Genomic DNA, 144,179 nt, shown 5'->3' with positions numbered 1-144,179 from the left:
GCAATTGCACTACTAGGTATTTATCCAAGGGACACAAAAAGTTATTCGAAGGGGCACATGCACCCCAAAGTTTATAGCAGCAATATCCACAATTGCCAAAAAGTGAAAAGAGCCTAGATGTCCATTGACAGATGAATGGATAAAGAAGATGTGAGATTATATATATATATATATATATATATATATATATATATATATATATATATATATATATATATATTACTCAGCTATTCAAAAGAATGAAATCTTGCCATTTGCAATGACGTGGCTGGAACTAGAGGGTATTATGCTAAGTGAAATAAGTCAGTCAGAGAAAGACAAATACCATATGATTTCACTCATATTTGGAATTTAAGAAACAAAACAGATGAACATGGGGCAGAGAAGGAAAAATAAAATAAGATAAAAAGAGAGAGAGAGAGGCAAAACATAAGAGACAACTATAGGGAACAAACTGAGGATTGCTGGAGGAGAAGTGGGTAGGGGGATGGGATAATTGATGAAGGGCATTAAGGAGGACACTTGATGCAATGAGCACTGGGTGTTATATACTACTGATGAATCACTAAACTCTACCCTGAAACTAATAATACACTAAATGTTAACTAACTTGAATTAAAAAAAAAAAGTGAGGAAATCAAGTCAAATTTAGCAGTAGTAGTGGATGAGAAAAGTGATATATTTCGAAGAACTGGAGTTTACAATGACTGTGAGCAGAATAAATTAGAAAAAGAAAATGAGAGAAGTTGAAAAAGAATGTGTGGTTAAAGAAGGAATTGATTTTGAAATATTCATGGTGGAATAATATTAAGTAGTAATGAAATACAAAATGGGTGTATATTTAAAAATAATCAAAATGGGATGGAAATGAAATGGTTTAACATGGTGAAGTAAAGAATCTTTGAAAAAAGACAAAATAAAACATAGAATAAGTAGACGTTAATAATTTTCTAAAAATGGAAGATATCGTCAAAGATAGGGCAGCAGCTATCCTTAATAACCATGGTGATTGAAGTACATGGCAATTGTTTCTTCTAAGTTCCTAAATTAGAGCAACAAGAAAAGGTCCCTTTAATAAAGTCCTGGAAGGCATAGTAGTATCGAGGAAAACAACAACAACAACAACAGTTTACTATTGATTCAAGGAAGAAAACAGCATTTTGTAACAAACTGGGGGAAAGTTGAAGAAAAGAATGCAGTGGTTATGACAGTGACCAGCTAGCTGTAAAGGACTCACAGTCCTGCACCTACCCCAGTTCCTCTGTAGAGTGCAAAACATCTTGGATTATCACATGCCCAATGGGGATAATTTAATTTAACTGTAATAAGAGCCAACAAATCTGCATGGGGCCACGCCCATGAAGGAAGAAGTGACCCCACTATAGTAGATGAAGGAAGCACGGTCTAATTAGAGCCCAATTATAAGATGCAGCAGCAAATTAAAAAAAAAAAAATTGCAACATCACTGAAAGCAACAAAAGGCTAAGACCCTGAGGAAGATGATCTTGCTCTGAATAAATCAAGAGAAGTCACGAGTTCATCAGCTATATTTCAGAGGATATCAATGTGTAGAGTCCAATTATAAAACCAACCTAGCCAATTCTAATTACAGTATAATACGTTTGTAAATTCAGACCCATCTTTCTCCGAACATCATGATGTTACTAAGCCCCCTATTTTGCACATAAATCTATAAACCCTCTCGGGTTGAAAAATGGGAGGAAAAACATCTAAAGAATATAGCATTTACAAAACTAAGTTACTTAAAGTGAAACTGAAGGAATTACTATTACACAGTGGGTATAAATAGTCTTAGCCACACACCAAGTTGGATGGGGATTATGATACATTATATATTATTTGTTCAAAATTATTTTCTCTCCATCAGTGCTTCATAACCTTCCTATCTACCCCACTGACTTTTGTCTTGGCCATGTGACTTGCTTTCTTCAATGGATTTTGAGCCCACTTGACTGGCAATGTCTAAGCAGAAGCTTTAAATACATTCTATTCATGTAGTTTCACTGGGGGCCTCTTCATTTCCCTCCACCCTGATAACAAAATGTCCTCCCCAAGCCAACTGGAAAAAGCAATGTAAGCACCAAGATACTGTTTTTTGGGGTTTTGGAGGGGTTTTGTTTGTTTTTGTTTTGACACAAGTATAAAAGCTTACTGACCATGGATTTATCAAAAAAATACATAAATTATATTAAAGTAAAGGGCCTCTTCAAATAAAAAGATCAAATGGGACAATAAGAGCTAGTTCTGATAGCTATTATCACTAGATTCTGTTATTCAACATGCCTGTCTCCTACAGATAATCATTCACCTAGGGAATTTATAGACTTAGAATATAGTTCTCTATCTTTGCTTTTCCATTCATTTTGATATATTTTTTTTGTGGTAGCAATTATCTACACTGTGATAAATTTTCATATGTATATTTTATATGGAACATGCTTATGTCTTCTCCCTTTATCCCTTTGCCCAGATACTAATGTGACTAACATTTTCTTATTACATAAATTAAGTCACTAAAAACTTTCAATTTATCTTGGGATGGTCAAATTTTACAGAAAATCATTTATGAAATTTAAGTTCTATGGTTGAATAACTGCAGAACACGAGAACCAAAGATAAAGCAAACAAGAAAATTAAAGATGCTTATAATTCCACTACCTACTGATAGCCACTATTGAAATATTGACATGAATTCTTCCCCCAAAAAACTGGGATAATATTCAATGTGATACACTTAAAAATATGTAGCATAATGAATTGTTAATTAAATTAGATATACTTCCATTGCATTCAAATTTATAAATTGACTTAACTTACTTAGCCATTTCTTATAATTTTGGACTATAGTCCTTTGAGTTAATTAGGTAAAAACTAAAAGAAATATTTCTGTTGATTTAATAAAAGTTCTGAAAATGTTTTGCAGCTTGGTTGTTATTGCATACTATTTACCTTAGAGAAATTTCTTAATGTGATTCTAAACTATGTCTACCACAGCTGTCTCTTAATATTGATAACAGTGAGAGAGAAATAAATAGCTCTAATTACTTCTTCAAGTCCTAGAAATCAGACACTGGATTTAGGTCTACTGTACTCCAAAGCAATCTGTACTCAGTAGACCTTAATATTCTCTCTCCTTTACATACATAAAACACCAAAATTGACAGAACTAACTATTGGCATCATTTTGTTGGACTTGAATAGCCTGGGTCCACCTAAAGATTAAAAATGTCCTATTTCTAATGGAATTGAGCACAAGATCTTGCTAGATAAACTTGGGCATTCTAAAATTTAATCAAAAGACAAATAATGTCAAGGTAACAATATTATCCCATAGTAAATCTGTAATATCCCATTTCTAATTTGCACGAGAATCTTTATTCTTCCGAGAATGCTACTTATACCTCTAAATATTGAAATATGAAAAATTCTATGTAAGAAAGAGATAAATATCAGGGCAGTGGAACAAATGAAGTTGTCTTGATTTCTTTTTATTGCAATGCCCTGTATTTTCTTTGTATGTGAAAAAAACAAAAAAGAAAAATGGCTTGGGCGCCTGGGTGGCTCAGTTGGTTAAGCGACTGCCTTCGGCTCAGGTCATGATCCTGGAGTCCCGGGATCGAGTCCCGCATCGGGCTCCCTGCTCGGCAGGGAGTCTGCTTCTCCCTCTGACCCTATCCCCTCTCATGCTCTCTCTATCTCATTCTCTCTCAAATAAATAAATAAAATCTTAAAAAAAAATGGCTTTCTAATCATTCTGCTTCAAAAAACAAATACTTATGTAGAGATACTTAAGTACAAACTGAGAAGGTTTTTTCCATGACTACATTTAAATGTGACATCAGTCCACTTTCTCCACATAACAGAGTGTTCATTAAAGTCTGCAAGCTGCTGCAACAGAGGTCTTTTGTCAAGGTTTCTGTGCATTTCCCCTTTGGTTTCATATTTTTAATTGGCTTAACCAAAAAGAACACAATCTCTACCTGGTAACAGGGTGATATCCAAGTCTCAGATTAGCTTTCTTATCTCTAGTGGCTATCTCTAGCAACACAGAATACTAACGAGCAAAATATACAGACCTCTGTGGCTAGAAAAAAAGGGAAAGATGATCTTCATTTTTGGAAAGTTTACCACTAGACCACATGGCTCCATGCAATTTTCTCTAGTGTGGTCTCAAACATATTGTAAGTAGACTTCCAATGAGTTGAATCCCTTTTGCTAAGGTGTTATATTGCCAAGCTGTTAGAGTAATGCAGCTGGGTCTAAAAATTTTGGCTTTTTAGTTAAAGCTGAACAGTGTCCACAGATTCTTCTGAGCCACTTCCAACATACAGTAGCAGCTGCTGTGTTTATGTACAATACCACTGTGCAAGTGGTAATTAAATTACAAAATTCGAGATACATACTTGGGAAGCAGCAGGCAGTCAGCACACAACTGGCATTGAGCTAAAACAGAAAAGATTCCTACTTTTAAAACGTAAGTCAAACTAACAAACTTCATACTGCTGTGTACATAAAACGGTGGGTAAAAAACCAACACTGTTTGTTGGAACAGGACAAGAATCTTTAGAATGAAATATAAAGGGTTTTTCTTTTCTTCACTTTTTCCACATGGGGCTTTAAAAAGTAATTGCAAGGAGCATGAACTCTTTCGATACATTATAAAACAATTACTATTTAACATTCATATCTTACAATAAGTTATTATTTTAGTGCATGTCTGATGTGTGCAAAGTTCTAGTACTAATTTTATATGGGCAGATGACTTTGAAGTTATTATAGGCTTTGCTTTTAACATTTGGGCCATATGAATAAAAATGCCAAAATGTCTCTGATGAAAATAAAAGACAGTTATAGTCATAGGCATTGCATCTACTGGGTATTTCCTCTCTTTGAAAATCTAGATGGAGTATAAATTTTCTTGGAAAGTACCAGCTTTAAGTCTAGTGGACAACACTTTTCAGAGTCTGTCATTAACTCCAAAAAAGAAGTTTTAGATGTGGTACTGTCTTCCGGGTTATTAACCAAGACAAATGTAACTCAAGTGAGTCTATTTACTCTTTTTTTAATATTTTATTTATTTATTTTACAGAGAGAGGGAAAGAGAGCGGGGCGGGGGGGAAAAGGAGAGGGAGAATCCCAAGCACACTCTGCACTGAGCACAGAGCCCGACACAGAGCCTGACCCAGGGCTCGATCTCATGACCCTGAGATCATGACCTGAGCTGAAATCGAGTCAGACACAACCAACTGAGCCACCCAAGTGTTCCGAGTCTATTTACTCTTAATTAACACTGTCAAATGCTGTAAAGTTCTATGTGTTGTTAAATACATCTTTCCATGTTGTACCGAAAATGTACTCATATCTAGCACATTTTGCAGAAATAATTTATTTTTATTAAGCAATGTTTTATTAAAAATTATAAAATACAGTTTTGATTTAGTTCATACTTGTTCTGTCATCTAATGAAAAAAAACTTTAAATACAAGGATCAAAAATGTGAAATAATATATTAAACTAACACAAAAAAATAAACAGGACAACTTGATCTCTTTCAAACTTGATCTCTTTCAAACACTTCCAGAGTTTCAGATATGACTTCCACTCATAGCTCATCTCACTTCTGATACTCCATAATATCACTGAATTTTCTTTATTTTAATATCAAGACAGATGCCAAGGTATAATATGGGAAATTCCACCTGCAGTTCCAGAAGAACTGAGATTTGATCCTGCTTGAATGATCCATTAGTTGTAAAACCTTGAATGACCATTAAACCAGTGTAAATCTGGGATTCCTTTAAATAATTAAACCTACATCCCCCTCAGGAGTGTATAAAGTGGTTTCTCAAGTTGGGATATACTACCGTACAGGACATTTAGGAATGTGGCTGGAGAAATATGAAATCCATTCAGTTCCAGACTCCCTGAGGTTAGAAGCCATGCTGTCCTATTCACAGCTGTCTTCCATATCCCTGCTTTATGCATTTCATGGAATAGGTACTCAATGTACATTTAATGAATAGAGATTGAAGCATTTCATATTTTGAGGGTACTGACTTTACCAAAAGTTGTATAGTTGCAAAAGAGTTTTCTTTTCATGCTAAAAGTGTTGATTTATTATGCAGTAAACTGCAATATATAAAATTCTAAATAATATGGTGACTTTAAAGACATTTTTCATTTATAGTGATTCTTATTGCCTTAAGTCTTAAGACTTCTCAAGAAATTTCAGTTTACACTTGGGATGGAGATTGCTATTTAGCCATCAAAACTCACTTTTCTGTAATTTTATAACTGGTTTAAGTGGGCTGTCCATCAAGAAATCAAATTCTTCAAGCTCCACATTAGTGAGCCTTGGGTTGATCAATATGTAGTTCACCTCTTCTTTCTGAGCACACATGAAGCTATATTAGCAAGACTTCCTTCTGGTGGGATCATGCAACCAGTCTGTGGCAATAGAATTAATGTCTAACAATTTCTGACCCAGCCACGGACACTTCAACACCTCCCCCACACCTCAACCAAGTTGGCTCATTGTCCAGTTAGATACCAAGAATCCAGAGTGGGATCCCAACACTCTGAGGAAAAATGGAAACACTGATGGAAAGAGTCCATGTCTATGAGTGACTATATAGAAGAGAATCAACCAGAAGACTTATATAAAGAACCTCTGCATTTGTTTGTGCAGGAAATGAAGCTCCATTGTATTAAAATAACCAAAATATTCAGGTTTCTTTGTTTACACAGAATAGCTTATCCAAACCTAAATAAAATAGAAATTTGTATCTAGAAATAGGGTGTTAACAATAAGTTTATGTATCATTGGCTTAGTGTTCAGGTAGTGAATGATAAGGAATTTTACACTGAATCCTAGAAAGATCTGTTTGTATCAGCAAATTTTTTGGTAAAATTGTCAACTTTGATAGAATGATTATATGTCTCTCTGCTAGAAGCTATAAGGTAAAACGTTGGAAAACAATGTCACAGTTGTATGTGTTGGTTGATAACTGACTATTTTGGCAAAATATGACAAGGCAGAAATGAATTCAGGAAGAAATCAGGTGATATATATAAGTAGAAAGAGTATATAAAAGTTCTATAGATTCATTACTTTTCAGTGTTAAAAATCAGATTGCAACTTTATCTCAAAGAGTTGAAAATAAAATTTTAAAAGCCTTGATCAGCACAGGATCATTGAAACTTCTCATGACCAAGGTGATAGAGATCTGCCACATTATGGTCTGGAGACAGGGGTATTGGAGCAAGAAAGCAATGAGATAAAGGATATTTAAAGTTATGTCTAACAAAGAATTTCAGGATTGATTATTAAAACATCTAAGTGATTAGATCAATTCAGTTCTGAGGAAAGTGTATTGCCTAAGGAACAAGGGGCTCAGGCCAAAAAAAGTCTTTAATTTAAAAATGCCTTCAAATTGACTAATTATATGTTGTTGTAAAGACCCCACCTGTATTTATAATCATCAGGCTCATCCCTTCAAACGGAGGGAATGGGCTGTGAAAATGAAGAGGCCAGTGACTAACAAGAAGGGAGAGGCTCCTCATTACTCCTCATTAATTACGGAATTACTGGGAATTTGGGCTTTTCTCCTATGCCTCTCCTGATACTACCCAATTGGAAAGAGCAGGGGGCCTTATGCCTGTTTCATACATGGCCTCAACTGACACTATGGGGTTGCCTTGTTAGCACAGGTAATGAAGAAAATCCTGATTCTCCACTAGGCCTCCTCTGATACTCCCCACTTGGAGAGGGTGAGAGACACCCCATTTCTGCCATGTGGGGGTTGAAGTCTAGCTCCTCCACGTTGTCTCCAATGACACTGTTGAAAGAGGTTCCTGGTAACTTCCTGGTGGGGGCAAAAATCCCAATTCCCTACATGCCCTTCTCTGATTTCACTCTGGAAGGGCATGGGGTATTTGGATCACCTCATTGCAATCTGACAAGTGTGGAAGTCCAGATGACTCATCGGAGCTTTGCTATAGTGGGTATGGATGAGGCTACACATTTTTTTTTTCTGGGGTATATGACTGGAATAGAGCAGTATTAACTAAATATTTTCTATATCATTATCCTCTCCTTTCCTGATCATCTGGCTAAAAAGAGTAGGATCTTGTTAGGACTTATATTGTCTGTACCCATTGGCATTTCTGGGTTACCACCTTCTCCTACATACTCTGGGTTATAGGAAAACCTAGAAAACTCACCACCATCACATCATTCCTTGTGTCCTGAAGTCCCTGGTTGGTCTGCCTTCTACTCTACCCTTTTCAGAATCTTCTTAAAAATAAAGTTTTATGTATAGTACACAGGGCCTTTAGTTGTACTTAATGAAAGGAATAGAGAAAAGTATGTCTATTCCATCTTCCTGGAAGCAGAAGTTGTGAATATGATATCTAAAGTATTATCATATATAGTAGTATTTGTATGAGAGTGTTTGAGCTCACAAAAAAAAAAAAATGTAATACAAGTAAATCATTTTAGAGTTGAGACACCTGAAGCTCAGAAATGTCAAGTGGACTGGTCAAAAATTCTCAGGAGCTATTGCTTTTATTGTGCTCTACATTGCTTCAAGCCTAATGTAGCATTTTCTACCCCATAAAGATTTCCTATATTCTTGATGCATAGAAAATAGTGAAATTATAATGTTTTCTACCATGATATGAATTTGACAATCTCTCCTTGTAATTATGTCAAATAGATATGCTATTGGTCATATTCTAATTTAAAATATTGAACCTTCCAGGTGAATTTTTCATTATCATTTTGTAGTGAGCATCATAATCCCTATAATGATTTTTGATTGAAAGTTTTTTTGTGTGTGTGTCAAAACACCAACATTAACGTTATCCTCTCACTTTTAAAATTCAATCTTTCTTCTGTGTTCTTGTAAGAGGAACACAGCTGGATCTGTAAAAATAAAGAAATTAATTAATTAATTAATGCAAACTTACAATCTCCTATTAACTAGTACCTTGCCATCAATTTGGAAGCATTTGGAATTGTTGCTACCATCCATTTTTCATGTGTCCTTTTAACCCTGCTTTTTCTTACTCAGTTGTCCTCCTTCTGACCTTCCTCAGAACTGATTACTCTTAGCCTGTAACTGATTACTCTTAGTCTGTCTCACCTTTTGTCTACTCTTGCTTCAGATATTTGAGGTTATATTTCTATTCTTCACTGACTACAGTTAAATTGCTATTATTTGGGGCACCTGGGTGGCTCAGTCGTTAAGCGTCTGCCTTCGGCTCAGGTCATGATCCCAGGCTCCTGGGATCGAGCCCCACATTGGGCTCCCTGCTCCGCAGGAAGCCTGCTTCTCCCTCTCCCACTCCCCCTGCTTGTGTTCCCTCTCTTGCTGTGTCTTTCTCTGTCAAATAAGTAAATAAAATCTTAAAAATAAATAAATAAATTGCTATTATTTGAATTTGACATTAGAAAGTTAATTTTACCTTTATTCTCCTTGAAAAAATAACAGGGAGCATAGACTCCTTTAACTCTGACAGCCAGCCCTTGTGGTACATGCTGCTTTATCAGCATTATAATTCCACCTCATTGAATGTTGGTCGAATTGGTCAAGATTGTTGTTTCTGTCATACAATGTCAATTTGTTTGGTCTTCAATATTTCCTTTCAAACTTTTCACTTAGGGTCAACCTTTTTCTTCTCAAATCTTTATTACTATTTTCCAGGTTTCTTCTATTGGAAGTAAATTCCCTTGGTCTTTTTGTAAAGTGTCTTTTAATTTCATCTATTTTTGTCAAGTCATGGTTTCATTTGCACATAATCATAAAATTGTTTTCTACTCTAAGCAATTTGAAGATGCTTGAGTACGTTTGCACCATATGGAAATTTAATATAAGCATACTGAATACTATGTGCTGTATCCCACTATTTCACTGTATTTATATACATGTGTTTTTAAACATGTTCCAATTTGAATGGAGTTCACTCCACAGCTATGTTATTTGTCCAATTTAAGTTATGTTCAATTGTCTCAAATGGACACAGTTATTATTTTGCTACTTGGTAAGTGACTTCACATTGAATTAAAGAACAGTAGAGATATTTTCAGTCCTCCATCTCCTTGCTCTAACTCATCCCAGGTCAACTGAGAAAGTGTTTGGTGAAAACTCACAGCATAGAGGCAAAGAAGACATGAAGACATGTGCTCTGTACTTCAGTGCAGTCAAAATCCGTAAGGTATTTTACCAAATGGTAAATGACTATTATTCTCATAGTGAAAGCAGGGCTATGGCAATTAAACTCAGTTAACAATGCAAGGTATTTGAAGATGGCGTATTAGATCAGAAGGAGATACTTAATATGCCATGATCTGTCTATACATGCAGGTGAACATGGTTGTTTTGAACTTGCTGGAGTTTATACAAGTAAGATATGACCTGGTTGTGTTCCCTTGTCTTCTGACTCTATTGTTGCCTTTGAAAAATCTGCAGGTGATCTATTAAGTTTGACTGTTATAAGACAACTCACTTTGGTTTTTTAAGCCTCTCTGGGATATGTATAGAAATCAATTTAAAAATGAAAAAAAAAATTGTCAGGACTTAAACTTCTGCAATATGATTACATGTTTCATCAGCTGTAAAATGTTCTCAGTTTATCTCCCCCAATTCTACCTATTCTATCCTTCTGGGACTCTTCGAAATTTTCATTTTGCCTCCAAGTCTCCTAAATTTTCTTTCATTTTTTTATCCTTGATCTTTCCTTTTGAGCAAAGTTTATAAGAAATACAACCTTGATGTTATTGTCTTCCATAGCCTCTACCCCTGGGATATCAGTTATGAAGGAAAAGAAAGACAACATTTAAGAAGGAGAACCTATTTCTGCTCTCTGGAGATAAGTCAGTCTTGATTTTAATATACAATTACTGACACTAACTTCCTTTCAAATTTAGAGTGATCCATGATTCTCTTCAATGTTGCTGCACTTTGTAACTTTCAAGAGAAAATAGTGTGCTTTTCCCTGAAAACAGTAACTTGTCTCTCTATGGTGTCCCTTTGTTTCCAAGGTCAAAATTGTATACTACACAATTAAATGAAAGAGTCGATATCAAAATACTAGCATACAGCCCTAATGGTTTTAATTTTATTGAAACATTTCTGCAAGTTAAAATGAAGGTTTATAATTTGGTGTCATATTTCCTCCAAATTTACTTTGGAGTAAATTTGAATGGAACTCAAAAATATCTCTAAATCTTTATTTCATGATTAAGAATATAATGATTTAAAGCAAACAAGAGCAGATGACTTTATTCTATTATCACAACACAAATCTACAAAAGGACAATTTTTAATGAGTCAGCAATTATTGTTTTGCTGTCTCAATACTATAAAAGATGCAAATACATAAGATACAAGATATAATCTTCTCCTTAGTAAGTTCAAAAGGACTTTCAATTAAAATAGAACAAACGATATAAAGAATGGGATGCTTAAGGAAAGAAATGTGCCTCTTGAGTCCTCATCAGAAACACCTTTAGCAGGGGAACAAGAAAAAAAAAAATCTCATTTTTCTCCCATCATGTGCATAATGCTGGGGATACTAACTTTCACTTTTCCATACGTGTCCATTTGAATACCACAGAATGCCGTTCTAATGGAAGAACAATGAAAAGGAGGTCAAAGAAAATAAAGTTTATGTAACCCTAGGAAATTCCCCACATTTTAACCTTCATCTGTGCCCCTCCATTCCTTTGCCACACCTCTCTGTTCGCCCTATGCAAGGTCATCCCAGGACTTTGAGGGTTTTATTCTCTGCTTCTCTATGCTTTTTCTTCCACCCAAACTGCAGTGTCTACAATTTTCCTGAGTAGGTATTGTGAAACATGTATAATATGTTGATTTTTCTTTAAAAAAAAGTATCTAAATATAAGAAGCTATTTCTGCAGAAATTAAATAGCTTTTGCTTTCTGTTCCATGGTCAACTCAAAGTAAAGATAAAGTGTTCCATTAAATCTCTTTTTAATCGTATAAGTGCCCTGATGAAATTGTTTCACTATACAAAACCATTACGTTAGACACAAATTAAAGCATACACAAGACATTACAATAGTATTTAAAGTGAAATATTTATGAAGTGATTTAAATACTAATGACACAGCATTCCTACAGGAGTCACAAAATTAAAGGATAAGAGCATTCCACACCAGCACTGCAGTCCGTGAGTCTGTTGCATGTTGCATATATTGTTTCTCATTATTCAATTCTTAGAAATGTAGCCAGGAGATAGAAGAGAAAGAGAACATGTGGGAGTGAAGAATTGTATTTGAAGGACATCCTTTCTGTTTACCCTTGGATATTAGTACCAATCCAGCAGCACATGGTCTGTCCAGAATCCACTGATTTAGTAATTGCAAATATCTGGGACACAATCTTGCCCTTTGTATTGGAGAGAATGTTTACTGCTTCAGATAACAATAAACAAACTTCAGCATAATCCTGCCATCATGAATCCAACCTATTTGCAACCCTCTGCCTGCCTTTCTCAGCATGATGGTGATCCATTTCATTATGGTTGTAACATGGCTAAGGAGGAAGGAGTAGGGTGGGTTTTAATTAAAAAACTGACCATACCTGTCATATATCTAAAGCATTTTTTCTAAAAGTAAGTAAAATAATTCTAAAGAAGAAACCAGAAATTCATAAAATCGTATTAATGCATTTTAAATATTTGGGCCAGTGTTGAGTCTCTTAAGTCATTTCTGTGAATTAAAAATTTATTGTATCTTTATTTACCCATAACTCTAAATTTTGTAAGCTGCTTATTTCTTAAAACTTTTAATGTTTGAACAGGAATATGAAGATAAGATAGAGGGATTAACACAAACTTTTAGCCATCAAAAATAATATTGGATCAAATTTACGAGTCCAGATTAAAATAAAAATAATACAAGCAATGATTGTTTTGCATTGATGAGCAACTCTACCACACTAGCTCTTTAAATATCAGTGTATGAAAAAATATTATATATCAGTGCATGAGAATATGTAATATGTAATATATGTAATATACTATATAGAATAGTACATACTATAAAGATATAGATATAGATAGGTGTATATATCTATATCTATATCTATATATATATCTCCCATAATGTTTTGAATATTGATATAAGGATATAGAGAGAGATTATGGAATATATATATATATATATTCCATAATCTTTTAAATATTGTGATAAGGAAGAGGAAACAGATTTCAAGCCTAAATTTCACAAGTAGATATAATTTAATGTTTAAGTTTGAAGGAATTATATTTCACTAAGTAATATACTCCTTGATGATTTCAAATAAATGATGTGTATTGTGACTACAAAAAAAAAGCAAAGAAAAGCTATCACAATAATTAAAAGAGTAAGGAAGAAGGTATACCTCTCATAAATGTTATTTTACATATTAACTCAAAAGAAAATGAAAATAAAAAATAATGATGTAATATTTTGATGTGATAGTTGATTTTAGCTTTCATTCAAATGAAATATTTTCTTGGCTAAAAAAAAAAGCTCTTTTCTAAGCAGTATAATTAAATTTGTAGATAGTTTCAATAATGATCCCTTAAAATATCAACATCCCACATTTCAGAGTTCCCATGATTTAGAGATTGCTTATGTAAATGTAACTATGCAAAGTGACTTAAGTGCCACCTCCATATTAAAAATAGTAGGTATGGTATGATAGGTTACAATATTTTCTGGATAACAAAATTGTTGTATGAAATAACTGACTATAAAAATGGTTTAATAGTCACATTACATAAACAGAAGATACCATTAAATATTTTTCACATTATTTAAATCAGGTCAGAGTATAAATAAAATGAAACTATCTAGAATAAGGTTCTGTTGGGACACTTCATGAATGGACCCCAACCTAAGGCTACATGTGGAAAAAAATCAGATGCTCATGAAGAATTATTTAAATGATTAGCATTAAGAGCATTTCTCAAGAATACTCAAATTATCTAACTTCAGTGATCATTGACAGAACTTAAAAAAAATAACTTGATTAATGCTTGAAATGCGTGAATTATACCCTAGAGGAGTATTACAAAAAAAGACCTCAAACTGAAGCAAGAGACCTGATGTCCATTTCAAATTATGACACTAAGTGTTTTGGTCGTTTTGGTCCAAGTACTGACATTTTTTGGGTCCGCAATTTTTTATTTCTCTGATAGTAAAATGAGAGGGTTGAACTAATATCTAAAACACAATATAGACAACTATTCCAAGAGACTGGGACAGAGCATGAATGATAACTTAAACATAGTTATGTTATACATTTCTATGCATTTTTATGTTATACATTTTTATGAGTTATATATACTTATTTGGTATTGAACTAAAGCTTGTAATTTTTTTATTCTATATTTCTTCTAATTTGGGGGGGTTAATATAAGTTCCTGGTTAAGATATAGTTAGTATGTAGTTAATAAAAGAATAAGAATATTTTGAATAGTTATCCCTCAACCCTGAAAAGAATAGAAAAAATGGGGTTGGTATATATCCCTCTCAAAGTTTATGTCTAAGAAAACAGAATGTTCTGATGAGGGGAAATAAGTTTATTGAAGTCACAATATAGTGTGTTTTATTTGACCTTTATATCATTAGCCTAAGCCTATATACCTATTAGTCTTTACCTTATAATTTGTTGAAATTATATGTATAGGTTTCAAAATACCATATATTTTGACACTCAAAATAAACCTTAATGAAGTTAGTAATTGTTTTCCTCATTTCATTTTAGAGGAAAACCAATATTAGTTTTAAAATAAGGCATGTAAATGTCTTATCCGGTGTGAAGTTGAATCCTCCTTCTATGGTATTTCTAATTAGGAAGTGATAGTATCTGTGTAATTTGTGATTAAAACCAATCATTAGGTAAAAGCCATAATCCTGAGGCAGAGAGTAGAGACCAAAGAAGCTGGAAATTGTTCTCTATTTTACCTGCAACACTGTAAATAATGAAAGACCAATTTTTTTTGAGAGTTTATTCAAGGGAGAGGACTATTCACTTTATATTAATAATCTAATTATTGTAACAGACTCTTAGATACAGGCATTATTATTTTCTTCATTTTACAGATGAGACATCTAAGATTCAGGTTACCATGTAGACACATATCAGAAGAAGTTTTACTTTGTTTTCTTTTCTTTTGATATTTTATTTATTTATTTGAGAGGGACAGAGAGAGAGAGAGAGAATGCATGTGTAGGAGCAGGGGCAGGGGCGGGGGCTCCTGGAGGAGCAGACTCCCCACTGAGCAAGGAGCCTGCCAGGGTTTCCATCCCAGGACCCCAGGATCATGACCTTAACCGATTAAGCCACCCAGGTGCCCTGGAGTTTTTACCTTTTCAAAAGAGCTAATTGATTACTGGTATTCTACATTTTGATTTGGGGAATTGCAATTTATAATTTGAAAAACCACAAAAGTGCATTTCTCAGGAGCTGTCAATTGAGCAGTCATTCACATAGAGCTGATACTTGGAGACATATTACTGGCAAATAATTCAGAGGGAAATAAATGATAGAAATGAAGATATAAATACAGATATAAGTATACATATGGATATAGATATACTGAGAGAGTGAGGGGGAGGGATAGGAAGGGAATGGGAGGGGAAGGAGAGAGAAAAAGAGGAAGTAACTGGAAGATCAGAGGAAGGAAGAAGGTTAAGGGGAGAGGATAGGAAGGGAGAAAAAGACAGGAAAGGAGTGGAGAGAGGAGAGAAAACATGCAGGGAGGGGAGGGAAGGAAGGCAGAGAACCCAAGTAAGAAGTGTGTAACATTCACATGAGGGGCGTGGGGAGTTACACAGTGAAAAACACATAGACAGGGTAGATTTGGAACCAGAAAATCTCAGTATCATGGAAGCCAAGTGAGGAGAACTATTCCTAAAAGGCGCTATTTAGACTTGTTAATGTTGTGTTTATTTCCAAATATGATGTTAGTCTTGGGCATTTCCTTCCAATTCTAATTCTCTTGCACATTTTCAGCATTAAAATTTTCCTAACATTCTGCCTTTTATTCCCCACTGCTACTCTTCTGCTGCAGAAACTTCCCAGCATGACTGCAGATGGGAGGATAAATTTCCACTATCCAAGCTTGCATATGAGGACCCTCAAAATCTGGCTCCACACTATTTTATAACCTTAGATCCTTCTACTTTTCATCATTTGGATTGATTGAATAGAGTTCTTGCATATTCTTGCATATTTCTAAAAGGACAATCTTGCATATTTCTAAAAGCCTAGCAAGCTTTGAAAATTCCAAGAATTATTCTTATTTTTAAAAGAATATTCTTAGTTTCAAGAACTTTTTATTTTAAAAATTATGTTTCTTTTAATGAGGAAATCTTATCTCAGGACTTTAGTGTGTCATATTTTAGATAAATTGGCAGTTTCCATTTGTCCAGATAAAGGAAAGATAAAAATATATCTCTTAAAATTTTAGATTTGCAGCAAAATCGCTCAAAGATTTTTGATATGCTCAATGAATGATGAACTTTGTTTTTTGCCTCTCATTCTTGATATTTCAATACTACTAGGAAACAGAATTCTATGTTTCCATTTCTTGTGCTTTAAATTCTTATGCACATGATCTTATTTGATCACAGATTGTTGACAAAATAACGGAAATCTATAGCTCTTCATACTTTGCCTACAAAAATGCTCTTTGAACAGCTGCAGAATACCAATAATTATCTTAGTCCAGTGCAGCAAAGTCAGGCAGCTAGCATTTAACTCCTCTGCTAAAAAATAGCCCACATAATGAAATGTAAAATAGAGATACTCTCTCGGACCCAAGAGCAGCTCATTCTTTTACTCTGGATAGAAAGGAATAGAAAAGTGCAAACAGCTGAGGGCTTGCAACAGCTGTAGAACAACTCTGGTTCTCCCTCCAACCACAAATTTTCATTTAAATATAGCTGCATGAAATGACAACTGAGTATATGGACAAAAGATTTCAAATGACCCAAATGAAGCCCGAGTGAAATCTATCTATTACCAGGTGTTATAATGAAAATGTTTCTGTAAAATTCCTTAAATAAATAATGTGATAAATAATACTTAATTTAAAAAAAAATGCTCCTTTCCTATAAACGTGTTGATGTCAAGTAAAATATTGTAGATCGAAGTTCCACTCTTCAGAATATTTCTTTTCCACACGAAAAATAAGCTGATAAAATATCAGTACAAATTATATTTTCCCAAAGAAACATAAGCAATTGTAGGGAATCAGGTGTTCATTGGTTTCAGAACGCACAGACAAAATTCTCTTAGGGAAACTACACATTGATGTAAAGTCCAGGAAAGAATGCAAACAAGGGGTACAGGGAGTGAAAATATAATACCACCTTTTTAGTGGTTGAGGGTAAAAATTGCATAGCATTATTTAACAAACCCTTGAGTTTTTTACATCTGTGCAACACATTACCCTGAGCTTGGGCATAAACATAAATCTCTAGAGGAGTGCTCGCTTCGGCAGCACATATACTAAAAATAAATCTCTAGAGGATTTAAAATCTTGTTGAAGCCAGATTTTTTATTTAAGAATACATGCATCTATATTTAAGAATAGGAGTTATGGCATTTGAGAATCACCTAGCATATAACAGAAATCATACATTAAAATTATATATACAAATAACGGACTAGTCAAGATTTCTTAAAGGAGGTGAATCTTGAACCTAATTATGAACATGGGTTTGTGAAAAGTAAAAGAAATAGTCATTCACAAAACGGTAAAAACATGAGAAAGATAGATAGGTACAAGGGAGATCTTTAAAGTTGTTTTGAGTGGAGGTGACCTTATTTGCTATTTTTGATCTCTTTCTCACTAGGTTCCAGTCACCTTTGCTTCTTGCTTCTTGGTGCTCCCGGGAAGCAGGACTCTGGCAGGGGTCTTAACGTACTCAGGCTTCTGGGGAGTTATCTTGGCAGCTGCTGGTACCTCTCACAAGGTAAATAAAGCTGGTTCTAGCAGTGCAGAAGTACCTAGAGCCCCTACCACCACCTACAGTTGCTCACAGCAACCCTAAGATTATCCACATTTAGAATCAGGAACCCCAAACACAGAAAGGTTAAGCAACTTCCCCTAACACTGTGTGGCTAGGCTTCAAATCTTTGCAGTCAGCTGCCAAAGCCCACACTCAGCCCTGATCTGCTGCACTTCCTAGACGCATGTCATAGGAGGTTTCTTTTATTGTCACATCTCAGGTAGTTACAGACATCTGGGATATTAGATGTTATCTTGGGAAAGGAGGGGGGGGTGAGTGCTGGGATTGTCTCTAATACACTTCACTGCGACCTTTTACTATCTATCAGAAGATAGTTGTTAGTGACCTTCAGACCTCAGAATAAAATACCTGAATTTAAGCCCAACACAATGTTAAAAGCTTTATTTAAGACTGTGAGGTCACTTGGGGTGCTTGGGTGGTTCAGTTGGTTAAGCATCTAACTCTTGATTTTGGCTCAGGTCATGATCTCAGAATTGTGAGATCCAGCCCAGCCTCAGGCTCCACACTAGGCATGGAACCTGCTTAAGATTCTTCTCTCACCTTCTCTCACTGCCCCTCTCCCACCTCTCTTAAAAGCTACAACAACAAAACTGTCAGGTCACAAAGGTGTTATTTGTCAAATTATTACAATAGTGTTCCAGTCCAAAGAGGATCTAATTTACTTCCAATGAGAAGCTAAGGCCACTTTTGAAAAGACGGTGTTGCTTTTTTAATGCTTTCATAAATCATTTTATTAGTAAGGGCAAGGATGATACACAAATCACAACGAAATTGCCGCTTAGAGATTAAATGTAGAAATGTGTCACAGTTGTAAGAATAAAGATCATCTTCATCACTGATGAAAAATGTCACAGTATCTATAATCCTACATTTAAAAACTAAGAGAAGTGGAATTAAGTGACGTTGATTTAAATATAATAAATAATAGCAACTCAGACTGACACTGCCCACCCATAATACTTTTACACTTTTCTAATATTGTTGATACTTTCTTGTATGTACTGTTTTTGAACAAGGGTCATGTTTTGTCTCAAATTTATGTGGCACTGACAATGAGATTTATTGACCACACTTCATCTTATGCCTATATTCATAAAAGGTACAAATGACTTAATCAAGTTTATCTCTACATATTCTATTTTGATCTTTACATGACAGCATGCTTTCACATTGCATAAATATGCATACTTAATAACAGCTTGTAGGCCTGTCATTTTAAATTTATAGTATGCACTTTGTAACATACCTCAGCATTAAGTCAATAAAGCATGTTTCACTTCTGATAAACAAAGGCTGTCTTCCTTAAAATTGGCAATGGAGTGTTTTGATTATTGATAAATAGTAGACTGATGAATTTATACTTGAACAAAATTATTATAACACTCCAATTCTCCTTCTAATGCTAGATTTACTTGTCTCATCCCAATATTACTTGTAAATAATAGTAAATATATGGGGCGTCTGGGTGGCTCAGTCGTTAAGCATCTGCCTTCGGCTCAGGTCATGATCCCGGGGTCTGGGAGCAAGTCCAGCATCGGGCTCCCTGCTCCGCGAAGCTTGCTTCTCCCTCTCCCTCTGCCCCTGCTTGTGTTCTCTCTCTCGCTGTGTCTCTCTGTCAAATAAATAAATAAAATCTTAAAAAAAATAAAAGTAAATATATAACATAATTTATATAAATTAAGTTATTAAATATTAAATAATATAAAACTTATTTAAATAATTGTATGAAAATATTTGCACCCATCTTCTATAAATGTTTCCTTCTACTTTTCAATGTGTACACTAAGGATTCAATAATTAGCAGGTAAGGAAAATCCTATCATAATAAGAATACAATGAATTTATATAGCGTTGTTTTGTTTTGTATAACATTCTCATAGTACTTTCAGTATATTATCTCATTTATCCTCACAGATTTTTATTAAAAAATTGCTGCAGTGACATCTCATTTATCCTTACAACATTTTTATTGAAAAGGTTTTGTATCTTCTTTCTAAAGTAGTTTTATTTTTTTGCTAAACTAGTTTTAAAACAGTAACAGTTTTGTTAACTATGAAAATAATTTTTTCTACATGTTGGATAGAGTTATTAGTTTTAATCAACATTTTACATATAAACATATACCAAGTCGGAAATTGTTAGCAATAAAAAAAAAAAAACCTCTAAGTGCTTTCATGCTATCTATGCCTTTCTGTTTTGTAAAATTTTCTTTTCTTTCACTCAAAGTTTCATTCTTTCCCTACATATTTATCAATGTAACTTAAAGCACAATATGCTTCTCTCCTCTTTCAGCTTCAGCCTAACATACATTTCTCATGCTTTCAAAGTATTTTCTCCAGAATATTCCAACATGTGTTTTCTATTTAAAATGCCTCTCTTATAGTCTTCCCCACACTTCTATTAAAGCTAACATTCATCTCTCTCTGTCTCTCTCTATCTCTCTCCCCCTCCCACTTTCTATGTTCTTATCCCTTTCCTTGGTAATAATTCTAAACTTTCCCATAAATTTCAGATGCAAAAGAGGAATCTTAAGATTAATTCTGCCAGTTTTTGTTTAAATAATACATTTTAAAAACAAGACATTTCCCCCCCCCACACACAACCTGCACCTCTGCTCATATCCAGGTTTTTATATCTATTTATTTTTCTCCTAGCTTTGGTACTAATTATTTACAGTAGTTGAAATTATTTACTATGCACTTTAAATGCAGCTAGATAAATTAAGGTGTCTTGAACTAGTACATTCTCTATGCAGAGGAATCTTACCAAAAACATAAACTTTCATTCTTTAAAAAAATGTAGATTTTCATTCTTGTAAATATCATTATTACACTAGTTTTGATATGAGCCTCATTTTTAGGCTGCTGGAGACCTAATGAGAAGCTCAACTATTCCCAATCACAATGTCCCGACTCAAGACATTTTTCTTACAAGAATTATTGATGTTATTTCACGGTCCTAGGGTCTGCAGCTTAATTTTTTTTTGACTTTTTTTTTTTTATTATGTTACTCACCATACAGTATATCCTTAGTTTTTTTTTTTTTTTTTTTATTCTTGTTAACCCCCATACATTACAACATTAGTTTTAAATGAAGTGTTCCATGATTCATTGTTTGTGCATAACACCCAGTGCTCCATGCAGAATGTGCCCTCCTCAATACCCACCACCAGGCTAACCCATCCTCCCACCCCCTCCCCTCTAGAACCCTCAGTTTGTTTTTCAGAGTCCATCGTCTCTCATGGTCCGTCCACCCCTCCGATTTCCCCCGCTTCATTCTTCCCCTCCCGCTACCTTCTTCTTCTTCTTCTTTTTTTTTTTTCTTAACATATATTGCATTATTTGTTTCAGAGGTACAGATCTGAGATTCAACTGCAGCTTAATTTTTAATCTTAGTTTCTCAAATCTTATTTCCTAAGGTACAGTATAAGTTTACTGAAAGTGGGAATGATTTTTTTTTTTTTTTTTTGGCAGTGGTGCACCTCACAGACGCATTTATTTATGCCACAAGGAAACAAAACATCTGCAAGTGTATAGTGATGCTTCATGTTCCCAAATAACAGAGCTTCCTGAGAATTACAGCCAGACTGACATTCCATCTGATGTGTACTCCAAGTAAAGCTGGTTAATGATGACCATGAGCAGGTGCAGGACTCAGAGCTTTCAAAGCTTTACTTTTTATCAGCATTCCTGCTCTTATAAATGGCGAAGCCCATCAACCCCAATCCTACCCAAATCTCCTGGTAAACTTGGGTCTAGTAGAGCATCAGGGGTACCCAGACCTTTATAAAAAAAGGCTTTGAAATATCTCAGAGCAGGACCCCCAGCTCAGGCCACCCCAATTCACATGGCCAATGACTTGTAAATGTCACCAAGTGTGTGAAAGTGAGAATGCTTTTTATCTGCCTTAATAATGCAAAAATGCGTGGCACACATGATGCACTCAGCCTAAAACACACATTCCATCCCTCTTTGTTTATCTGTCTAGCTCTTGCTCTTCCTTTAAATCTCAAATTAGTTATCATTTCTTCTACAAAACTTACCAACACTCTAAATGGACTCTATATTTTCTGGATTACAATTCAATGCAATCTCAATAAAAGTCCCAGCAAGTTATTTTGTGGGTATCAACAAGCTGTTTCTAAAGTTTACATAGAGAAGCAAAAGACTTAGAATAGCCTACCCAATAATGAGGGAAAGAGCAAGCAGAGGACTGAGATACTAAACTTCATGACTTAATAAAAAGCTACAGGTATCAAGCCACTGTGGTACTGGTGAAAGAATAGACATACGTTGATCAATGGAACAGAATAGAGAGCCCAGAGATCAATCCACATAAATATAGTCGACTGATCTACTGAACTTTGACCATGGAGTGAAGGCAATAGAATGGAGAAAAGATTGTCTTTTTCACAAATGATGCTGAAACAACTGGACATCGACATGCAAAAAAAGGTCTGGATCTGGACCTTACATCCTTCACAAAAAATGACTAAAAATGGATCACAGATCTAAATGTAAAACATAAAACTATAAAACTCCTAGAAAATAACATAGGAGAAAACCTAGATGACAACTGTTATAGCGATGAGTTTTTAGATCCACCAAAGGCATAATTTATGAAAGAAATAACTGAGAAGCTGACTTCATTAAAATGGAAAATTTTTGCTCTGCAAAAGACAATGCAAAAAAAAAAAAATCAGAAGGCAAGTCACAGAGTAGGAGAAAATATTTTTAAAAGACGTTTGACAAAGGACTGTTATCCCAAATATACAAAGAACACTTAGAACTCAAAAATAAGAAAATGAGAAACCCAGTTTAAAATGGTCATAACCCTGATACCTCACCAAATACACACACACACACACACACACACACGGCAAGTAAGTATATGAAAAGATGCTCCACATCATGTGTCATAGGGGAATTACAAATTTAAACAATGAGATAACACTGCATACCCATTAGAATGTCTAAAATACAAAAACACTGATAATGCCAAATGCTAGCAAGTATGTAGAATAATAGGAACTCTCATTCATTGCTGATTAGAATGAAAAATGGTACAGCTATTTTCAAAGACAGCTTGGCAGTTTCTTATAAAACTAAACATAGTCTTGCCGTATCATCCAGCATTGTTCTTTCTGGCATTCACCCAAAAATGTTGAGAACTTATGGCCATATGAAAATTTGCACATGAATATTTACAGCAGCTTTATTTATAATTGCCAAAATTTGGAAGCAACCAAGATGTCCTTTGGTATGTGAGTAGATAAATTAGCTATGGTATATCCAGAGAAATGAATATTATTCAGCACTAAAAAGAAATATCAAGTCATGGAAAGACATGGAGGAAACTCAAATGCATATTACTAAGTGAAAAAAGCTAATCTGAAAAGGCTAGGTACTGCATGATTCCAGTTATATGAATTTTTGAAAAGGCAAACTCTAGAGACAGTAAAAAAAATAATAATAATAATTAATGGTGGCCAAGGGTTAAAAAAGGAGGGATGAATAGACAGAGTACAGATTTTTAGGGCAGTAAAATTATTCTGTATGAAACTTCAATGATAGATACATGTCATTATACATTTATCCAAACTCAGAGAAGGTACAAGACCAAGGGTAAATCCTAATGTAAACTTTGGATTTGGGTTGTTAACAATGTGTCAGTGTAGATGGTAACAAATAATACCACTCTGTTGTGAGATGTTGATAGCAGAGAAGTGGGGTGGGGGTTTGGAAACTATATTTTTTGCTTAATTTTTCTGTGACCCTAAAACTGCTCTAAAAATAAAGTTTCTTATTTTAAGAAGAATGAAGAAGAAATAAAGATCTTTCCAGACAAAATTAATGATATAAGTAATTACCCTCAGACCCCACACTACAAGAAATGCTAAAACTCTGGCCAAGAAATATGGCCTAACCAGAAACATGAATTTATACAAAATAATAAAAGAGATCCAGAAATAAAGACAAAATAAAATTCATTTTAATTGTAAATATTGCTGTAAAAATAATTATCTGCCTAAGTATTTCAATATAATACGTGTGTTTCAATGCCATTTGTAAAAATGAAATGTATGAGAATAATAAGGATTGCAGAGAGTATTTAGGACTATCATGTGTAAAGTCCTTAAACAACATGTGAAAGTAGTATAATATTCCTTAAAAGTAGACTTTGTTTGGGGCACCTGGGTGGCTCAGTCTTTTAAGCGTCTGCCTTCAGCTCAGGTCCTGATCCCAGGGTCCTGGGATCGAGCCCCATATTGGGCTCCCTGCTCCGCGGGAAGACTGCTTCTCTCTCTCCCTCTCCCACTCCCCCTGCTTGTGTTCCCTCTCTCGCTGTGTCTCTCTCTGTCAAATAAATAAATAAAATCTTAAAAAATAAATAAATAAATAAATTTCAATTAATCCAAGAAAGGCAGAAAGAAATAGGGAAAAACCAAGGAACTAAAAATAGCAAAACATTCTGAAAAGAAACACAAAATCAATGAATCCAAACCACCTAATCTCAGTATTTATTATAAAACTACAGTAATCAAGACCATGGAGTGTTCACAAATAATGGATATATAGACCAATTGAACAACATAGTCCTGAAATAAAGCATAGTCCTATTATATAAGTATGTTTTTCTATGTTTGTGTTGTCTTAAGTTTAAGTCAAGTATTATAGATCAGTTTTTGGACTGAGTCTATGTACATAACTAAAGATTATGGAAAGATACATCTGTGTAAAGGTTGCGTGTATTACATTAAGGATTATCTTCCTAAAAGGATCAGAATGCCTTAACAACTCTTAGAAAATGTTTTCTTTACTAAATTGGTACCTATTGGGATGAGTTCCATACTTAATATTTATCAAACAGACAAGTTTACATATATTTGGATTAATATTTGCAATAAAACCTTTTATGGAATAATGTCAATATCTTTTTAAAATGGTATATTTCTGATATGTTCCTCTCTTATGCTAAAAAAAGATAGCAGCTCATAAATCATGGATTTTGTCATTTCTCCTCTTTCTATGTATTATGAGTACATGCATATTCATACATGCAACTTCTTGTATTTACCTATTTGTACTCATAATTTAATTAATGAACAAATCAGTTTCTGGGATTTTTTTTTTTTAAGACTGATTTATTTATTTGAGAGAGAGAGAGCATGTGGGCAAGTGGGGGGAGGGGCAGAGGGAGAGTATCTTTAAGCAGAGTCCCTGCTGAGCACTGAGCCAGAACACAAGGGTTGATCTCATGATGCTTGAGATCAAGACCAGAGCCAAAACCAAGAGTCAGAGGCCTAACCAACTGAGCCACCCAGGCGGTGGCTGGAACATTTTGCAAATGCTCTTTTACACTTTGTATTATCTAATAGATTATTTTTGTCTGCATTTATTTCAATTAAAACACACACAAAAATTAACACATACGTTTGAATACATAGCTTCAACTCCTATCTTTGCATGCCACATTTTCTCTATCTTGAAAGCTTCTAAAATTTTAAACTTTTTTTTTAATCTGACTTATTATGTATAGCTGAAGGTCTTTTCACTTTCTTTTGCTTTGCTTCTCCTTATGAGTTGGCATTAGTTTTAAGACATGAACAAATTGTCTTTTCAAAATTTTTTGTTTGAACATTATTTACAATGTCAATTGTCTTGATTAGTTTTCTCTACTATGTATGTATGGTATCATTCAAATATTACTTACTTTTTCTTAGTAGCAGATAGAAAATGACCTCAATTGTCAACCAGTAACCTGTTTTGGTCCCTTGCCCCTGCCCCGGGGAATTGATGTTTATAAAACTTTCCAACATCCTTTTGTAGCTATACAGAGTTCTTTAATTTCATGAAGACAGTGTACCTCTACACCTAAATATACAATCAAATATCTGGTTTTTAATATTATGTATATTAATTGTGGCTGATTTCTTTTTCTAAGACTTTTGTATCTAATGTTTTCATATTTTTTAATCTTAAAATACCAACTGTTGGCCCCGATCAATGTCCACCTAATTGAGTTTTGTTTATATTTTCTTTTCCTTTCTATCCAATTTTTTTTTCTTTTTTCTTGCATTATACATCTATAAACTTCCTGCTTTTTCAGACTTTGCTTCTCCTTTCCCTTTGGACTTCTTTTCAGATGCTAATCCTTCTATGCTTGTCTCCCTTCTCTTTCAGCCCTGAACCCTGACTTTGCCATTTGCCAATCACCATAGCTAGAGTGCTTGCCCTGAACCTGGTTTACTCTTTATTTCTTATTTCACAGATGGAAGAATGATCTTGCTGATTTTCATTTTTTTTTTTCACATTTCCTCCTACTCTTTAGTTTTCTCATTTCTCTTTTTTTGGACCAATTTGAAATTCTCTTCTTTTGTTCTACTTCCTTTTTTTCTCCCCACAGACATTTTTTTATTCATGTTAAATTGCTCCTGTCTTCTGTGTCGAGATGCCCACAGTTCATCTTCCTCATGGAAGATTCTACTCAAGTTTCCTTTTTTTTTTTTTTCCACCTCATTCATCTCCTTTCTCTTGCCTCCTTGTTCTATTATGCTCAGGCTAGGCAATTAACTGAAGAAAAAGAACTGGCCAGTTTTACAGACCTCCTTTGGGTATTCTACAGAAAACAAACAAGCAAACAAAAAATTACAATTGGCGTTTGACTAAAGGCATGATTTGGGGAACAGGAATGTGCAAAATACACCAAAGAGGGAAATTGTAAATTGAAGGAATAGAGGAGAGAGAGAGAGAAAAGAATAAACAGGTTTAACTGGAGGGAAGGTCATAGTAGAAGTGCAAAAAAAAGGTTATTCAATGTCTGAAATGATTACCATTCATGATGTGGTGTGATAATTTGACAAGTAGTAGCTGCGGATGACACATGCCTATATGAAGTATGTTCTGATTTTCTGCACTTACAGTGAATGTCATGGAACCTAATCTTAAAAAGAATAGGAAGAATAAGCAAAGCACATTGAAATTTTCATCTGGATGACTCTTATTAATACTGCTGACTTATTTCCATTAGCCACACCCTAATTAGTTTCTGCATACAATGTCAGCACTTATTTTCATGGTTGGATGTCTTATATATGAAACCAGACAAAACTTGACCACTCTCTTAAAATTAAAATTGTATAATAAAATACCCAATACACTATTTTACCAATGTCATTCTTAATAACTTTTGGATTCCATTCATTGGGCTATTTGAGAAAGTAATTCATCTTATAATGGTTTCCATTCTGCATTTTAAAATGTTACACCATGACAAGCTTTTATGTAAAATGCATCATTGTCCTTCATATTTAAAGAAGTTATTGCGAAAGTTAATGCTGTTTTTGTATGTGAGTAAGACTGATAAAACTAAGAGCTTTATGTTTTCAAAAAATGTAAGAAAAGTTTAAAAATCTAGTAACATATATCTTTTTTCCTCCCCCATGTGATATAAGCACACTTAAATTAATGTAGCTAAAATAATATCCTTAATACACTTGCCTTCAGCTGCTATTCTTTATCATCAGAGAGCTTTATTAAATACACTTCTTAAATTGTATGGAAATTGTTTTGATTATGGGCATTATTCACATCAAAGGGATTATCATACATCTAGTAATGGGGTGGAAATAGTGAGATAAACAAATATGGATGGAACTTCTTATTTAAAAAAAATAGGTAAGGGCAGGATTTTAAATAAAAGCCTGCCTAAAACACCACCAATCTCTGTCACGGCTCTCATCTTTTGAGACATATTACTCTAAAATCCAACTTTCGTAGTCATCTTGCTTTCATCCTCACTGTCTTTGTAAAGGTCAAGGTAAGCTAAATAGTTTGCAAATACTGCAACCACGGTCTTCAGTTATACCTTCATGTTTCCCTTATGTTCTGTATGAGGGAGGGCATGGTAAGCAGAAACTTGATTACTGCCTCAGTTTCCATCAAAGGGACTTTTACACTTCCACACCCAAGAAGAAGAGCTGATATTGTAAAGTCAGAACTGAACAAGTGAAAAGAATAATGCATCTTGTCTGAACTGTTTTAGGTTCTAATCCAATACACTGGGTATTTTGTCTTAGCAAACAATTTGCTTTCTTGCTACACCTTTATCTTGTTTTGCTTGAATTTAATTGGTAATCTACAATAGTTATTTACAGCAAATGTAAAGATTTCTCAGCCTTCATTTTACGTCTATTCCCACAAAGCAAAAACTCTCTCCTTAGTTCATTGCTGTTATATATATTCCATAATAAACTACATAAATATATCCAGAACTTTTTATATGTATAATAAAATGATAAGTATATTATATACAATGCAGTTTATATATAGTATATGTTATATATAATAATATACTAAATATAATATATACAAGTCTATAAAAATAATTAATAAGTTTATACTATATGCATATATAGTGTGTATATATATATACATATATGGAAAGAGAGAGATTTAACAATTGTAAGCATGATAATTATTACAAACAAAATGAGGATTTCTCTTCATCCAGGATTATATGTTTAATTGAAGGATTGAGGAACTTGGAGTCAAAATATATTGCTCTGTCCTCCAGCTTAAATCCTGTTTAGTTCTGACCTTGGGCATATGATTGAACTGCACGATATCTAGTTATCAACTTGTGTAAAATAAGCTTTCCTATAAAAATATCATAAAGATGAAATGAACATCTGACAAACATGCTTTAAAGGCTATTTAACCATTTAACAAATGTAAGTCATTTTACTTTAGATTTACATATCTTGTATTTTAGCCTGCTTTCCATTCTTCATGTATATCCTAGACTCTCCCATCTCAGGTCTTTAATTGGAGATTGCATAATTTAGTGCATAACCTAGTATTTGAATCCATGACTGAAATTCAAAAATGACAGAAACAAACAAACAAAATTCCTAAAACCTCTCAGACACCTTCTTAGGCTGTGGGATCATGGGTCATAGTCTACACCCTGAGGATAAGGCCTTTGGACAGGTACTCTAGTAGGCTTCTTCTCATCCTTGGTGGTCTTGGGCTGGGCTTTAATTTGTGAGTTTGTGAGTGAGTTTAAATTTGCCCCATTAATGAATGACTTCTGGGTTTTAATGTGCTGTCTATGTTGCTCCATTCTTTACTTTCTTCTGCATATGGGCCTGATAATCCCTTACTATATCTTTAATAAAGTACTTTAAAAATAATTTATCCAGTATTTTTAGTTGCTTTTAGCAGGAAAATTGGTCCAAGTAATCTTGCCCGCCACAGTCCAGGAAACTGAAATAGGTCTGAGTGTATTTTAATTTTACTGTGATTCCAAATCCTAAGCATTTGTATTTGGTTATTCTGCTAGGTTTTCAAAATGTTATAATGTCTCATTTAAAATATTTTACTCAGATAAACTCCCGGCTCTTTCTTTTATTCCTGACGTCTACCTTTTTTCTGTTCTTTCTCCTATCCTTTCAAACTAAATGCCTATATGTTAATTCTCACTTTTTTTTTTAAGATTTTATTATTTGAGAGAGAGAGAGAGCACATGAGCAGGAGGGGCAGAGGGAAAGGGAGACTCCCCCATGAGCAAGGAGCCCATCGTGGAACTCAAGCCCACCAACCTGAGATCATGACCTGAGGCAAAACCAAGAGTTGGATGCTTAGCTGATTGTGACACCCAGGCTCCCCTAATTCTCACTTCTTAATTAGGGTTGTAAAATAAATACAATTTCTACTCTGACCTGTGTTTGTATTTGAAAGTTGTTTTATTTATTTTCCTCCAGTTAGCAGTATATTTCCCCCCCAACTCATTTTTGAGTTTATTTCACAAAATCATATTTTTCACTTCTCTATTTGACTTCACTAGCACTTTCCTAAATCACTTAGCAATAATTCAGGCCTAGAAGCCGTTACTGACCTTTAGGTTTTTCCTATTCCAATGTACCCATTAGACTGCTCTTAGTTTTGGTTTTGTTATAATAGAAATAAGATCTGATCATCTGACCCAAATATAGACCAACATGTGCTGAATGAAGTTTAAAAAAAAAAAGTATGTTGCCCAATAATCAAAGTGTTCTATCTAATACTAAATTCACTTTCACATTTTTTTGACTCACCAGTCACTGTCTGGCTTTGAACCTCAGATCTATAACTCACTAGATGTATAAACTTGTAAAGTTACTTAACCTCACAACTTGTCCTCTGTAAATGAGAAGAATAATATAACCTATATTATAGAATTGTGTAAGAATGAAATTAATATATGTGAAGTGTTATAGTGTCTGTCACAGAACAAGTATTAATAAATATTGCTAATATTATTTTTCTATCTTATATACTGCGGTTAAATAAAGCATGTATTCTCCCAGAACATCTTCTGAAAAGTTCTCTTCTTGTGTATTGTCCACGGATATTGTTACAGATAACATCTTCATGCACTTGTTTGCTTAACCATGATCTGACCATTACTCAATGAGAACCTTTTCCCAGGAAAATTCTTAATTCCTTGGGTCAGAAATAATCTATTTCTTATTTTCCCATTGAAAGCCACACATCTAATATGACAATCTTTTATCTGCTTTTTTTTTCACATGGCCATATTTTGTTTGTCTCCCTAAGTAGAATGTAAATTTCTATATTTGGAGAATATGTCAGCAGTTTGATATTTTTAATTCCCAGTGTTTAGTACAGTTCTTTGAATAAAGTAAATGCTCAAAGAAATCCTTAGTGATTTAAATTTCAATAATATAAATAAGATGAAGCAATTAGCAACCTCAAATTAGTTTCAAACTTTCTTTATATTTTATTACATCGTATGAAATGATACTACGTGTATTAACAATATTCCAAGAAATAAGATTTTTCCTATTCATTATATAATTACAGTATGCCCCATTTTCATTTTTGCATGTCAGGTGGGTGACAGTTTCCTTCACTCATAACTCTCCCTTTGTAATTCACTTATCTCTTATAGTGAATTATTCATAAATGTGAAAATCTGGTCAATAAAATTTAGTGCTAAGGTATGGTAAGAGGCAATATTCTTCAATGTTCAAACCAGTGATGAGATGATTAATTTATTTCATAACCACCTAAAATTCTTTCCCCAAACTTTTAGAAAAAAATAATATTTTGGCAGAAGAGTGTTAGTCTTACCAAAAATCTGTTACATTTCCTTGTTCTCATATGTTTAGAAGGGGTCATATAATTATCTTGCCAGTGGACATTAGCCAACATATTTGCTACTTTTGAGCTAAGGCAAATATATAGTAAAATTGTTTACAAATATGTGTTTTCCAAATTCCCTCATCTGAACAGTTAAGAGATGATGGAATTAGAACATGTAAGCAGCCTAAATTTTAAAGATATCATGACATAAAGGAGAGTCACTCAACTCTCTTCATCTATCTTCCTACTTATCTATATCATTATTTTTTTTCAAATCATCAAACTATGAAATACATAAACACACAATTTTTCCTGTCTTAAACACTAGATCTTCAGGGTTTATTTATTATTGCATAAACCCAGACTATTCTGACTAATCATACTGACTAAATAAAGGAAAGGACAAAAAGCCTTTAGTGGACATTTATTTTAAGGAATGAAAACATTGCAAATAAAACCCTTCCCTTTGTTCTAGCCATTTCTACTTGGTTAGTTAATAGGTTATATTTTCCATAAATAGTTATAGATTTCATTTGTATTTAAATATCTTTCTTTATGTTGGTGTTCATTTTTGGTAGTGAAGCCATCCTTTCCCAAAGCAGGTTCCATAAACCATTAGGTCTATAATATATTAGAAAAGGAATTTATAAAGGGAGAAATACCCTACAGAATTAGCTAATGCTGTTTATAAAGCATTTATTAAGTTGAAATGTTTATTTTCAAAAATAAAGCTCAATAAAAAAAATGTAATTTCTAAAACAATAGAATCTCAGTTAACCCTGATGCCAACTCAAATCGTTTTCCTCCAGCTTTTCACCTGACATTGCCACGCATCCACAAGGATGTAAATACAAGCTCTTCACCTCTCTGAGTTCAATCCATCTTAAAAATTTCCTAAAATAAGAAGCATTGGTAAGCAATATGTACTTTACTAAAATTTTGTAAGGTCAAAGAAGAGCATATTTATTTCAAGCATCACACAGCAAAGATACTCTTTCCTCAAGAACCTTTCTCATCCATGTTGTTATTAGTTTTCTATATTTTCTTTTCTTTCATTTTTTGGATGTCCCCAGACCGCCTTCACATAGTCCTCAGATTTTTTTTTTTTTAATTTATTCATTTGAGACAGAGAGATACAGAAAGAGAGAGTAGGAGCAGTGGGAAGAAGCCACCCAGGCGCCCCACATAGTCCTCAGATTTTTATCCTTTCTTATTAAATGGAACAAATTTATCCTTTATGTTGTACAGAGAAGTTCAACAAATTTCTCTAAAGTCTGGGTTCCAACAGTATGTACTGGGTATACAGAAAGTATTGAACAAATTGCTTCTTTTCTTAAATGACAGTGGGCTCCTACTCTAAATAATGTTGATAAATATAATATCCTCATTCTTATTCTTAGATGGTGTGGACTTACCCACCAGTTTACTGGATTCTTTCACATCCTTAAATATTAGTTTAAATGTTGCCACTTCTTTAAATACACCTCTGAACCTTTACATCTTTCTCTGTCCTAGAAGGTTTTATTGTGCATCTCTCTAGCAATTATTCCGCAGGGTGGCAAATATGTTTCTACTCCAGTGGAAACTGTAGAGTCATCAAGGCATTTAAGGGAATTTTCATCCCACCAGATAAAGGAAATTTTGTTTGTCTGAGAAAGCCTTTATTTCTCCTTCACTTTTGAAGCATAATTTTGCAGGGTACGGGGCGCCTGGGTGGCTCAGTCATTAAGCATCTGCCTTCGGCTCAGGTCATAATCCCAGGGTCCTGGGATCAAGCCCCGCATCAGGCTCCCTGCCAGGTGGGAGGCTGGCTTCTCCCCCTCCCAATCCCTCTGCTTGTGTTCCTGCTATCGCTATCTCTCTCTCTGTCAAATAAATAAAATAAAATCTTTTAAAAAAATTTGCAGGGTACAAAATTCAAGGTTGATATTGTTTTTCTCTCAAAATTTTAAATATGTAATTCACTCTCTTCTTGCTTGCATAGTTTCTTAGAAGAAGTAGGATGTAATTCTAAATTTTGTCTGTCTATAGGTAAAGTGTTCTTCCCCTACTTCTGGTTTCTTTCAGGATTTCTTCTTTAGCTTTATTTTTCTGGTAGTTTGAAAATTATTTGCCTAAATGTCATTTTTTAGCATTTATCCTACTTAGTGTTCTCTGAGTTGGAAAACAAACAAAAATGAACCACCACTTGAATGGACTTCAGGGAAAACATTATCTTTAGTGAAAGGCCAAATTCACAATAGAGCAAAATGTTGAGAGGAGTGCTCAAAGAAGACATTGAGGATTGGGGCAACTTCGAATTATAAGGGAACACTGAAAAGTTTTCAAGAGTATGAGGGAAGAATAGGGAAAAGGGACTGATAGAACATCCAAAATTTATAAAGCTTAGTTAGAGTCGGGGAGATAGGATTGACTTGTGATTCCAGAACTTCCTATTGTTACTGACATAGACAGAAATAAAAGTCCTAATGATGTTGATGGACTTGTTGCATATAGTGATGGAGAGACTGGGTGAAAGAATAGATAGAAGGGTGGGCACCTAAGATCTCTCTTGACCTCTGTATAGAGAAACATGTGGTCCTGGGGAAGTAGGTTCTTATTTCAATCATATTGATACTTTTTCATCCGTGATGATGATGGTCAACAACCTAGTGGAGACAAGTACTTCTAGCAAGGATGGGAGGGGGGGCAAGCTTGCACAAAAGTCGTAAGTTCCCTCTGGACTTCTATTGATGGAATTGAGCACCTTCAGGAAATTAAGATGTTATTCTGTTGTTGAGAATTTTTGTCCCTTAATAAAAGAAAAGGAAACCATAAGAAAATATGGCCTCAGGGCACCTGGGTGGCTCAGTCATTAAGCATCTGCCTTTGGCTCAGGTCATGATCTCAGGGTCCTGGGATTGAGCCCAGCATCGGGCTCCCTGCTCAGTGGGAGCCTGCGTCGCCCTCTCTCACTCCCCCTGCTTGTGTTCCCTCTCTCACTGTGTCTCTCTCTGTAAAATAAATAAAAATCTTAAAAAAAAAAAAAGAAAGAAAATATGACCTCACTCCTTTGTGTGAACCTCCTTCTGATCCTCTTTTAAGTCAGTAGATATCCTGGGAGCTAAGGTCTTACCCTAAGGATGAGTTTATTCTTCATTCTGTTTGGGAGCATCATAAATTAATTGTGAATGTGTTGATTCTCTTTTTACTCCACAAATAGAGGAAAAGTTAACTGAATAATGGAAAAAAAATTACATTTTTACTAAAGAAAACAATGAATCATTTAGAATTGAAATAAATGGAAAGAAAAAATCTACTTTCCTATTTAATTCTCTCACTCATAGAATAAGCAAGATTTTTTCTTGTCTTGAAATTCACTGTGAGGATAAGAAAAATTTATGCTCTATGCATATTTTTCAAAAATAACATTAAAATAAACTCTACACTTACTGTTATTCCAATAAAGCAGAAATGAAGTTTATAAGTATTACTGCCAAAGCTAGGCAAAGGAATATAAGAGTTTTCAGTGATATTTGTAAAAGGTATATGGAAGCAGTTCTGGTGAAGAATTTCACTGCTGGCTGAGATGAGCAAAGAATAATGTATAAGGTGATACTAATTCACTGTATTATATTGAGAAGATAAATGATGTGGTTTAAGGGATTCTATCTCAGTTTAATTCAATAGTTCAGAATCACTCAGCATTAAATTCAGACTCCTGTTAAGATAATATAGCAGGGTCTCTCTAAGTATCACAATTTCAACTTTATTTTGTCTTCTCTAAATTTTCTCTCTTACTTTGTTATGCTTCCTTGTTTTCTCATTCCTGACATTAATCTTCACATATATGTTTTGTTTTATTTGTATCTTATACTTCCATCATATAGAACTCCTAAAGTATCTATCATTCTTATCCACTAAATTTCTAACTTAAATTTAGAAAAAAAACCACAAATTAGTTGTCTAAATTTAACTTATGACTACTCTTTTCTCATTTTCAGCTTGTCTGGGAACTGTGATAGATTAAATTGTAAAAGAGTATGACTTTCACACTTGTGAACTTTCATAAAATCAGAAATCAAGATAATAATCCTGCCTGATGATATGGAACTAAAGAAAAAATATTTCATTTTTCATTATGAAATATGAAAAGTACTTCCACCTCTTTTCTCATGTGTCTTTCAAATATTTTTGGTCATATTTTTCATACATTAAAGGAAGAAGCAATAGTATCATCTCTCTGACACATGAGATATAGTAAAAATACAATAAATACAAACCTAAAAGAGTTATGTTTTAATTTTCATTTTCAGTTTAATATAACTAATGATAACAAAAATAACAGAAAAAAATATGTACATAGAGATATATATGTGTACATATCCAGGTATATATGTACACATAAAAATATAATATACATACTAGATTTTATAACAACATGAAAAATATTTTCATGAAATACCACCATGGCCAGACAAAAATAACTTCAGACATTCTCTTTTTATGAAGTCATTAAACACAATAATTATCTAAGACATTCAAAATTTGAGGTAATCCTAATATTAATAAAACTTTATCACAGTTTCAAAAAAAATTTTGTTAAAAATAAGCCAACAAAAATATTTTAAAGAGTTCCAAAATTATAGAATTGGAAACAGAATCAGGCTAGGTACCTGACACCCAGTGATAAAATTAAAATTAAGGGTTACACCCCTAAGTATAATAAAGTAGTGTTTCAATTGCTCTCATGTGAAATCCCTACTGTCATGTAGAATTCCACCTCAGCACAGTTATTCAAAATGTAATGTTTACTGTATACAAAGATTATGTGTCTTTTATCAATGTCTTTAAAAATGAATAAAGAAAGAAAGATTAACAGGAACACAGAATGAAAACCAAGCTAAGGAAAGACTACTTTGTTGTGGTAACAGAAACAGAACTGCATTGCTTAGCCTTGTGTCGGTATTATAATCCATCCCAACGTGATGTATGAAAGAGTCTCATAAAGGAGGAGAATGCACAGATTATATTGTGGTATCTTAACTATGCAGTTCTTCAAAGAATAAGCCCTTCATATACATAACAATCTTTATCTGCTCTTGCAGGTTTGTAGTTTCTTTTTTGTATTTATGAATATGTTTTCAAAAATACATTCACATTTATTGTTGACATTATACTATTTTATTCTTTCTAATACATATCACAGTAATTATTGTATGTGACACATGGAAGCAAAACAACATTTTATCTAGCTGTTCTATCTAATTGCTTTATCATCATAATTGATTTTGTATTACATCTTGATATAGCAATAATTGACTTGAAATCTAGGAAGTATTATGAAATTTATTACTATTAAGAGAGTACAACAAGTAGTGGAAAACAACTTAGTCAAAGAAAAGAAATTCATTTTTAGAAATTCATTTTGACACCAAAAGCAAAGACAACAAAAACAAAAATAAATGGAACTACATTAAGCTAAAAATCTTCTGCACAGCAAAAGAAATCATCAACAAAATAAAATAGTAACCTATGGAATGGAAGAAAATATTTGCTAATCATGTATCTTGTAAAAGCTTTATAACCCAAATATATAAAGAGCTCATAGAACTCAATAACAACAACAGCAAGACAATCTGATTTAAAAATGGTCAGGAGAACTGAGTAGACATTTTTCCAAAGAAGGCTCATAGATGACTAACAAGTCCATGAAAAGATGCTGAATATCACCTAATCATCAGGGAACTGCAAATCAAAGCCACAATGACATGTCACCTCACACCTGTTAGAATGGCTGACATCAAAGACATAGGAGTTAATGTGTTGGCAAGGATGTAAATGAAATGGAGCCCTTATGCATAGTTGGTGGGAAGGTAAACTGGTGCAGCCACTATGGAAAACAGTATGGAGGTTCCTCAAAAAGTTAAAAATAGGACTATGATATGACACAGCAATTCCATTTCTGGGTATATATCCAAAGGAAACCATGATGTCAAAGAGATACCTTCAGCCCTATGTACCTTGTAGCATTATTTAAATAACCAAGACATGGAAACAACCAAAGTGCCCATCAATGAATAAATGGATAAAGAAAATGTAAGATATATCTATATCTATATCATGATAACATGGATGAATCTTGAGGGCCATTATACTACATGAAATAAGTCAGACTCAGAAAGGGCACTTTCTCATTTGTATGTGATCTCACTTATATGTGGAATCTCAAAAAAAACAAAATCCTCATAGAAATAGACAACAAATTGGTGGTTCCCAGAGGAAGGTGTGGGGCTTGGAGGAAATGGGTAAAGGTGGTCAAAAGATATAAACTGCTACTTACAACATAAATTACTTCTGGGGATATAATGTACAGCATGGTGACTACAGTTACTAATATTGTACTGCATATTTGAAAATTGCTAAGAGAGTAGATCTTAAAATTTCTTGCGTGGGTGGCTCAGTCAGTTAGGTGACCAACTCTTGATTTCAGCTAAGGTTGTGATCTCAGGGCCGTGAGATCAAGCCCCATGTCAGGCTTGACACTGGGTATGGAGCCTGCTTAATATTGTCTCTCTCCCTCTCCCTCTGCCACTCCCACAATGCTCTCTCTCTAAATTCTCACCACAAGAAAAAATGTGTAAGTATGGGAGCTGATGGATTGTAACTAAACTTATTGTAGTAATCAAAACACATATATACATATATCGAATCACTATGTTATACTCTTTAATACAATATTTATGTCAATTATATCTCAACAAAATTGAAAAAAAAAGAAATGCACTCACCACCTATCAATTGAAGATTATTATAACTGCATTACAGTATGAATTGAATCATGAGAATTAAAACATGATAATGTTTTCTACTAATAACAGATAAAGATTTACCTTTGTCTGACTCTTTTGCAATTTGGAATTCAAACTAGTGTATGTTAAAATATCTAAAAAACACAATGTTTCTGTGATTTAAGTGTCTAGGGTTTACCTAACAGTTTTCTAAAATCATTAGAAAAACAGTAGAATTAAAAATGTTTCACATGAATTAAAAAAAAACTGAGTCTGTATAAAAAATAAAAAAATAAAAATACATGAGTGAATTTTAAATATTGACCACTTTGTGTGTTGACAGGAATAATGAAAATGATGCGAGATGTGTATAAATCATAATAAAAAATTATTAATGTTACAGTTTCTAAAGACAAGACATTCAAAGATAATTCATTTCCAAAGTGAACTGATTAAAGTTAAGCTAATAAAACAGTGATAATCTGACAATAAAATATACTTTGAAATTCATGCATTCCTTTTTTCAGTTCAAATGTAATCTAAATTAAAAACATTCTAAAACTGAGGTGCCTAGGTGGCTTAGTGGGTTAAACATCTGCCTTCAGCTCAGGTCATGATCCTGGGGTCCTGGGATCAAGCCCCACATCAGACTCTCTGCTCACTAGGGGGTCTGCTTGTCCCTCTCCCTCTGCCCCACCTCCCCCTTACCCCGGCCTGTTCATGCTCTCTCTCTCACCCACTCTCTCTCAAATAAATAAATAAAATCTTAAAAAATCTAAAACTATAAGATAGTTTCCTTAACTACTTGAGCTTCTATAGTTCTGTGATTTTTTTTTACCAACAAAATGATTTGAGAAAGAAAAACAGTAATTAAAAGTATCTAGTTTTTACCCCAAAGATACAAAAATACAGATTCAAAAGGGTACATGTACCCCAATGTTTACAGCAGCATTATCAACAATAGCCAAACTATGGAAAGAGTCCAAATGTCATCAACTGATGAATCGATAAAGAAGATGTGGTAATATACACAATGGAATATTACTCAGCCATCAAAAAGAATGAAATCTTGCCATTTGCAATGATGTGGATGGAGCTAGAGTGTGTTATGCTAAGTGAAATAAGTCAGTCAGAGAAAGACAAATACCATATGATTTCACTCATATGTAGAATTTAAGAAATAAAACAGATGAACATATGGGATGGGGGAGAAAAAGAGAGAGGGAAACAAACTATAAGAAACTCTTAACTATAGAGAACAAACAGGATTGATGGAGGGGAGGTAGGTGGGGATGGGCTAGATGGGTGATGGGGATTAAGGAGGGCACTTCTTGTGATGAGCACTGGGTGTTGCATGTAAATGATGTAAGTGATGAATCGCTGAATTCTACTCCTGAAACCAATATTGCACTGTGTGTTAACTAACTAGAATTTAAATAAAAATTTGAAAGGGAAAAAGTGTCTAGTGACTGCCATAGCAAAATAAATAATATCTACACTTTTCAATGTGCCTCAATTACCTGTATTCATATTTATATATTTGGAAAAGTAAGTTACCTTTGTCAGGTATTAATTACATGATGCTTCCCTATTTTCAACAGAATTGAGTCCTACAAATCTTCCCAACTCAGAGAAATTCTAAGTGGCCCAACCATAGCATGAAACTTGGAGGAAAACATAAAGCTGCAACAAGAAAACAAAGATGTCCAATAGTGTTAATATTGAGAAACACTGGAAAACAAATGCCAGAGATTTCAATGCTTTCAAACAGTCATAAAGAAGTTCGAATTAGCAACAATAGCATACAGTTTGGAAGTCAGACAGATCCAGGATGGAACATGGCCTCTGCACTTCCCTGCTTCATATTGTGAGCAAATGATTTTTTAAAGATTTTATTTATTCATTTGAGACAGGGAGACAGAGAGAGAGAGCATGAGCAGGGGGGAGAGGCAGAGAGAGAAGCAGGCTCCTCGCTGAGCAGGGAGCCCAACATGAGGCTCGATCCCAGGATCCTGAGATCATCACCTGAGCCGAAGCGGACGCTTGACCATCTGAGCCACCCAGGTGCCCCTTGAGCAAATAATTTAACTTAAAGCTTCATTTATCTTCTGTAAAATCAAATTGAGTGGTTTTAAATCAAATGATTGTTTGAGCAATTAAAGGCTATAATACCCATTAAGTATTTAGAACAATGTATGATACGAAGTAAATGTTCAATAACTTGATATCTATTGTGGTCATCACCACCTTCTTTATTGTCATCATCCTCACCATTTTCAGGGAAGTTCCAATAGCTAGTTTATAACTTTTAACAAAATAATGACATATTACTCAAACTATATAACTGACATATTAAAAAACTCTACTTATACTTTCTAATTTACAGATTGTTTCAGTTAGTTGTCAGTGTAAGTATAAGCAACAGATAATCCAGTCAGATAATCCAGATAATCCAGAGATTTATTTTTATCATTTAAAATGATTTCTAAACAATCCAAAGCTGTTATTACTACTCTAGGTGACTTGGTCTTCTAGTTCCATTATTCTTAATGAGCAGATTTTTTCTTTTGAAGATTGCAATATGGATATAGCTTCTCCTGGCATCAAATGTATACTACATATATGAAGAATAGAGAAGAACAAAGGTACAAAGATATAAAGAGCACAATTTCATGAACCAACCAAGCCTGTCCCTGTCATCAGCTTGGCTGAGAGCTTCACCTGGGATTTCTGTCTACATCTCATTAACAGAGCAAGGTTACATGACCAATCTGCACTGGAATGGAGTCTTAGAAGCTGACAATAGAACTTTCAGCCTCTATTAATAGAATAAGGCAAAGAAACGACTTCTGAGAGGTAATTTGCAATGTTTGAAGTCACAGAAGATAACAAGAGAGAAAAAGAAATATCATAGACTAGAAATCTGTCAGTCCATGGATCTTCCTAATATCTGAACCCAACTACTGCAGCTTTTAGGTGGCCTACATTTTACTGAAATAGTTCATTTACCTCCCTGTAGTGCAGAAGCAAAAGTCTCCTTCCCACAACCCCAGTAAGAGAGAAAACTTAGAGAGTCTGGAGTCAACCCAACGAAGTGTACCATACTTTGGGCGGGGTGTGGGGGAAGGAAAATATAATATTTGGAATTTTGGTAATCAATCAGGTATTTCTCTATGTCTAAATAAAATGGCCCAGGTTTCCACAACTGCAATTACCTGCAAAACTATATATTGCCCCCAGATAGAATACAGGTCCATTACCATGATGACACTGTACTCATTAGTCTTAGTGAACAGGAGGCAGCCTAGAACTTAGAAAACTACATCCTACTCCTTCAGGAATCTGACCTCACTGCCTTTATAATTTGTAGAGACAGGAGTTTGGGGTTGGTTTTAAATTATCTCAGCAATTTTGATGTTTAATTCCCATTAAAAAATGATGAAGAATTACAGGAAGCCAGCTCTAATGGGTGTGCCAGAGGTAGGCATGGGTGTGTTCCTAGGAAAAGTTTCCTTAATTCAAAGAAAGATCTACAGGACTATATAATACATAAGCTCTGTTTCCTCCAGACATTTTTGTTTCTGAATGTGGTATATGTTGATGCCACGTTCCTCTGTTTACTATGAGGAAAATCAGTCTGATATATACCAAATTTGGTAAATGAAGAGAAAATAAGGTAGATTTTTGTATGATGGCAGTAAATTCAGGATTTAGCTAATCACGATAGTTCCCTATCACTGAATTTCCTGTCATTAGCCAAGATGCAGAACAGTTACATCAGGACAAGGATTCTTCCTGTTGCTTTTTATAACCACACCCACATTTCTTAAGTCACTATCATCACCATGTTGTAACCCCTGGCAACAGCAAATCTGTTCTCCATATATAAAATTTTATAATTGGCTTTTTTATTTTTTCAGATTAATCTAAGTTGTTGGATGTGTAGTAGTTTTCTTCTTTTTATTGCTGAGTGCTTATTCCACGGTAATAGATGTGCCAGTTTACCATTTATCCATTAAAAGATATCTGGATTGTTTCCAGTATGGGCTATTATGATTAAAGCTGCTATGTACATTTTTCAGGATTTTGTATGAATATACAAAACATATTTCTGGAAAAATTATTTATTGTTATATTTTATTATTTTTATTTTTGCCAGACTTTCTAGAGATTTACCAATTTTATTGATTTTGTTTGAAGAACAAGACTTTTTTCATTTTCTCTATTGTTTCCTATTTTACATTTAATTGATTCCTGCTCTGATCTTTATTATTTCTTCCTTGTATTTGGTTTAGGTTTATTGTGCTCTCCTTTTCCAAAGTAATTAAGTGAGAACTTAAATTATTGATTTGAGCTTTTTCCTCATTTCTTATGTAAGCAGTTAGTGCTATATAAATTTCCCCCAAAACACTACTTTAATTACCTTTCTTCCATATGCATTGATATGTTGGGTTTTCAATTTCATATACACATATGATATATATTCATACATATTATATATATATTCATATATATATTCACACACACATATATATGTGTTGGGCCCATTCATAATTAAAAGTATATTGTTTGAATTTTCTCATATTTAGATATTTTCCTATAGTTTTACTTCAAGTTTTAATTTTATTACAGTCGGAGAATATTCTCTACATGATTTCAGTTGTTCCAAATTTGTAGAGGTTTGATTTATGGCCCAGGCTATGGTCTATATTGATGAATATTTCATGGCTGCTTGAAAAAACATGTTTGTCTTCTATTGGGAATAGTGCTCTACATAATTCAATTAGGTTTTGTTCGTTGACTGTGTTGTCTAAATCTTCTAAATATTTGCTGATTTTCTGTCTAGCAGTTTTATCAGTTACTGAGTGGAAGATGTTTAAGTACCAAAATATAGTTGTGAATTTGCTTATTTTTCCTGTCAACTCTATCATTTTTTGCTTCATTTATATTGAAACCCTATTGTTTGGTATGTACATACCTCAATCATTATATCTTCCTGACTGACTGGTCCTTTTATCCCCGCTTTGTCTCTAGTAATTTTCTTTACTATCATCTACTTCACTGAATATCGGTATAACTCCTGCTATTTTATTTTGTCAATATTTGCATGTTTCCTTTGTTTTTGTTTTGTTTTTATTTCTTTTTTTAACCCCTCCCCCACCTACCCCCCCTTCTGATAACCATCAGTTTGCTCTCTATAGTTAAGAGTCTGTTTCTTGGTTTACCTCTCTCTTTTTGTTTTCTACTTTCTATGTATCTATGTCATTTAATTTGACTTCGATGTAAGTTTCTTGCAAAGAGCACAGAGTTGGTGGTGCCTGGGTGGCTCAGTTGGTTGAATGTCCGACCCCTGATTTTGGCTCAGGTCATGATATCAGAGCCCTGAGATGGAGTCCCACATCAGGCTCCATGCTCAGCACATCTGCTTGAGATTCTCTCTCTTCTTCTGCCCCTCCCACCCTCAAATAAATAAATAAATCTTTGAAGAGCACAAAGTTGGGTCAGGTTCTTTAATCCACTCTGTCTTTTTTTTTTTTTTTTTGGCTTGGTATATTTGTATCATTTAAATTTAATATAACTATTGAGATAGTAAAGCTCTGCCCTTTTGTTTTTGTTAGTTGTTTCCTGTTTCTTTTTTTTTTTTCTTGCTTTTCTGTGGGTCATTAGAACATTTTTTTTTCTTCTTTCTATAATTACAGTGTTTATGAATGTATCTCTTGTAGTTTTTAATTTCTTTTTAAACTCTCAATAAAAAATTTGAGAGTTCTAAACCACATTTCTAAGTCATGCTTGCTAATACAGAAAAATATAGTTCAACTACCTCAAGAAATTGAGAATCTAGTTCACAAAGTTTAGCTCATTCTTTCTTACACCAATGGATTATTATTGAGCACATTCCTCATTTTTTTTAAGATCTTATTTATTTATTTATTTGACAGAGACAGTGAGAGAGGGAACACCACCAGCAGGGGGGAATGGGAGAGGGAGAAGCAGGCTTCCCACCCAGCAGGGAGCCCAATGCAGGGCTCTATCCCAGGACTTGAGCCAAAGGCAGATGCTTAACGACTGAGCCACCCAGGTGCCCCAAGCACATTCCTCATTTTTCAAATGAAATCTTACAGAGATGACTGTAGATACTTATAGTTACACATGACTCCTGCAGACCCCTGACTAAACCACCCACTGAAGAGCAATACATTACCCTTTCAGATATGTAAAGATTACATTAATTTTCTTCCATATGTCAAAATAAATGTGCACTTATAAAACAATATGGTGTAACTGTTGTTTAGTAGTGTATATGTAATATGTATTAAACATTAGAAGAGCTTTCTTACCAACCTGTAAATATATAAAGCCTGATTATTTTCCCATAGTCCATGAATCTCCCATGAATCTCAAGCCTGGAACATTAGATTGATGTTCACTTCCTAGGCTATGTCAAACACAGGTAGTTGACCCCAATACCCATCCTTCGCTGTTTCTCAGCAACCTAGATTATAGGTTCCTTTTAATCTAGTTTTAACCATGTAACTAAATTCTGGCCAATGGGATGCAAAAAAAAAAAAAAATTGTGTATGCCTTTCAGGAAGGTGTTAAAGAGATTGACATATTCTTCTATTTTTCTTCTCTCTTTCCAACTGGTTAGATTGCTGGTTGGAGTTTGAGCTGGCACAGTTGTTTTGGAGAATGATCTAGGATCCAGACAGCAACATAAAGGTGCTTGGATTACTTTATATCCCAATGTTAATTCCACTGTAAATGCCTCTTCCACTCTGAAACTCATATTATTTAAAAAAAGCTTCCCCCAAGATTCATTATTACAGCAATTATTTAATATTTTAAAAACTATTATCATTTACTTCCTTCTTTCAAGCACTTCAATAACTGCCAAATTATATTATGATTAAGGTCAATCCTTCATATGATTTTATTATCCTGTGTGATCAAACAATATCTGCTTCTTTGGCTCTTTAAGATTGGTACACTTTTTCCTGCTTTTTTTGCATTTTTATAAAAGTTCCAATTATAAGAGTGGTATCTTTATCATGAATTATGTCATCTTTTACTATGGTTTCATTCCTACTAAGGACTCTCCCACCCTATTCCAAACTTGCTTTTAAATTTTTTATTATTTATTTAACTCCTCATCCTTCAGTTCTAAGATTAAGTATTCATTCTTTTGAGAAATCTCCTTGAACTGTTGGTTCATCTCATATTATTTTATTTTACTTTTTTTAAAGATTTTATTTATTTATTTGACACAGAGAGAGAGACAGCAAGAGAGGGAACACAAGCAGGGAGAGTGGGGGAGGGAGAAGCAGGCTTCCCGCTGAGCAGGGAGCCAGAAACCTGATGTGGGGCTGGATCCCAGGAACCTGGGATCATGACCTGAGCCGAAGGCAGACACTTAATGACTGAGCCACCCAGGTGCCCCACATATTATTTTATTTTATTCTTTCATAAAAATGTGTTTCTTTACTTTATCAATGTATAATTTTTCAATTTATGTCTGTATTGACTTCTTAGAATATGAACCCCATGAGCACATGTTTCTTCTTTGTTTTTTTTTTTTGCAAAGAAGTTTTCAAAGAAATGAATTACAAAAAAAACCCCAAAAAACTTCTGGACACTTTTCTTTGGAAATGGTGACATTGGCATTTGGCCTATTAACTTTCTCTATACAACATTTCATATTACATACTTCGATAGCTTAAAAATTATTGTGAAATACCCATCCAGCAATTTTGTCTCTTTCCTCCTGGAAATACTATTCAATAACTTTCTTTCCCATTCCATTTCAGTTGCCTAATATCATCATGCTATGGATATTGATACCACCAAATATCAGCCACTAAACATTCTCTGAATACAACCTCTTATCATCCTTGCTCTTCAATTATTTCTACTGTCTTATACTTAATGGCAATGGTACTTGCAATCTGCTATGTTTTAAATCACCATTGCTTTTAAGTTATACCACATATAATTTCTAGAATACTTTAGAATGCACAGCAGTAGATAAAAAATACATTCCTAGATGAATCCAACTGTTGGTGTCCCTTGTGTCAGCTACTAAGGTGCTGATAGACAATGGACAGCAACAGACTTCAAACTTGGCTTTGAATTGTCCAGACATCTAAAATCCCTAAGGAATTTATTCTCTATCTAAAAAATGATTAACCCCAAATCCAGCCATATGATTTAGAATGCTTACTACTGAAATACCAGAATTATATGTCGGTTAAATAATGATATAGCGGGTGCCTGGGTGGCTCAGTCGTTAAGCGTCTGCCTTCGGCTCAGGTCATGATCCCAGGGTCCTGGGATCGAGTCCCACATCGGGCTCCCTGCTCTGCGGGAAGCCTGCTTCTCCGTCTCCCGCTCCCTCTGCTTGTGTTCCTGCTCTCGCTGTCTCTCTCTCTGTCAAATAAATAAATAAAATCTTTAAAAAAAAATAATAATGATATAGCACATAGGAACATTTTAAGATTTGCTGATTCAATTACTCCACAATGTCATAAAGGAATTAGGTTCTTTCTATTCCGGCATGTCATATTTTTTTTTAAAGATTTTACTTATTTATTCATTATTTATTTATTTATTTGTTTGTTTGTTTGTTTATTTAAGAGAGTGTGAATGGGAGAGGATCAGAGAGAGAGGGACAAGCAGACTCCATACAGAGCACAGAGCTGGATGCGGGCCTCAATCCCATGACCTTGAGGTCATAGCCTGAGCGGAAATCAAGAGTCGGACACTTAACTGACTGAGCCACCCAGGTGGCCTGGCATGTCATATTGATACTGCCTTCCCTCACGGTCATGAGATGGCTTCAGCAATTCTAAGCACTGCATGAAGCCAGGATGATATCCACCAAATAAAAGGGGTGTTTCCTTCTATGCAAGGATTTGTATTGGCAAAGAAAACCTTTCCCAGAAGCCAACAAGCACACCTTTCAGGTTCCAGAGTGTACTGGTAAATGTGTGTATCCCTATACTAATCATTAGCAAGGAGAATAAGACCACCATTTTCTTTTAGATGATCCAAGTTCTTAATGTTGGCATAGGGGCTAAATTTAGTAAACACAATGGTGATTGTCTCCATAAAATTGAAGGCTTGTTAGCAAAAAAGTGAAAGATATGACATTTGATAGACAACCAACAATAGAAAAATGGTGCCCATAACTTAAGGAAGCAACAAGTGGAAGAGGGAAATCTAATAACCAAATACAATGGTTCTTTTTTTTAATATTTTATTTATTAATTTTTGCAAGAGAGAGAGCACCAGTGTGGAGAGGGGCAGAGAGAGAAGCAGACTTCCTGCTGAGCAGGGAGCCTGATTCAGGACTTGATACCAGGACCCTGTGATCATGAACTGAGATGAAGGCAGACGCTTAACTGACTGAGCCACCCAGGCGCCCTACAATGGTTCTGATATAAAGTGAGAGAAAAAATTTTTAAAAAATGCATTATCAATAGGAAGGTCATTCATGGCCTTTGTAAAAGAATTTTGGTGAAGTAGTGAGATCATGCAGACTTGGAAAGAATGGTTAGAATGTCTCAAAAACAATTCTTTAAAATAAAATTATCCAAAGCTGACCATGCTTGACTGTAACATCATATGTTTTAAGTCTTAAAAGAGGAAGAAAAAAATAAAAGAAATAGAGCTTGGATTACACACAGTGATTTAAATGATAATATTCATGTGTTGACCTTAAATAGAAAGACTTCTATGGGCTTCTATGGGCTTCTCATGAAATACTCTAGCGGAGTTTGGGAAAATAACAAAAATAACTCACTGAAGAGAAATCTGAGACATAATGGTGGTTTTTCCTTTAGATGGAAATGCAATTTATATGGAATTTACTAATGTTTCACATTTATCGTAAAAGACAGATCCTTCTTCCACAAGACAACAAATGAACTCCCTTGAGGTTATTCAGAATTTTCTGTGTAGTTATACACAGAGAATACTTTAAGAACTGATGCGAGGAAGGGAGTTAGTTCTAAGGGAAGGTCTAGTGTTGACTGGCGTTCTTAGGAGAAAAGAAAATAATTTAAGAAATGTTGTGAATATTCATAATATCCCATTAACAGATATAATAATTTTCAGCTCTATAACTAAGCATGCTGTTATCTCCTTTCTATCACAGTTAATATTTCATAAAATGTTCTGATACACTGCAGGGTTACCAACACTGTCTTTAATGTAACATTTTTCTTTGAAGGACTGAAACCAAGTGGTCTCTCCAGGGCATCATAAATCTTAGTTTTCATTTAGAATATAGAAACTATAAAGAACGTAAAACAATATTTAAACCTCAGAGAAGACCAATTTCCAATACAAAATGGGATTGTTATGACAGCAAAGGAATGAACAGATGAGAATAGGAACACTCCAATTTACACAAGGCTGCCAAAAACAAAATAAAGGAGGCATAGGAGCCCCAGGGATGGTACATGATAAAGCAGTGACCAGAAAACTGAAAAGGTCCATGTGGACTATTCCATTTTCCAGCCATCTGTAACAAAAGACTATAGAATATCAAGATTTAAATGATATTGCTAAAGACAGATGCTCAAATGATTTAAATATACATATTTTACATTTATATACATTCATAAATATATGAATCAAGTTAAGAAGATCTTGTTTTAGGTAAATATCCAATAAACATAACATGATCTGAGAAAGCTTTAAGGTAAAATAACTGCATGGAATTCAGCCATAATACATTATAATTCCCTAATTACATACACCATCTTTAAACTTCTGAAGCCATTAAAGCATAGCAGGAATTTAATGGGATATCTAATTTTGTCTACATCTATTGCATGATTCATTTCTTAGAAGTTTTTGTGAGTCTAAGTGTGGGTAGCAAACTTTCAGACTGTTTATATCCCAACAGTATATTATTGTTCTATTTCTAAATATACCCTGGGATTTGCAAAAATAATATAGATGGAGTTTCTTACAAACATCAACGGTTTCCATTAAAATGTTTAAAAAGATGGGAGTTTTACTGTAAACTTTTGTTGTGTTAAATAGTACAAAAATACCAATGTACTTCATTGTGCTCTCAGTGAAAATTAAAAAAAATTAATAATTGACTAAATCAACAAAATAACAAGCAATCATCTAATAAGCATTTACGATACACAAAACACTCTTCTGAATGTTTTGGATGTTTAACCCATATCATCTTCACATTAAATTTATGAAGCACTATTTTTTTTTAAGATTTTATTTATTTGAGAGAGAGAGAATGAGAGACAGAGAGCAGGAGAGGGAGGAGGGTCAGAGGGAGAAGCAGGCTCCCCGCTGAGCAGGGAGCCCGATGCGGGACTCGATCCCGGGACTCCAGGATCATGACCTGAGCCGAAGGCAGTCGCTTAACCAACTGAGCCACCCAGGCGCCCTGAAGCACTATTTTTAAAAAGAATTTTATAGATTTGGTAACCAGAACACTGACAGCTTAAGTCACTGAGTCCAGTGAGTTGCCAAGACTTGACCCTAGGTAGTCTGGCTCGAAAACCTGTGCCTATAAAGAGTATGTTATTTTGCAAACTTTCTTGTGAATTTTTTATTCCATATACCAGTAAGTCAAATTACTACCTTTATCTAAATTAAGTTTGTAGATAGTACTGGCATAGTAGGTAGAAATGATATAAAAGTATTAATATGATACAATTTAAAGATTTTCCACAAAAAAATTCTCTCACCTCCTTCTCATTGTTTTTATTCTCAGTCCATTAATAAATGACTAATTCTCTTTGTTTAAAATAATACAGTAAAATAAAAATGCTTATGGGTGGTAAATGCTTCATGCTGTAATTAATCAGTTATTGTTTTGTATAAAGTTCCTAAAATGTGGCCCGAGGACTCCTGGAAACAGAATTATCATGTCTTCTAATTATTTAAACACTTTTAGACATATCTCATCTTATATTTCTGCTGGTGGAGACTGATGGTAGTTATTAAATGAGCTCTCAGGTAATACATGGGTAGAGTAAAATTTCAAAGTTGGCTTAAATATGAATGAATTCTATGTTGTTGGGTTTTTTTTCATCCTAAAAGTAAGACTTGAGCAAGCATGAAGATGTTGGATACCTTAAGTTGTTGAGCTACGATGCTACTGAAGATGGGAGTCATGTATATAGAAAATATGGTAAAATAGTAATAAATTCTTGTATACCTTAAAATACCAATGAGTGATGTTAGTGACTGAATGTGGTTGATTTCAAATCATTAACTTTTTCATAATTAAATATTCATAAAATACTGCAAAAGATCATCAATCATTTAAAGTATTCTAAAATGTTGAAAATTTTTTTAAGGTTTTGTTTTACCAAAAGATAGATTATTTAGCTTAAACTACAATAAAATAATTGAAAATTAATATTAATTGGATTGTTACAAGCCAAATGCTATTAAAATGCATTTTAATAAAAATGTTTTGTTCTTTTTACAAATTTATTGTGTCCACTGCTTTAAATGTCTACAAAATTGGCTGGCATTTTAAAGACTTTGGCATATACAGTTTCCTGTTTTAATTATTGTTGGGAAGACAATGGTTGTGTTTTGAGAATTTTCAAAAAACGAACCAAGACTCACACATTTAAGCTGCCTAATGTTACAAATTGAAATAAAAAATGTCTATTTACAATAGGATAAAGTTGTGTGGGAAGAAGGTAAAAAGAAGTTAAAGAAACAGGCAACAGATTTTAAAATTCCTTTTTTACTCATATGATCCAATTTGAGCTGGAATATAACCCATGCAATCTGTAGGGTGTCAGTAAGAAACAGAGCAGCAGATGAGTAGGAATTGACATCTGTGGTTTGGGAAAAAATTTGGCAAGGATAGCAAAAAACAAGTAGTTAAATTGCTCTAAATGGCCATAAAAATATAGTCTTCTGAAAAACAAAGGGCAGTTTCTTCCCCTATTAAGTAATACTTTTTTGGCAATAGAGCCATAAGTGAGAAGTCAAAATATTCATTCTAAAAACAGTACAAGCATGCATTTTATGGAGTATAGAAAGACAGAGAAGCATATTTTTATATGTAGTAGACAACTTAAAATATTTAATGTAAATCTGCAATACTTTGGAAAATATATCTCAGGTTCCATCAATGACACTTTTGCAAAAATCAGGATTGTACTGTTCAAAAACCTTCTTAGGTTTGCATAATTATCTCCTCAAAAAACAAACCCATGAGAACAATTTATACTAACATCTATGAGTTACAATACCTAATAAATTATCAAGATGAACTAGAGATCAGAGATAATTAAGTATACACAGGGTCTATGGTTACTGATATAATTTTAGATCTTCAATGAAAATAAAACAGACAATGCACAAATTCATTACCATAAACCAAGAATCATATTGTCAGGTCAAAATCAAATGCTAGAGAATACAAGCATTTACAGTAAAGAAATAAACAAAGAAATCCTACAGCAAAATGCTCTTCTTCTGTGATATTAAATCAGACTCCTCTTTATCACTTTTAGAAACATCTTAAACACAGTGAACCCTACATTACCACCCCTGCCCATAATAACATACATTTGAATATAATGTGAATTTTTAATTGAATCATAGTCTCCAAGTAAAGTTCACATTTACTGCTTGGATGTGGGGTAGGAGAATGGAAGAACATGATTAAATGACTAAATGACCTTCCTCAATTTAGTGTATGGTCAGTTGTGTACACAATAAATTTTTCTAGCTTTAATTTTGTGCTTTTTTCTCTGGTAGTACAGACTGGCTGAGAACTAGGTTTTGTTTGTTTGGTTGGTTTTTATTCTTGCTATAACATAACCCCAAATTTCACTTGATTGATATTTTCGAGCCAAACTTCGTTTTGGTGGAATATTATGATATTACATATAGAGAACATGCAAACTAATTACAAAATCATTCTTAATTCTTCAGATTTCTACAATTAAACATCTTTTTTTAAAGATTTTATTTATTTATTTGAGAAAGAAAAAAAGAGAGCCCACGAGCGCTCTTGAGCCCAGTGAGCAGGGGGGAGGGGCGGAGGGAGAGGGACAGAGAGAATCTTCGAGTCAACTCCTGCTGAGCGTGTGACCCTGCGGGACTCAATCCCAGGACCCTGAGATCATGACCTGAGCTGAAGGCAGATGCTTGACCAACTGAGCCACTCAGGAAACCCAGTTAGAACATCTTAATGAGATGAAATGAGACCTCCAGAACATTGATTGAAATAGCAATATTACTAAAATATTGCACTCATGAAACAATTTACATGAATAATAGATGTTAAATTTGGGAAATATGCTAAAATTATATATCAAACCCATTGTAACATATTATTTTTCATAGTAAAATATATCCCATGTCTACAAAATGAAGTGACATATTTATTTTTTTTAAGATTTTATTTATTTATTTGAGACAGAGAGAATGAGAGAGAGAGAGAGCACATGAGAGGGGGGAGAGTCAGAGGGAGAAGCAGGCTCCCTGCTGAGCAGGGAGCCCAATGAGGGACTCGATCCAGGGACTCCAGGATCATGACCTGAGCCGAAGGCAGTTGCTTAACCAACTGAGCCACCCAGGCGCCCTGAAGTGACATATTTATAGACATATTCTTTACTAAGAATAAGTCAGGACCTCAATAACAATCTGCTAAATGGCCTCTATTGATTTACCTGTAAGCCCATCTTCAGAAAACATTTATTCATTCAGTTAATTTACCTTAAGGCTACATTCTGAATTCTGTAAGAACTGGTTCGAGATCATCTGTAGATCCAGACAATGTTGGCCAGCCCCTAATTTGAGTTGAACCACCTAAATGGTAATTTTAAGTGCTAAAATAATCCTTTGGCCATGGCATTTAGCTATGTTTGTATGACCATTTTAATTCCTCAAAGTTTAGGTCCCAGTGACTGATATTCTTCTCCTGGGATATGTTTTATTGGCATCCAAATACAATACTCTTGAAGTAATGGATTGGCTTTATGGATTAATGCAAAGTTGTTTTAAGAAACCTGAATTGCAGAAAGCCTACTTCTTGGTATATAAAACTTTTAGATCCTGCTAAACATCCAAGCTAAACATGTTTTTAAAAATTAATAAAGCAGCAGGGAAAGTGCTATGTGAAGCAAAGCAGGTCTTCAACAAATACTTGTTAATTGACTGAATGAGCTAATGAATGGTTTGGCCTCCCTCGTTTATTGGTAATTATTACTACAGTTTCCATATTATTAGGATGGAATGTATTCATTCTTGTTTTACTTTGTGTTTTTAAATCAAGTATAGTTTGCATCAGAGCATATGTCTCACCTATTGGGACTCAGGGTTCCTGTTTGTTAGTTCTTTACACTGCTACAGGCATTTAAAAAATATCAACTGAATGCCTACTATGTAAAGTAGAATATTTTCTAGCTAGATTGGAAAAGCTCCATATTTAGCTCCAGGGATGACTGGGATTCTGGTATCGATTCTGGACAAGATAAGGATGAATAAACTAACTAATAATTTTTAAATCATTCTTTAGTTTGACCTTCCTTGGGCAGGGCAGACTTGTTTATTGATGGCTTTTACCTGGTGTAATCTGATAGGCAGCTTTACTTGGCTACATGACCTGGGAGATGAAAAGGCCCCACTGAAAACTTTTGTGGAAGCTCTCCTAAAACCAAGATTTCTTGCACCTATCTTAGTGGTTCATACTCCAAAGACCAAGCACAATCTGTGTGATTGAGAAAAATCCCAAGTATACGTTCATTGCTTGCTTTTGGGTCTTAAGCAGTACCATATCATCTACCTTTAATAAAGTCTTGCATGAAAATGCTCTGTGGCATTTTGTGAGTACTTTCAATTGCTGAAAATGTATAAATTTTGCAGCAATTATGAAATGAATTGATGGAAATTCAATATTGTACAGGAAGATATTACACCCTTGTGGAGCGCACAGTACCCTCTTTAAACCTCATTCTTCTTTCTCTACAGATGATCTCAGTCTGCCACACTTCCAGGTACCATACATTTGCCATTTTGAATGGCAAGCTATTAAAATACTACTTTTAAGCTGTTCTATATTTTGTTACAAGTGTTTCATTCTTTCATAATTTGTGGTTTGATAAAAATGTTCAGGAAACTGAAAATTTTGTGCAGAATAGCAAGATAATATTTGAAAAGAACTCAGAAAACACTATTAAACGTGGCTTTTGCCTTATTTAAAACATACTATAGGTACCTTTTGTCCCTAAAAATGACTGAGGTACAGTGATTTCTTCTATGGAGACACAGGTTTGATCATGATAACTGGAAATAGATTTAGTAATAGGATATAGGTATTTACAGTCATATTTTATGACAATAGCAGAGATCCCAGTTAATGCCTGGGAAATTCGTATTTATTATCTACGGAAAGAGACACAGGACTTTGAGGACCTTCTATCTTCTTTAATTTATTGTAAATAATATTGACTCTAATAAACTAATAAACTGTTAAAATAAAGACCTTTGCTCATACTTTTTCAAACGTTATGTTAATTTGTATTAGAGTAATAGAAATGTGTATTACAAAAAAACAATAGTGCTGAAGGTTAAAGAAGTTGACAATTTTTTTTTTAAGATTTTATTTATTTATTTGAGAGAGAGAATGAGAGACAGCACAAGAGGGAAGAGGGTCAGAGGGAGAAGCAGACCCCCCGCTGAGCAGGGAGCCCGATGTGGGACTCGATTCCGGGACTCCAGGATCATGACCTGAGCCGAAGGCAGTCGCTTAACCAACTGAGCTACCCAGGCGCCCAGAAGTTGACAATTCTTTTGGTATCTACATTCATCATTCTATATAAAAATGTTCATATTATTTTTGGTTGATCAATTTTAGACATCATCTAAATAATTCCATTAATAGAAAGATACGTTTTTTAAAAATCCACTAGTTCCTTCCTACCAATAAATACGATTTTTTAAAGTTAAATCCTCAGTTAATATTATCATTATAATAATGTTTAATGATGAGTCAAAAATATATTATCATCATGATTCCTTTTTTGAAGGTTTTTTTATTACCTGAAGCTAATAACTGAATCTTATTTTACATTTTCATAAATTTCTATAAGCATATTATGAATTTGTATTCCCCAGATTTTATACAGATATCTAAGATGCTAAACAAAATATTTTTCCCAAATACTCCAACTCAGCCTACAAGTTTCATATTTCTCTTGTAGAAATATCTTTCAAAGCTTCCAAATTTCTGTTGTCAAATTGATCTTTAAGCCTACTGCATAGGTATCATAATGTTCCCAGTGTCTGTTGATGTATAAAACCTACCCCAGACTAAGTAACTTAAAACCATCAGTAAATAGTTTGATAATGAAACTGTAATTTGAGTAGCAATTGGCAAGGATAGCTTATTTTTGCTCCACACGTTGTCAGCTGGGGTGATTTGGATGCCAAGGATGACTAGACAGGCGGATGCTGTTACACACGAAGATTTGCTCCTTCATATGCAGAATATGGGCTGAGATCTCCTGCATCTGCAGATTGGAACAGCTACGTGGGACCAGTATATGGCTCCCTCAGAGCATGATATCTGTGTTTCAAGAGCAAGATTCTCAAAACAACAGGAAAGAATTGCACGATTTTTTTTACACCTGCCTTGGAAAACACATAGCTTTACTTCTGCCATTCTCTCTTGAGGGAGGCAGACACAATCATGCAACAAAGTTGGAGAGGAGTGGACCCTCTCAATCAATGGTAAGAGTAACAGTGTCATATTGTAAAAGCATGTGGGATGGGATATATGTATCAGAGGGGCCCTATTTGGAAAGTGTACCTAGCCATATACCACATGGCTCTTCTCTGTGAAATTCCCACAACTTCACGTTCCTCTTAGATAAGCTGAAGTACAACCCCTAGCTTCTGAGAAAGAGTTTATGGATAATAATGTAAGTTCAAACACATATACATGTTTAGAGAATAAACATTGGAAAGACAACATTTAACTAGTAGTTTCAAAAAGAGAAAATGTAATAAAAGATAAAGAAGGATTTATCAAAGAAATATGAAAATACAATTATATGAAATTATGTGGCTGCTTGTACTATGTACTATGACTAATTGCAATATATATAATATATATAATTGTATATAATTTTTACTTTATTATGTTTAATTGTATATATATTTTAGTATTTTTTTAAATTGTATATTTTAGAGTAATTTTAGGGTCACAGCAAAATTGAAAAATCACGGCAAAATCTCTGTACCTTTTTCTTATTTTGCTGTGAAGCTAAAATTGTGACAAAGGTACAGAGAATTCCTATATACTCCCTGTACTCCCCTCCACATGCATAGCTGTCTACATATCAACATCCCCCACTGGAGTGGTACATTTATTACAACTGATGAACCTACACTGATGTATCATAGCCACCCCAAAGTCCACTGTTTCTATTGGGATTCTATCTCATGGGGCGCCTGGGTGGCTCAGCCATTAAGCTTCTGCCTTCGGCTCAGGTCATGATCCCAGGGTCCTGGGATCGAGCCCCACATCGGGCTCCCTGCTTGGCGAGAAGCCTGCTTCTCCCTCTCCCACTCTCCCTGCTTGTGTTTCCTCTCTTGCTGTGTCTCTCTCTGTCAAATAAATAAATAAAATCTTAAAAAAAAAAAAAAAGGATTCTATCTCAGTATTTTACATTCTATGGGTGTGGACAAATGTATAATGACATGTATCCATCATTATGATATGCTCATTATTTTACTGCCTTAAAAATCCTCTCTGCTCTGCCTATTATCCCTTCTTCCCCCAACTCCTGGCAATCTCTTGACATTTTTTCATCATCTGCATAGTTTTGTCTTTTCCAGAATGTCATATAGTTGGAATCATAGGGCACCTAGCTTTTTCAGATTAGCTTCTTTCACTTAGTAATATGCATTTAAGTTTCCTTGATGTCTTCACATGGCTTGGTAGCTCATTTCTTTTTAGCCCTAAATAACATTCCATTTTCTGAATGTACTAGTTTTATTTATCCATTTGCCTGCAGAAGGGCATCTTGGTTGCTTCCAAGTTTTGGCAGTTATGATAAAGCTGCCAATAACATCCATGTGCCAGTTTTGTGTGGATTTAAATTTTCTATTCCTTTGGGTAAATACTAAAAAATATGGTAGCTGGATCATATGGTAAGAGTATATTGATTTGGTAAGAAACTGCCAAAATACTTTCCAAAGTGGCTACATCATTTTACATTCCCAACAGTAATGGTGTTGTCAGTTTTCTGGAATTTGGGCGTTTTATAAATGTGTAGTGATAACCCATTGCTGTTTTCATTTATAATTCCCTGAGGGCATATGATATGGAGCATCTTTTCATATGTTTATTTTCTGTTTGCATATCTTCTTTGGTGAGGTGTCTGTTAAAGTATTGGGCCCATTTTTTAATCCAATTGTTTTCTTGTTGTTGAATTTTAAGAGTCCGTTCTATATATATATATATATATATATATATATATAAAGATTTTATTTATTTATTTATTTGACACAGAGAGAGAGAGAGAGCACAAGTAGGCAGAGCGGCAGGCAGAGGAAAAGGGAGAAGCAGGCTTGCCCCCAGGCAGGGAGCCTGATGTGGGGCTCGATCCCAGGACCTTGTGTTCATGACCTGAGCCAAAGGCAGACGCTTAATGAATGAGCCACCCAGGTGCCCCTCGTTCTATATTTTAGATAACAGTCTTTTGCAAACATTTTCTCCCAGTCTGTGGATTGTCTCATTCTCTTATATAGCCAAATAGATCTTTCACCAATACCTCAATATTCTTTCACCAATACCTCACTGTCTTGATAACTGTCATTTTATAATAAGTCTTAAAGTCAGTGTCTGTCCTCCAACTTTGTTCTTCTGGATCAATAATATAATGGATTTTCTGGGTCTTTTGAATCAGTTTATCAATATGCATAAAATAAATTTCTGGGATTATAGATCAGGATTGCACTGAATCTAAGTTGAGAAGAACTGATATATTTTTTTTTTAATTTTATTTTTTTTATCTTATGTTAATCCCCATACATTACATCATTAGTTCTAGATGAAGTGTTCCATGATTCATTCTTTCTGCATAACACCCAGTGCTCCATGCAGAATGTGCCCTCCTCAATACCCACCACCAGGCTAACCCATCCCGCCACCACCCTCCCTTCTAGAACCCTCAGTTTGTTTTCAGAGTCCATCGTCTCTCATGGTTCGTCCACCCCTCCGATTTCCCCCGCTTCATTCTTCCCCTCCCGCTACCTTCTTCTTCTTCTTCTTTTTTTTTTTTTCTTAACATATATTGCATTATTTGTTTCAGAGGTACAGATCTGAGATTCAACAGTCTTGCACAATTCACAGCGCTTACCAGAGCACATACCCTCCCCAGTGTCTATCACCCAGTCACCCCATCCCTCCCACCCCACCCCCCACTCCAGCAACCCTCAGTTTGTTTCCTGCGATTAAGAATTCCTCATATCAGTGAGATCATATGATACATGTCTTTCTCTGTTTGACTTATTTCACTCAACATAATACGCTCCAGTTCCATCCACGTTGTTGCAAATGGCAAGATCTCATTCCTTTTGATGGCTGCATAATATTCCATTGTATATATATATACCACCTCTTCTTTATCCATTCATCTGTCGATGGACATCTTGGCTCTTTCCACAGTTTGGCTATTGTGGACATTGCTGCTATAAACATCGTGGTGCATATACCCCTTCGGATCCCTACTTTTGTATCTTTGGGGTAAATACCCAGTAGTGCAACTACTGGATCATATGGTAGCTCTATTTTCAACTTTTTGAGGAACCTCCATACAGTTTTCCAGAGTGGCTGCACCAGCTTGCGTTCCCACCAAGAGTGTAGGAGGGTTCCCCTTTCTCCACATCCACGCCAACATCTGTCGTTTCCTGACTTGTTAATTTTAGCCATTCTGACTGGTGTGAGGTGGTGTCTCATTGAGGTTTTGATTTGGATTTCCCTGAGGACGAGCGATGCTGAGCACTTTTTCATGTGTCTGTTGGCCATTTGGATGTCTTCTTTGGAAAAATGTCTGTTCATGTCTTCTGCCCATTTCATGATTGGATTCTTTGTTCTTTGGGTGTTGAGTTTGATGCGTTCTTTATAGATTTTGGATACTAGCCCTTTATCTGATATGTCATTTGCAAATATCTTCTCTCATTCTGTCGGTTGTCTTTTGGTTTTGTTGAGTGTTTCCTTTGCTTTGCAAAAGCTTTTTATCTTGATGAAGTCCCAATAGTTCATTTTTGCCCTTGCTTCCCTTGCCTTTGGCGATGTTTCTAGGAAGAAGTTGCTTCGGCTGAGGTCAAAGACGTTGCTGCCTGTGTTCTCCTTTAGGATTTTGATGGACTCCTGTCTCACATTTAGGTCTTTCAACCATTTGGAGTCTATTTTTGTGTGTGGTATAAGGAAATGGTCCAGTTTCATTCTTCTGCATGTGGCTATCCAATTTTCCCAACACCGTTTGTTGAAGAGACTGTCTTTGTTCCATTGGACATTCTTTCCTGCTTTGTCAAAGATGAGTTGACCATAGAGTTGAGGGTTCATTTCTGGGCTCTCTATTCTGTTCCATTGATCTATGTGTCTGTTTTTCTGCCAGTACCATGCTGTCTTGATGATGACAGCTTTGTAATAGAGCTTGAAGTCCAGAATTGTAATGCCGCCGGCTTTGCTTTTCTTTTTCAACATTCCTCTGGCTATGCGGGGTCTTTTCTGGTTCCATACAAATTTTAGGATGATTTGTTCCATTTCTTTGAAAAAAGTGGATGGTATTTTGATGGGGATTGCATTGCATGTGTACATTGCTCTAGGTAGCATTGACATCTTCACAATATTTGTTCTTCCAATCCATGAGCATGGAACGTTTTTCCATCTCTTTGTGTCTTCCTCAATTTCTTTCATGACTATTTTATAGTTTTCTGAGTACAGATCCTTTGTCTCTTTGGTTAGATTTATTCCTAGGTATCTTATGGGTTTGGATGCAATTGTAAATGGGATCGACTCTTAATTTCTCTTTCTTCTGTCTTGTTGTTGGTGTATAGGAATGCCACTGACTTCTGTGCATTGATTTTATATCCTGCCACTTGACTGAATTCCTGTATGAGTTCTAGCAGTTTGGGGGTGGAGTCTTTTGGGTTTTCCACATAAAGTATCATATCATCTGCAAAGAGTGAGAGTTTGACTTCTTCTTTGCCAATTTGGATGCCTTTGATTTCTTTTTGTTGTCTGATTGCTGTGGCTAGGACTTCCAATACTATGTTGAATAGCAGTGGTGATAGTGGACATCCCTGCCGCATTCCTGACCTTAGGGGGAAAGCTCTCAGTTTTTCCCCATTGAGAATGATATTCACTGTGTGTTTTTCATAGATGGCTTTTATGATATTGAGGTATGTACCCTTGATCCCTATACTCTGAAGAGTTTTGATCAAGAAAGGATGCTGTACATTGTCAAAAGCTTTTTCTGCATCTATTGAGAGGATCATATGATTCTTGTTCTTTCTTTTGTTAATGTATTATATCACATTGATTGATTTGCGGATGTTGAACCAACCTTGCAGCCTAGGGATAAATCCCACTTGGTCATGGTGAATAATCCTTCTAATGTACTGTTGGATCCTATTGGCTAGTATTTTGGTGAGAATTTTTGCATCCATGTTCATCAGGGATATTGGTCTGTAATTCTCCTTTTTGATGTGGTTTTTGTCTGGTTTGGGGATCAAGGTAATGGTGGCCTCATAAAATGAGTTTGGAAGTTTTCCTTCAGTTTCTATTTTTTGGAACAGTTTCAGAAGAATAGGTATTAATTCTTCTTGAAATGTTTGGTAGAATTCCCCTGGAAAGCCATCTGGCCCTGGGCTTTTGTTTTTTGGGAGATTTTTGATGACTGCTTCCATTTCCTTAGTGGTTATAGGTCTGTTCAGGTTTTCTATTTCATCCTGGTTCAGTTTGGTAGTTGATACATCTCTAGGAATGCATCCATCTCTTCTAGGTTATCTAATTTGCTGGCATAGAGTTGCTCATAATATGTTCTTATAATTGTTTGTATTTCTTTGGTGTTGGTTGTGATCTCTCCTCTTTCATTCATGATTTTGTTGATTTGGGTCATTTTCCTTCTCTTTTTGATAAGTCTGGCCAGGGGTTTATCAATCTTGTGAATTCGTTCAAAGAACCAGCTCCTAGTTTCATTGATCTGTTCTACTGTTCTTTTAGTTTCTATTTCATTGATTTCTGCTCTGATCTTTATGATTTCTCTTCTCCTGCTGGGTTTAGGCTTTATTTGCTGTTCTTTCTCCAGCTCCTTTAGGTGGAGGGTTAGGTTGTGTACTTGAGACCTTTCTTGTTTCTTGAGAAAGGCTTGTATTGCTATATACTTTCCTCTTAGGACTGCCTTTGCTGCATCTCAAAGATTTTGAACAGTTGTGTTTTCATTTTCATTGGTTTCCATGTATTTTTTTAATTCTTCTTTAATTTCCTGGTTGACCCTTTCATTCTTCAGTAGGATGCTCTTTAGCCTCCATGTATTTGAGTTCCTGCCGACTTTCCTCTTGTGATTGAGTTCTAGTTTCAAAGCATTGTGGTCTGAAAATAGGCAGGGAATGATCCCAATCTTTTGGTACCGGTTGAGACCTGATTTGTGACCTAGGATGTGATCTATTCTGGAGAATGTTCCATGGGCACTAGAGAAGAATTTGAATTCCGATGCTTTGGGGTGGAATGTTCTGAATATGTCTGTGAAGTCCATTTGGTCCAGTGTGTCATTTAAAGTCTTTAGTTCCTTGTTGATCTTTTGCTTAGATGATCTGTCCATTTCAGTGAGGGGTATGTTAAAGTCCCCCACTATTATTGTATTGTTGTTGATGTGTTTCTTTGCTTTTGTTATTAATTGCCTTATATAATTGGCTGCTCCCATGTTAGGGGCATAGATATTTACAATTGTTAGATCTTCTTCTTGGATAGACCCTTTAAGTATGATATAGTGTCCTTCCTCATCTCTTATTACAGTCTTTGGTTTAAAATCTAATTTGTCTGATATAAGGATTGCCACCCCAGGTTTCTTTTGGTGTCCATTAGCATGGTAAATGGTTTTCCACCCCCTCACTTTCAATCTGGGGGTGTCTTTGGATCTAAAATGAGTCTCTCGCAGACAGCATATCGATGGGTCTTGTTTTTTAATCCAGTCTGATAGCCTGTGTCTTTTGATTGGGACATTTAGCCCATTTACATTCAGGATAACTACTGAAAGATAGGAATTTAGTGCCATTGTATTGCCTTTAAGGTGACTGTTACCGTATATTGTCTGTGTTCCTTTCTGGTCTATGTTGCTTTTAGGCTCTCTCTTTGCTTAGAGGACCCCTTTCAAGATTTCCTGTAGGGCTGGTTTTGTGTTTGCAAATTCCTTTAGTTTTGTTTGTCCTGGAAGTTTTTTATCTCTCCTTCAATGTTCAATGACAGCCTAGCTGGATAGAGTATTCTTGGCTGCATATTTTTCTCATTTAGTGCTCTGAAGATATCCTGCCAGTCCTTTCTGGCCTGCCAGGTCTCTGTGGATAGGTCTGTTGCCAATCTAATGTTTCTACCCTTGTAGGTTACATATCTCTTCTCCCGAGCTGCTTTCAGGATTTTCTGTTTGTCTATGAGACGCGTAAGTTTTACTATTAGATGTCGGGAGTTGACCTATTTTTATTGATTTTGAGAGGGGTTCTCTGTGCTTCCTGGATTTTCATGCCAGTTTCTTTCCCCAAATTAGGGAAGTTCTCTGCTATAATTTGCTCCATTATACCTTCTGCCCCTCTCTCTCTTCCTTCTTCTGGGATCCCAATTATTCAAATGTTGTTTCGTCTTATGGTATCGCTTATCTCTCGAATTCTGCCCTCATGATCCAGTAGTTGTTTATCTCTCTTTTTCTCAGCTTCTTTATTTGCCATCATTTCATCTTCTATGTTACTGATTCTCTCTTCTGCCTCATTTATTCTGGCACTTAGTGCCCCCATTTTTGATTGCACCTCATTAATAGCCTTTTTGATTTCTACTTGGTTGGATTTTAGCTCTTTTACTTCTCCAGAAAGGGTTTCTCTAATAACCTCCATATTTTTTTCAAGCCCAGCTAGTATCTTTAAAGTGATGATTCTGAACTCTAGATCTGACATCGTACTAATGTCCGTATTGAGTAGGTCCCTGGCAGTCGGTACTACCTCTTGTTCTTTTTGTTGAGGTGCTTTTTTCCGTCTCGTCATTTTGTGCAGAGGAGAATAGATTAATGAGAGAACAAAATGCTAGCAGAGTAACAACGTCCCCAGAAAATATACTCTAAACAAATCAGAAAAGACCTGAAGCAGTGGAAAAAGAAATGGAAAGAGAGAAGAAAGATAAAGAAAAAAAAGAAAAAGAAAAAGATAAAGATAAAAACAAAAACAAAAACAAACAAAACAAAACAACAACAACAACAACAAAAAAACAGAATGTGATCAAATATGATGTATATGGTATATAGATCAGTGCCACACACTAGATTTGGGGTGTATTTTGGTCTTTTAGAAGAAAGTGCCTCCCAAAATTTTAAAGAAAGAAAAACTTATATATGTACAAAAATAAGGGTTGATATGATGAAGGGAGGGAATATGACTGTAAAAATGGAAATTATAAAAAAAATTATAAAAGGAATTGATAAGAAGTTGTTTGAGAAAAGATTGAAGAGGATTTAAAAAAAGAAAAAAGAACAAGAAAAAAAATGGAGAGGATGTGATCAGGCAGGGGAATAGAAAACACCATATACTAGAGATTTAGGGTATATTTTAATCTGTTAGAAGAAACTATCTCAAAATTTTAAAGAGAGAACAACTTATATATATAAGCCAAAAATATGGGTAACTACTATGAAGGGATAGAATATGACTCTAAAAATGAAAAATAAAAATGTTTTTTTTTTTTTTAAAAGGGATTGATAAGATGTTGGTTGAAAAAGGGAAAAAGAAAAATTCAAAAAGAAATAAAAAGACAAAAAGAAAGTTAAAAAAAAATTAACTTTAAAAGACTAAAGAATCATGGTAAAAAAGCCGTGAATTCTATGTGCAGTATTCCCCTAGCGCTGGCGTTCTGCCGTTCTCATTGATCAGTAAACTTGGTCTTGGCTGGCTGTTCTCGCTGATCTTCTGGGGAGGGGCCTGTTGCCGTGGTTTCCAAATGTCTCTGCGGAGGCGGAATTGTCCCGCCCTTGCCCCCTCCCGGCTAAGTCATCTGCTCGCGTTTGCTCTCCGGGGCTTTTGTTCCCTGCGAGCTTTCCGTGCAGCTTTGGAGGCGGAGAGTGAGAATGGCGGCCTCCCAATCTCCGCCCCGGAGGAGCCGAGAACTCGGGGCCCCGCTCCTCAGTGCGCCCCCAGAGATAAGCCGTCAGTCACTCCCGTCTCCGCGGTCTCCGGCCGCACTCCGTGCTCGCCCGGCCTGTGACCGCGCGTTTCTCTCTCTGGCACCGACCCCGGGTGGAGTCTCCAAACCCAGCAGATCCCTGCAGTGCGCTCCCGCGTGGCTCCTCCCCAGGGAGGAAGGTGCGTCTCCCCGGATCTGCCGCTTGTTGGGTCCCTGCTGGAGGAGCAGGGGCCCGACTGGGCCGCGGATCACGGTCAATGGCCACCCCGAGCTGAGAGCCCGCGCCTGGGCTCCGCCTCTGCAGCCGGCTTCCCTGCTCCGTTACCTGGGAGCTCTGCCGCACTCAGGCACCCCCGGTCTTTCTCTGGCCCCGAGGGTCCTGAGACCACACTGTCCCACGAGGGTTCCACCCCCCGCTTAGCCACCAGAGTGACGTCCCTCGGCGGAGCAGACTTTTAAAAGTCCCGATTTTGTGCCCCGCGACTCTATCACTTGCCAGAAGCGGCTGACGGAGGCCCCTCCCCCGCCGTCTATCCTCCCGAATATCGCCTCGGATTCACTTCTCCGCACGTCCTACCTTCCAGAAAGTGGTCGCTTTTCTGATGAGAGAGTTGTTGCTCTTCTTTTCTTCGATCTCCTGTTGAGTTTGTAGGTGTTCAGAATGGTTTGATCCCTATCCAGCTGAATTCCTGAGAGGAGACGAAATCCAGGTCTCCTACTCCTCCGCCATCTTGCTCTGCCCCGAGAAGAACTGATATATTGACAATAACAAGTCTCCCTATCCATGCACATGGGCTAGCTCTTCTTCATTCACTTAGCTATTCTTTGATTTTGTTCATCAGTGTTTTATAGTTTTCCTCATATAGATTTTGCACATATTTTGTTTCACTTATACCTGAATATTTCATTTTTTGGAAGTTCTAATGTAAATAGTATTGTGTTTTTAATTTGAAATTCTCTCATTTATTGCTGATATATAGGAAAGGAATCAACTTTTTTATATTAACCTGCACCCTACAATCTTGTTATAATTCCTTATTAGTTTCAGGGGTTTTGTTGCTGTTGTTTTGTTAATCATTCTGTTATATTCTCTGAAAATTGAGAAAAGTATTTTAAAATTCCTTAAAGTATGCTAAAATTCTTGCCATTCCTGCAATACACATTGATTTCATTGATTTTATTCTCTCTTTCTCTTTATAATTATGTTCCCTAATGCTTTATTTATACATTTTTTGAAGAACTAGATCTTTAAATAAGGAATCACTGTAAATAAAATTAACCAAATATGTAACAATGTATAAATATTTATCTGAAATGTAATATTTAAATATAAAAACTGTTACTGTGGATTTGCATGCAGATTCCATGAAATTATTAAAGTTGCAGATGAATCTGAGTAAGAAGACATACACTGAATGGTAGGCATATGTCAGATAATTTTCTGAACACCAAGTGTTTAAATGTACTGTGCATTTTCACTATAATATTCCTGAAGTAATTAAGGGAAAATGACTTTAATGACAATAAAAATTTATGTGAGGAAAATGAGTGATCCTAAGAGGGCTAAAAAATTACACATATAATAGGAAATTTATAAGTTATAAAATATACTGAGAAACATAAAACTATAAAATACATAATCTGGTGATTCATGTGTCCTAAATAAATGAAAGGCTTAATATTGTGAAGATTGACAATACTTTCCAGATTGCTGTGACTATATACAGAATTTTTTTTTCATAATTACTCCCAAAGTACCCTAACTAGAAACAACCTAAATATCCTTCAACTGGTAAATGTTGGCACATACATATCACGATATTCTACTCAGCTATGAAAAAGAATAAACTTGTTGGGGCACCTGGGTGGCTCAGTCGTTAAGCGTCTGCCTTCGGCTCAGGTCATGATCCCAGGGTCCTGGGATCGAGCCCCGCATCGGGCTCCCTGCTTGGCGGGGAGCCTGCTTCTCCCTCTCCCACTCCCCCTGCTTGTTCTCCCTCTCTCACTGTCTCTCTCTCTGTCAAATAAATAAAATCTGAAAAAAAAAAAAAAAGGAATAAACTTGTGATACATGCAACAACATTAATGAATATAAACTATATTGTACTAAGTGAACAAAGACAGGTTCAAAGTCTAAATGACTCTATATTATGAATTCATTGATTTATTACTGAGTAAAAGGCAAAATTATTGGAAGGAAACAGTGTTATCGGGCTATAGGCTGGCAGTGGAGACTGACTACAAAAGAGTTTGAAGAAAATTTTTGAAATGATAGAAATTTTCTGTGTTCTTAATTTGATGGTGATTACATGACTGCATGTGTTTGTCAAGTCATAAAAGTGGACTAAAAATGGGTAAATTTTATGTTCTAGGTCACATAAATTATATTTATGTAAATTATTCCTCAATAAATCTGAAAAGGAGATAAAATAATATTTGAAAGAATTAGATTAAAAATGGTAATTGCAAAAAATGAGACTATATATAAAGAAAATCTTTTTATTTTATTTTATTTATTTATTTGAGACAGAGAGAATGAGAGAGAGAGAGCACATGATAGGGGGGAGGGTCAGAGGCAGAAGCAGGCTCCCTGCCGAGTAGGGAGCCCGATGCGGGACTCGATCCAGGGACTCCAGGACCATGACCTGAGCTGAAGGCAGTCGCTCAACCAACTGAGCCACCCAGGCGCCCAAGACTATATATAAAGAAAATCTTTAAAAAAACTCTAAATATTATAATCATTATGAATTTTTGTATGACTATTGTGTTTTTTAATATAACTATTGTATATAAATATATATAAAAATAAATTTTTATTATTTTGTTTATTTATATATGTAGCCCGCTAATCAGAAAATAAGATTTTAAAAGCTACCATTTAAAATTACATCAAAATATATGAAATTTTCAGAATATACACAATCACATATGGGAAATACCGGTATGGGATGGTTTATTTATTTATTTATTTATTTATTTATTTATTTATTTATTTGACAGAGAGTGAGAGATAGAGCAGGAACACAAGCAGGGGGACTGGGAGAAGGAGAAGCACACTCCCCGCAGAGCAGGGAGCCCGATGCAGGGCTCGATCCCAGGACCCTGGGATCATGACCTGAGCCTAAGGCAGACGCTTAACAACTGAGCCACCCAGGCGCCCCAATGGAATATTTTAAATGTAATTAAAATATATTAAAGAAAACAGTAATTAAAATAATTTGCAATGAATGGTTCCTTTATTGATGTGGAAAATGTAAAATTAGAACTGTATTTGTACACCAAATCAATCACAAGAAAGATAGAGGAAAAAAACAAACCAAGAAAGATATGGAGCCATGAAAATTCTAATTTATTGCTGGTTGGGATGTTAACTGATAAGAATCAGTTTAGAAAACATTTTGGTATTATCTAATAATATTTAAAATAACACATATCTCGGGGCACCTGGGTGGCTCAGATGGTTAAGCATCTGCCTTCAGCTCAAGTCTTGATCTCAGAATCCTGGGATTGAGCCCCACATCGCGACGGGCTCTCAGCTCAGTGGGGAGTCTGCTTCTCCCTCTGCCTCTCCTGCTTGTGCTCTGTCTCTCATGCTCTCTCAAATAAATGAATAAAATCTGAAAAAAAAAATACATATCCTATTATGCCATAATGATTCTCCTTTGCTCTATATAAAATTTTGCCCATACTGTGATATATGTATAAGAATGCTCCTTAGCACCATTATTACTTATCACAAAAACCTAGAAATAACCTGAATATCCACCAGGAATGTTATAGATGAATAAACTGTTGCATGCTTATACAATTAAATATAATACACTTGTAAAAATGAATAATCTGTAGCAGTATGCAGGAACATGGACACATTTTACAAATAAAAAATGCTGAAGGAAATAAGCTAGTCAAAAAGAATATGGAAAGTATGATTGCATTAATATAAGTGAAAAATATGACAAAACTAAGTTATGATTTGGGAATGAAAACTTAAGTGATAAATTTATGAAGACAATCAAATGAAGAAGAAATCTGAGTCAGGAGAGTAGATACCTGAGGGGAATGGGACTCATAATTCAGAAAAAGAATCCAGGGATCTACTAAGGTAATGGTAATATTTTAATTCCTGGCCACAGTGGTGTTCATCCACTTACTTACTATATAAATATTTCTCTAAATGTATTCACATGCTTTACACATATTTCATTATGTAAGTTATATTTAAGAATTTTAAAAATACATTAGTGCTTAACAAATAGAAAAATAAGTGATAAAAACAATGGTGTTTTTTGAAAGTAGGACAGTAGCGAAAACTTTGACAAAAAAGATACTAGAATTAAGTACAGAACCTAGTGATAACTGGGGATGAGGCAGTGGGAATTTTAGTTGATGGTAGGATACAGATTTCAGCAAAGGGTATAAACATGGAGCAGCAATGGAGGTAAATAATGGGGACAAAGTGGCTTTAAAGAACAAAGATTTCAATAAGTAACAGGTAACAAAAATTTTGAAATATTAGAACAGTATGTAGAAGCATGAGGATTAGGTGAATAAAACATTTATTATGTTTATTAATTGATTAATTAGATGTTGTTTATCACTTGATATAGCTCATTGTAACTGGTTCTTATACAAGGTGGATCCAAACATTTGAAGGAGTGTGTTTGCTTTAACAATGAGACATAGGGAAAGCAAGTCTCTTTTCTTTTATGAAAAAGAATGGAGGATTTTCTCAGCTATTGTGTTCTCCAGTCTTTTCAAAGGCCGATTCTCTTCTCACCTGTGAGACCTACCCGAAGTCCCCAAATCAATCCTGACTTGAGTCTACTGCATTCCATTTCAGTAGGATCTAACGTTGTAAGTCATCATTATCTTTTCAGCCAGACCCAGGAAACACTCCCTAGGAACTGATGCTATGAGAATCTAGAAATTAGAAAAAGGCCCCTCCAGAGATAAGAGATGACTTGTGGTAGGATTGTCACAAACTCCTTCTGCTAGCTTATGAACTTGGAGACCTTTCTCTCTTTGTGGAATAGGGATATAGACCTTTGAGGAGAGAGCACTTTCAAGGAGATCATGATAACTCTTTACCTCTGAGGAGGCATGACTGAGCTAGTTCTGCAAGTTGAAAAAGAAGGTAGCAACTGGCACTAACTGGTGCTAGAAATAACTGCTGCTTTTATTTAACAGGTGGAAAGGGAGAAATGTGATGTGCAGAGTCTCAGTCTCAGTATCACAAAACAAAGAGTAGAAGGAGATGCTTCGAACTGAGAGACAACAACTTAATAACTGGCACCCTCAACTACTCAAATTTTTCAATTTCAAACTCAGCAGTAATATCAACTCTTCATAGTACTTTTCTGAACATTATGAATACACATGGCAGAGATAGTGATTTGCCCATCAAAAATATATAGTTCTCTGCCATAATATTGCATTGTTATTGGAAAAAAGCTTACCAGACAAGGGAACATTCTGCATCCCTCTTACAATTAGGTTGGACCTCATATGATTGATGAGTTCTGGACAAAGAATTTCGGTGGAAGAAGTTACATATTTTCTTGTCCATGTGTCAGTTAGATATCAAAGCACAGACACCTTTGGGAGATATGTAACAGCCTTTTTCCTGTATCACTTCTACCTTGCCTGTGGTTGGACTTTATGTGAGAATAAATTTTCATTATGCAAATCCACTGAGATTTAGAATTTTCTCTCTTAAGGTATCTATTGTTATGCTAATATAGGAGTCTGTAATTCTTTTTTCTATAAAAACCCAGGTCCAGATAACAAATATTTTAGGTTTTGTGAGCAAGATTGTCTCTGTCTTAACTATTTAATACTATAATCACAGTATTATAGCTACAGACAATACTTAAATGAACAAGCATTGCTGTGTTCCAATAAAATTTTATTTACAAAATTAGGGGTGGGGCCAGATTTATGCCTGGGCCTTATTTTGTGTCTCCCATTAAGGATGAGTGTTGTTAATATTTAGGGTAGAGAAGGAGAAATTTTTATATAGAATCAAGGTTAAAGGAAGATGTCATTTTAAAATAAACTAAATTAAATGTGTAGGCTGAAGAAAGGACAAAATATGTACATGTAAGGTGTATATAAAAGAGGAAGAATACATTTAATTGATTAAGCAAGGACTTAGATAAAAGGGAGGACACGTGGTATATGGAAACTAACTTTGGAAAAGAGTGAGACACTACTTGCTGGAAACAGAAGGAATGTTATTTGGGTGGATGAAGAAAGGAAAATCTTAGATAAGATAGAGAAAAATGGTTACTGAGGAGTAGAAGCTGAGATGGTAGATACCATTGGATACGCCAAGATAGTTGTTAGATAGAAGAGATTTTAGGACATATAATTTTAGAAAATTTTATAATGCACATTAAGCTTTTTTAAATTGAAGTAAAATTCATACAATATTAATCATTAGTGGAATTACTAGATCATATGATAATTCTATTTTTAATTTTTTGAGGAACCTCCATAATGGCTATAACAGTTTACATTTCCTCCAACAGTGCACAAGGATTCCCTTTTTCTCCACATCTTTGACAACACTTGTTATTTCTTTTTTTTTTTTTAAAGATTTTATTTATTTATTTGAGAGAGAGAATGAGAGAGAGAGAGCATGAGAGGGAGGAGGGTCAGAGGGAGAAGCAGACTCCCTGCCGAGCAGGGAGCCCGATGCGGGACTCGATTCCGGGTCTCCAGGATCATGACCTGAGCCGAAGGCAGTCGCCCAACCAACTGAGCCACCCAGGAGCCCCAACACTTGTTATTTCTTGTGTTTTTCATTTTAGCCATTCTGATAGGTGTGAGGTGATAAATCATTGTGGTTTCAATCTCCATTTCCCTGATGATTAGTGATGTTAAGCAACTTTTCATGTGTCTGTTAACCATCTGTATGTCTTTTTCAGAAAAATGTCTATTCAGGTCCTCTGCCCATCCTAGCCACAGCAATTAAACAAACAAAAAAGAAATAAAGGCATCCAAATTAACAAGAAAGAAGTAAAATTTTCATTATTTAAAACAACACAATACCATATATAGAAAACTCTAATGATTCCACCAAAAAACTACTAGAACTGATAAATGAATTCAGTAAAGTCACAGGATACAAAATTAACATACAGAAATCTATTGTATTTTTATACACTAATAATGAAGTAGCAGAGAGAGAAAAGGAAAACAATTGCATTGAAAATTGCACCAAAACAATAAAATTCCTAGGAATGAACTTAACCAAGGAGGTGAAGGAACTGTACTCTGAAAATTATAAAAAATTGATGAAGAAAACTGAAGATGCCGCAACCAAATGGAAAGATATTCCATGCTCATGGATTAGAAGAACAAATATTACTAAAATGTCCATACTACCCAAAGCAATCTACAGATTTAATACAATCCCTATCAAAATATCAAAACTAGAACAATGAATCCTAAAATTTATATGGACTCTGAATAGCCAAAGAAATCCTGAGAAAGAAGAACAAAACTGTAGGTAACACAATCCCAGATTTCAAGATATATAATAAGCTACAGTAATCAAAACAGTAAGCTATCGGCACAAAAACAGACACAGATAGGTGCATGGATCAGAATAGAGAGCCCAGAAACAAACCCATGTTTATATGGTCAATTAATCTACAACAAAGGAGGCAAGAATACACGATGGGGAAAAGATAATCTCTTCAACAAATGGTGCTAGAAAAACTGGATGGGTACATGAGAAAAAAAAAAGAAACTAGATCACTTTCTTACATCATACACAAAAATAAACTCAAAATGGATTACAGACCTAAATGTGAGACCTGAAACCATAAAGCTCTTAAAAGAAAACATAGGCAATAATTTCTTTGACACTGACATATGTAAACAAAATCATTGTGATGTACACTTAAAATGTCTTACAATCTAATTGTCAATTATACCTCAATAAAGCTGAAGTAGGAAGTAAAAATATAAAATCCCAAAAAAATGGATGGACAAAAAATTTAAGAACCCGAATATAATGTACTTTTAGTGTACCATAGAGTCAAAGAAGGATAGGACCAGCATTACTTACTTGAGGGTAAGTAAATAATGATAATGAGAATGCAGAGTCATGCCTAAGTAGGTGACACGAACTTCTCATGAAGTAATTCTAATGCTACTGGCAGATCAATAATTTGCAAATGAAAATGAGGTGGTAGTAATGTGATAACCCATATCACCATTTCTTTGAGTTAGGGGAGTGGGCGATACATTGTCCCTGATTGAGAGCAAAGAATTAAGAATTGATACAATGATTGCAAATGTTCAAGAGTGAAAATTTTGTTCACATGAGACTGCAGATTTCCTGGAGCAAAACAGAAGTAGAAAAGACTCAACAAGGTTATTGACCAGCTAGGGAAACGTAAGTTACTTAGGTTTCAGATACTGTCAAAAGATAGTAGGAAGGAAGTTTGCCATAAGAGATGTGATTTCAGACTTGATAAAATGTAGATAAAATTAACTTGGATTTTCAGCATTTTTGTAACAGGTGATTTCTCTACTTTTCCTGAATTGTGACACTTTCAGTACTTGAAATCCTTTTGCTTTTGATATACTGTTTTGCCTTTAGAGCTTCCTAGTGATACAAGCAGTTTAGTGTTTTAGCCCCATTTTCTGGGTGAAGTAGCTGATGTCTACAGAGATAAGTAACACAGTGAGCTCCAGGTGACAGGGCAAGTAGTGATCAGACTGAGATCTTGGACTTGTAATTGAATATCCCAATCAGGCCTTTATTTATTCTACATCAACACTACCTCCAAGGTATTAGGTATTAATCTTTGCCACAAATTGTGAAACATGTTTTCTGTCACGTTTCTTTGATTTCATTGGTAGAAATCTACAGATACGCCTTACATAGGGGTTTCCAGAGTTCGTCTGAATTAAGTTTTATTGTTAAGTTATACAAATTGAAATCACTGTGGTTGATAAATTATTTTTCTCCTGAAAAAATAAGAGCTTATGTGTTAATTCTTGAATAAAATGGAAACAGAAACCCAAAAAGAAGGGGGCAACAGATGTTTTCCTCTAAGAAAAATTGCCGCTGATTGCACATTTTCAGTCCCATACAACAGACTGTGTCACACTTAGTGACAGATGACAATACAAAAATAATCCCAAGTCATAAGACTTTTATGAAATGCCAGGTATGGCAAATGTGGAAAATGAGAAAAGAAAATACTCTGTATTCAGATGAGTGTTTCACAAATACTATTTTACCTGAACACCATCTTTATCATATAGCATCTAGGCTGTTATACATTTATAACAGCAATTGAGAAGGGGCATCACAAAGATCGCTGTGCAGTTTGGTGATCACATATAACCAGAGCTAAAGCCCTGTGCATCAAAATACGTTTGGTATTAAAAAATACATCTGATACATTTGACTGATTATTGGAAAGTGAATCCGAAATGGCACTAAAGCAGGAATAAAATAGAAGTCTTAATAGATATTTGAATAAAAATATCTTAATTTATTACTGCAATCTTTGAAGAGACAGTGCTACATTTGCTTGAAAATGGTATGAAAAAATATGGTTTTGCAAGTCATTTAGTTTGTGATATAATGAACCAAATGGCTTGCTGAAAATTTGGATGAATTCCAGTTCAACAGCCACTATTCAAATTGATAGTGACAGCTCATTCTGAGGAAAAAATGTTATTTTCAAATGATTGATATGAACTCAAAGGGGTGTGAAGAACTATAGTGTACTTTGTGCACAGGCGTTGTGACAGGTTGGCACTTCTTTAATTCCGATTTAAAACAAGCCAGGGCACTGCAGTTTCCAATGCCATTAAGCTTATATACCACATGAAATTATTTGATGCACTGGATTATTCCAAAAAGCAAAATGTGCCAAAATTTCAAAACTATGAGTCTGATTTCTGTATTAGATTGGCACATTATCTTCTAAAACTAATTCCAATATTTTCTTTCTTTAATAAGAAAGAAAACATGCATACATATTAATTAAATTTAATTATAACTTAGTAAATGCTCATTCTTTAATTGTGAAATCCAGAAGTGTACCAGGTGAAAGGAAATAGACTCCCTGCCATAAAAATGAAACATTAAATTCAACATCAAAATAATGGGGTTATAACTCTATTGGATGACAAATGAGGCTACATGTAGATTGGTGGCAAAATGCTTCAATTCTGCCTATTTAGATTTTACTGATTTGGCATGTAAACATTTTAATTTCTTCATTGTATTCCCACAAAGACCAATCAGTATTTTTCCAATACAAAAGCAGTCAAAGGATACTATATAATTTTGAGGGTAATGAAAAAAAAAAAAAACAACAACAACTCTGATTTTTCAGTTTCCATTGTCACAAAGTGGATCTTACTATACTATATCCTAGGAGTAACTATTCTAGTAGTCATGACCTCCTAAAAAAACTGAAGGTGAGGGGTGACTAGCAGCTCAGTCAGTAAAGCATCCTAGTCTTGATTTCAGCTCAGGTCATGATCTCAGGGTCGTGAGATTGAGCCCCAATTTGGGCTCTGTGCTGAGCACCAAGTCTGCTTGTCCCTCTCCCTCTGCTCCTCCCCTGCTCACACGTGCTCTCTCTCCCTATCTCTAAAGTAAGTAAAACAAATAAACAAATAAATAAATAAAATTTGTAAAAAAAAAAAAAAAAGGCTTAAGGTGTTCTTTATTTAGTGAGATATTTTATATTGTCAGTTTATTTAAAAGCATTATAGGCCCCTTTTCCTAATTTATGGACTAATTGTCATAGACTCTTATATGCAATATTACCCTCCACACACACAAAAGGACCAGGACCACAGGTCAAGGAAGTATCTATATTCATACTTTCAGGTATGAGTCAGTTATTTTCCAGTGAAGTACAGAAATCCAAATCAAACACATTCAAAATCTAACTGGGAAGGTCAAGCTATAAATAACCTTAGACAAGACTTGAGAAAGATTCCAAAAATTTCCTGATGGGAAAAACAAAACAAAACAAAACTGTTCTTCAGGAATATTTCATCTGTCTTTTGGCTATGTGTGCCTATGTATAGAATCCATTCTCTTGAAAGAGGTCTCTACACAGTGGCACAAATAAACACTAGAAAAGCTAGGCTTTCCTGTTAAATATTTAAAGACAAATATCTTTTTCTGTATTTCTTTCAATTCATTAAAATAAGTCTTACTACCTCAGTTTTGGTCAAATGTCTTTTTCTCAACTAAAAGGGGATGGTACATATTGACCTGTCTCAGAATTCTACCATGATGTTTCTTATATTGAAGGGTGCATTTGTAAATCACAGCAATGTACAGGAGGGACGATTCTCAAAATAAATGAAAGGTTCTATTATCAAAGGAAAGGAGAGGAGTAAGAGATGTTTTGAAAGAAACAACAGAAAGCTAAATTATCCGCCTGCTTAGCCTCTGTAATACTATTTTCTCCTTCAATGTCTGAAATTCCCGTTTTTTAAATCTCACATTTATGTTGTTGCAAATCATCATCTCCAAAGGAACACTGTAAAATTTTTATATTGTGCATTGAAAAAGAAAAGAAGTTCATGTGTTGAAGTAGAGATTTCTAACCAAAAATAAAGTAATATTCATTTATTAATATACCAGCACAGATGGACCCAATCTTATTTTACTCTTTATATATACAACAGAACTCTTATTTGTCAAAGCTCAGAATTGTTTTAACTGGGTGCATGGGAATTGGGGACTTTGGAAGAACAACTTCAATGGAACCCTTCATCCAGATCAATCACAAATCATTAAAATCTTAAAGCTATTTTCAATGAAGTGAATATGTGAAGATAAATGTCTAGAATTTTAAATTTGGTTTAAAACCAAATGATGTAAAATATGTAAGTTCAATACTTTTATTTTTCGCTGTGCACATTATCGTATTTCATCATTGTACTTTTTATATTGTTTGAAGCAAGCCATTTCAAAATATACATAGACCAATCACATAAATCACATGTTCTATAAAGGCCACCAAATCACCCATTCTTCCACACATAGACACATAAAACTAATTTCTTCATTATAGTATTACTCTAATTAATATAAACATCAACATGAGTTTATGCTTAGAAGCTCAGTGCACATACATATTCACCACCTTAATCCATTAATATCTGTTTCACTTAAAAAGTCTGAATCAACATAATCTGAAATTTTAGGTACATTAAAAAAAAAAAGCCAAGGAATATGGCAAAGAGGAAAAACCAGCAAAGCTTGTAAAGGCTGAGCTCAAAATAGAAATATGCAACTTGAACTTTAAAAAGCAAACTTGATAGATTGTGAGGTATATTTGCTTTTGGAAGGCTTAAACTGTGTATCCAGCACAAATATACCAGACAAGTCAAAATTCCATTGACCTTGGCAATGTCTGAAGGGAAATGTATTCATAGAGATCAGCTGTGTTGAAATTAATCTCTTGTGTTGATAAAATAAAAGTGATGTTTCTTTCTCCCCCACCCAAAAAAAGAGAGAGATATTTTGGCTTCTGTGTTACCTACGATGCCTGGGGCAGAAAAACTCATCACTGTGGCATTGTGGTCTTTAAAAAAGATCTCATTTACTATTTGTCACAGTAAGTCAATCATGGAATATCAGTGCAGTGAGGCAATTTAGCAATCTATGTTCCTGCTAATCTCTCCTTCAGAGTCTACAAAGGGCAACGCTGGGTATTTAAGTAACTTTTTACACTGCATTGTGGGAAAATTTTATTTCATTCTTTGAAGCATGTGTGATATGGAAACTTTAAATTTTACTTTACCTGAGATTGAACTATATATTTATGAGCAGACTTTTTAACATTGCTTTAAAAGTTCAGAGTGGGAGCCTCAGGAGAGGGAAAATAAAGCAAAAACAGAAAGAAAAACAAAAACATAAAACACATTCTAGTCTATTTTTTTCTTAAATGCACTTTGCATTTTAGGACAATTGAAGTTTGAGAGCAAAATTATAGGCATACTACAGAGAATTCCCATATACCCTACATTGAAATTCTTCTATTATCAGTATCTTACATTAAATATTCTATTTGTTACAATTAATGAAACAATATTTTACATTATTGTTAACTAAAGCTCATACTTTATTCAGACTTCTTTAGTTCTTACTTAATATACTTTTATTTTCTGTTTTAAGATCCCACTCACCATACTGCATTACCTTTAGTTGTCATCTTGCTTAAGTTTCTCTTGACTGTGACTGATTCTTAGACATTTCTTGCTTCTTATATCCTTCACAATTTTGAGAAGTACTGGCTCAAGTATTTTGTAGAATGTCTTTCTATTGGGATTTTCTGGTATTTTCCTTATGATTATACAGGGCTTTGAGCATTTTAGAGGAAGACTACAGTGGTAGAGTATCATTGTCATCATGCATGAAAAGATGCTCCCTTTCTCTAATTAAAAAAAAAAAGGAATTTGAAACCATAATTGTTATATTGTAAGTGGTGAAAATGAAAGAGACAGACAATGTTCATCTATTTTGTTTCTTAAATTCCACATGAGTGAAATCATGTGGTATTTATCTTTCTCTGACTGACTTATTTCGCTTAACATTAATTATACTCTCTAGCTCCATCTACATGGTTGCAAATAGCAAGATTTAATTCTTTTTGATGGCTAAGTATTCATATATATATATATATATATGAATATATATGGCCACTGAAGTCTACATTTACATGTAAAAATAGTAAAATAACAGGAGAGTTTTAAAAAATGGTCAGGGGAAGAGCTACATAAATGCAACGAGTCTATAGCTGTTATTCATTAACTCCAGTAAAGAAAGAGTAAGAAATGAAAATTTAGATTTTTTTGAAATAGCAGAGTCATATCTACCCAAAGAATAATTATGACAATAACTGTCTAGGATTATCTGGTATTTTCTAGTAAATAGCACCCAAAATAACTCTGCATTAAATTTATAATCAACTAAAACCCCAATTCTTATTTTGGTCATGCCTTTCGGGTAAAGAAATGATATTTATACTTTTCAATTCAGAGTATATTCTCTTAAAAGTTAGATACAGCACATTTATTTTAGTGAGTCCTATGAGATCTCTAGATTGCCCTATTTCTTATTCTACAGTAATAGATGTACCACAGCATTCTTAATAAAATAAATACGCTAGGCATCTATGGTTACTTCGCCAGTCTGAGAACATGGTTTCTATACATACTAGCTGATAAACTTGGGCGTGTACCTCAACCATGGTTATGTCAGTTTCCTTACTAATAAAATGGGGATTATTATTATTATCACCTATTTATAAGTTTATGCTTCAAAATGAATAAATATATCTAATTAACTGGAGATTAACATATACATAATGCATAGGTTGCAACTTTTTAAAGCTATAGTAACATAACCTGCATCTAATACTACAATTAATAGTGAACAATAATGATTTGAATCCAGGCAGATGCCAGAGCCTGAATTCTCAGAAAATAGGCGATCCTCTTCTTCTGATAGTTCAATCTGTAATAGGCATCTTTACTATACATGACTTAGTTTCATACACATCCGGTATTTTATTGCAGAAAATATGATCATTAATATAGGTTTTGTACTGACCATAGTCCCTAAGTTGTTTTTATGAATATAGTTATGGTATCAGACTGTTTATTATCAGTTGCTTCTCATAAAATTATAGAGCATGAAATAAATTCCAGTTGTTTGGATTCCCAATAAAAGTGATTTCTCAGTAGCTGCTATTAAAAAACAAAAGAATAAACACCATATCCTAAATTATATTTCAGAATAAGCACTGTAGGTAAGGTAATTTCCTGTTGTTTGCCAAATGTAAATTTGAAATTCATGCAGCGAGTTGATGGCAGAACTAAAGTAGTCTTGTGAATGTTGAACTATCAGTGGAACAGTTAAAAGAATTGCAGCCTGGGGCACCTGGGTGGCTCAGTCGTTAAGCGTCTGCCTTCGGCTCAGGTCATGATCCCAGCGTCCTGGGATCGAGCCCCGTATTGGGCTCTCTGCTCGGCGGGAAGCCTGCTTCTCCCTCTCCCACTCCCCCTGCTTGTGTTCCCTTTCTTGCTGTGTCTCTCTCTGTCAAATAAATAAATAAAATCTTTAAAAAAAAAAAAAAAAGAATTGCAGCCTATAAAAAAACCTCACAGTCCTATTAACACATTGAATGCAGTTATTTCAGTCAGAATCCTAACCAGTTAAATAAATCTCTTTCTAACTCAGTGTAATGATGGCTTTCATTTTAGTGCTTTTGTCACCCCTTTATTAGACATTTTAGTTCATGTCAAAGAAAAGTGATTTTATTTGGTATTACAAGCTCTTTGTATTAAGAATAATATTGAACCTTTGAGTTGAGTATACTGATGCATTAGCCATGGCATTCCATTTTTGGCAAGACTGTTAGTTAATCAAAATGAATGAAGAAAGAAACTAACCTTTTTCTAAAACAATGTAACCCATTCAAAAAAAGATGGATGACAAAATAAGTTCAATATATTGATCTGATGTCTTTTTCCAGTTGAATCTGAATCAAAATCTTGAAAGTTTAGCTTCTACCGCATTGTATAAATAAGTACATTAGTTTCAATTTATGAAGAAACATGGAAATTTCTTTTGTTCAACTGAGTAGTCACATAATCTGCTGCCAAGGACTAAAAATAAGAGTCTTTTTTATTTTTCCCACGACTTTATTTTTATCATCATAACTGGACCATTGTGAATACTTCAGTCAACTATGTAAAATTTCAAGCATTCTATGCAAATTTAAAACTTTAAGCATTCCCAACCTCTACACCATAGAAAATATACGAATACTGCAAAAGTACAAGAAACCTGAGTTCACTGTAACTTACTTCTTTGAGAAAAAAATCATAAGAACTTACAATTTATGTGATATTTCAGTCATTTGAGGTTTCAAAGATTAATAAAGTATATTAATTTTCCTCAGGAAGTTGAGGAAGATATACAGATGGCAGATATGTAACTGGCTAGCACATTCAGATCTCTAGTTTTGAGATTCTGAACTCAGTATTTGTGGGACATCTCCTGTTGGATGTGCTAATGATAACTAAAACTCAACATGACAAAAAGTGAGTTCATTTTCTCTTTTTTGACCACGAACCTATTCCTTAGCTCAAACCCACTTCATGCCTGCTTTTGCTAATTTCAGGCAATGGCACCGATTTCCACCCAATCATGAAAACTCATATTCCAGAAATGGTCCAGGTCTCTACTTCTATCGGTAGGCTTAGCCAACAACTTACTGACTCCTATTAAATTAGCTCTTGAGTATCTCTCAAGTATCTTTTCACCTAATTATCCCTACCGTTGATTATTTACTTTAGATCGGTCTTCATCTTGAATCTCCAGGACTACCACAAATAGGAGAATGATCAAGGCAAAACACAAATTAAACCATAGCCTTTCTTTTTGTGAAACATTAAGTACACCATCTATGACCTAATTATTTATATTTCTCTAGTCTAATCTTGATATTAATAGCTCCATTTGCATCTCAAACTTTAATGAATCTAAAACTTCTTGTTTCAAAAACAAACTAAAATATATAGTACACAGTGTCATTACCAGGCTGGTTACTCTGTATAAGATGCTCTCCCCAGTCAGTGGCCTCTGATGCATCCCTGTTCACCCAATAATTTTATACACGTGGCTTTTTTTTTTTTTTTGCATGTGAAAATTTCCCTGATCTTTCCATAGAATTTATAATCTTTCCTTAGTATAGTTCCCCCATTCTATAAACACTTTAACATTGTTTATATGGGGACCCAAGTTTGCTGACATTATATTCAGATATACAGAGAACACATCTTCCGTCTTTCCTTTTTTCTTTATGTATCTAAACCATTTTATTTCCCTCAAGTTTTCTCACCATGATAGAAGTGATTAGTATTGTTCTAACTCAATAACTCACATAGGCCCATAAGGAAACTTACAGTGTCTTAGGTAAAATATATTTCTTTTCAAATTTCCACATATATCTTATTGCTACTTCTCAAGATATGGAGTGAATTCACAGTAGACTCATATGACTTACTTAACCTTGCGATGGTAAAGTTAAAATAGTATCCCACTGTTATTTTCAGTAGCCTCTGATAAGGAATGACAGATCTAGGTTTTCTCTGAGTAGATATCTGCCTGTATCATGTGATGATGTCATTAGCTGATGGATCTCATGTCCAATGACAGAATCGTATTCTACTTTGTATGGCCATCTACCCTGACATGATAGCTAACATCAGCTGTCACTGTTTCTGCAGTCTCCCTTGACTCTGCTGATATAATCTCTGTTTGCCTTCTTGGGTCTGCTGTGATTTCCATATTATCATGAAAAAGGAGGTTCACTCAGCTCTCGGCAACAGAGCTACCCCTATGAAAACTGTCCTCTGCCAGGTGAATGTTATTCACATAAACAAAAATGGAGATAAATTTAGAATAGTTAAAGCAAGGTTCTCCTTCTGTATTACCAAACTAAATAAGATTCCATAAATGTGTCCACAACAAGGTGGTAGCAGAGAACTAAACAAGAAGAAAGATGGGAACTTTGTTCCTCAGGCATTTTCCTTAAATCTTACAATATTACTCCATCCCACCTTTTATGAACAGAGAGGAGTTCCAGACCTGGGTTGTATTATAGGCCAATGTTTGTTCTCTCTTCTTTTTTTACATTCTTACATGTGACAAGAAAAGAAAATCTCCCTATCCCCACTGCCCTTCCTGCCTGATCGTGACCTCCATCTCATAAAACTCTAGTATAATCAACAATTACAACCAAGAGCTAATGAAATTAAGAAAAGACATTTCCTTTTAAACCGCTTAGATTTCAAGTCCATAATTCTATAGTTCAAAATCACATTAAAACAATGAATTGTCAATTCTATATGACGGACATACATTCACTTAAGCATCAATGAATTGAATGCTCCAAGGCAACAAGATTTATAGATTATAAAAACAACTGAGAAGTATATAATGCTCTCATCTTTAAATAAAATCAGGCATAAGCCTGAGTATGAGGGAATATTTTTCCTAATTTACATCTACAGAGTATATATATTAAATATATAATATATAAATCATAAATATATAATTACATATCATATATATCAGGAATATATATATAGAGAGAGCATATATTATAAGAAATGTCCTTTTATATTTAATTTATATATATTCTGTTGTATCTAGGATGTTCTTCCAATTACTTTATTTTGAACAACAAAGTACTGTTCAAGGAATACTTGCTGACATTACCTGAATTAAGGAAATTTGGGGATATGTCTGTAGCTGTCAATTGCCAGGATTAGTAAAAAAAAAAGAGGCTAATAAACGTCTTTCAGTTACATATTTCTAGTTCATTTCATTGTAGTTGGAAAACATATACTAACATACAGCAAAAATACTACAGCACAACGATTAGCAGCAAAAGCTTTGAAGTCAAACTGTCTTAACTCAAAAATTGGCCCTGTTATGGGGTCTGTAGGTAAACTTAGGAAAATATTAAACTCTATATTCATCATCTGTAAAATGTGGATAGTATTATTAATTATCACAGTATATTGTTCTCAGAACTAAATGAATTATATACATCAAGTGCTTATAATATCCCCAGGTAAAAATTACTTAATAAATGTTAAATATAAATAGCACTTCCTCATTCAAGAATGAAATTTGTTTCCCTAATACTTTTACCTTTACTTTCTTTTAAAGAAAAAAGAAAATAAAACTATATAAATTTTCAAATATTGAAGATAGTTGCTAACTCAGCTTATCATACAGTTTTAAATTATTCATCACTCCCGTTTTCCATTTATAAGTAAACCCCAATTAGTCTAAAACACTCAAGGTGTTTATGAAGAATTAAATCCAGTCATCCTGGCTTGATTTTTGACTATGCATGTTAAATACCAATAACATATTTTTTTTTCTAGATATTAAGGGTATTATAGATCACGCTGAAATTTTGTGACAGACACAGGACTCTGTAAGGCAAAACAAAAGCAAAAACAGGAATCTCACTACAATGAATCGCCTTGTGTCCCCAGGTCCCTACTGATTTTTCTTCTTTCCCCCAATTTTCAGAGTCTTCTTCTGATTTTTGTATATATAATTTCATGGATTTTTATTTGTATTAAAATGAAAGAAGAAGTAAAATGTGTCCATTGCATTATTCTGGAAGTATAAGTCCTGTAAAATCCATTTAAGCATAAAAATCCTGAAGTTATTTTTACTTGTGTTGCTATTAAGCTATATTTTCTTCACTGAGAGTTGGATGCTTAACTGACTGAGCCACCCTAAGTACCCCAAAAGTTAAAATTTTTAACATATATTTTTACCAGATATCTTTGTTGTGCTTTCATGTAAATGTCATCTTCAAATTTGATATTTTCCATAGATTTATTCAAATTATTGATATAATCTTGAACAGATGTAAGATAAAACTCCAAATAAAGTCATCATTATTGCATTTATTTATGCATACAACCAGCAATTGCTTTTGAAACACTTTCTAATCATCAGTTATTGTATAAACTAATGACCCTAAAAATCTAAAAATCTACAAAAACACAAGAACAAAAAAAAAAAACTTCTACCCCAAAAAGTTTGTATCTTGAGTCAATGAGGAAGAGAAGTGCTTACACACATACCCCCACACACATTTTAGGAAATATGGAGGGAATACTATTAAAATAAACCATATACAACTTATAAACTATGTGGTTGTATAGGAGAAAAAAAGGATTCCCAAGACGTGGAAAAGACATTACACATAGTTTGCTGACTGATAGAGACTAGGACCTATAATCTCATGATAAACTCCCACATGCACGTGTATGAAAGAAGCTTTCAATTTCTGAGAACTTTAATATTAGTGGTAATATTAAGAGTATATTAGTGGAAGCAGGATGAAAGAGTATACTGAATACTGCTGGAATGACTATTTCCTGAAATTGAAGGCAAACTTACACAGGTGAATATTATTATGATTTTCTTTAGGTTTAGTGAGAGGAAATAATATTTTACATGATTACCTAATTCAGGCTTCATTGAACTGGATTCAAACCCTGAGCTATCTTATTCCAAAATACAAGTTCTTAATTGCATATCATATTGTGTCCTCCACATATAGCAATTTATATGGAATCAACAAATATTACATGTGATCTCTCTTGTTAGGGAAAGATTTGTTTGATGGTACATTGGCTTTTCTAAAAGAGGGGTATTTTGCAAATCTTTTAATCACTATTCCCTCAATATCATTTCTCCAGATTGAAATTTTTTTTTAAAGAGGTTAAACATAAGATTATAGTCCCCAGCAAATGATTGCTTGAAAACTGTTATAAGATATTCATTGAACACATATTCAGGGACTAATACTCTTCCATAAAAACTGAACAGTCTAAAAATAAAAGCATCTGGAACTGAAGAACATCTAATGTATATGAGGAGATAAGCCTTAAGAGTGTCTCCAGGCAGGGCAGTCAAAATTAACTTCAGAAAATGGTTTTGAATTTACTTTACTGCACAGTTGACTTAAGAATGAGCTCACAAAGTTCTGTTTTATAAAGCGCAGCTGAATTCGTTTTACCTTGAGCAATTTTGAATGCAGGTATAAACTGATGCCTGCCTGAGCCAACATAAAGATCTTAGTAAAGCCCATAGAGAATTTCAGAGGAAAAAAAATGATTAAGAATGTCAAATACCCACAGAAGAGTTTAATTAAGATAAGGACTAAAGAGTGCTCAATGTACTTGGTAGTAAAAGTTATTGATAACCTTAGTGAAAAAAGTTTCACTGGAAAGTTGAGTACGGGAGTCCGATTAAAATGGGTTAAATAATGAATGGGAGGTAAAAAGGTAGTCTGGAAGCAAAGGTTTCTCTTTTTAAAGCTTGCTATAAAAAGAGATGTGGGGTCATGACAGAATTCTTTTTTCTTTTCTTTTTTTTAAAGTCTTAAAAACTTAAACACATTTATGTGCTCAGGGAAAGAAACTGATTGGAAAGGAAAAGATACACAATGAACTAGAAATTTGATGTACTTACTTTGCTAAAAAAGACAAAAAAAAGGTCAGTCTCTACCATACAGAGACACGACTTTACTTTGCATAGGCAGATATTTATCTCTTTGGAGAAGGCAAAATGAAGAAATTGGGATGGATACACAATAAGATAAACTGGTGTATGAGCCAGTAAATCATGGGCTATATGCCTAAAAACCTCTGTCATAGGAAGCAATGTTGTCATCTGGTTTTGAGAAGGATGAAGGTGAGTTTGAAAAGATTAAGAAATATATCTATATATTTTTACATTTTATTATGTTTTATTATGTTATGTTAGTCACCATAAAACTACATCATTAGTTTTTGATGTGATGTTCCATGATTCATTGTTTTCATATAACACCCAGTGCTCCATGCAATACATGCCCCCCTTAATCCCCACCACTGGGCTAACCCATCCCCCCACCCCCTCCCCTCTAGAACCTTCAGTTTGTTTCTCAGAGTCCATAGTCTCTCATGGTTCGTTTCCCCCTCCGATTCCCCCTCCTTCATTTTTCCCTTCCTTCTCCTAATGTCCTTCATGCTATTCCTTATGTTCCACAAATATGTGAAAGCATATGATAACTGACTTTCTCTGTTTGACTTATTTCACTTAGCATAATCTCCTCCAGTCCCATCCATGTTGACATAAAAGTTGGGTAGTCATCCTTTCTGATGGCTAAGTAATATTCCATTGTATATATGGACCACATCTTCTTTATCCATTAGTCCCTTGGATGCCTCTTAAGGGCATCTCAGCTCTTTCCACAGTTTGGCTATTGTGGACATTGCTGCTATTGAACATTGGGGTGCACATGGCCCTTCTTTTCACTACATCTGTGTCTTTGGGGTAAATACCCAGGAGGGCAATTGCTGGGTCATAGGGTAGCTCTAATTTTAACTTTTTGAGGAATCTCCACAGTGTCTGTACCAGCTTGTATACCCACCAACAGTGTAAGAGGGCCCCCCCCCTTTCTCTGCATCCTCACCAACATCTGTCATTTCCTGACTTGTTAATTTTAGCCATTCTGACTGGTGTGAGGTGGTATCTCTTTGAGGTTTTGATTTGGATTTCCCTGATGCCAAGTGATGTTGAACATTTTTTCATGTGTTTTTGGCCACTTGTATGTCTTCTTTGGAGAAATGTCTGTTCATGTCTTCTGCCCATTTCTTGATTATTTGTCCTTTGGGTGTTGAGTTTGATAAGTTCTTTAGAGATTTTGGATACTAGTCCTCTATCTGATAAGACATTTGCAAATATCTTCTCCCATTCTGTCGGCTGTCTTTTGGTTTTGTCTACTGTTTCCTTTGCTGTGCAAAAGCTTTTTATCTTGATGAAGTCTCAATAGTTCATTTTGCCTTTGTTTCCCTTGCATTTGGAGATGTGTTCAGTAAGAAGTTGCTATGGCCAAGGTCACAGAGGTTGTTGCCTGTGTTCTCTTCTAGGATTTTGATGGATTCCTGTCTCACATTTAGGTCTTCTATCCATTTGGGGTCTATTTTTGTGTATGGTGTAAGAAAATAGTCCAGTATCATTCTTCTGCATGTGGCTGTCCAATTTTCCCAACACCATTTTTTGAAGAGACTGTCTTTTCTTCTTTGGACATTCTTTCCTGCTTTGTCGAAGATTAGTTGACCAGAGTTGAGGGTCCATTTCTGGGCTCTCTATTCTGTTCCATTGATCTATGTGTCTGTTTTTGTGCCAATACCATACTGTCTTGATGATTACAGCTTTGTAACAGAGTTTGAAGTCTGGAATTGTGATACCACCAGCTTTGCTTTTCTTTTTCAACATTTCTTTGGCTATGCGGGGTCTTTTGTGGTTCCATACAAATTTCAGGATTGTTTGTTCCAGCTCTGTGAAAAATGTTGATGGTATTTTGATAGGGACATTAGCATAGACATTTTAACAATATTTGTTCTTCTAATCCATGAGTATGCAATGTTTTTCCATTTCTTTGTGTCTTCCTAAATTTCTTTCATGTGTGTTCTATGGTTTTCAGAGTGCAGATCCTTTGTTGGGCCTCTATTTTTTTTTTTTTTTAATAAGTTTTCTGTCCTTTTTTCTCCCTCCCTTCTCCTTCTGAGATTCCTATCATGTATATATTGATTTGTTTGATGGTTTCCCATAAGTCCTTTAGGCTTTCTTCACTCTTTTTCATTCTTTTTTCTATTTGCTTCTCTAACCTGATCATTTTAAATGATCTTTCTTCAACTTTGCTGATTTTTTCTCCATGTGATTGATTGAGTCTGCTGTTGAAGCTCTTTATTAAATTTGTCAGTTCAGTTATTGTATTCTTCATGTACAGAATTTTTGTTTAACTCTTTTCAATTGTTATTTTTTTTGATATTCCCATTTTGTTCATGCATCATTTTCCTGATTTCATTTACTCTTGCTATATTCTCTTTTAATGCACTAGGCTCCTTAATATAATTATTTTAAATTTTTTTGTCAGGTAATTTATAGATCTCATTTCTTTAAGGTCTATTACTGGAGATTTCTATTTTTTTTCCTTTGCTGTGTCATGGTTTCCTGATTCTTGTGTTCCTTAGAGCTTTGTGCTATTGTCTGTGCATTTGAATAAGCAGCCACCTCTCTGAATACTTACCATCTTTGACAAGGAAAATCTTCACCAGTCAGTCCAGGGAGAGATTTTGGGAGTGTCCCAAATATTTTCTATATATGTGTCTTCTCTGGACTTCTCTATATAAATTATTGAATAAGGGATAACTGGTTTCTTTTTCTTTCAGGAGCTCATAATCTCTTGCTCTATCTCGTATCTGACTGCGATACCATGGGCCAGGATGTTGGAGGCATGCTTTATTTCTGTCCCTCCTTCCTTGTATAGGTCTCTAGTTGTGTGCCTTCTCTCTATGTTGCTGACCCAGACTGGGTACAGTAAGCCACCTGTTCCTTTTCCTTTATTATGAATTTCCCTCATTAAACTATGTCAGTTCCTTCAGCATTCCATGTGAGAAGAAACAAACTACCTCCTCCAATAGCTCGCTGATAGGTCAGGGTCTTAGCAGGCATACTCAACACTTTATCTCTTTCCTGGGAAAGAAGCCTCAGATTCTGCCTTCTCTTAATCTCACAGAGCCAAGACAACTTCAGTAAGTAATCAGCCTACCACTTTGTTTTTTTCTTAGCTGCCTCCAGGCATCTGATCTTTGGCTATTCCATCAACACTCCATGTTAGGCAAGACAGAAGCTTGCCCTTCACGTAGCACACTAAAAGACCAGTGCCGTCCATGCTCCACTCTTTCTTTATTCCTCAGGGAGAAGTTGCAGATTGAAGCCAGCCCCCTTCCTTCCTTAAAGCCTCAACTCTTTGATCACATGGTCTTTCTGTCTTGACCATACCCCATCCTGAGCCATTTCCTTAGCATGAACTATCTTGGGACCCACCATGAGTCATCTTGCTAGCATACACTATCTGGTGCAATCTGATTGCTCATGATGAGTAACAGACACTACTATCACTTGGCAAATTCCAAGAGTTTAAAAGTTATCTCCCAAGAACTGAGGATAAAAGTCAGCCATATAGTTTATTTTACAGATCCTCTGCTCAGTGTATGACAAGGTTGAAATTAAGGCATCGCCTAAATGTGGAGGTTGGATCAAGGAATGAGGTACTTTCTATCTTCCTCAGGTTGTTTGCAGAATTCATTTATATGTGATTTTGTGACAGACATCCTTGTTTTCTTCCTAGCTCTTGGCTGGAGAGCATTCTCAACATCTAGTGGCCACTTCTGGGTCTTTGTCACAGGCCCACTTAACAATATGCCCATTTGCTCCTCAGGCCAGCGAATCAGTCTCTGCTGCTTTGAGTCTCTTTTAAAATGGGCTCAATTAATTATGTCTGGTCCACATAGGGATAACCTCTCTACTGATTATATTAAAGTCAACTGATTAGGGACATTAATTAGGTCTTCAAAAGTCTTTAGCCATATCACAGGAATATTTCTCATCATATTCACAGCTGTTACTGACACTCAAGTGGGAGAGTTTATAGAGAACATGTACACTAGTGGGTGGAAATTTGGGGTCTCAAATTTTGCTTGCTGCAACATCTCCGGGAAACCATTTGTCCATTTCTTATAAAATTACAGCAGTTGCACTACTGGGCATTTATCCTAGAGAAGTTAAAACTCATATTCACACAAAAACCTGTCCATGAATGTATATATCATTTTTGTTCATAATAACTTGATACAAAAACTCAGAACAACTCAAATGTTAATCATTAATTGACTTACCAAAGAGGAATCATATATAGAGAAGAGACCTAGCAAAGGAATGAGGATATCTGAAAGAATAAACTTCATGAGAAAGGACTCATAAATGGAACAGGAAAACAGAGCAGTGTCATGCTGATTAACAGGAATTTAAAAAGACTAGTGTGGTTTAATCTCAGAAAACAATGGGAAAATGATGAAAGATTCCTTTTAATACTATAAAACCTATAATTGGCATATAATAAAATAAGTGACCTAGCACACTTTTACTAATTAAGATATAAACACTCATAATACATCATTTTACTTGTTTAATATAAATAAGTATATCTAAACTATCCTTGTGAAGTATCAATTTACCATATGATAAATGTAGTTGGATAAGCCACAGGTTTCATTTTCAACATCTATTGATAACTAGAAGCTTTTTCAGGTTTGGGGCATTTTCAGCAATATCTCCTAACTACCTGACAGTAATGAATCTGGTATAATATGCATGATAATAAAATAAATGTCCCGAATGATCTTTATAACATACAAAGAAAATAAGAAGGGAGAAGGAGGTAGAAGAAAAGTAGGATGCAACGGAGAAAAATATTAAAACTCAAAGCCGAGACAATAGAGACTGGCTAAAAGAGAGCATCTATTGGGTTTTTCAAGTTCAATGTTGTTAACAACATTATAAATGAATGACCTTGTTTCATTACTTATGTGTGCAAATGCACATACACACATGTATTTTAACATTTCTTAATGTAGGACATGTTTTGCAATCCTACTGGATATTTACCCCAAAGATACACGCACTGAAGGGATATGTGCACCCTGATGTTTATAGCAGCAATGTCCACAATAGTCAAACTGTGGAAAGAGCCAAGATGTCCATCGACAGATGAATGGATAAAGAAGAAGTGGTATATATATGCAATGGAATATTATGCAGCCATCAAAAGGAATGAGATCTTGCCATTTGCAACGACATGGATGGAACTGGAGAGTGTTATGCTGAGCAAAATAAGTCAATCTGAGAAAGACATGTATTATATGACCTCACTGATATGAGGAATTCTTAATCTCAGGAAACAAACTGAGGGTTGCTGGAGTGGTGGGAGGTGGGAGGGATGGGGTGGCTGGGTGATAGACACTGAGGAGGGTATGTGCTATGTTGAGCACTGTGAATTGTGCAAGACTGTTGAATCACAGATCTGTACCTCTAAAAGAAATAATACATTATATATTAGAAAAAAAAAAAAGAAGAAGAAGATAGCAAGAGGGGAAGAATGAAAGGGGGAAAATCGGGAGGGGTAGACAAACCATGAGAGACGATGGACTCTGAAAAACAAACAGGGTTCTAGAGGGGAGGGGGTTGGGAGGATGGGTTAGCCTGGTGATGGGTATTAAAGAGGGCACGTTCTGCATGGAGCACTGGGTGTTATATGCAAATAATGAACATGGAACACTACATCAAAAACTAATGATGTAAAATATGGTGATTAACATAACATAAAAAAAAGAACATGTTTTGCAATCATAGTTGGCTAAGGGAATTTCATAATGATGTTTTTATTTCCTTTACAAGTGCTAACTTGGTCTGCAATTCTTTTGTGGACAATAATAATATGAAGAATATGGCAATATCAAATGTTCCAAAAGGGGTGTCAGTAGCCTAAAGAATTTCTAAAGAAAATAAAGAAGTATGCTTTCAGAAATCTTACATCTCTGAAGGTCTTCAAAACACAGAGGAAAATACTGTACAGAAAAACTCAGATGTGGATACACCAGAGTCAATAACTGATTCAAAATTCCAGAATATGAATATAGAAAAGATTTAGGCATATCTTAATGAGCTTTTTTCACTTATTTTTTAAACTAAGCACAAGGTCATATATGATTAAAATATATCTTTAAGTCTAAAAAGCTCTTTCAAAAAGTATAAAACATAAGTTATAGAAATGTTGTGTAATAGTTTACTTGACAATGTTTCTGAATTGTTTTTTGTAGCAAATGAAATAGTGGTGCAATTATACTCTACGGCATTTCTGGTTGTATGAAAATTGTATTGGGTAAGTTCTTAACATTTGCAGTCCCAGGAAAGGAACGAAAAGGAAAAATCACACACCATATGTCCAGATATTTAAGTTATTTACCAAACTTTAAGTACAATATCTACTATCCTCCTATTTTGATAAATATATCTTTATTATTATCCAGAAGTCTCACAGTCCATTCCTCTTCTCTTTCCACCCTCTAGGTACTTCCTGTATCATGAAGAACCTCCCATTCACACATGCATATACTCTAGGCTGTTCATCCAAGCTCAGTCTACAGTTTAGTCTCTACAACCAACAACAATTCCCTTTTAAACAACCCTCTGGAATTAGGGGTAAGCCTACATGGGTGGTCTAATCTATGGAAGACTGACTGGCTGTTGAGAGTTTAACTAAACTATTCTATTCTATTACTGCCTCAGCATCCAGTTTATAAGCTAAGTGGCTTACAGGGCCCTTGAACTGACACTAGCCCCTTTCTCATGTGCATGCCATTTATGATGGCCTACATAGTAACAAGTGTAAGTTTCTGTTATGACTTCCCCAATGATGCTGATAACGGACAGTCTCTTCTGCCTCCCAACTCCTTCACTTGTATACCCTTGAGATAAGACCAACCATAGAGCTTACCAAAACCTCCCATTTTCGATTTGAATCGACCAATCCAGCCTTAGACTGGGAACACCAAAAGAACTCTACCCACAGATCCTAACAAAGGCATATGCCCCAAGTCCTGCTGCTTGCTCTCTGCCCACACCCTGCCCTGACTTAACCATGTGGCCACTCAAGGTATGTCATGTACTTCCTCCAGGACTATAAGTAAAAAACTTCTCTATTTCACTTTCCCTTGTGTTTTTTTTGTTGAACAGTGGCTCAATATTCACCCCAGGGCTCTACTTAACAAATATTAATTTTTTTTTAAAGATTTTATTTATTTATTTGAGAGAGGGAGAATGAGAGAGAGAGAGCACATGAGAGGGGGGAGGGTCAGAGGGAGAAGCAGACTCCCTGCCGAGCAGGGAGCCCGATGCGGGACTCGATCCAGGGACTCCAGGATCATGACCTGAGCTGAAGGCAGTCGCTTAACCAACTGAGCCACCCAGGCACCCAACAAATATTAATTAAAAAAAAAAAAAAAAAAACACAACACTAGCAAAAGAGCTGGCATAGGCCATGGAGCCAAACTGAGGTTCATTTCAGGCAGAAGAGTACTTCCAATGTATCTATAATATGCATGGGTGTTCATTAAGTTCAGCACTCTCTCCTTGGCCCTGCAGAAAAGAGTATGGCCAGAGAAGAGCCAGAATGAGTACCTCAAATAGACCAGGCCCATGTCAGAAGCTCTAAGTTCTTTTTGGCCAGGTATAAGGGTGGCACTGTAAGGCATAATGCTTGAAAATCAAACTGACTTACAAGAAATGTATCTCAAGGCTATCAGGTTGTTGATAAAATGCTGGCATGTTGATAAAATGATTTTTTTAAACTCCTGATATGAAATTGTGAGTCATGGTTTCACATTTTTTCCTTCCCTCCTTTTATTGTGTCAATAATTCCTTCATCTTGCCATCACATATTTGCTATCACAGCTCACAAATTCCATTGCACTATTTATTGAGAAAAATCTTCTGAGTTCTTCACTATTCCCATGAAAACACCTTTGCCAGAGAATCTGCAGTAATTCTTTAATCAGCTAAATTATCTAGAGAGTCCAGCAAAACAACTATGCCAAATGGTCCCATAGCTGATTGGTTGAATTTAAATCATGGAAATACTTTGATAACTGCTAGATTCATCTATCTGAATACAGAAAGGATTTTTTTTAATAAATCAGAATTAGTACCTGTTTCTTAGTGAATGAAATTCCTTAGTGACTAGAACTGAAATGAAGGTTTTGTGTCATTAGAAAGAATTATGAAAAACCATAAATTACAGAGCAATCTCAATGTTAGAGTCAAAAATTTGTTAAACATAAAATATTTCTTAATACAATGGTAAATTAAATATCTTTCATTTTCTTCATTGTAAGTGTGCTGAGAAAAGACTGTACTTAACTACACCTAGATGGCTCTTCCAGTTTATAAAGCTTAGAGATTACCATCTTCTAAAATGCTTCCCAAGTGCCATTATTTTAATTAAAATTATGTGATATGCACCTGTACCTTGGGCATGCTCTTTGTATCACTTAAATCTTTACATTAATATCTTTGTGTTTTCCCTAATGAGTCCCCTTCAATGTTGAATCAAAGTGATAAAGGAAAATAAAATGAATTGGAGATAAAAGAAAATGCTTGAGAATGCATCTTCACTCATTAGATTTTATCATTAGCATTACTTTCATTGAATCAAAAGAAAACTAATTTAATGCTGAAATACACAAATAGCTTGTTTGTGATGTTATAGCTCTACGTCTTACAGTGCTAATTGGCTGCCTGTTGAGTCAAAGAAATTACTTCAGGAAGATCTAAAATGTCTATTACTATTCAACTAACGGTGTTAAAAAAGCTAGTATATGTTTATATACTTATACTGCTTTGCATTAAATATAGTATATAATAATTGCATAATAAAGATCAGTGGGAGAAAAAAACAGCAAAGCAGAGGTCAATATAGTAGTCTGATTTTCACAGGGTCTTAGTTACTCTCTGGTCACCAACCTGGCACCTTCAGGAGTATTGCTTTTATACCCTCAGAGTACTGTTTAGTACACCTAAGAGCAACTTAATTTTAGCACTGAGTACCCCCAGGTAAATCTAATGAGTGAATGGAAATGTGATCAATATCAAAGTGCTATTGGAAATTCACACTATTCCCTAGTCTTAAATTCTCACACATTAAAGCACAAACTTTAATGGAATCCCTGAGCTGAAAGAGTTAATAAAATGTCATACTGCCCTGAAAATCTTCACTTTGGACAAAACTGAGAATTGAGTTTGAGATTGAAATGCCTATTGTAGGAGTGATAAACAGAGGACCAGATCAAATGACTATTACAGTGTAACCATGAATTTTCTATCCTGTCTTATTTCACAGAAGGTGGGTTATATATCTGGCTGATAGATTCTAGGTTTTTCAAGAAGATGCAGGAGATGTTAAAACAAATACCAGAAAAGAAGTATGTGAAATAGATCTTGTAATTAATATATCTACAAACAAATGGCTGAACAACAAGCAAGAGACTCTCAAAGTTAATGATGGAGAAATCAGTCAATAATTATTTCTAGTTTGACTCCATGCCGAGAAACAGAAATCGTTTTAATGAAAAATGTAATAGGAGAAAAAGGAACACTTGAGCAAGCTACATGAAAATAAAAACTTCACTTCTAGATATGAAATTACTGATGCAGATAAAGAGAAACTCTTTTAACTTTACTCTTTTTTTCTTTTGGTGCTAGATAGCTCACAATGCAGGCAGAAGAGTCTGCAGAACAATGAAAAGAAGAATTTTCTTGCATGCTCGCTAGAAACTCAAGAAGCTAGACCAGGAATGTGAGATTGATGTAATGAGACAATCTACAATGCCTAGAGAAGAAGTACTGCACAATGCCAAATCATTAAACAAATCACAGTGGGCTGGATACCCAGAGACCAAAAAACAGCTTTCAGAAAGTCTGGTAGACTTTATGACTTGGCTAGTGGCCAAGGCACGGCACATGAAAGATGACTGAGATAGGTTTGATACTGATTTGCATTTGTAAAAGGATAGACAAAACTAATTCAGGAAGACATATAGAGATCCAGTAGAAAGTAGATTCCAGACAGAGACAATATTTCATTTGAAAAATACAAATCTGTCAAATGAAACTAGAGATCACTAATCATACCGTCCCTTTATGAGGAAAGAGAAAAAAAAAACAAATGAATTTTAAAAATTCATTCATACATGGAATATATAACATCATGCCCAGTGTAGTATCAATACTTACTATTGTTTAATTTTAACAATACTTCAATAAGCCACATTGTTTTATTTTCTGTCACATAAAGACACTAAGGTTTAGAGAGTTCATCTCCATGAGAAATGTATTTTAAAGTAAACTCAAATAGCCTTCATCTCTAGTTACTCTTACAGCTGTACCTAAAATTGTCCTTGACTGTTCAATGTCATAGTCCTATTCTCCACTTCTTATTAAGTACTTTTTATCACACTATTTCACTCAAATCCTTCATCACTTGTGCTTATCAGCCCTATTGTTACATACAAGTCTTTGAAATAACAATTTTCTCCTAATTTAACAACCCTTTTATTGTTTGACTTTTTTTTTTCTTGGCCAATGCAGACAATACAGCTCACCATTCCAATCACTTTCTTGAGGATTTATAAAAGTCCCTTTCCCCTAAGATAAATCATTCCTCATACTTCAATTCTGTATTAGTCCTACAATAATCATTCCCATTTCTTTTACCCAGGATTCTAAACCCTACCTTGGCAAATCATATAACCCTGCTAATGGGTATCACTGAAGATTCAGGGACTCCAACATCGATAATCTTTCTACATTCTTCCAGTTTCCTGGTCAGCTTTGTAAAATGTTTATTGATAGCTTCTGAGACTCTCATACTCCTCCAGTTACCAGGGATACTCAACTACCGATAACCTTAATTGCATCTGAAACAACTTTTCTTATTTCTCTGCCATCTCAAAGGAAAATATAATTTTTCTTTTTCTTGTTTTCTTTTTGTTCTTTTTTTTTTCTTTTTAAATCAAAGGCTAATACCATTTTTTTTTTTTTTCTGGCTTGGGTTACTCTGAAGTCTGTTTCATTTTAAAGATGAGATGGACTTAGCAACCCCAATCTCAATTATATGGTATATATGAACATTTGCAATTCTGCAAGAAGAGAGACATGATGTTGCATAATTCATCTCAATGAAAACGTGTAATATGTGTCTAGACATAATAAAAAATTGTATAGGTTTATCTAATGAATGCATAAGTAGAAAAGGTAATTTAAAAGAAGTATTTCACAAAGAAAAGAAAAGGAAAAAGTCACAGTCCAAATTCATGTACTCATACTCCTTGGTATGAGTATAAATGTATTTGTGTAGATTGCATTAAATAATGCCAATTATAAATATATATTTCATTAAATACTTCAAACTTTCACATATTCATCTTTCTAAAATACAGAACCACACTCCATGGTTTCTTTCTTTCTTTCTTTCCTTCTATTTATTTATTTAGAACAGAACAATATTATTACATGCTGCACTGAATTTTTTATATAAATCATTAAACTATTAGAGTTAGCTGACGTATTTTAAATATTCTATTTAAAAAGACGACAAATCTTATCATTACCAAATTAAATCAGCTTTTCCTGGTCTCCAGTAATATCAAGACAAATTAAATTGTATTTTTCAAAACTTTCTAAAAAACAACAGATTTTTGAAAGTTCTGCTTTATTGTTCCATAAAATCAATTATAATTAATTCTTGGATTTTCATGTAATTTAAAGTTGAGTAAAGCTTCAACAATTTTCCATGAAGTGATTTGAAATATTTGACATAATATTAAATGCTTTTCCACTGTGTATAATTATATTTTTCTTAATAAGGCCTAATATTAATATGGTCAATATGTACCTCATTATGGTTCTGAAATCCTATGCTTTTTAAGTGCAGAATATAGCAATTAACTTTATAAAGACTTTAAAAGAAAATAATTTACTGAATATAGATTTCCTATTTCCCTTATTTCAATAATATTTTATTATCAAATATTAAATATGAATTCATGAGTTAGGGTGTGCATTCTAATTTAAAGATTAAAAAGTCTTGAGAAATTTCTAGGAACATTGCCAGTGAATAATTAGAAAATAATATGTTAAAAGGAAAAGAAAAGAATATAAAAACTCTAAAGGTGAGGAAAAATATAGCAGACATTTGATCTTATGGTATTAATTAAAGCTATACATAATTAGGCCAGCCATGTTTTTAAAAAAAAAAGATATACAGAAGTTAGATGAGGACAATGTAGCAATAACAATTTATCTTAATGTTTTTAAGCAGCCCCAGACCTATAAGGCCCCTACGTTTTCAATGTCTAATATATATTTAATTTTAATATTAAACTATTGGTTTATTGGTCTCTTGGAAAATTGCATCCTCTAGCACCACTGCTACTTTAAATAGATTTGAAACATATTTCTAATCAATTTTATTCAGGTAACCTGTAATCGTTCAAACAGGTTAATTTTTAATGTCATTTATATTTGAAAGGGGCTCAAAATACTCTACTATTAAATATTTAATAATATCATTACAAAAAATTTAAGTAATTCAAGGCCAGACCCTAGAGGCATAGGGATCACTATTTCTGGCTCTTGAAATACCAAACAAGTCCACTGAGATCTATGCATTTTTTCATAATTTAATAATGTGGTTTAAGTTGTTGCTAGCTTTGCAAAAATATAGTGTAATAGCACAGATGTGACTGTTAATTAAAAAGTCTCTTGTGAGAGCAAATGGGTTTCTGGGTGATGTTTTAAGCAAGATTATGTCATTTAGAAAAAAATTCTGAGTATACAAAATCCTGAACTTAGAAACATTACATGCCTAAGAGACCACTACTTTCTTCTAGCTCTAACTACTCTGTCAAGTGAAGAAAAGTAAAGGTAATTTACACATATGCCTGAGTATTTTTATATATGCTTTAAGTCAACCATATTTCTTTTTTTTTTTTAAGATTTATTTATTTATTTGAGAAAGAGATGGGGGGAGGGGCAGAGACGGAGGGAGAGAGAGACTTAAGCAGACTCTTCGCAGAGCGCAGAGCCCAACACAGGGCTGGATCTCAGGACCCTGAGATCATGATCTGAGCCAAAACCAAGAGTCAGATGCTTAACCAGCTGTGCTACTTAGGCACCCCAAGTCAACCACATATCTGGCAACGTCAAGACTTATCTTTAGTTTTTCACAGTGTATTTGTAATCTTAAAAAAAAAAAAAAAGTTTTTTCCCAACAGCATGGGTGACAAGCACATGTGTGTCTTTATATCAATTTTATTGTCAGTGTTAATGAAAATGTCCGAAATTTGCCAAAATAAGATTTCATAAATAATTTATTGCATTTTACGTAACTTTAAATGTAAGAAGAAATTAACATGCCCTTCTAAATAAAAAAAACTCAGAAAAATACTTAGATTTATATATAACCAATTCAACCACTGATTGAAGATATTTTATGCATGATATATCATAAATTATTTTTCTAAAATTATCAAATTTTACAGACATTTTATTTAAATCATGATGAATAATATTTAAATCACATACATAGAAGAAAATGTATCAATATATATCCATGAGACAATAAATATTCATTAATATTAAGTATAGGTATGGTAATTTAATATAACCACCTAACACATCACAAATTTTGTCATTTCCCAGTTAAGACACTTTTTTCCAGCATATGAAAATTCCCTAGGAATAAATCAAGGAATTTAGCAAATTGCTTGACTCATTAAGGGAGCACGCTGATAGTGACCATATTCACTTAGACATATACAAACACATTCACATATACACACATATACATATTCACTCACATAGACATAAGCATATACAAACTGAAATGTGTGGAGTATATATGCATGTATATATGGGTGTGTATAGTTAAAAGTATATCTTTGTGAAAATACATTAGAAATCTGGGAACTGTTTACAAGGCTTCAAATCTATCACTTCACTAATGAGATTTTTTTTCCCCTCTCCTGGAAATTCTTTCCAATTTTTATATCGTTTTTATATAATTCTTCAATTTTTATATTTTTTTTCTCAAAGGACTTTTAAGTTTTTGTTTTAAATGTTCTCCTGCATCATTAGTAAATATAATGCTTAGGGTTTCATTAGAACGCTTGAATAAGAACTTTTGTGGCTTTATTTAATTTTTTGGAATATACCAGCCATCATATGCTTAAATATTCTCTACCCCTATTCTGCCATCTCATAGATCTGCTTAGACATACCCCCATTAGAGAGAAGTCAAAAGGAAGGTCACTTAAGAAGTGGGGAATTATGTTCAACCTCCTTGAACTAAATTATTACTACATAAATTATTTGGAATTCTTCTGCATGGAGATTTGTCTCCTCTATTTATTAATTCATCTGATAATTTATTTATATCAGTATATACTCACAAATATTTAATATTTTGTGTTATAATCAAACACTATTTTTCTGCACTGTGTATAACTTTCTTCCAAAGAGTATCATATAGAATGAGCAAGAAAGAGTAAGTTTATAGTGGAGAAACCTGACAAAAATTAGTTCTACCAGGGGCTCAAGGTCAATATCAATAGTGATAAGTCATGTTGATAGTATGTACACTTGATATGATATGTTAGAAGTGATACTTTACCTCTCTGATCTTCCTCCATAACACATAACCTCAGTCTACTCTCATAAAAACATCATACAAATCCCAACAGATAGACATTCTACAAAATACTTGTCTAGTAATTTTAAAAACCTGGTAAGATCCTCAGAAACAAAAAATGTCTGAGAATCTGTGGCAGTCAAGAGGAGCCTAGAGAGACATGAAAACAATGTAATATGCTATCAGGTCCTGTAATAGAAAAACTAAAGCTATCTAGGTTAGTAATAATGTATCAATAGTTCATTAACTATAACAAATGTACCATGCTAAAACGTAAGCTCCAACCATAGAGGGAACTGGATCTGTGGTATATGGACACCCATACTATCTATATCCTCCCCACATTTTTGTAATTCAAAAATGTCCTAACCAAAGAAGTTTATTTTTTTTCTGTATTTTTGAAATACAATTGACATATAACATTGCATAAGTTTAAGGTGTAGAAATGATGATTTGATACATGTATCTATTGTGAAATGATTACCACAGTAAAGTTGGCTAAAACTTCCATCACCTCAAATAATTACCTCTGTGTGTGTGTGTGTGTGTGTGTGTGTGAACATTTAAGATCTATTCTCTTAGCAACTTTCAAGTATTTAATGCAGTAATGTTAACCATAGTCACCATATTGTACATTACCTCTCCAAAATTTAGTCATCTTCTAAAAGTAAATTTGTACCCTTTGACTTACATCTCTCCATTTCCCCCACCCCAGTTCTTGGCAGCCACTATACTATTCTCTTTGATTCCATGAGCTTGGCTTTTCTACATTCCACATATAAGTGAAATCATAACTATTTGTCTTTCTCTGACTTAATTTCACTTAGCATAATACCTTCAAGATCCATCCATGTTGCTGCAAATAGCAGGATTTCCTTCTTTCTCATAGCTCAATAATATTCCATTGTATATATGTATTATATATATATATACACACATATATAATATATATACACATCACATCTTCTTTACCATTCTTCTTTTGATAGACATTTAGAATGTTTCCATGTCTTGACCATTGTGTATAATGCTTCAGTAAACATAGCAGTACAGATACCACTTAGGGATTCTGATTTCATTTCCTTTTGATATATATCCAGAAGATTGCTGGATTATGTGGCAGTACTCTTTTTAATTATTTTGAGGAAACTCCATAGTATTTCACTATTTTTTAAGGCCCCCATACTATTTTCAATAGTGGCTGTACCAATTTACAATCCTACCAACAGCACACAAATGTTCCTTTTTCCCCACTTCTATGCAACACTCATCATTTCTTCTTTTTTATGGTAACCATTCTAACAGATATGAGGTGATAGCTTATTGTGGTTTCATTTGCATTTCCCTGATTAATGATATTAAATATCTTTCAATGTATTTTTTGGCCACTTGTATGCCCTCTTTGGAAACGTCTATTCAGGTCGGTCCATTTTAAAAATCATATTTGTTTTGTTTTTTTTTTGGATTTTGTTGTTGTTATTGAATTGCATGAGTTACTTTTATATTTTGAATGTATTTTACTATTTCAATTTAGCAACCCCTTAACAGTTTACAAATATCTCCCACTAGATAGTTTTTTTTTCCCATTGTGTTGATTGTTGCTTTTGCTATTGTCATGCAAAAGCTTCTTAGTTTGACATAGTTCCATTTATTTACTTTTGCTTTTCTTGCTTGCGCTTTGGGTATCATATTCAAAAATCCCTGTGAAAACCAATGTCAAGGAAACTTTTCCTTATGTTTTCTATCAGGTGTTTTATAGTCTTTAATCCATTTTGAGTAGCTTTTGTGAGTGTTGTAAGATAGGAGTCCAATTTCATTCTTCTGCATATAATTATCCAGTTTTCCAAACACCATTTATTGAAGAAACTATCTTTTCCTCATTAAGTATCCTTGGCTCCCTAGTCATATATTAGTTGACTATACATCTGAGGGTTCATTTCTGGGCTCCCAATTCTGTGGAATAGTCTATCGACCTATTTTTATGCCAGTACCATACTGTTTTTATTACTATAGCTTTGTAGTATAGTTTCAGAACCAGAAGTGTGGTGCCTCTAGCTTTGCTCTTCATTCTTAAATTGCTTTAGCTATTCAAGGTCACCTGTAGCTCTGTATGAATTTTAGAATTTTCTTTCTATTTCTATGAAAAATGCCATTGGAATTTTGAAAGATTTGCATTGAATCTATAGATGGCTTTGGGTACTATGGTTATTTTAGTATCAATTCTTCCAGTCCATGAACATGTATCTTTCCATTTATTTACATCTTCTTCCTTTCTTTCATCAAAGTCTTCCAGTTTTCAGTATACAGATTTTCAACTCCTGGTTAAATTAATAGGTATTTTATTGTTATTGATGCTTTTGTAAATGAGTTTTCTTTATTTCTTTTTTCTGATATTTTGTTGTTAGTCTATAGTAACAGCTAATTTTTGTATGTTGGTTTTGTATCCTTCAACTTTAATGAATTTGTTGTTATAATAGCTTTTTTGTGGAATCCTTAGAATTTTCTGTATTTATAAGATCATATCATCTACAAACAGAGAAAATATTGCTTCTTCCTTTCTGATTTGGATATGTTTTCTTTTTCTTACCTAATTGCTCTGGCTGGGATATCCAGAACTATGTTGAATAGGAGTGCTGAGAACAGACATCCTGCCTCACTACTGATCTTAGATAAAAGCTTACATTCTTTCTTCATTGAGTATGTTAGCTGTGGGCTTGTCATATATGGTCTTTACATATGTCATATAGGGTTGAGGTATGTTCCTTCTATATTTTTTGTTGAGAGTTTTTGTCATGAATGGATGTTGAATTTCATCAAATCCATTTTAACATTTTGTTGAGAATTTTGTATTTATTTTCATCAGGGATATTGGCCTATAGTTTCTTCTTTTGTGTCTTTATCTGACATTGGCAGCAGAGTAATATTGGCCTGTACAATGAGTCTAGGAGAGCTCCCTCCTCTTTAATTTTTCTGAAGAGTTTACCAAGAATTGGAATTAATTCTTCTTCTATTTTTTATTTATTTTTTAAAGATTTTATTTATTTTACAGAGAGAGAGACAGCAAGAGCAGGAACATAAGCAGGGGGAGTGAGAGAGAGAAAAGCAGGCTCCCTGCTGAGCAGGGAGCCCGATGCAGGGCTCGATCCTAGGACTCTTGGATCATGACCTGAGCCGAAGGCAGATGCTTAACAAGTGAGCCACCCAGGTGCCCCTAACTCTTCTTTTAATGTATGGTAGAATTCACCAGTGAAACCATTTGGGCCTGGGTTTTCCTTTATTTGGATATTTTTAATTACTGATTTAATCTCCTTAACTAAGTATTGGTCTGTTCAGATTTTCTATTTCTTCCATGATTGAGACTTGGTAGTTAGTATGTTTATAAGCATGTGTCTTTTTCTTCTAGGTTATCCAATTTGTTGGCATGTAATTGTTTATGATCCTATGTATTTCTGTGGTATTGGCTGTAATGTGTCCTCTTTCATTTCTGTTTCTATTCATTTGAATTTTCTTTTTTCTTAATCTAAGTTTGTCAAAATTTGTAAAATCTTTGCAAAAACCAGCTCTTGGCTCATTAATTTTTTTTTCTATTGCTTTTCTGACCTTTATTGCATTTATTTCTGCTCTGATTTTTGTTATTTCATTCCTTCTGCTGAGTTTTTTTTTTTTTTTCTTTTCTTTCTATTCCTTTGAGTGTAAAGTAGGTTCTTTGAGATATTTCTTTTTTCTTAATTTAGGTGTTTATCACTATAAACGTCCCTCTTATGGCTGTTTTTTCTGCATCCTGTATGTTTTGGGATGTTGTATTTCAATTTTTATTTTTCTTAAGATATTTTTTATTTCCCTTTTGATGTTTTTTTTTTGACTTATTAGTTGTTCAGGAGTGTATTGTTTAATTTCCAGATATTTGTGAATTTTCCACTTTTCCTCCTGTTGCTGATTACTGGTTTCATACCACTGTTGTCAAAAAAAGATACCTGTTATGATTTCAATTTTAATTTGCTAAGATTTGTTTTGTGACCTAAAATATGGTCTATCCTAGAGAATGTGCCATGAAGTGTTTGAGAAGAATGTGTATTCTGCTGTTGCATGAAATGTTCTGTACATGCCTATTAGGACCATTTGGTCTACAGTATAGTTCAAGTTTAACCTTTTCTCAGTGATTTTCTGTCTGGATGATCAACCATTGTTGAAAGTGAGGATATTGAAGTCCCCTACTATTACTGTTGTCTATTTCTCCCTTCAGATCTCTTAACTTTTGCTCAATATATTTAGGTGTTCCCACGTTGTGTGTGTATATATTTATGATTGTTATATCCTCTTGATGAATTGACACCTCTATTATTATATAATAACCTTTTGTGTATCTTGTTGCTATCTTTGGCTCAAAGTGTGTTTTGTCTGATATAAGTATACTTTGCCTGCTCTTTTGGTTTCTACTTGCATGAAATAGTCTGTTTCTATCTCTTCTCTTCGAGCCTATATGTTATGCCCCTAAAACTGGAGTGAATCTCTTGTAGGCAGCATAGAGTTGGGTCAAGTTTTTATCCATTCAGACACTCTATGCTTTCTTTTATGACTTTTGATTGGATAATTTAACCATTTACACTTAGAGCAATTATTGACAGGGAGGGCTTTCTTTTTGTTTTCTGGCTGTATTTACCTCGCTCCTTTATTCTTGATTTGCTGCTCTTTATATTTTGTGTCTACTGTATGTTTTGCTTTGGAATTACCAATATAGCAGTCTATTTTAAACTGATAATAATTTAACTTTGATCATATACAAAAATTGTACCTTTTACTCTCACTCTTCTTCTGTTTTGATGTCACAATTTATCTGTCTTTACACTGTGTAGTCATTAAATGATTATTGCAGCTATAGTTATTTTTTATACTTTTGTAGCCTTTTAATAGAATAAAATGGTTAACACACTACCTTATTACAGTATTATTCTGAATTTGACTGTATACTTACCTTTACCAATGCATAGGATATCTTCATATGTTTTCGTGTTACCCATTAGCATCCTTCTATTTCATCTTGAAGAATTATTTTCAGCATTTCTTCAAGATATGTCTAGTAGTGATGACCTCCTTCAACTTTTGTTTGTTTGAAAATGTCTTTTGACTTCCTTAATTTCTGAAGGAAAACTTTGCCAAATATAGTATTCTTGGGGCAATATTTTGTTTTGTTTTGTTTTGTTTCAGCACTCTGAATATATCATCCAACCCTCTCCTGTCCTATAAGACTTCTGTTGAGAAATCAATTGCAAGTCTCATGGTTAGGGCTCCCTTATAAGTTATAAGCTTCATTTTCTTGCAGGCTTTAAGATCCTCTCTGATTTCTGACAGTTGTTTTTTTTTTTTTTTTTTTTAAGATCTGACAGTTTTATTATAGTGTATCTTAGAGAAATCTTTTTATGTGGAATTTGCTTGGATTCTTATGAGTTTCATGAATTTGGATAGCCAAATCTCTCTGCAGATTTGGGAAATTCTCAGTGATTATTTCTTTAATAAGCTTTCTGCACCCATCTTCCCCTTGTCTCCTGGAACTCCCAAATATTCAGATTACCTTTCTTAATGGTTTCCTAAAGTTCATGTAGGCTTTATTTACTCTTTTGCATTCCTTTTTCTTTGTTTGTCTCTGGTCCAGACATTTTGCTGGAATCATTCGAAGCTTATTTTTTAAAATGGTATATAAACATAGAGAAATAATTAATTATGTTCAATTTTATTTCCACATTATTATTCATACATGAAAATGTGTGACAAAGTGGAACTGAAGTAGTGTATATTTGGGCAAGTCCCATAGTTGTAGTTGGTACCAGGCTACAGTCTGGCCTGCTATCTGAATAAGACTTATTTTGGAGCTATAAATTTAATGATGTAGCTTCATAGATTGGTAGGAAAGAGTAGACTCAAAATAGGAAAACTCAACAGCTTTTTCCCTAGAATATCTGCAAGCCCATTAACTCAGATTAAACCTTCCTAAATGATGAAAAAGGAAGGCAGGGGGAACCACATATGATTTATCTGTATCCAAAACAAACTGAATTTTATCTTTGTTTTTTTTTTTTAATAAAGATTTTATTTATTTATTTGAGAGAGAGAATGAGAGAGAGAGCATGAGAGGGGTGAGGGTCAGAGGGAGAAGCAGACTCCCTGCTGAGCAGGGAGCCCGATGAGGGACTCGATCCCGGGACTCCAGGATCATGACCTGAGCCGAAGGCAGTCGCTTAACCAACTGAGCCACCCAGGCGCCCTGAATTTTATCTTTGTTAAGATAAGGAAGTTTGCTCCAGTCACAAATGTCTGAACTATTTAATTCTGTTGAGCAATTAAACTATCAAGATTGTTATTAAGCTCATCTCTGCACACATTTAATTGTAAAAACATTCACAAGAAATAGAGATATTTACACTACTTGAAAATTGATAAGCCATGAACTCATTATCTCAAAGTTTAATAATGTATAGCTCATGATCGAGGTTCTTTTTTTCCCTAATTTCTCTTCCTCTCTCTCTCTCTCTCTCTCTTTCTCTTTTCTTTTTTGACTTTAGCTCAATAAATTTAATATAAATAAAAATGTAGAGAAAAATGTAGTTGCTCATCTATGATTTAACAGTCTGTAAAACATTTTTTAAAAATTTTTCAACACAACATATTCTTAGATTTTGTATTTGATTTCTTTAAACTGCCCTGATTCTATTTTTTAAAACAATTTAAAGTAATAAAGATATTTCCTTTTGGCACTCTGAATGTGTGACAAGTGCCTCCACATATAAACAAATTGTTGGATAGTAAATTCTTTATTGTGACTTCCATATTACTTTCTTTCATTCTTTTTAAATTTTTATTTACAGTCACTATGGATTGGTATTGTGTTACAGAGAGAAATATCAGTGAACTCAGATAAGAGCTCTTAGGTATCTCATATCTCTATTCACTTATTCTTTCATAATTCAAAAAGAAAAGAAATAAAATATTTTTGGAAGTATTATTTTAGACTAGTGAACTTAAATACTTTTACTTTCTACAGGTATGTTGGAAATAATCCTCCAGAGATAGATTAACAAGTGTGAAGGGAAGGATAAGTCAGTTATCTATGCAATTTTGTTTCAAAACAATGGAAATTTCTAGACTAAAATTCATGAATAAAGCTTTGACTATTTGTAGAATGGTTGATAGCAAACTCTCATTTATGTATAAAAAACAGAAACCAGTTGTTGAAGGTGGTCAGTTTATATAGTCAGACTGAGAACAGCTGAGTGGAAGTCATCTCTCCAACAGCCAATATAGACAATTAAAGGGCAATCAGCATAGGGGTGCCTGGGTGGCTCAGGCATTAAGCGTCTGCCTTCGGCTCGGGTCATGATCCCAGGGTCCTGGGATCGAGCCCTGCATTGGGCTCCCTGCTCCGCGGGAAGCCTGCTTCTCCCTCTCCCACTCCCCCTGCTTGCATTCCCTCTCTCGCTGTGTCTCTCTCTGTCAAATAAATAAATAAATAAAATCTTAAAAAAAAAAGGCAATCAGCATAAAATCTAGAGTTCAAGTTCTACAGATATATATTTGGTGATCATGAATATTCAAGTGGTTTTTAAACAATGAGAAAGGATGGCATTGCCCATGTAATCATGTATATAAAAATATCAATAATCAAAGGAACATCTTATTTTAAAGGATGTATATTAATTTTCTATTGCTGTGTAATAAATTACCACAAACCAAGTGACTTAAATGAATACCCACTTACTGGCTCACATTTTTGTAAGTCGGAAGTACAGCAGGGTTGGGTTGGATTCTCTGTTCAGGTTGAAATCAAAATGTTGACTAGCTGTGTTCTCATCTGGAACTCAGGCTCATTTGGATTCTTGAAAGAAAATGAGTTCCTTGAAGTTGTAGGACTGAAGTCCTCATTTCTTCAATGGCTGTTAAATGGGAGCTGCTCTCAGCTTCTGGAAGCCACCTATTTTCACACCAAATAATCCCTTCTATCTTCAAGCCAGCAACAGTGCATCAAATTCTTCTCCTGCTTCAAATCTTTCCCTCTGCCAAGCCAGAGAAAAACTCTGCTTTCGAAATGGTTTGCAGGATTAGTTTAGGTCCAACCAAATAAACTTCCTGTGCTATCTAACATGATACGATCATGGGGTGATATACATCATATTCACAGGTGTAGGGTTTTGGGTAGCCATTGTGGAATTCTGCATATCATGGGTAGAATTCTAAGATCTTGAGATTAAAAAAAAAAGAGAGAGAGAGAGAGGGAAATGGAGCGTACAGGAGAAAAAAAAAAGAGGATGACACAAATGCAGAACAAAACAATTGGTGAGCAAGATAGGCACTTAAAATACCTATTTGTTTTGAATATATAGAATTCACTTTAGAAAGAAGCTTCAGAGAAAAATGGAGTTCTAAATCTGAAGGCAGAACACTAGAGTATGAATTGAGATTATACCAGCTTATTGCTCTTTCAAGAAACTTAGCAGAGACGGAAATGATGCAGAAACTAAGAAAGTCAAGGATGAGAGAGATTCAGGTGTTTTTGTTTTGAGGTGATCCAGGGAGAGGAAAAGCTTAAAGAATGCCAGAAAAAAGAATCAAGTGGGTTAAGCATCCCATGTATAAAAGTTTTAAAAAATTAACAAAGCACATGAACTGAGGGTTCACAAAAAGCCTACGTGGAATTTTTTTTTCTTATACAAAGTAAGTCCTTGCTTGTTTAATAATACAAAAGTAAGTGGCTCTGGCATTTTCTGTGTGTGCTAACATTTTCTCCTGGTATGTGCCTGGCAGTCCCTCAAAGTGTATCTTAATTGCATTCTGAGCATATTTTCCAAAACAAAATGGTCTGAAAAGGTGACCAAATATTTGAAATTACAACACTCCAAGAAATAGCTAGATACCTGGTTGGAATACTCAATTAACACGGAAATCTCACTGAGGTTAGGATTTAAACTATTAGACTTAGAGTAATTAACAGACACATGTTCAATATGTTATAGTTTTTTCTGTGAATTTAGCAGCTGAATGCACAAATATCTATTTTTTTCAATGGTTATTTTAACCAAATAACTATATGTTCCATTTATTTGTAATTGATTGGTAAAAGAATCAAAATGAACTCAATAAACCCAAACATGCTTCTTAGCACAAAATACATACTTAACTTTCTTTCTTTCTTTCTTTCTTTCTTTCTTTCTTTCTTTCTTTCTTTCTTTCTTTCTTTCTTTCTTTCTTTCTCTCTCTCTCTCTCTCTCTTTCTTTCTTTCTTTCTTTCTTTTTTAAATATTTTATTTATTTATTTGAGAGAGAGACAGAGAGAATGAGTGAGAGAGAGAGAGCACGAGCTGGGTGAGGGGGCAGAGGGAGAACCAGGCTCCCCGCTGAGCCAGGAGCCGGGCGTGGGGCTCAATCCCAGGACCCTGGGAACATGACCCAAGCCGAAGGCAGATGCTCAACCGACTGAGCCACCCAGGTGCCCCCATACTTAACTTTAGAATTAATAATTAACCTGTATAATTTTTCAAGACAGAGTATAAACATAGCATATTTACTATTGTATCCAAAAGGAAGTATAAGATTTCTCTTAGATTTGTCATTTCTGTTAACACACACACATACACATATGTCTTAAAACACTTTTGTAAATGACTACTTTATATAATAGAACTGTGTTTATTATTTAAAATGATAGCTATATATTTCTGGGACAAAATCCCTCAATACACTGGAAGAAAAATGTCTGCCTAAAGGAAATTAAGATGGGACCCAGTCTTTGGAATACTGTGTGAGTGTGTGTGTAACAACATACCAGGTATTGTAATTAGATCTAAAAATTAGAGATGATTTCATGATTGCAAAGCGTGGTAGACCAAATAATAGTTCCTCAAAGATGTTTGTTTCCTAATACCCAGAACCTGTAATTATTTTAACCTTACATGGCAAATGTACGTTGAGTTATTACATTAAGAATCCCAGAGATGAGAACATTATCCTGGATTATCTAGGTGGGCCCAACATAATCCAAAGGTTCTTATAAAATGGAGGCAAGAGGGTTAGAGTCAGAGAAGGAGATACAATGACAAGCAGAGGTCCAGACGATGTGAGGATGGGATCATGAGAGAAGAATGAAGATGCTCTCTAGAACCTGGAAAAAGCAAAGATACAGATTCCAGTTCTTGCCCCCTCCCTTTCTCACTTTCAACAGAAATGCAGTCCTTCTGACTGCTTTTCGATTTCTGATATCTAGAACAATAACATAATAAATTTCTGTGGTTCTTTTAAGCTACTAAGTTTGTGACAATTTCTTACAATATTAACAAGAAACCATCACACCAAGTGAATTCTAATATAACCAGGCATACTCAGTGCATATGTTTAATTTAGTGATTTTCTTCCATAATTATGGCTAATCACACATACAAAATATTGTTTAGCTTATAATTTTAAATAGTGGTAATTTTTTAAAGCTGATTAAAGCATTTCAGAGAGAGTAAGCAAATTCTCAGGATTCCCTGTCACACTTTTAAATAATCAGTAATTAGATTAATCCTGATTCCAGTAAAGTTCTAGTAGGAGGAATTTAGTACCATGCACACACACACACACAAAGGAAGTGTTATGAGTCACGTGACATCTTAGGGATAAGACTTTTAGCAGTAAGGACAAAGGGCAGTTCTTTATCAGAGATCTGTTTCTAGTTAGCATCTGGCTGAATGGTTCTAACAGAGGGATAGAACATGACTGTGTCTCAGGAGGATCCTCTCTCTGCGTGGGTGGCCTAAAAATTGAAAAAAAAATGGTATAATTTATTTGGCCATAATGATCACTGATTTCTTGGCCTCATTTCTTGGCCTTCCTGCTTTGTGTCCTGTCCTCTTGCTGAGGATGAGTGTTCAGACACCTAAGATCTAGCCTCCAGGTATCTCATACAGCTGCAATCTCAGCAGTTTGCCATTTGGGAACCACACATCTCTATTCCTTTCTCTTGTTTTTTTACAGGAAACTATTCCTTTGTTACCCTCAATGCTACTCTACAAGTAAATAGGTAGCATTGATACTACATTTTTCTCTCTGTTCCCTCCTCAAATCCCACTAATACAAAAATACAAATAAAATATTTAAATTGTATCCCAATAAGGGCAGAAAGTAGGGAAAAGGTGACAAATACAGATAAGAAATTTCAATGAACTTTGAAGGAGAATAGCTAGATGAGGGCAACTGACTTAGAGAAAGAAAGATAGTCCTCAAGGCCATAGAGTCAATTAAAAACTAGCTAATTTATCCAACAGAAAACCACAGGTCTCAGAACTTTCGACACAACTGTGTCTGAAGGCTAGGGTGTGAGAGCTGAGACTGAAAACAGTATGACTGAGGCCCCCAGACTTTTTTCTCCAAGGCTTCACTACCAAGAAAATGTAGATTTCCCACTGCGGCATAACAGAGGATGTACACTCTCTGAGAAGGCTGGATCAGTAAGGCTCTGGATTCAAACAACTAAACGCAGAGGAGGAGTGAAATTAAGGATTAATGCAAGCCTCCAAAATGCATGGTGACCCCCTTCTGCTCTCTTCTTCCAACATACTTTCCAGGATTCTTTCTGGACAGTGGAACAGACCAGATGTCAAAAGTAATGACATTTCAGATTTGCCCAGTGGATTAACACATTGTCTTACTAACTTCTCTATGGTAAAACTCTCTTCTGTAAATGATACAAAGTGTTTCCAATTGCCACTTTAGTGCCTGCCTTTTAGCTAGTTTTCCAGAGATCACCATGTATGTGTCCATATCAACAGCAGAAAAGGAACTCAGAAGAAACAAGCAGAGTTTTTAGGTTAAAAAATTCAAGTAAATCTATAAAATCAGGCAATATAAAAAAAGAAATGCATTCTTTAAAAATATATCACAATGCTATGCAATAGGGGTATTCAGAAAACAAAAAACTGTATTTTCTGGCTTGCAAAGTATGAAGTTTTTGATATGTGTGACTTCTTGGCAATGCTATTAAAGGGGAAGGGTCCTCTACTCCCCCCTTCTCCTCTTCCTGCTGATTGCCATGTGTGCAAGTGGCTGGACCAGCTGTAGCAAATGATAAAATGGAGGCCATGTGTTGAAATGGTAGAGAGTTAAGAGTAAATGAGCTAGGGGCGCCTGGGTGGCTCAGTCGTTAAGCGTCTGCCTTCGGCTCAGGTCATGATCCCAGGGTCCTGGGATCGAACCCCACGTCAGGCTCCCTGCTCGGCAGGAAGCCTGCTTCTCGCTCTCCCACTCCCCCTGCTTGTGTTCCTGCTCTCGCTATCTCTCTCTGTCAAATAAATAAATAAAAAATCTTTAAAAAAAAAAAAAGTAAATGAGCTAGATTCCTAATATTGTGGACTCATCATGTCAGCCTTCAACTGACGGTATTTAGACAGCTATCTGAAGAGAGAAATATTTGATTTAAACCACTGCTACTTTGTCTCTACACCAACCAAATCTGATTGATAATGGTAGACAGTTGATGTCTCTTCGATAAGTATACTGACACCACAAAGGAAAAAAAGGGAAAATAAGGGCGCCTGGGTGGCTCAGTCGGTTGAGCGACTGCCTTCGGCTCAGGTCATGATCCTGGAGTCCCTGGATCGAGTCCCGCATCGGGCTCCCTGCTCGGCAGGGAGTCTGCTTCTCCCTCTGGCCCTCCCCCCTCTCATGTGCTCTCTCTCTCTCATTCTCTCTCTCTCAAATAAATAAAATCTTAAAAAAAAAAAAAGGGAAAATAATGCAAACATATATTGGGAGCAAGTAGCTAGTGAATCTCACAAAGCTAATAGTAAAAAACCTGTAGTCTTGGCCAAAATATCAATAAATTTTATACTTTAATCAAAAATGGATATCAATTTTAACCAAAATATCAAAGAATGTAAAGAATATATCAAATGATATAAAGACCGTTTAAGAATAGCAAGGCCTCAAAATATTTACCTTTATTCATTGCTTTTCAGAAAGCTACTAGAGAATATGTTTCATAAAAATGATAAAAGTGAATCATAAAAATAAACAATATGGGAACCAGGAGACAAGTATTCAGCACAGAAAAAAGGCACAAGACTTCCCAGGAGCATAATAAAAAGTTCCATCACAATAGCTGTTTGTCAGGTCTAGAACACAACCAATTCACAACGCAAGATGAACGACGAATGTTTCAGGAAAAGTGAGACTGAGAAAAAAGAATGGAATGGATAGTTTACCTGATAAAATATTTGAGCATGTTGAGATGAGTTTCATAGTTCTCTCAGAAAGTCTGGGTTAATCAATCAGGGATGGGAGGAAAGGAAACACACACATACATACACACTAATTATTAGCTACAAGAAAAGGAAAAAGTTGTCCAAAACAGGAAATGTAATCACAATAAATGATGGGAGTCAATTTATATATTACTATAATCATAAAAAATGTAATCACTGAACACTGAGCCAGAAACCGAGACACGAGTATTGGGAAGTATGTGGTGAGGAAAATGGATAACAGGACTTGGAATAAGGTTACATTCTGGGGCGCCTGGGTGGCTCAGTCCTTAAGCATATGCCTTCGGCTGAGGTCATGATCCCAGGGTCCTGGGATCCAGCCCCGCATCAGGCTCCCTACTCTGCGGGAAGCCTGCTTTTCCCCCTCCCACTCCCCCTGCTTGTGTTCCCTCTCTAGCTGTGTCTCTCTCTGTCAAATAAATAAATAAAATCTTTAAAAAAAAAAAAAAGAAGGTTACATTCTCACCATCTGCAGCAGGCAGCCAACTGTTTATAAATGGAAGAAACTAGATATGGTAATATAAGTGATTCCAGTATTTAGAAAGACAATGAAACATGCCAGAAGAAACAGATGAATGAGTTGCATAGATTTGCCTCTGGGGAGTGGAAATCAGAGATATGAAGGCGTGAGGCAGAAACTGCTATTCTTCTTTAGAAAGTCTATACTGTTACTATTTTTATAAACAAAACACACATTTTGAAAAAAAGTTTAAAAAAACAAACTCATCTTCCTATAATTCTGGCTTTTATTTCAGCCACATAAAAAATCCAGATTCTCTACCTGCTTGGAAATAGAAGAGCATATCAGAAAATTTTCCTGTCATATCAGTTGTAATTTGCCCACAGTACTTCAGTTTGGATCCTAACAGAGAGGAAATAAAGCAGCTTTGCTTTCTGGTTCCCTGAGCATTGGCTATCCTGCCCACACCCATTATAGCCCAATATTTCAGTAAGAAGAGTACTGAAGTAACGCAGGATCTTACATTTACTAATCCAATATATTCAGTAGACTCAGTGTATTGCTAATTTCTTAACCAAAATTCAAATAAGAGGTGCACATTTCATATTAATTTTGTTGCAGATATAAGACTAGTCTCAAGAACAATGACAAAGTATTTATATTTTTCTGTCTTCAAATAATTTAATAGCATTGAATCATAATCAATATCTCTATGAGGTTGTGTAACGCAGGTAAAAATGTTTCTATAACTTAATAAATAAGTATTACCTGATTGTGTAATGTGGTCAAGAAATCATTTATACTGGGGCACCTGGGTGGCTCAGTCAGTTAAGCGACTGCCTTCGGCTCAGGTCATGATCCCAGGGTCCTGGGATCGAGCCCCGTATTGGGCTCCCTGCTCAGCAGGAAGCCTGCTTCTCCCTTTCTCACTCCCCCTGCTTGTGTTCCCTCTCTTGCTTTCTCTCTGTCAAATAAATAAATAAAATCTTTAAAAAAAATAAATAAAAATTTAAAAAAAAGAAATCATTTATACCTTTACTTTTTCAGTCTGTCTTTGCTTCTTTTTTTCTCTCCTTCCTTTCTTTCCTCTTTCCTTCTCTTTATAAACTTTTCTCTTAAAAAAATAATTCTCTTTATTCCTTCCAGAAATACTAGACTATAGGCATAATACTTTAAAACAATGGCCAGAGCAAACTTCAATTTAAGAATAGAGAGTGCATCGTGTAATGAGTTTATGTCTGTATCTCTGTTACCAAATGGATCTAAAGTGACATTTCAGGGCCTTGTTAATGAGATTGTTCTTACGTAAGGGAATCTGGTAATGGGATCATACCAAATCAGATTATTTAGAGATAATGTTAACACAAATTAAATTAATTAGTATTCAATTTGCCCTTCACAAACAAAAAATTTAAAAGAGTTAACTAGTAACATAGAGAGATACTAGTGATGAAATAACATATTTTAGGACCAAAGCCTAGAATCTGCAAATTTGGAGGTTGATAGAATAAAAGTACCTGTATGTTTTAAAAAGGCATTTGTAAGACAAATGCTTTCAAGCCCATCAACAACTGATTCTCCTTGATCATCTGAAGCTATATAAGTAGGACATTCTTATTTGTAGAAATTACATGGATTATCCTATTTTCTAAAGTGTTCTTCTATGTACAATTTGGTTTTCCTTCAAAACTACTAAAAAGTCATACCTTGTATGTAGCATTATTAGCCTAAAATACAGTTTTTTTTTATAGTAGCCATCAATCCCTACATATAAATGTACTCTTATAGATGTGATTGCACTTGTTTATCACAATAGCTGTGCTATTGGTAATGAAAATGAATGTCCCACAAAATCACATGACCTGGGAGAAATATTTAGGTAGAAGTTCCTTAGGTAATTAATTACACTGTGGGGAAATAAGTTGAGGCATAACATTAAAAGGATGTATTGCTATGAGACATAGTTCTTTATGAAAGAACTGATTATGTCTCATATGTACATAAAATTGAAAATGTTTAAAATATGTATTTAATTGCTTCTGATTCCACATGTTACATCAGTATATTATGGTATGAAATGCATTTCTGTCCCATGCAAACATGAGAGGAAAGAAAGAGAAAAATACTATTTTCTCCATGTCATGTCATAAACTTGTGTCAGAAACACAACAATCTATTCAGTTACTCCATAATTTTTTGAAATACTACTCTGACAGTCATTCTAGGTGGAAAACATAGATACAGAGCATTATATAGACAAAACTCCTGTTCTCAAGGGTCTTACCTGCATTCATCGTGATGCAGAAACAGAGAGGAGGGCATTTAAACATGCAATAAAAATATAAGCCAATAATTGGGTAAGATATTTTCAAGTAGAGATGAGTGCTATGAAAAAAAATGCAATAAATAGTAATGATGGAGACTATATACACTTTTTCTTAAAGTAAACTTATCTAAGGAGATTAATTTTATTTTAAATCTGAGTGGCAACTAGGAGCTAAGCATGTTAAAATCTGGAGTCCAATCATTTCAGGCAAAAGAAATATCAAACGCAAGACCTAGGACCAGAGCCAGTGCATTTTTCCTGGTACTCATTTTCTCCTTCCTTATAATACATAAAACCTCTTTCTCTGAGTTTAAGCAGGACACATATCCACACAGCAACCAACTACATTTTCCAGACTGTTAGGGGTGGCCCTTTGAAATGAGCAACCAATGGGCTATGAATGGAAATATGCTCAACTTACAAGTCATGTCTCTTAAGGAGCTAGTTTCTGTTTTCTTCTTCCCTAGAGAAGGAATCCACATATGGTGGTAATGACTAGCTTAAGCAATGCAAAGACAAATCCCTAGGAAGCTATTAGATCAGTGAGTTGGAAGGATCCTTTCCCCACCCCAACCTGTTACATAAGAGAGAAATTAATTTCTATTTGGTGTGAATCATTGAATGTTTTGTTCTATTGGTTCTGTAAGTTTGGTCTGAACTACCTGATATTGATTCTATGGCAGGAATAACCTCAGTGTATAGAAGAAAATATTTTAAAACCAATATGCATGAAATAGTGAGCCTGAAGAAAGGTGACAGACAATTATTTCTGAGAATTAGGCAGTGATCAACTTATGGATGGCTTTGTAAATCATTTCATTTTAATTATAGTCAATGGAAAATTTTCAGAGGAAGGTGACTTAATTTGGTTTCATTTTTAAAAAGACAACTTTGATTGTTGTAAATTGATGCTAATGAGTCAAATGCAAGCAGAAACACAGTAATAAAGCAATTTAAATCATCCAGTTGAGAGACTGAGAGGGGTGGAAATCATTGGAAATTCCAAAAAGCATTTAGCTAAATATTTAATCTATGTCATCACAAATAATCATATCCAAGTATTCATTCAGCATGTAATCATTAAAGATCTCCTATGCATAATCAGCATATTAAAAACTGGATACATAATGAGGAATGAGACATGGTCCCAAACTTTACTGAAGTCTGTAAATAACACATGCCAGATACATAATTTGAAATTGGATTAAGTTCTACAAAGATAGGATGTTTGGGGAGAGTAAATAGAAATCACTTAACTTTGATTATGCCTCTCCAGGGAAATATTTACTCTAATTTGTGAAATACAAGTGCTGATTACCCCCGGTAAAGAGTAGGGGGTAGGCTGTGGAGAATTTCGGGTAGAGGCATGAGCAAAGAGTGTGACATGGAAATGTGTTTGACAAAATGCATGACATGTAATGGAGAAAAATATGTATTCATTAGGGATAAATTATAAGGACACAATAATATAAAAAGTGACAATAATATTTCTAATGTATATCACATATCTTAACAATTTAGATTAAACTTAATGTGTAAAATATTACCTACAGAATATGCTTATGGGATATGCTTCTGGCTAGGACACTTCAGGAATCATGAAGACAACATTTTGAATGGCTCACATTGGCAAGTTTATCTTTGCTTTTTCTCTACAGAATGAGAATTATAGCACAACTCAAGTCAATTATGATAAATAGATTTACTCTAAAATGTCTCTACTTTCTGACATATTTCTAAATTCTATGCAAAAGTTTAATGATATCCTGCTAATCATCTTATGTCTTATAAGAAAAAAATATTTTATTAGTTAAAATTTTTTTAAATTTTTAAAATTTTATTATTAAATATTAGATAAATTATAAAAGTGAAATGTGTCTTTGAACTCCAATTTAGAGATGGTAAAACAAACTTCATTAGAAATCAATTTTTGCTCAATTAGGTAATAATAGAACTGATTTTAACAAATGTTAATTCATGCTAAAGTAAAATGTTTTTTAATGGCAACAGTTCAGTTGCAAATTCTGAACTGTAGAATAATCTCTCAGTGTTTCTGGAAGATAAGAAACTAGTTTGCTTCCAACTTTTTAGTGATGTGATTTGGATAGTCAAACTTGCTTATCTGTTTCTTTGGTATTTTTAATGATTTGAATCCTTTCACACAAGTAAGGAATGCAACATGGCAGATAAGACCCAAGGGCACAAAGAAAAGTTGGAAGTTTGGGAGAAAAACATTTCTAGGGATTGTTATGACATGTTTCATAATTTAACAATTATGAGTAAAATCGGTCATGATGTTAATATTGCACTCTGTTGAAAGTTATCAACAATCCTCCTCCACACTTGTTTCCTGTGTTGTTGATTTTAGCCATTCTGATAGCTGTGAGGTGATTATCTCATTGTAGTTTTGATTTGCATTTCTCTGATGGTAAGTGACAAACATCTTTTCATGTCTCTGTTGGTCATCTAGATGTCTTCTTTAGAGAAATGTCTGTTCATGTCTTTTGCCATTTTTTAAAATGGATTATTTGTTTCTGGGGTATTGAGTCTTATAAGTTCTTTATATATTTTGGATACTAACCCTTTATCAGATATGTCATTTGCAAATATCTTCTCCCTTTCTGTAGGTTGCCTTTTAATTTTGATTGTTTCCTTCACTGTGCAAAAGCTTATTTTGATGTAGTCCCAATAGTTTCTTTTTGTTTTTGTTTCCCTTGCCTCAGGAGACATATCTAGAAAAAAGTTGCTATGGCCAATGTCAAAGAAGTTACTGCCTGTTTGTTTTCTAGGATTTTTATGGTTCAGGTCTCACATTTAGGTCTTTAATCCATTTTGAATTTATAGCAGCATTATTTACAATAGCCAAGATATGGAAGCAGACCAAGGCATCTATCGATTGATGAACGGATAAAGATGTGGTATATATACAATGGAATATTATTCAACCATAAGAGAATGAAATCTTGCCATTTGCAGCAACATGGATGGAGCTAGAGAATTAACACTAAGCAAAATAAGTCAGTCAGAGAAAGACAAATACCGTATGATTTCACTCACATGTGGAATTTAAGAAATAAAACACATGAGCAAAGTGGAAAAAAAAAGAGAGAGACAAATCAAGAAACAAATCTTAATTATACAGAATAAATTGATGGTTACCAGAGGGGAGGGGATAGAGGGGTATGGGCTAAATAGGTGATGGTGATTAAGGAGTACACTTGTGGTCAGCACAGTGTGATGTATGAAAGTGTTGAATCACTATATTGTACATCTTAAGCTAATATGTTAACTATGTATGTTAATATAGTTAAAATTAAAATTAAAATTAAATAAAAATAAAAACTAAAAATCTTTTTAAAAAGGAAGTTATAAAAATAAAAGTCAATGAAGGAAGTTATTACGAATCACCTTATGAATTTAATATAATGTTTTGTATTTTTCATTAATTAAATCAATCAGTAACAGATTCGTGGAGCTGAATCCATTTTTAAACATTTTTTTAAAAGATTTTATTTATTTATTTGACAGACAGAGACACAGCGAGAGAGGGAACACAAGCAGGGGGAGTGGGAGAGGGAGAAGCAGTCCTCCCATAAAGCAGGGAGCCCGATGTGGGGCTCAATACCAGGACCCTGGGATCTTGACGTCAGCCGAAGGTAGACACTTAACCACTGAGCCAGGCTCCCCCATTTTTAAACATTTTTAACAAAAAGCTTATTTAAATTTAACAGATTTATACTATAAAAATTTAGGTGAATATACTTCAAAAATCAAGTATAACTTTCTACATTTGGATAAAAATTATAAATTAGTATGCTGAACTTGCTTTATAATCTCCTCTCCTACTTTTGTCAACATATACCTCTGCCTAGATTCTTCGACATGTATTTTTCAAACAAACTATATAAGAGGTTAAATATGTATTATCTCCGGCAAGTAGTGAGATTGTAATCCACTCTAGATTTGATAACAAGTAAATAGCAAGTACTTCTGCCACAATAAAAACTTTAAATATTGATACAGCTGTTTAAAGTCGACCTAAAGATAGTCTATACAAGGAATTGCTATTTCATTAATAAATTTCTGACTAGCTATGATGTGTGAGGACACAGTGTTACTAGAGCAATACTGATTCTTTTAACTCATCCTCAATCTGTCCATTTTCAATGATCAACAAGTATATGTTTTGTGAATATTTTCTTTTTTTATGCCATGCTTATTTTGATCTATTGGATACACTTTATCCCTGCCAAATCTAATAATGAAAATTGATATGTTCTACATTTTGTTTTTATTTTTCTGGAATTTCACTTTCTTGTTGGATTCTTTGGAAGTATTGGTTTATGACAGATTGCGGGGGATGGTCCTTTAGACATGGTTTTAGAAGCACTGATATAGCTCATATTCCTACACCATATTCTTCCTGTAGTCTTTAAAGACTTTAATAACACTTTTGGTTTGAGGTTCTCGTTTGTATTTTCCTTTCCCAGATGTAAAGTTCTTAAATTGCAAGAAATTATCTACAACTATTTCTAGATCATAAGAGATACCTCAAACACAGTATAAAAATCAATGAGTAAATAGTTACATAAGTAATTATTATAAGTATAACTGTAACAACACACTCATTCATACAATATAAACTCTTCAAGACTATAATATCCCTGAATTTAAAGTAGATAACACGACTAATATGTGATAGTATTAGAATTGTTAGGGCAGTCATTGGAACATAGCAATTTATATGCATATGCAAAATGATTCCCCAAAATACCAGTGGTATTTATCTTGCTATCTTCTAGCTGCTGTGACTTTGAGTGACTGTTATTTTCTTCTAAGAGCTCTGCTATACTTCCCTTCAGTATATAAAGTATAGCTGATATCTTACCAATAGTGATGCTGGCTTCAGATTCAGCTTCAATGTAATATGGCCACCATGTCCACTTAAAAGTGACCTTTTTTATGTTGCACATATTTTATTTAACTCAGTATTATTAGAGATAGTAGGAAAACTCAAATATAGATTTCTCAAGCAGTATGTGCTGGTACCCCAGTTAAATAAAAGACAGAACAAAAATTATACTTTCTGATCCACTGCTTATCAACCAATATTTACTGATTACGTATTATTTGTCAGGAATGTCACAGATATTACATATATACTAGATAAGTAAAGCAGACATAAATCCCTGCCCACACAGGGCTGATTTCCTAGGTTGAAAAATGAGCCACAGACAACTCTTTCTAGAATGATCAAAAAGAAGATAGTACTGGCAAGTTGACTTATAACACTTTCAGATGATCATGAACTGTATGAGTTCCTTTTTACCATTTTAATTAACTTTTTTGGTCTCTTCTCAAATACAAAGATCGCAAACTATCATTTGAAGCATATCTTTCTTCACAATTACAGTGGTTCCTCTACCTTGAAGTCAAAATTCTCTACAGCAGATTTCTCAAAAGAGGAAACATTGCATTGAGGTTACTTAGCGTCCCATCTATTATACTTATGTAGACTTAAAAGAGGGGGCAAAAATCATACACAATGTCCTCAGAAGACAGCAGTCCACCTTTCAGCTGTTTGAGAAATAGAATTATTATAAACTTAATAAAGTATTCTGCAGTGTTATATATTCAACTAGCTTAAATTATTCATTTCGTATCCTAGTACTTTTCCCCCCACATATGCAACTTTATTGTTTTAAGCTAGTTGATTTATAAAAATGTCATCAACATGGTGCAAATTAATGATTCCAGTGAAACACATTTGCGATATCTTAGGTATGTGACAGGCAATTAAAAAAAGTTGTATTGATTTGTCTAAAATGTTAAATGACATAATAGCCATACAGTAAAGTATTGAATAATTTAAGTAAATCAATGTTTTCTGAATTTTGTAGGAGTACAAACTGTCTTGGGTGCTAAAGTAAATCAATATAATAAAATAAAAATGAAGCAGTTTATAATGACGAATGTATGGGTTGATAATAACCAGAGGTAGAATCTCATTTAGCCATTGTAACAAACAACTTCCAGGCATCTTTTGTGCACTATTCCCATCAGAAAACATGGTATTATATAGTCAATTGATTTTAGCACTTAAATAGCTTTTCATTTGCAAGACACCTAGCCTCAGTATAAACTAAACCTTTCCCAGAGTGTCATTAGTTATGGCTTGATTTAGAATGATAATACATATTTACTACCATTACAGCTATTTTGTGTGTTTTATGTGGTCTGTAAATACTGTTATATTTTATGAGGAAATGAGAAATGTTCATTTGTTGTTCTCTTATATATTTGCAAGATTTAGGATTTAGCATTTTTGTACTACTACTGATCTCTTTTTTTTGTCTCTAAAGTGTTGTTTATTTTTTTTAATTTTTTTATTGTTATGTTAATCCCCATACATTACATCATTAGATTTAGATGCAGTGTTCCATGATTCATTGTTTGTGCATAACACCCAGTGCTCCATGCAGAACATGCCCTCCTCAATACCCATCACCAGGCCAACCCAACCTCCCACCCCTCTCCCCTCTAGAACCCTCAGTCCCTTTTTCAGAGTCCATCCTCTCATGGTTTGTCTACCCCTCCGATTTCCCGCAGCAACTTCTTCCTAGAAACATCGCCCAAGGCAAGGGAAGCAAGGGCAAAAATGAACTATTGGGACTTCATCAAGATAAAAAGCTTTTGCAAAGCAAAGGACACAGTCAACAAAACCAAAAGACAACTACTGATCTCTTTTTACTCTCATTTCCAATGGTAAATCCAATGAAAAATATTTATTTTTTCTTTTCATGTAGCTAGATCTGTATGCATTTTTTAGTTTCCCATTTTGCTTAGAAAATAGAAGTATGGTATTATATGTGTATGTAGGGACATGTTTTTCCTACATAATGTCTTTTGTGGTTTACTACAATTTGAAGACTAATGAAATCTTTGGACCCTTCCCACAGGAAAGAAAAGAAAATATTAATGTGGATATAAACACAATGCTATATATAATTTAAGAGAATTCAGATGTATCCTGAATTCTTTTCACATTCAAATAGAAAGAGTAACAATTAAAACAAGGAAAACAGCCATGATTGCAGTGCTGAAAAATTTAAATACTTCATTGTTGTAGGTAGACTTAAAATGATGAATGTAGATAATTGCTAAAAATACTTTATCCATAATACCTATTATAACTTCTCTAAAAATTCAGAAAAAGAAGATTCCACAAAAAAGGGCAAAGATGTGAGAATGTCACCAAGAAAAGACAGGTGGAGCAAAAAGGAGTCATTTCCGAAATGGGAGATCCAGAGTGGAAGAAGGACAACTACCCAGATTATAGAAAAAGAAACACACACACACACACACACACACAGCAGTTTATCATTGAGATTTGGTAGTAAATCATGATGGATTAGGCATAGACCCTGTTGCCAAATTGAAATTGGATGGTTTATTTCATATTGACCTTGGTAAAATTATCTGGACTACGATGCTATCCTCTTCTGCAAATTGGAGATACTAATATGACTTATTTCATAGGTCTGATGGTTAACTCCATACAAAATATTTAGCTAAATTCCTGGCATATACTCTATAGGAAGATTGGTACTAAACTCAGAATGTGCTCTCATTTTTGCAGCAATCCTGTTTTCTGGTGAGAGTTGCTCTGAACTAAAATGTGGGACATCTTGGGAGTAGGGAAAAGCCCTAGGATGTTTGTTTGGAGGGGCAGCCGGGCTAATCGGACTTTTTATCCCTCACTTAACTCATCCTAAACAGTGGGCAGCACAAACATCTACTCTAAGGGAAGGAGTAGAGTGAAGGCCCTGTGGCTAGAAAACAGGAAAGAACCCTGTGCAAGAGATACAGATTAACAAAAAGATTCCATGCCCCAAAGTCCAGTCATAGGCATACCCTCTGGCAGAATAGGTCACCACACATACATCACCATACCTGGAGGCAGGGTAGAGTAAGCTTATGCAGTACTCTTAAAACAGCCCAAAAAGAATTTTAGATTCAAAATAGGAGTGTAAAACCAAGAATCAGCAAAGCTTTCAGTAAGAGATCAAATTCAATAAACAGGAAATATTTTTTCTTAAATAACAAAATAAAAGTTAATGTATAAAGCATCAGATAAAAATATTAAAATAAATATAAAAAAAAACTTCAGAGTGATATGAGAAGGCATTGTATCCATAAGATAACACACTAGAAATTTTCAAATGAGAAATTTTATTTTGGGAAAAATACAAAAGCTCAATATTGAGTTGAAAAGCAGAATGAGAGGAAAAAGAAAACATATTAATGATCAGGCAAGTGAAATGGGACCATGTTCCCAGGGAAAAGGCAATGTAAATAGAGATGAAATTGTGAATAAAGAGTTAATAGGTATAGAAGTAAAATTATAACTCTCTGGAAGAAATGAAGCAGAAGGCAGGGTAAGAAAGGTGAAAAGAGGTTAAGTGTTACATACAGAGAAAAGTTAAAATGCTGACTAAATAATACCAACAGTATAACTATGACATTTTTAAGGAAAAAATGTAAACAAAAGCCTAAAATATTAGGGTAACTTAAGTCCCCAACCTTGACTTTATCCATGAACTCCAGATTCATAAAATCAACTTCTCATTTAACATCTCCATTTGCATGTGTGATCGACATCTCAAATACAGTGTGCTGAAAACAGAACTCCTGGCTTTCTCCCCACATGGACAAAACTTCTCCATCAGCCCTCTACATCTCAATAAATGGAAATTCAATGGCCAGTGGCTAGGACAAGGATGTTAAATTATCTCGGACTCTTCTCTGTCCTTCAAGTGTATAGCCATTCCAACAACAAATCTAACTTGGTTCTCATTTCAAAATATATGCAATATCCTACCAATTCTCAATACCTCTATCACTTGTAATTTTTTTTTCTAAGCTACCATTTTTTGCTTCCATGGATATTTATCTAACCAATCCCTACACAAATATCAAATTAGCCATTCTAAATCTGAGTCCAATAAAATCACCTCTGCCCCAAACCTTCTAAAGACTCTTCATTTCACTCTAAATTAAATTCAAGTCTTTTAGAGCTTGCTGGTTGCTATATGATTTGGCCTTCAGCTACATTCCTGACCTAATCTCAATTAACTTCATCCTACCTGGCTTTTTTGTTGGTTTTTGAACATACCAAGTGCCATTTACTTTTTTCACAGTTTCTGCATTTGCTTTTCCCTCTGCCTCCAATTTACTTTGCTCACCTCCTGGCTTCCCTTGACAGGAATCATGAGTAAGCTCCAGACATCAACTGACTTTCTTTCCTTTATAACACTCATAGCCTCACCACTATCATCTGTCTCAAATATGATGGAATGGATTCCATTGTTCTCTCTCAAACTGTGTAAATAGGTCATCACAGGGAGCCTAACCCTTCATTTTACTAGACATCTTATACATTCTAATCCACAAAATGATCAAATCTTCCTTACTCTCATTACTTTTAAGCCTTCCCCAATTCCTGAACTCTTTCTACCATGTCCTTTGAAATGACCAATCATCTGCAAAGTCCACTTTATCTTCATGTTTTCTCCAAACATTTCCTTATTCCTCTTGTTCCAATAAACCTGCATCTGCCAGAGAGGTCAATGCTTTTGCACAGTCTTTATATGTGGTAACTGTTCTCCATGCCACTGAAAAGATCTTGAACTGTCTGGATATAGGAGTGTTTCCTGCTCTTCACTGCATCCTCAAAACTATTTTCTCCTGCCACTTCCCTAAAAGTATCTGACCTTAAAATTCTTGTCATTACTTTATATTTCCAATCATGAAACTTATTGATGTAATTTCCCAATACCTGGGTTATTAACCCTTATCTTTGAATGACTTCAGTTCCTAATTCACTGTCATCCTATTTACAAGTTACCAGTCTTAACTTTTGAGATTTCAGTATGCATATAGATGATCCTTCCAACACCCTAACTTCTGATATCTTGAGTCTTCTCCCTTAATGCTCTTATTCTTCACCCTCCATAAGCAATTCACCACAGATCCCGTCCTTAAAGATATCTGCATACCTTTCATGATCTCAATTTCATGCATTGCATTCTCTGACCATTGCCAACTAGTATCTGAGGTCACTTCTTTCAAGATCTAGGATCCAACAATCTCTCTCACCAGGGTGGCTATAAATCTTACTGCATTTCCACTGCCCCTCACCCATTTGGTGTCCTCATCTTTAGCCATCTTATATACCATGGTCAATCAAAATAATGTTTATTTTGCCAAATTCCTTGACTCTCCCATCTTTTTTTCACTGTTTAAACTCACTTGGAATAAGCACCGTTTGTTGGTTAAACCCAATTGTCTACTTTTATTTCTGCATTCTTGCAACTAATCAGCTTCACTTACGTGATGGTACAAGCCTTAACGACATTTAGGCTGTCCACTAATCATAATACTCCAGGTCCTTTATTGTCTTTGCTCTCCTCAGAATTCTAGCTCTCCTCCCTTCTCCCTAATTTTAGGAGATGCCCTGATTTACCCTTTGCTGGTTTAATTTCAAGATTAAAAAGATGTTCTACAGAATCCCACTATCATACATACTCACCTATTAGGATCTGCACCTTATGTTCTCTCTTTCCCACTGTTAACTGAATCAACTGCCAAAATTACTATTCCAATCCAATCTCTCCATTTATTTTCTAGACCTAATCTCCTCTGTCCATTTAAGTCTTCTGTTCTAGCAGTTTTTTATTCTTCCTTACTGATTTTATATTTTGTGCTACTTTATTCTCAGGAATATTAAATGCACACACAAACACACACACAAAATGCAATGGACAATACAAATTTGCTTGATACCATTTCTCCCAGTTACCACACAAGATATTTTCTCCCCTTTGCAAAATATCTTTTTTTTTTTTTTTTTAAGTAGGCTTCACACCCAGCGTGGAGTCAAATGTGGGGCTTGAACTCACAGCCCTGAGGTCAAGACCTGAGCTGAAATCAAGTGTCAGATGCCTAACTGACTGAGCCACCGATGTGCCCCACAAAATATCTTCTCATTTCTCTTAAATTCACTCACATTTGGCTATTAGATTCACCAAAATATGGTTTCAAGTGCACAGTTAGCCAATGATGGGGATATTTTACAACATATTCTTCAAAAAAAAATTATGAACTGGTAATGATATAAGTAGGTTCAAAGTCTAAAGGAGTAATAGACACAAGGAAGAAGTTTTAGCATTGGAATAATCTGCCTCATTCATCATATATGGCCAGGCCTAGAGGAGAGCAAATTATCTGATTTATGTTAAATATCAAAACAAAGAGAATAATATTTGAGTATTTATATATTTATTTACTGTACATTGTTCTTTAGGGCCTTTGGAGAAAAAATGTGGGTATATTATCAAAATAAGCTAAGAAGTAACGTGAAGTCCTCATTTAATTAAATCAGGTAGATAGATGAATATGTGTGAGTATATATAGAGATACACAAAATATAGTTCTGAAAACTGATCAATAAAGTTTCATATGAGGTCAATGCATTAAAAATGTATGACAAATAACATTTTAAATATAAATATGTAACTTCATTCACAATGCACACAAGTGCTCTTCTCCACTGCTTCACCGCTCAGTTGCTTTGTGGTTTCTAACAGCCCAAGCAGTCTCTCAAAGTCCAGAAATTTATTAACATAAAGCCATCAATCAGAAAGTTCTACTATCATTTGAGAATGAAAAACATAGGTCCAAACCACATTTATTTCCATATAAAATACATCCTGCTTTTCATGCTGTCGCAGTCATGGGAGAGATTGTGATATATTTAGTCAATCATTTTAACTTTGCTCTATTTTTCAAAATAATCAGAATGTAACATTATCTAACTTTGGAATAGGAAATATAATTATTAATATCATATTAAATACTTGAATGACAACAACAAATTAAAACTAAAATGAATTCATAACATACAGTTATATTTATTATAGATGAAAAGAATGCTATACTTATATTATTAAAATACTTCTGTCTTCCTAAATAGTTTGGGAGTTGGAAATAATCCTGGTAAATATTCTCATTTGTAAAGCTCTAGTCTTTATTCATATTTGCATATGTTTTTGAAGTTTACATGGGAGTGGACTGGGAACACATTTTAAATTTAATTTTCCCCTTAAAATCCCAACAAAACTATAAATCCCATCAAAATTAGTAAGTATGTAAAAAAATGAAACATTTTTACTAACTTTGTTTATGGGAATATGGATACATTGACAAAGACGGGGAAGACTGATGTAGTATATATGGCAACTACTTAGATAATTGCCAAATAAACCATTCCATCTTTTAACTGAAAGGCACATTTGTGTTCCCAGACATAAACACATACACATGAGTTTTCAAAGTTCTAATGAAACATGAAACATACATAATTCTAAAAGATCTATGCTTTGAAAAAATAGGTTATCTACAAAGGAGTAAAAATTGAACAACCGGGGCGCCTGGGTGGCTCAGTCGTTGAGTGTCTGCCTTCGGCTCAGGTCATGATCCCAGGGTCCTGGGATCGAGCCCCGCATTGGGCTCCCTGCTCAGTGGGAGCCTGCTTCTCCCTCTCCTACTCCCCCTGCTTGTACTCCTGCTCTTGCTATCTCTCTCTCAAATAAATAAATAAAATCTTAAAAAAAAAAAATTGAACAACCATCAAACCTGTCACTGATGATACAGCTTGCTACCACAGGAACAACTCAGTGATAACTGCTAAATGTTCAACAACTGGCCCAATCGCAGTTTCCTATCATCTGAGACATCTTGAAGGACAAACCACAAACACCAATACAGAGAAGGAGAGAGTGTTCAGGCTTAATCTCCATGTCCAGATAGGCTCTCTGTCTGGGTTCATTTACAGAGGAAGCTGACGAAAAGCAAAAAACATTGGAAACTCTTTTTTTTTTTTTTTGCTAAAAATATATTGTTAAAGAGACTACATGCTAGTCTGCAGGAGCCTGTGAATGTTCTACCCCAAAACTACATTAGGAAAAATTTAGCTGCAAATGCTCTGTAGACCTCATATAGTGTACAGAAGGCAACAGGAAAGGAAGGACCACTTAGCAGAACTAATTTCAACAGTGAAGGACAAAGGGATTTATCCAGGGCTGACAAATGGTTTTACCAGGAGATTTACCACTTTGCCTCTGCCAAAAGGCTTCATAACCCTAACCAAGCAAAATAGCATAATAGCTATACAGCAGTTGTTTCCGTGTTTTTTGTTTCTATTTGTCCTTTCTTCAAATTATATATTGTGTTGCAACTGCCTATTTCAACCAAACCACTGTATATTTGGCACGGGGTGTGTGTGTGTACAGATAACCTGCTTTTGTTCTTTTTTGTTTTTAAGTTTAGTTTATATATGCTCAGACCCCATGGAACTACAATTAGCCCTGAAAGAGAAGACTACACATTAGCTAGAAATCCTGAGGTGGGTGACATAATGGAGAGAACTTTGTGAATTCTGTATGTGAAAAGAAAGATATGCAGGTATTGGCTTTTCAAGAGCAGGAACTGTGGCAGAGACAGCTAGCTGCCCTTTAAGACCTCCGCTTACAATGTAAGAATATTTTGTTGAGCAATGGTCACCCAGCTAAAGAAAACTTTTCCCAATCTCTCTTGCAACTAGGTATGGCTCTGTGCCTAGGTTCCGACCACTGCAATGTACATATATATGAGTTGCCAGGGTTCTTCCCTTAACAAAAGAAATCCTTCCCCTACATCACTGCCTTGCCCGTTGTTTCATTCCTCATGCATAAATAATGGTATCACAGAGGAAACTGGAGTGAACATATTGGACAATGAGAATGAAGCCACGTGTTGAGGACGATAGAGTCTGACAATTATGGAGATGCTTTACCTTACACTTATTTGAGAAATAAACTACCTTTTTAAAAGTAACAAGTATTTGGGGGCACCTGGGTGGCTCAGTCGTTGAGCATCTGCCTTCGGCTCAGGTCATGATCCCAGGGTCCTGGGATCGAGCCCCGCATCGGGCTCCCTGCTCAGCGGGAAGTCTGCTTCTCCCTCTCCCACTCCCCCTGCTTGTGTTCCCTCTCTCGCTGTGTCTCTCTCTGTCACATAAATAAATAAAATCTTTAAAAAAAAAAAAAAGTAACAAGTATTTGGAGTGATTCTGACTCAGTCAACTCCAGTATCCAAACTAACATAAGAAAGTACTTTAGGAAAATTAAAACGAGATTCAAATAAAAGGAACACAAAGAAGGTTCCATGAAGAATGTCTTATTAGCACAATTAATCTAATTACATTTATATAGTCGAGAAGTTAGAAGATAAAGATGGCTCTTTAGTCAAGAAAATGTAGTTCCCAATCAAAAAATGTAGGTTATAGAAACTGCAATATTTTCATATGACTTTTCTATATCCAAAAATGTATTAACTAGAGACTCCAGGAAAACCACAACACTATACCAGTAGTTATGGTATGATTATAAAGCAATCTAAAATGATAATAGTTTTGAGCAGTTGATAAAGTGTAAGAAAGAGAATGAATTGAACCTGACAGTTTGAACATGCTCCTTCAGGTGGTTTAAAGAAAAAGATACATGTTTTCTTACTTGAGTCCATCACTGTACTTAATTGCGTCGTTGATAATATTTACGTAGCCATGATGCTGACTTGTAAATACATCCAGTTTGAACACTTAATGCATTTTAATGAATTCTGACAACAAACTTATAAGATATAAATTAATATTATTCTGCTTAAAAGTTAGAGAATGTAAGCACAGAGCATTCAGGTATTTTTTTCAAGACCTAAGTTTGCCTCCAGAGGCCGGATCCCCATGTTTAATGCCTTTAAGAACTGATAGCAGGATATGTAAACTCAAACTGGTATATTATGTTTTAATTGCATTCATTAGAATGATGGTGGTAATAATGAAATTAAACAAAACCAGATATTTTAAGGTTTTCCTTTAAAAACCCCTTAAAACCTTAAAATATCTGGTGATTTCTAGAGTGGTGATTTCTAGAGAACAGGTTATCATTTGGCAATTATGGAGGGAGTCTGTTACAATCTATATAATTTATTTTTTCACAATTTAATTTTTCTCTTTTACCAAGTAAATATATTATTTCTATTAAAACAAAGCAAGAGTGAAACTCCGTGAATAATCTTCCATTGTGGAAGTAGTAAAGGTTTATTTGCTGACTCTATAATTTTTATAATTATACTGTATTGTCAATCATATCGATAATAATTTTTGAGATTTCTCTTCTACCTTTCACACACATGAAAAATACTTAGGCTAAATTATGATTTAATTTTATAATTATGCATATTAGATTATAATCAAGTCATAATTTTAAAGACATTACAAATGAACAGGTGTAATATATTCTTTGCTTTATAGTAAAACTACCACTCACATTTTAATGAAATATATATATATGTATTTAAATAGGGAAAGGTATAAATTAATCAAAGACTGGTCCCTGTAAGTTGCTCTCTCAAAAAAAAAGAGAAAGAAAGGAAGAAAGAAAGAAAGAAAGAAAGAAAGAAGGAAAGAAAGAAAGAAAGAAAGAAAAGACAGAAGAAAGAAAGAAAGAAAGAAAGAAAAGAAAGGAAGAAAGAAAGAAGAAAGAAAAGAAAGAAGAAAGAAAAGAAAGAAGAAAGAAAGAAAAGAAAGAAAGAAGAAAGAAAAGAAAGAAAGAAAGAAAGAAAGAAGAAAGAAAGAAAGAAGAAAGAAAGAAAGAAAAGAAAGAAGAAAGAAAAGAAAGAAAAAGAAGAAAGAAAAAAAGAAAAGAAAAAAGAAAGAAAAAAAGAAGAGAAAGAAAGAAAAGGAAGAAAGGAAGAAAGGAAGGAAGAAAGGAAGAAAGGAAGGAAGAAAGGAAGAAAGGAAGAAAGGAAGGAAGGAAGGAAGGAAGGAAGAAAGGAAGAAAGGAAGGAAGGAAGGAAGGAAGGAAGGAAGGAAGAAAGGAAGAAAGAAAGAAAGAAAGAAAGAAGAAAGAAAGAAGAAAGAAAGAAAAGAAAGAAAGAAAAGAAAGAAGAAAGAAAGAAAAGAAAAAGAAAGAAAGAAAGAAGAAAGGAAGAAAGAAAAAAAAGAAAGAAGAAAGAAAGAAAGAAAAGAAAGAAAGAAAGAGGAAAGAAAAGAAAGAAGAAAGAAAAGAAAGAAGAAAGAAAGAAAAAGAAAGAAAGAAAGAAAAGAAAGAAGAAAGAAAGAAAGAAAGGAAGAAAGAAGAAAGAAAGAAGGAAGGAAGGAAGGAAGGAAGAAAGAAAGAAAGAAAGAAAGAAAGAAAAGAAAGAAGAAAAGAAAGAAAGAAGAAAGAAAGAAAGAAGAAAGAAAGAAAAGAAAGAAGAAAGAAAAGAAAGAAAGAAGAAAGAAGGAAAGAAAGAAAGAAAAGAAAGAAGAAAGAAAAGAAAGAAAGAAAAAAGAAAGAAAGAAAGAGAAGAAAGAAAGAAGAAAGAAAGAAAGAAAGAAAGGAAGAAAGAAAGAAAAGAAAGAAAGAAGAAAGAAAGAAAGAAAAGAAAGAAGAAAGGAAAGAAAGAAGAAAGAAAGAAAGAAAGAAAGAAAGAAAGAAAAGAAAGAAGGAAAGAAAGAAGAAAGAAAGAAAGAAAGAAAGAAAGAAAGAAAGAAAGAAGAAAGAAAGAAAGAAAAGAAAGAAGAAAGAAAAGAAAGAAAGAAGAAAGAAAGAAAGAAAGAAGAAAGAAAAGAAAGAAGAAAGAAAAGAAAAAGAAAGAAAGAAAGAAAGAAAGGAAGAAAGAAAGAAAAGAAAGAAAGAAGAAAGAAAAGAAAGAAGAAAGAAAGAAAGAAAGAAAGAAAGAAAAGAAAGAAGAAAGAAAGAAAGAAAGAAAGAAAAGAAAGAAGAAAGAAAGAAAGAAAGAAGAAAGAAAAGAAAGAAGAAAGAAAAGAAAAAGAAAGAAAGAAAGAAAGAAAGAAAGGAAGAAAGAAAGAAAAGAAAGAAAGAAGAAAGAAAGAAAGAAGAAAGAAAAGAAAGAAGAAAGAAAAGAAAAAGAAAGAAAGAAAGAAAGAAAGAAAGAAAGAAAGAAAGAAAGAAAGAAAGAAAGAAAGAAAGAAAGAAAGAAAGAAAGAAAGAAAGAAAGAGGAAGAAAGACTGGTCTCCCACAAAACTCCCTGAAAAATTACCAAGGCCAACGTTAATAATACTGGTGCGATCCCAACCAAGTACTGGTCCGGTCAGAGGCCAAGCTGTTGCCCCCGCTGCTAGAACGTCGAAGTAGCCCACTAGGATGCAGATGTAGTTTCTGGACTTGCACCCTGGGCCCTGATCAGATCGGAAGAGGGGTGGCACCGGCTTAGCCGTGAATCCTGCGTTGGTGAATTGCTAGCAGGGTCTAGCCTCCGCCCGGCGGTGTTCGGACGCCCCAGTCCTTGATACAGCGGGAGGGCAGGAACCCCACCCCTCGCCGCGGGACGGCATCTCAGGCCAGAGAGAGGACCCAGCCCGCGCAGGCCCTTCCTCCGGCCTGCCAGTGCTGCCCCCACGGAGCGCGCGGAGGAGGGCCCGAGGGGGGCCGCGGCCCCGGGAACGCTTCTCCTCGCGGGCGCAGCGCCCAGCTGGCGCTCCGAAGGCTGGAGGGGCCGCGCGCCGAGTCCTCACTCGGAAGAGGCCCACGGCCAAGCGGCTCCCTCTTGGAGAGCGGGCCCATAAGGCTAGAATTGGACTTCTCCGAGGACGCGGCCATCAGAGGCGCCCCCACCAAGGAAACCGAGGAAGGGACGCGGCCCCACACCTCCCCAGAGGGACACCAAGCGACGGTGGCCAACACGGTGGCCCCCTCCTGGAGGCCTTGCAACCTGGACCGGACCTGGACAAGCTGAAGGGCCCACGACAGCCCTTTGCGGAGCGGGGAGGCCCGGCCCCCAAATGCCCCTGGAGCGGCGCGTGAGCCTGAGGACGCAGAGACTCGCCTGGGGCAGGGGCGCCGCCGGCCTCAGCGAGGACACTTGCTGGTGCAGGCCCCGCGGGGAGCGGGGCGGCTGCGTGCGAGCAGGGCTCCGCGGATTCTTCGGGCGCCGGGGTCCCCGGCATCCTGCAGGGAGCCGCCGCCCGCTGGGCCGGGCCCGCTTCTCGTCGGGGGGCCAGAGCCCGCCTGGGGCCTGGACGAGGCGCCTTCCCACGCGGGCTGGGCTCGTGCGCCGGGCGGAGGGACGGGCGGGCGCCCTCTGAGAGTCCTCGCTGGCCCCTCCGGCCGTGCGCGCGGGGCCCCGCGTCTCCAGGCCGTCGTGCGGCGCGCCGCTGGCGGGACTGGGTTTACCTCGACCTGCGCTGTCGCTGTGCGGGACCGGCGTCTGCGTGTCCTCGCGCCGGGTCCACTGCTGCCTGCGGGGCGTGTGGCCGGAGGACCCGGCGGGGCGGTGGAAGCGACGCCAGAGGAGCAGCTGCTGCTGAAGAGCAGGTGAGAGGAGCTCCTCGTGAAGCACCTGCGGGTTGGGGGGAGGGGGCGGCACGCAGGGGTTGGAGGGGCTCCTGCTCCAGGGGATGCGGGAGGCTCAGAGACGGGAGGAACTTGCCAAAGCAGAATTCCAGAAGGTTCTGAAAGAGGAAGTCCAACTTTACGCAGACAAACGCTATGGAAAAAAATCTGTCTTCGACCTCGTAGTGAGGAACAGGGGAGGTGATCAAAACCCTTGGCACAGATGCTCACCCACTCGCTGGGTGACACTAAAGAAAACCAGAGTCTGGGACCAGCTCGTTTCCAAGAGGTAGAAGACCTGACGTGTAAATCGCTGACCAGTACCCGTCCCCCCTGCCGTCTGTCTCTTTACCCCCGTGACAAGGTTCGATGTTCTTTCTCCGCATTTTAAAATGAGGTTGTCTCTAAGTTTACAAAACAAAACACCTGTGTTGCTTAAAGATCCCACAGACAACTCTTTGCGGGGCCCCTGGGAACCCGCCACTCTTGTGTCCGTGGGATCTTAGAATAAATACTCCTCCAGTGGAAAGGGGGTTTGCACTATCCAGTCATTTACTCTTGGGTATGATGATATATTCACACACAGAAAAAATATTCAAAGTAAAAAACATGGGGCGCCTGGGTGGCTCAGTCGGTTAAGCGACTGCCTTCGGCTCAGGTCAGGATCCTGGAGATCCTGGATCGAGTCCCGCATCGGGCTCCCTGCTCGGCAGGGAGCCTGCTTCTCCCTCTGACCCTCCTCCCTCTCATGCTCTCTCTATCTCATTCTCTCTCTCTCTCAAATAAATAAATAAAATCTTTAAAAAAAAATCAATTTGATGTTACTTGTATAGTGGCATATAAGTGGTCAAAAACCTCCATAGCCATTATGCTTTAGAAAATAAATTTATGTTGGGGCGCCTGGGTGGCTCAGTCGTTAAGCGTCTGCCTTCGGCTCAGGTCATGATCCTGGAGTCCCTGGATCGAGTCCCACATCGGGCTCCCTGCTCGGCAGGGAGTCTGCTTCTCCCTCTGACCCTCCCCACTCTCATGTGCTCTCTGTCTCTCTCATTCTCTCTGTCTCAAATAAATAAATAAAATCTTTAAAAAAAAAAAAAGTAAAAAACATGACCTGTAAAGAGAATTGAAACGTATACGTCAATCTGTTTACAAAGCAGAATGCATCACAGTTCAATACAATTCTCTTGCCCTGGCTATAAAAAGGTGGTAGCCCAAAAGGCCATAGAAGAACCCAGAGTGCATCACTCTGAACCCAGAAAGGACACAGACACTAAAAGAAATGGAAGCAAAAAGTGACATAACAATTCATGATTGGTAACCTAAATTAATCACTGAGGTAAATACAATGTATAAACATTGCGTATTGGTAATAAATATGATAATGATATAAACAATGTGTTAGATGAAATAGTTTTTTGCTAATGACATCTCTGAGCTGTGACTGTTTTAAATCTTCACATATTTTTCTGAGATTCGCCTTCCTATGTTTTGGTTTGAATTAAATTCCTTTTTTTAGAAATAGAAGGGTAACATCTGCTTAATTCATCTAAATACAGTTCAGATAGCACTGGCCATCAGTAATGTTAATTTTTAAGACGAAATAATTTATCATTCTTCCATTCACTTTGTTTTTGTTCTGTATATATGACGATATATCGATCAATACCGTTCCCCTTTCATGGAAATTTTAATAACGTTTAGACAAATGAGCAGCTTCAAAAACATTTTAATCCCCCATTTATTCCCTTTAAGGCTGTGTCTAATTTTGTAACTGGCACTTGACAAGGCAATGAGTCTTCCTTCCAGCCTGCTGTTAAAATATTACTTTTGCATGAAATTCCCGTTGGAATGATATGCCAAGAAATATGTTTCTAAATTCTTTTTTCTATGATGGAAAAATTACATAGTTTCAAAATATTTAGCTACTCAGGAAGATGAGAAATTAATTTTTAAAGAATCCACATGATACTGAAAAACCCAGATACCATCAATGTCTGGTGCAACATGCTCACGAGTCTTCATGATCATTGTAGTTTTTCAGACTTCTCATGCAAAATCAGATTATAAACCATAAGAGGTGTGTGCATGTATTGTTGTTTTTATTTTGTTTTGTTTTGTTTAATTTTTGCTTTTTAGACATGCTCTTGGGAAAACAGAAAATGTTCTAATACGTGACCGATTGGTAAAATCATGTCATGGATGCCGTGTGGCAAAGGCATTGCTATGATAGGGAATGAAGCTATAGCCAGATGGAAAATTAAGAACCTCCAAATTATGACAGAAGTAATTTTTTTTAAATGTTTTATTTATTTATTCATTAGAGTCAAAGAGAGAGAGAGAGGCAGAGGGAGAAGCAGGCTCCCCGCCTAGCAGGGAGCCCGATGCGGGACTTGATCCCAGGACCCTGGGATCATGACCTGAGCCGAAGGCAGACGCTTAACCATCTGAGCCACCCAGGCGCCCCATGACAGAAGTAGTTTTAATAAGAAATATTTTAAATAACAAGAGCTAGTTTGGGAGTAGAAAAGTGATAGGCAACTTTTTTTTTCTAGGGGAGAGTAAAGCAACTAGTTCTCCTGGAAACAAAAGGACATTTATTTATCCATTCCACATCTGTGTGTATATGGGCAATTTATGTATGATCTGTTGGTTTTAGAGATCCTGTCATACCTGACAAATATAACTAGGAGGGCTGCAGATTAAAAAAGGGCAGAAAGTAGAACAATTAAAAATAATGCTCTTCTGGCTGCTCTCTGGATCACCTAAATCATTCGTATCTGAGGCTCCTTATTACAAAAGCAGAATCTTGGCTTGAACACAGAACTACAGAATGTATTTCTAGGTTGGAATTCATCAAATAGTCAGTCTTGATGATTCTTGTGCATTTTGCCCTTGTCCAGGGTTTGATGATGAGTGTTGTCGCTCCTTATCTGAGTGGTGTTTTATTTAGTTTCATACAACAGTTACTGAGTTAATGATTTTACATAATATAATGTTAATGTAATCTCTCAATATAATTCTATGGCAGGAATGATTGCAAGATATAGTTCTGTGTGGAGAAAAAATGTTGCTAGTTCAAGAAAAGAGTCACATCATATCAGAGTTCATTTTGGTGCCAGGCACTGCCCTACTAATTTTATCTGTATTAACTAAATTAACCCTCAAAACTACTAGAAGAGACTCCTCATTTTTCAGATGAGGAAATTGAGGCATGGAGAGAGTAAGAAATTTGCTCATGGTCATAAAAAAGCAGGCGGCAGAGCTGTGCTTTAAACTGAGGTGGTCTGTCTGCAGACTCTAATCCTCAGCACCACACTATGTTATGAAAAAGTATGGCACTTCCATTAAGGATCTAGGACTGTGGTTTATGAGCTTTGTTGTGTCACAAAGCCTTCTGAGACTCAACACAGGCTTGGACACTCTCCCTAGAGAAGTGCAGAGATGCAAAGGTACACACAATTGTGCCTGCAATTTTAAGTGGCTCAGATCCCTTAGAGCCCATCCACAGACCAAGTTCATAGATACCAGCTTCTAAACATGTGCCCTTGGTAACAAAGTACCTGTTTTGGTACAGGCCTTATAACACATATTTTTTTTTCTTATTTCTTTCTTTCTGAATTTCAGATTTGGGCGATATTTACCTAACCATCCCAAACTGATACACTGACCTATATTGGGGAAATTATAAATATCCTAAAATAGTCTCTGTACAGAGTACAAGGAACCAATTAGAAGTAAACAGGAGACAAAGGGTTTTTTGTTTGTTTTTTTTTTTCAAAGCCAGAAAACCAAAGATAGACGTATTCCTCCTACTCATCTCCCTCTAAATTCTGTTGTTTCATTCTCTTCCATCGCCATCACTTTGTCTCAACTGCATTGCCACTGTCTTGGCTCAGCTCTTCATTTCTTCCTGTCTGGATACCTGCCCACTTATCAGTTCTCCTCTTTGTTGGCAACAAACCCTCCCACTCATGTTCCACTAGCTGGCTGCTGAGCTTTGTAAAACGCTCAAATCACACTCCCTGCTGCTTTTTCTGGAAAGCACTCCTCTGCAATGCAGGACAGTAGGCCCTGTGGTGGCCACCAGAGCCAGAGTGCCTGAGGCCAAATTCCAGCTTTGTTGCTTAGTAACCATGTGACCTTGGACAGTTCTCTCTGGGTATTGGTCTCCTCAGCTTTAAAATGGGTATAATTACAATACTTTCCACTTATGGATGTTGAGGAGATTAAATAAATAATATTTTAAGTGCTTAAAATAGTTCTTAGTGCCTAGAAAGCATGTAATCATATTAGCTTCTTTACAGAACAAATGCAGTCCTTAAATAAATAGCCATGCAGGACAAGGGACTGCACATGGTGCTCTCCACACATGTAGGATGCTAAAGATTGAGGAACACATTACACAAATAATTTGAGGAAAACATACCCATATGTTATCCAGGTCCACTTACAGGACTCTATTTTAAAAATAGGGCTATCCTGGTAGTTGAAACTAAATTCAGGATTGGAAAAACTTCCTAATCCTAGGGAGAGAGCAGAGTGACAACAATTTGTTCGGGCAAGTACCTCAGAATACATATATCAAAAGACACATTTGTTAAAAACACCATGAAAATCATTTATTTAATAACCTAACATGTATTTTAAATATTTAGGCTACAATTTAGTTTTCTGAGTAGATAAGTGATACTTAAAACAATAGAAAATAGGGAAAATGCTATTGGTAATGCTAATCTTAAAATTTGTGGAGAATATATGACAAAACTAGAAAAAGATTCTAATATCACTGTAAATTGCAAAACAATCTTAATTTAATGATTTGAATGTCAGTTACCAGTTAATAATTAAGCTGCCAACATCCAACTTCCCTAAAAATTGCAATGACTTTCCTTCCCCCAATGGGGTCTACTCCAGGCAAGAACTTCTAGTAATGGAAGGCAGGTGAGACATTTCCTCTGTTTTCTTTCTTTCCCTTCTTTTTTTTTTTTTTTTTTTTTTCTTTTTTTCCCCCTCCTCCCCTCCCCATTGTGGTAAGCATGGTGTTTAATCTCTTCAGTCTTGAATAGAATGACAAGAGGCAAGTCAAATGGAACAAGAAATACATTGGCTTTGTATTCTCCAGGCTGGGAACATTTGATTTCATATACCATGAGGAGGGACTTTTTTATTCTCAATGTAAATGAAAGATTTTTAAGAGTCAAGAAATTGATTTTCAGAAATGTTGTTTGAAAATTTGCATCTTGGTCTGTACTTTAAGAATTTCTTACCTATTATAGGGGTGCCTGGGTGGCTCCGTGGTTAGCGTCTGCCTTCAGCTCAGGTCATGATCCCAGGGTCCTGGGATTGAGCCCTATGTCAGGCTCATTGCTCAGCAAGGGAGTCTGCTTCTCCCTTTCCCTCTGCCCCTCACCCTGCTTGTGCTGTCTTTCTCACTCACTCATTCTCTCTCTCTCTCTCAAATAAATAAATAAAATAAAATAAAATAAATTTTTCCTATTGTATCTTATTGCCTCACTCAAAGCTTCCAAGTTAATATCTTATAATATCAGTAGAGGTTATTTCTCTATCTTATCAATTTAAGGATGATCATACTTTGTCTACTTATGTAGACTCTTTACCCATTGATATTCCATTGAGATCAAATATCTAGTCTTTTTTATCTCATTTCCAGGGGGAGATAATACTTGGTCTTAAACAGATCTTGGTCATTTAGGAGTAGAAGTGACAATCATGGTATGTTATGTTCCTCATTCCAGTAATGCCATTTCAATATCATAATATATGCAAGTATTTCCATGACAGTTTTTAATATATTTTCAGGTTATCCAATATGTTTTTTATCTAATTCCAAGCATCATTTCAAGGTTTCTTTCCTGAGAATATCACTGATTTTTAAGGGAAAATCTAAATAAAATAAAAAGAACAATCTCTTGGGGCTCCTGGGAGGCTCAGTCGTTTAAGTGTGCAACTCTTGATTTCTGGCCAGGTCATGATCTCAGGGTCATGAGATCACGCCCTGCATCAGTTCTGTGCTGGGTGTGGAGCCTGCTAAGATTCTCTCTTTGCTCCCACTTCCTCCCCCATGCTCACTCTCTCTCTAAAAAAAAAAAAAAAAAAAAAAAAGAATGATCTCTTTAAAGATACTAAAAATAGAACATCTAGCGTTAGACTAACTATAACTTTTATTTGCTCTTATATTTTTCTTTAATTACTTTGGAAAAATGAATAGACAAATTAAAGCAAAGTCTAATAAGCAAAATGCATCATTCCCTTAAATTTTTATATATATCATTTTACATATTCCACTGAGAAAGAAAAATCTTGCCAATTAGAGTATGACATGCTATCCATTATAAGACTCAACTTAATGTCACAGATGTTAAAAATGTAAAGACATGTGCAGTTGATAAATTGATAGAATATTGCATTTTTAAACAATTATTAACTAATGGCAATTCCCAGATCATTTTCATGAGTTGTCTTAATGGGAATCTTGGCATTTCCAAAGTACATTAAATATATTTTTAAATGTTGGAAAATAAACACACATCTATCCTATCAAATCTTACTGAATTATTTGATTTTTTCATAAATAATTCATTAATAATATTGTTTAATGTCTTATAGTCACCATTCCAGTGTTATAGATAGTAATTTCACTGTCCTAAGAAAAATGCCCAGGGTTTTGCTTACTCAGCCGGTCCATCTTCCTGAAATGGCAACCACTGATTTGTTTCCCATACCTGTAGTACTGACTTTTTAAGAATGTCAGATAATTGGAATCATACAGTTTTGTTTTATTTTGTTTTGTTTTGTTTTCAGGAAGGATCCTTTCGCTTATCAGAATGTATTTTCAATTTACCCATGTGTTTTTGTGCCTTGATAGATCTTTTTAAAATTTTTATCAAGTAATAGTCTGTTGTATAGGTATACCACAGTTTATTTATCCATTCACATATGAGGGACATCTTGGTGTCATCTAGTGTTTGGTTATTATGAATAAAGCTTCTATAAACATTTGCATGCAGGTTTATGTATGTGCAGAAGTTTCAAAATTACTCCAGCAATTTCCCAAGAGTAGTATTACTGTATTATGTAATGAGGCTATGCTTAGCTTTGTAAGAAACTGCCAAACTGTTTTCCAAAGTGTCTGTTTCATTTTGCATTCCCACCAGCAGGGAATGAGAGTTCCTGTTGCTCCATATCCTCATAAGCATTTGGTATTGTCAGTTTTTTTCTAATTTAGCCATTCAAACAGGTATGTTGTAGCATATCAATGTGGTTTTAATTTATAATTTCCTAATTGAAAAAAAATTAATATCTTTTCATATTATTATTTTTCACTCATATATCTTCTTTGTTGTGTTATCTGTTCAGAGCATTTGCACTTTTAAAAGATTTTGGCTCTTTATTTTCTTATTCCTGAGTTTGAAGAGTTCCTGATAAATTTTAGATACAAAATCATTTTTAGATAAATCTTTTGCAAATATTTTCTTCCCGCCTATGACTTACTGTTTCATATTTTTGCTAGTACTATCTGAATATCCATATTTTAAAGTTTTTAATTAAATCCAATGTTTCAAATTTTTGTCCATTGATTATGCTACTGTTGCATCAGAAAACTCACAAAGCCCAGATCATGAAGATTTTCTTCATTAAGCTTCACATGAACTTTTATATTTGTGCAGTTTGTGCTACATTCTGAACTAATTTTTGTGTAAGTTCTGTTTCTAGGTGCATTTTTTCGATATGGACATCTAATTGCTCAGCTGATGTTGAAAAGCCTATCATTGCTTGATTGAATTCCCCTTACTACTTTAGGAAAGATCAGTTGACTATATTTTATGTTGTATTTTGGTGCTCTCTACTCTGTTCAATTATTATTTTTTATTTTCTAATGTCACATTATCTTAATAACTGTAGCTTATAGTAATTCTTGAAATTTTGTGTATGCATCTTCCAAATTTGTTCTTCTTCTTCAGTATTGTGTTGGCTATATTAGGTCTTTTTGTATTGAGATTGAGTTGAATCTATAGATCAAGTTAAGGGAATTGATATCTTAAGAATATTGCATCTTCCAATACATAACTATGTAATAAATCTCCATTTATTTAAATCTTCTTTGAGTTTTTTCAGCAGTATTTTATAGTTTCTGCATACAATTCCTGTACATATTTAGTTAAATGTATTAGAGTTAAGGATTTCAATGTTGGAGTACTATTATAAATGGTATTTTTAAAATTTTTATTTATTTTATTTTAATTTCAGTATAGTTAATATATAGTGTATTAATTTCAGGTGTACAATATTCGAAAATTTTACATATTACTCAGTGTTCATCAGGATAAGTGTACTTTTAACCCCCTTCACCTATTTCACCCATCCTTTCACTCATCTCCCCTCTGGTAACCATCAGTTTATTCTCTATAGTTAAGAATCTGTTTTTTGGTTTGTCTCTTTTTTTTTTCTCTCCATTCATTTGTTTTATTTCTTAAATTCTATATATGAATGAAATCATATGGCATTTGTCTTTCTCTGACTGACTTATTTTGCTTAGCATAATACTCTCTAGTTCCAGCCATGTTGTTGCCATTGGCAAGATTTCATTCTTTTGTATCACTGAGTCATATTCCATTGTGTGTGTGTGTGTGTGTGTGTGTGTGTTACCACATTTTCTTAATGCATTCATTTATTGATGGGCACTTGTCCTGCTTCCATAATTTGGCTATTGTAAATAATGCTGCAATGAACATAGGGGTACATATATCCTTTCAAATTAGTGTTTTAGTATTTTTGGGTAAATATGAATAGTGCCATTACCAGATCATATGGTAGTTCTATTTTTATTTTTTTGAGGAACCTCCATACTGTTTTCCAGAGTGGCTACACCAGTTTGCATTCCCACCAACAGTTCATGAGGGTTCTTTTTTCTCCACATCCTCATCAACATTTGTTTCTTGTGTTGTTGATTTTACCTATTCTAACAGGCATGAGGTGATATCTCATTGTGGTTCTGATTTGCATTCCCTTGATGGTGACTGATGTTGAGCATCTTTTCATGTGTCTGTTGTCATCTGTATGTCTTTGGTAAAGTCAGCTCATTATTAAATGTTATATTCTAATTGTTTTTGTTGGAAAGAAAATAGAATTGCCATTTGTATACTTATCTTGTATCCTACCATCTTCTCCTCACTTATAAGTTCTGTGAGTTATTAATTCTTTGGGATTTTTTAAAAAACAACCAAATTATTTGTGAATAGAGACAGTTTATTATCTTCCTTCTCAATCTTCAGACCATTTATTTCCTTTTGTTTGTTTGGTTTGTTGCACTAACTGGGATTTTTATATATTGTTGAATGGGAGTAGTGAGAGAAAACATCCTCCCTTATTCCCAGTCTTAGTTGGAAAGTGTCCAGTTTCTCACTGTTAAATATGAAGTTAGTTGGGGTTTTTTTTAGATTTTTTTTTATAAAGTTGAAGATGTTCTTCTTTATTCCTGCTTTGCTGAGAGATGATTAAGATTTTTACAC

Source organism: Mirounga angustirostris, unplaced genomic scaffold (genome assembly GCF_029215605.1).
Source record: "Mirounga angustirostris isolate CCGP_5_RB_7025 unplaced genomic scaffold, mMirAng1.0.hap1 SCAF_2, whole genome shotgun sequence".
Lineage (NCBI taxonomy): Eukaryota > Metazoa > Chordata > Mammalia > Carnivora > Phocidae > Mirounga > Mirounga angustirostris.
The sequence above is the reverse complement of the archived record's forward strand: the minus strand, read 5'-3'. Positions refer to the sequence as shown.